Raw genomic sequence first — 117,357 nt, forward strand, 5'->3', positions numbered from 1 at the left:
ATCTGTTGGTCATAGATTCCTTTTTTATTTTAAAGTAGAGGCGTGGATCAGAACCAGTCGGTATCTGTTGTGACAACCATTTGCCTCATGCAGCATGACATCTCCTTAGCATTGAGTTGATCAGGCTGTTGATTGTGGCCTGTCGATTCTTGTCCCACTCCTCTTCAATGGCTGTGCGAAGTTGCTGGATATTGGCGGGAACTAGAACACGCTACCGTACGCATCGATCCAGAGCATCCCAAACATGCTCAATGGGTGACATGTCTCATGAGTATGCAGGCCATGGAAGAACTGGGTCATTTTCAGATTCTGGAAAATGTTATATTGTTGGTCCTGATGTGGTAAGACTGTTGAAATAAAATCACAATCCCTTTTGTAAGTTATATTCTTCAAGACTCAATGGCTATACAGTATATTAATTGAAATGTCCTAAAATGGATGTACCAATCCCAAATTGCCCCTTTTAAATGATATTTAAACCCTGACCCCCGCCCCCCATGTAACACACACACACACACTCAGTTGTATGACCTATAGATAATGAACATTCCTCCGACTGTACAGTTCCATTTGTCCAGTGTCTCTTGAATATTTGAGCCAAGACCTTCAGTAATAGACACTAGAGGGCATTCTCACTTATTAAAATAATGAGGCAGCTACACTCTCCTCTGTATGTATTTGGACAGTGAAGCAGAAATGTTTTTTAATCTGCAAAACACTTAAAATGCAATGAGAGATTATGCTGAAACCAAACACCCACGTCACCTTTACCATCATTCACCTGTCAACAACACTTATGTTTGTATATTTAACTGGGTGTTCCTCTCTACACACTGTACATTTTTGGGAGGCAGCAAATACAATGGTGGATGAGATAGCAAAGGCTCAGGTTGCCCAGCCCGGCAGTGATACAATCTTCGGCAAAATCATTCGCAAGGAGATTCCTGCAAAAATATTATTTGAAGATGTCTGATCTAAAAATACTGAATAAAAGTATAAATGCAACAACTTCAGAGATTTTACTGAGGTACAGTTCATATAAGGAAATCAGTCAATTGAAATACATTCATTAGACCCTAATCCATGGATTTCACATGACTGGGAATACAGATATGCATCTGTTGGTCATAGATTCATTTTGTTTTTAAAGTAGGGGCGTGGATCAGATCCACTCAGTATCTGTTGTGACAACCATTTGCCTCATGCAGCACGACATCTCCCTAGCATTGAGTTGATCAGGCTGTTGATTGTGGCCTGTCGATTGTTGTCCCACTCCTCTTCAATGGCTGTGCGAAGTTGCTGGATATTGGCGGGAACTAGAACACGCTGCTGTACGCATCGATCCAGAGCATCCCAAACAGGCTCAATGGGTGACATGTCTCTTGAGTATGCAGGCCATGGAAGAACTGGGTCATTTTCAGATTCTGGAATATGTTATATTTTTGGTCCTGATGTGGTAAAGACAGTTTAAATAAAATCACAATCCATTTGAAAGTTATATTCTTCAAGACTCAATGGCTATACAGTATATTAATTGAAATGTCCTAAAATGGATGTACCAATCCCTGATTGCCCCTTTTAAATAATATTTAAATCCCCTCGCCCCCACACACACACTCAGTTGTATGACCTATAGATAATGAACATTCCTCAGATTGTACAGTTCCATTTGTCCAGCGTCTCTTGAATGTTTGAGCCAATTAAAAACTGTACCTTCAGTAATAAACACTAGAGGGCATTCTCACTTATTAAAAGGATGAGGCAGCTACACTCTCCTCCATATGTATTTGGACAGTGAAGCAGAAATGTAAAATGTGGCTCTGCATTTTGGATTTTAGATCAAATGTTTCATGAGGCAACAGAACAGTGGTGCTATTTTTGCAAATCTGTTTTACAGTTTGATGAAGAACACTTTTAAATGATTCCTGATAATGCCATGGATTCTTTTTAGTGAATAATGGTTAGTTAGAAGGGACTATAACAAAACATGCTTGCCTCTCATTGCGTGGTTTAGCATTTTATGTGTTCATCTTGTTTATTTGCATTCTGAACATGATCTAAAATACTGAACACTAAAATACAAAATAACAACGTGAATAAACAAAACAAATGAAACAGTCCCGTGTGGAACAAACACTGACACGGAAAATAATCACCCACAACTCAAAAGTGAAACCAGGCTACCTAAGTATTGTTCTCAATCAGGGACAACGATTGACAACTGCCTCTGATTGAGAACCATACCAGGCCAAACACAGAAATCCCAAATTATAGAAAAAGGAACTGCCCACCCCAACTCACGCCCTGACCATACTAAAACAAAGACAAAACAAAGGATCGAAGGTCAGAACGTGACAGCACCCCTCCCCCCCAAAGGTGCGGACTCAGGCCGCAAAACCTGAAGGGAGGGTCTGGGTGGGCGTCTGTCCGCGGTGGCGGCTCTTGCGCGGGATGTGGACCCCACTCTACCATAGTTTTTGTCCGCCTCTTCACCTGCCTCCATGGCCTCTTTAGACCCTCGTCGCCGACCTCGGACTGGGGACCCTAGCCCTGGGTCCCGAATGGATGGGAGATTCTGGAAGCACCGGACGGACGGGAGACTCCGGCAGCTCCGGAGTGAAAGGCGATTCCGGCAGCGCTGGAGTGACGGCGATTCCGGCAGCTCCTGGCTGACGGACGGCTCTGGCAGCTCCTGAATGACGGACGGCTCTGGCAGCTCCTGGCTGACGGGCAGCTCCGGCAGCTCCTGGCTGACGGGCAGCTCCGGCAGCTCCTGGCTGACGGGCGGCTCTGGCGGCTCAGGACAGACGGGCGGCTCTGGTGGCTCAGGACAGATGGGAGACTCTGGCGGCTCAGGACAGACGGGAGACTCTGGCAGCTCAGGGCAGACGGACGGCTCTGGCAGCTCAGGACAGACGGGCGGCTCTGGCAGCTCCTGACTGACGGACAGCTCCGGCAGCTCCTGACTGACAGACGGCTCCGGCAGCTCCTGGCTGACGGGCAGCTCTGGCGGCTCAGGACAGACGGGCGGCTCTGGTGGCTCAGGACAGATGGGAGACTCTGGCAGCTCAGGACAGACGGACGGCTCTGGCAGCTCAGGACAGACGGGCGGCTCTGGCAGCTCAGGACAGACGGGCAGCTCAGGACAGACGGGCGGCTCTGGTGGCTCAGGACAGACGTGCGGCTCTGGTGGCTCAGGACAGATGGGAGACTCTGGCAGCTCAGGACAGACGGGAGACTCTGGCAGCTCAGGACAGATGGGAGACTCTGGCAGCTCAGGACAGACGGGCGGCTCTGGCAGCTCAGGACAGACGGGCGGCTCTGGCAGACGGGAGACTCTGGCAGCTCAGGACAGACGGGAGCACCTGTAGGGAGGAGATGGAGAGACAGCCTGGTGAGGGGGGCTTCCACCGGAGAGCTGGTGCGTGGAGGAGGCCCCGGATAGACCGGACCATGGAGGCACACTGGAGGTCTCTGGCACCGAGCCTGCCCAACCCTACCTGGCTGGATGCTCCCCGTAGCCAGGCCAGTGTGGCGAGGTGGAATAGCCCGCACTGGGCTGTGCTGGCGAACCGGGGACACCATGTGTCGGGCTGGTGCTATGTACCCCGGCCCGCACTGGAGACCAGATGCGCTGAGCCAGCTTTATGGCACCTGGCTCGATACCACTCTAGCCCGTCCGATACGAGGCGCTGCTATGTACCGCACCGGGCTATGCCTGCGCACCGGGGACACTGTGCGCCTCACGGGCTAACACGGTGCCTGCCTGGTCCCCCTCTCTCCATGGTAAGTACGGGGAGTTGGCTCAGGTCTCCTACCTGACTTAGCCACACTCCAAGTGTGCACCCCCCAATACATTTTTGGGGCTGCCTCTTGGGCTTCCAACTGCAGTGCCGTGCTGCCTCCTCATACCACCGCCTTTCGGCTTTCGCTGCCTCCAGCTCTGCCTTGGGGCGGCGATACTCTCCCGCCTGTGCCCAGGGTGCTTTGCCGTCCAAAATCTCCTCCCATGTCCAGGAGTCTGGAGATCGCTGCTGCTGCCCTTTACCACGCTGCTTGGTCCTTTAGTGGTGGGTGATTCTGTAACGATTGTCCTCCTCTTCTTCTGATGAAGAGGAGTAGTATAGCAAGGATTGGAGGACCAACACGCAGCATTGTCAGTGTTCATCTTGTTTATTTCCCTGAACACTAAAATACAAAATAACAACATGAATAAATGAAACAAACGAAACAGTCCCGCGTGGAACAAACACTGACATGGAAAATAATCACCCACAACTCAAATGTGAAACCAGGCTACCTACGTATGGTTCTCAATCAGGGACAATGATTGACAGCTGCTTCTGATTGAGAACCATACCAGGCCAAACACAGAAATCCCAAATTATAGAAAAAGAAACATAGACTGCCCACCCCAACTCACGCCCTGACCATACTAAAACAAAGACAAAACAAAGGAAATAAGGTCAGAACGTCACAGGTTATGTTTGTATATTTAACTGGGTGTTCCTCTCTACACACTATACATTTTTGGGATGCAGCAAATACAATGTATGCTGTCTGACCTAAAAATACTGAATAAAAGTATAAATATAACAACTTCAGAGATTTTACTGAGTTACAGTTCATACAAGGAAATCAGTCAATTGAAAAAAATCCATTAGATCCTAATCTATGGATTTCACATGACTGGGAATACAGATATGCATCTGTTGGTCATAGATTCCTTTAAAAAAAGAAGGGCGTGGATCAGAACCAGTCAGTATCTGTTGTGACCATCATTTGCCTCATGCAGCACGACATCTCCTTTGCTTTGAGTTGTCCCACTCTTCTTCAATTGCTGTACGAATTTGCTAGATATTGGCGGGAACTGGAACATGCTGTCGTACGCGTCGCTTCAGGGCATCCCAAACATGTTCAAATGGTGACATGCCTGGTCAGTATGCAGGCCATGGAAGAACTGGGTCATTTTCAGATTCTGGAAATGTAATATTTTTGGTCCTGATGTGGTAAAGACAGTTGAAATAAAATCACAATCCATTTTGTAAGTTATATTCTTCAAAATTCAATGACTATACAGTATATTAATTGAAATGTCCTAAAATTGATGTGCCAATCCCCGATTGCCCCTTTTAAATAATATTTAAATCCCCTCGCCCCCACACACACACTCAGTTGTATGACCTATAGATAATGAACATTCCTCAGATTGTACAGTTCCATTTGTCCAGCGTCTCTTGAATGTTTGAGCCAATTAAAAACTGTACCTTCAGTAATAAACACTAGAGGGCATTCTCACTTATTAAAAGGATGAGGCAGCTACACTCTCCTCCATATGTATTTGGACAGTGAAGCAGAAATGTAAAATGTGGCTCTGCATTTTGGATTTTAGATCAAATGTTTCATGAGGCAACAGAACAGGGTGTCACCTTTTTGTGGCTATTTTCATGCAAATCTGTTTTACAGTTTAGAAATGAAAGCACCTTATCTATTCCCTGAACACTTCAAAATGAATCCTGATAATGCCATTATTTATTTCCAATGAATAATGGTGAGTGAGAAGGTTAGGGGCTATAACAAAACATGCTAACCTCTCATATTTGGAGTTTAGCACTCTCTGTGTTTGGGGGGTCTTTGTGACTCTGTATCCTCACATAATTATTAACGATTCATTCATGATTATCCATAATGATTATCCATCCACAGTAATATTGAAGTGTTCAGAAATATCTTATATTCTTACTGACATAATAGTGAAAAAAATGACAATCATTATCCACCAGGATGCCTGGTCATTCTTTAAAAGTAACTTCCTCACCATTTTAGATAAGCATGCTCCGTTCAAAAAATGCAGAACTAAGAACAGATACAGTCCTTGGTTCACCCCAGACCTGACTGCCCTCGACCAGCACAAAAACATCCTGTGGCGGACTGCAATAGCATCGAATAGTCCCCGTGATATGCAACTGTTCAGGGAAGTCCAGAACCAATACACGCAGTCAGTCAGGAAAGCTAAGGCCAGCTTCTTCAGGCAGAAGTTTGCATCCTGTAGCTCCAACTCCAAAAAGTTCTGGGACACTGTGAAGTCCATGGAGAACAAGAGCACCTCCTCCCAGCTGCCCACTGCACTGAGGCTAGGTAACACGGTCACCACCGATAAATCCATGATTATCGAAAACTTCAATAAGCATTTCTCAACGGCTGGCCATGCCTTCCGCCTGGCTACTCCAACCTCGGCCAACAGCTCCTCCCCCCGGCAGCTCCTCGCCCAAGCCTCTCCAAGTTCTCCTTTACCCAAATCCAGATAGCAGATGTTCTGAAAGAGCTGCAAAACCTGGACCCGTACAAATCAGCTGGGCTTGACAATCTGGACCCCTATTTCTGAAACTATCCGCCGCCATTGTCGCAACCCCTATTACCAGCCTGTTCAACCTCTCTTTCATATCGTCTGAGATCCCCAAGGATTGAAAGCTGCCGCAGTCATCCCCCCTCTTCAAAGGGGGAGACACCCTGGACCCAAACTGTTACAGACCTATATCCATCCTGCCCTGCCTATCTAAGGTCTTCGAAAGCCAAGTCAACAAACAGGTCACTGACCATCTCGAATCCCACCGTACCTTCTCCGCTGTGCAATCTGGCTTCCGAGCCGGTCACGGGTGCACCTCAGCCACGCTCAAGGTACTAAACGATATCATAACCGCCATCGATAAAAGACAGTACTGTGCAGCCGTCTTCATCGACCTTGCCAAGGCTTTCGACTCTGTCAATCACCATATTCTCATCGGCAGACTCAGTAGCCTCGGTTTTTCGGATGACTGCCTTGCCTGGTTCACCAATTACTTTGCAGACAGAGTTCAGTGTGTCAAATCGGAGGGCATGCTGTCCGGTCCTCTGGCAGTCTCTATGGGGGTACCACAGGGTTCAATTCTCGGGCCGACTCTTTTCTCTGTGTATATCAATGATGTTGCTCTTGCTGCGGGCGATTCCCTGATCCACCTCTACGCAGACGACACCATTCTATATACTTTTGGCCCGTCATTGGACACTGTGCTATCTAACCTCCAAACAAGCTTCAATGCCATACAACACTCCTTCCGTGGCCTCCAACTGCTCTTAAACGCTAGTAAAACCAAATGCATGCTTTTCAACCGATCGCTGCCTGCACCCGCATGCCCGACTAGCATCACCACCCTGGATGGTTCCGACCTTGAATATGTGGACATCTATAAGTACCTAGATGTCTGGCTAGACTGCAAACTCTCCTTCCAGACTCATATCAAACATCTCCAATCAAAAATCAAATCAAGAGTCGGCTTTCTATTCCGCAACAAAGCCTCCTTCACTCACGCCGCCAAGCTTACCCTAGTAAAACTGACTATCCTACCAATCCTCGACTTCGGCGATGTCATCTACAAAATGGCTTCCAACACTCTACTCAGCAAACTGGATGCAGTATATCACAGTGCCATCCGTTTTGTCACTAAAGCACCTTATACCACCCACCACTGCGACTTGTATGCTCTAGTCGGCTGGCCCTCGCTACATATTCGTCGCCAGACCCACTGGCTCCAGGTCATCTACAAGTCCATGCTAGGTAAAGCTCCGCCTTATCTCAGTTCACTGGTCACGATGGCAACACCCATCCGTAGCACGCGCTCCAGCAGGTGTATCTCACTGATCATCCCTAAAGCCAACACCTCATTTGGCCGCCTTTCGTTCCAGTACTCTGCTGCCTGTGACTGGAACGAATTGCAAAAATCGCTGAAGTTGGAGACTTTTATCTCCCTCACCAACTTCAAACATCAGCTATCTGAGCAGCTAACCGATCGCTGCAGCTGTACATAGTCTATTGGTAAATAGCCCACCCATTTTCACCTACCTCATCCCCATACTGTTTTTATTTATTTACTTTTCTGCTCTTTTGCACACCAATATCTCTACCTGTACATGACCATCTGATCATATATCACTCCAGTGTTAATCTGCAAAATTGTAACTATTCGTCTACCTCCTCATGCCTTTTGCACACATTGTACATTGTATATAGACTCCCCCTTTGTTTTCTACTGTGTTATTGACTTGTTAATTTGTTTATTCCATGTGTAACTCTGTGTTGTCTGCTCACACTGCTATGCTTTATCTTGGCCAGGTCGCAGTTGTAAATGAGAACTTGTTCTCAACTAGCCTACCTGGTTAAATAAAGGTGAAATAAAAAAAATAAAAAATTCAATTCCCTTTGGGCTAAGTTTGACCCAAAATGCAACCAAAACAAACTGCAAATGTAAAGTCACAAGCTTGATGTAGTCAATGAGCGCAAGGAATATGGGACCAAATAATTTTGGACTATTTTAATACACTAAGGGAATTTGTCCAAATACAGTACTTGGCATCAAATGAGGGGCGGGGGTGGGGGGGGTGGTATGCATAAAGTGATATTTACCTCATATACGATAAAACAGATTTTTTTTTCATGCAGAATGCCACATTCTATTTGAGGATATTTTCATAGATGTTTACTTTAAATCCAATATGCTGGAGTGTAGAGCCAAATGTTAAACAAATGAAAATATTAAAATATGATTCACTATCGAAATACATATGGAGGGGAGTGTACGTCCAAATGTTTACTTTTTCCCCTATTTTTTTTAATCATACCCTCCCTTCCCTGAATGGAGTAAACTTCTACTGTTACTTAAAGCTATTTTGACTCACATATACTGTACACTCTAATTCCAACCCTCAAATGTCCACGTGCTTAGCCATCTTTCCCAGTACTCTACAATTGTGAAACTGATACATTTTACAATTTATACTATTCAATTTAAGTCATGCATGGTTTTTCATTGAAGGCAGACAAACCAATTCATTCCTTTCTCTTTTAGGTAATTGCCTCTTCCATTTTTGTGGCACAGATGTGATGAGTTATTATACTTTTGTATTGAACATACTGTACATTTCCATACACCTTTGTTAATTGTGATTGTGACAATTTTACCATCATTATTTACAATATCATTCATAATGATACCTTCCATATCCATTTTTTCGAAATAAATGGGCCTTTGCCCTATCAGTATATTGGAGTTAAACTGTAATATTTGTTCTGCCTCTTCTGGAGGATGAAATTAGAATTGTAACCAACTCTGTATGACTTCATTTAAAAAAGGGACACTTTAAATCGGGTTCCATTGTCAAGCCACCTGAAATGGTAACATCGGATAACGCTAGAGAGACGAAGCAGGTACGGGGAGTAAAACGCTTAATATAGAACGGACATGGAACGAGACAGTAACAGCATCAGCAAACAGGGAACACAGACAAAAAACAACAATTAATGCAGCAGCGGGGAGCAGAGCAAGGTAACTGACAAATATAGGGGAGGAAATAAACAGATGATGAGTAAGTCCAGGTGAGTCCAATATCGCTGATGCGTGTGACGAGGGAAGGCAAGTGTGGGTAATAGATGATAGGAGTGAGTGATGCAGGGCAGCCTGGAGCCCTCAAGCGCTGGGGGGGGCAGACGTGACAGACATGGTGGGTTTTAATCTGTATTATGGCGAAAAGGCCCCCTTTTGAACATTGGTTGTGCCTCTCTTAGGCTATGTTTACACAGGCAGCCCAATTCTGATCTTTTTTCACTAATTGGTATTTTGACCAATCAGATCAGCTCTGAAAAAGATCTGGTGGGAAAAGTTCAATGTGATTGGTCAAAATACAAATTATTGCAAGAAATATATATTAGAATTGGGCTGTCTGTGTAGACGTAGCCTGAGTAGCATACTAGGAAAACCAGTTTGGATTTAGATATCATTTCAGCATAATGGGGGTTTTGAGAAGTTTAATGGCTTAATATTTAATTGCGTAGTCTTTAATCCATTAACTTTAAGCCCCTTAATGTTATCATTACCTCCGATTTTTAGAGCTAACATTTCAATAACCATAATAAATAAGAATGGTGACAGAGGACTTCCTTGTTTTACTCCTCTTGACAATTCAAATTTCTTAGAGAAATAACTTAGTTTTACACAAAGGATTGTTGTACAAGACGTTTACCCTGCATATAAGAGTTGCTCAAGTAAAAAAAATACAGGCACTTAACAAATTCTGGACTTACTGTATCAAAAGCTTTCTCAAACATTTCTATAAAGATTACACCTGGTTTCCCTGCATTTTCTTAAATTTTCAAGAATTTTCAAATATTTTTTTAAGAATCCCGTCTGATGATTCTTTTTAAATTCTGAGCAATACATTTTGCCAATATATTTGTGTTGCAACATTGAAGGGTGAGGGGCCTCCAATTCCCTGATTCCTGCTTCAGTAGGAGAGAGATCGGCCCCTCTTTTGTGTGTCTGACAGTTTTCCATTTATATTCAAGTAATTTAAAACATGATAGTAATGGATCTTTCAGTAGTTCAGAAAATGTTTATATCTCTATTGGAATGTCCAGGCTAGGGCTTTCCCCATCTGAAAGGAATCAATTGCCATCGATAATTCATTTTGTGTAATTAGATAATTGTAACAAGAATCTTGTTTTTTGTCACATAGTTATTTTTTAATTGGTAGAAGGATATCACAACTCATCGTGAAGTGAGGTTGGAGGAACTTGACAATTGAACATTTATTTACAATGTTTTACTTCCTCATTCAAATCTCCTTTGGTGAGAAGTAGTTATGTAGGTAATGCTTTTGTTGCATTTATATGTTGAAGGTTGAGGCATTTTTTGTCATTCTCCATCCAGTTTGTTCAGTTTTTTAAAGATAAGTGAAGCCTGATTTTTCCTAATTAAGTCCCTCAAACTTATTTTGTTTTGTGTCTAGATTATTCGGTGCTTCTGTAGTACATTTACCAATACCATTAATGTGTAATGTTAGATGTTCTATTTCTGTTTTAAGTCTTTTCTCCATTGACCAATAAGATTTTTGTTTTTTTGGGATGAATATTTAAAGGCATCCCATACAATAAGTGGGTCCACTGAACCTGTATTGTGCAAGGAAAAGTGAATTCCTATGAATTCCTTTGTTTTTGTTAAAGTACTGTCAGTCAATAAACCCAAGTTAAATTTACAATATGTTCCAAATGTTTCTTTGCAGTTTTCATCATTATGTTTTTCTGTGTAAAATCTACCAAATAAACTGTTACATTTCAGCACATAAGTTAGCTCAATTATTTGAAAAATAAACATTTGAATCTGGAAATGTATTTGGTCATGTTTTTTTGATCTCAACTCAATTTCTCAAGATTTGGCAGTGTTTACAGTTATGCTACAATGACACAAAGTTCCATCTAAGCAATTTCTTTAGACTTATTTTGAGTATGACTTGTATGAAACACCAGCATGCACAAAGCTACGGCTAAAGCTAGGTGCTGCTATCCCATTTGAATGGTTTCTGAGCTTGTGTCAGTGGGAAAATGTCAGTAAAACCAATGGTGCATTCCTTTAGGGTCATCTTAGGGTTACAGTCAAGAATAAACCTAATAACACCACCCAGGCATTCACTCTGATGACATCATGTAAATCTCCTTTGTTTTCAACATGATTCTTTTTGACAGATTATAAACTGATTACCTGCGACTAAACATGGTGGCAACTACACTGTGGAAGATCATTACTGTTCTTCAGGCTTCAGCAAAGGAGCTATTCTGGCAGACTGGCAGCTTTTGATTTCAGTTGTAACTTATAACAAGCAGGAAAACAGCTACCCATCCTTTACCATCAGTGCTGCGTGTTACGTGATATTTGAAATCTTCTCCAAGGGCAGAGTAGTACTCCTGGAACAGTTTTTCATCCAATGTCACCTTTGCCTGTAAAATGTACTCCAATGCTAAATATGCCATATTAAATTGGACGCGTGTAGCCCAGAACTAAATGTGTGTTGGCAGTTCCTATTCTTGCTTTCAGGGGGTACGTTTGAACTCTAATAGGGATCCTGTTGTGTAGTAGAAGAGAGAATCTCAAGCTTTCAACAGAGATGCATCATTAATTTGTGACCCGAAGAAATGGTTGCCTTCTGACTGAGGCCCAACACCACTGGAAGAGGTGTATGCCCTTGGATGAAAGTGCTCTGTTTTGAGTATACAACTGCCCTATTGTTCAAGGAAATGGGCTGAGGCCAGGATTCTTTCAATTGCAGAGTGGCTTTCCAGATAATGCTTTCAGAAGCTCTTACAATGTTCTAAGCATAACTATGATGTTGTATGATCATTTTTTGGTCCAGAAAGGCTGAAATGTACGTAGTGTATTTCTAGAAATGTTCCTTGGGATGGAAGTCTGCTGTCATGGATATGCTTTTCATGTGATTTTCAAATGTCAGGCCATGATTAAAATTGACACAAGCCATTTTTAACAACAATTCAGAGAGTTCTGACATGTTCATAAGCTTCTTATGACCAAGAGCATCATGAGGCTATCATCTGCACAGCATGCAGCGCAAGGGAAATGCATATGTTTATTGATAACATTTCCAATGAGTAACGCAAAGGACATTTTAAAGCAGAATCTTGAATGCCAAACTAAATTTTATTTGCACTCCGATTTGTCATCTAGATGGACAAAGGAATGCTTCTCAGCCAATTTGTTAGCTAAAATGTGATGACTCACTTGCGATAAACTGAGATTCCTTGTGATTTCTGCCTTCCATGTAAACTCCCCTTGTCTACTGACTTCTCCAGGGCAATGGCATCTTTCTCAAGGCATTGCCTCTGGCCCTTCGTTTCAGCGATTAAGCCAGAGACACACTGAGACGCACGAAAACGGATGGAATCGTATATGACGTACATCATTTTCTGTCAAAAGTACAACTCAAGTGAACTATTTTCGGACGATTTGCCGCCATCAAAAGACAGACTCTCTCATTCGTTAACAGATGACTCCCATTGGAAAAACATTGGTTCCATCTGAATTACTCAGACAACAGTGTGTTGCCAATTCTGGTGGCAACATCTGAACTGTCCAGCAATGTTTTTGCTGCTCCATGAGAGAACAGTGTCCTCAATGATGCAAGAGCCCCACATGTACACAGCAGACCCAACGCTGATGTCCCATAAATGATCTGTCCCATCCACCTGCACAGTGGTGTAAAATACTTAAGAAGAAATGCTTTAAAGTACTACTCTAAGTTGTTTTTTGGGGTATCTGTACTTTACTATTTATATTTTGGACAACTTTTAATTTTCTTTAGGAGTGAAGTAAAAGTATGTAATTTTTACTCCATACATTTTCCCTGACACCTAAAAGTTACATTTTGAATGCTTAGCAGGACAGGACAATTGTCAAATTCACACCCCTGGTCATCTCTACTGCCACTGATCTGGCGGACTCACTGAACACAAATGCTTTGTTTGCAAATTGAGCGTTGTTGAGTATCTGGCTATCCGTAAATTTAAATACACATTGTGCCATCTTGGTTTGATTAATATAAGGAATTTGAAATTATTTATACTTTTACTTTTGATACTTAAGGATATTTTAGCAATTACATTTAATTTTGATACTTAAGTATATTTAAAACCAAATACTTATAGACTTTTACTCAAGTAATATTTTACTGGGTGACTTTCACTTTTTCATTTTCTATTAAGGTAGCTTTCTTTTACTCAAGCATGACAATTGGGAACTTTTTTCCACCACTGCACCTGCATAAAGAATATGTTCCATGTTACGTTGCAATCGCTTTCCCATGTTGACCTCATCCCGTCAGTTGAGGATGCCTGGTCATTCTTTAAAAGTAACTTCCTCACCATTTTAGATAAGCATGCTCAGTTCAAAAAATGCAGAACTAAGAACAGATATAGCCCTTGGTTCACTCCAGACCTGACTGCCCTCGACCAGCACAAAAACATCCTGTGGCGGACTGCAATAGCATCGAATAGTCCCCGCAATATGCAACTGTTCAGGGAAGTCAGGAACCAATACACGCAGTCAGTCAGGAAAGCTAAGGCCAGCTTCTTCAGGCAGAAGTTTGCATCCTGTAGCTCCAACTCCAAAAAGTTCTGGGACACTGTGAAGTCCATGGAGAACAAGAGCACCTCCTCCCAGCTGCCCACTGCACTGAGGCTAGGTAACACGGTCACCACCGATAAACCCATGATTATCGAAAACTTCAACAAGCATTTCTCAACGGCTGGCCATGCCTTCCGCCTGGCTACTCCAACCTCGGCCAGCAGCTCCGCCCCCCCTCAGCTACTCGCCCAAGCCTCTCCAGGTTCTCCTTTACCCAAATCCAGATAGCAGATGTTCTAAAAGAGCTGCAAAACCTGGACCCGTACAAATCAGCTGGGCTTGACAATCTGGACCCTCTATTTCTGAAACTATCCGCCGCCATTGTCGCAACCCCTATTACCAGCCTGTTCAACCTCTCTTTCATATCGTCTGAGATCCTCAAGGATTGGAAAGCTGCCGCAGTCATCCCCCTCTTCAAAGGGGGAGACACCCTGGACCCAAACTGTTACAGACCTATATCCATCCTGCCCTGCCTATCTAAGGTCTTCGAAAGCCAAGTCAACAAACAGGTCACTGACCATCTCGAATCCCACCGTACCTTCTCCGCTGTGCAATCTGGTTTCCGAGCCGGTCACAGGTGCACCTCAGCCACGCTCAAGGTACTAAACGATATCATAACCGCCATCGATAAAAGACAGTACTGTGCAGCCGTCTTCATCGACCTTGCCAAGGCTTTCGACGCTGTCAATCACCATATTCTTATCGGCAGACTCAGTAGCCTCGGTTTTTCGGATGACTGCCTTGCCTGGTTCACCAATTACTTTGCAGACAGAGTTCAGTGTGTCAAATCGGAGGGCATGCTGTCCGGTCCTCTGGCAGTCTCTATGGAGGTGCCACAGGGTTCAATCCTCGGGCCGACTCTTTTCTCTGTATATATCAATGATGTTGCTCCCTGATCCACCTCTACGCAGACGACACCATTCTATATACTTCCGGCCCGTCCTTGGACACTGTGCTATCTAACCTCCAAACGAGCTTCAATGCCATACAACACTCCTTCCGTGGCCTCCAGCTGCTCTTAAACGCTAGTAAAACCAAATGCATGCTTTTCAACCGTTCGCTGCCTGCACCTACATGCCTGACCAGCATCACCACCCTGGATGGTTCCGACCTTGAATATGTGGACATCTATAAGTACCTAGGTGTCTGGCTAGACTGTAAACTCTCCTTCCAGACTCATATCAAACATCTACAATCGAAAATCAAATCAAGAGTCGGCTTTCTATTCCGCAACAAAGCCTCCTTCACTCACGCTGCCAAACTTACCCTAGTAAAACTGACTATCCTACCGATCCTCGACTTCGGCGATGTCATCTACAAAATTGCTTCCAACACTCTACTCAGCAAACTGGATGCAGTTTATCACAGTGCCATCCGTTTTGTCACTACAGCACCTTATACCACCCACCACTGTGACTTGTATGCTCTAGTCGGCTGGCCCTCGCTACATATTCGTCGCCAGACCCACTGGCTCCAGGTCATCTACAAGTCCATGCTAGGTAAAGCTCCGCCTTATCTCAGTTCACTGGTCACGATGGCAACACCCATCCGTAGCACACGCTCCAGCAGGTGTATCTCACTGATCATCCCTAAAGCCAACACCTCATTTGGCCGCCTTTCGTTCCAGTTCTCTGCTACCTGTGACTGGAACGAATTGCAAAAATCGCTGAAGTTGGAGACTTTTATCTCCCTCACCAACTTCAAACATCTGCTATCTGAGCAGCTCACCGATCGCTGCAGCTGTACATAGTCTATCGGTAAATAGCCCACCCATTTTTACCTACCTCATCCCCATACTGTTTATTTATTTACTTTTCTGCTCTTTTGCACACCAATATCTCTACCTGTACATGACCATCTGATCATTTATCACTCCAGTGTTAATCTGCAAAATTGTAATTATTCGCCTACCTCCTCATGCCTTTTGCACACAATGTATATAGACTCCCCTTTTTTTCTCTACTGTGTTATTGACTTGTTAATTGTTTACTCCATGTGTAACTCTGTGTTGTCTGTTCACACTGCTATGCTTTATCTTGGCCAGGTCGCAGTTGCAAATGAGAACTTGTTCTCAACTAGCCTACCTGGTTAAAATAAAGGTGAAATAAAAATAAAATAAAATAAAAATGTTGTTTTGCTTCAATGTTCACTTCTGTGAAAATCCCTGGTTTCTGTGTCAGACAACTGTCTCCAGAGCAGTGGTCCCTCTCACAGACTGGTGTGAATAATGAATATGCAGCTATAGGGGGCCTCGACAGGATCGTATTAAATATGTATAGTCACCACAGAAGTGACACAACAACTTACCCACCAAAACATTCTCACACCCTGTACCCTACCCATAGTCAACCCCACCAAATTCTCAAGGAATACACTAGTATGTATAATACATCATATCTCTCCTTGAAATTACCATTTTTATTTTCCATCCTTCTGTCTCCCCAGCTCTTTCTCCACTTTTACTCCTTGTACACCCTTTCTTGTTTCCTCACCTCTCCTCATTTCGCCCTCTCTCTCTCTGGCATCCCCCCACCCTTCCCTCTCGCCCTCCCTCTTTCCCCCAGCCTCATCCTCAAATGGATTCTTCAGTCAGTCGACTGGAACTGGTGCGGCTCCCGGAGAAGCCTTGAGTGAGTGAAAGAGAGGGAGAGGGAAAGATAGAGGGGTGGAGGGGCTGCGCCGAACAGAGGTTGGGTCAGAGCGCTCCATCGCTTCAGACAATCACAAGAGAGGAAGAGTGAGAGAGAGAGAGAGAGAGAGAGAGGAGGTAGATATGTGACAGGATGTGGTTTCCCTGAGCTTGCAGAACATAGCCGAGGCATACTTTGAGCATGACCTAAACGCACGCGCTCAAAGTGTTTGCTGCGCACCGTTAGCTAGTGAGCCTCTGGCGAGGATCGAACAAGCTGGCAGAGCTACTGATCCCATCCAGATTTTAGTCTTCTTGCTGTCTTTTTCCCCTCTTTGACCCGAAAGCCTCTGTTCGAGCTGTATCTGCAGGACCTGAGTGAAGAATCGCAGAGGATCTGAGCGTGGACTGTTGCGCGGTGCTGTTCTCCTGTCAGTAGAATGTGTGTGTTTGTTCGAGGAGCCGTTCCAGTGGCTTTCTCTTGATCTCAACAGTAAACTTTCCAACTCCCGTAGTCAACAGCTTCTGATCAGGTAACTCCCTTTTTTTCTACTTTAACTTGCATGTGTTTACCACTAGTCTACATCCTTATTTCTCAAGGCTTGAGAAAATAAATATGTAGCCTACAGGAAAAGACACTGATAAAGACAGACACATCTCTTTGGACAGAAGTCACAGACAACTTAGTGTTCTGGTTGTTTATAGCATAACAACCGTTCAGAGGCAGATTAATTAGGATGAATGCATCAGTCAAGGGATGCCGCAAGCCACAAGTTTGGCTTGTGTGCAATGTCTTACAAGAAACTCTTGATCACCAACCCACACTCCTCCCATACACACCTATGCATGCACACAAACGTTCAGAGCAGTAATCGTGCTGATCAATGAGCTGGTTGGTTTGAAGTCACATTTTTTATTTTTTTTAGTTCACCTTTATTTAACCAGGTAGGCTAGTTGAGAACAAGTTCTCATTTACAACTGCGACCTGGCCAAGATAAAACAAAGCAGTGCAACACAAACAACACAAAGTTACACATGGGATAAACAAACGTACAGTCAATAACACAATATAAAAATCATTATACAGTGTGTGCAAATGTAGTAAGATTAGGGAGATAAGGCAATAAATAGGCCATAGTGGCAAAATAATTACAATTTAGCATTAACACTGGAGTGATAGATGTGCAGAAGATGAATGTGCAAGAAGAGATACTGGGGTGCAAAGGAGTAAAAAATAATAACAGTATGGGGATGAGGTAGGTGGGTGGGCTATTTACAGATGGGCTGTGTACAGGTGCAATGATTGGTAAGCTGCTCTGACAGCTGATTCTTAAAGTTAGTGAGGGAGATATAAGACTCCAGCTTCAGTGATTCTTGCAATTCGTTCCAGTCATTGGCAGCAGAGAACTAGAAGTGTGGTACCAGAGTGGTGAGAATGCCAAAAATGTCTACCTAGCTCCAATCACTGAACCCTGATGGCATTTCAAGATGTGCTTGACATACAGTATTAAACCTTAGGCTCTACTGCAGAGAGAGAGAGAGAGTGTGAGTGTGTTTGCCAGTGTGAGAGAAAGCAAGAGCGAGGGAGGGACAAAGTAGAGCGAACGAGTTGAAGGATGTGAGAAGGGATAAGAGGTTGGGAGAAAGGAGAAGAGGGCATGAGAGAGGAATGCACACAGACAGGAAGAGTGAGAAGGAATGAGAGAGAGCGTTAGGGAGTGAGTGAGGAAGAGAGAGAGTTTGAGTGAACTGTTAATCAGTTCCAGCTGGTTGGTTGTGAGGGCTGGGCTGTTAACCCTATATTGTTGCTGGGTCACGAGCTAGCACGCACGCACACACACACACACACACACACACACACACACACACACAGGGAAACACTTTTCACCAGGAACCCCCAAACACTGCATCACAGACTAGCCACAACCCAAATATAACTGGCCAGCCCTGAATGGGAAAGTCATTGTGGTATCTGCTCCATGCTGTAGGCCTCATTTGAAACAGAGAATAATAGATGGGACAAAAGGTGAAGCGAGGGAGCAGGAGCAGAAACAGTTTCATGACATAGTTACGGTGTTAAATTGAATACTCGCCTGATATAATCTATAAGGCCTACATAGTAGGAACTCACTATTGTGTGTTTCATAAAGTTGATCATGTTCACAGATTTTCTGAACATTGACTTCTGTCTTCCAGCTGCGTTGATGTTCAAACTTCCATTTTAATCCAGTTCCCACATGTCTGATATTGGACCAGGGTGTAGAGATTTATCTGGTCCTGAGTTGAATTTGAATTGAATTGGCTTGAATAGAATTGGAAAGTCTTGCTTGATTTTAAACCGTTTCCGTTTAACGGAATTCAGCCGACTTTGTCGGCATCTTACCAGAATCTCCCCAGAAGCGCCTGATGCTAATTTAAATAAATGTATATAAAATTACCCGATTTAGTAATTTTAAATATTACTATTATACATTTTATACATACAAATTATACCCACCCATCCACAAAAAAATTGTGTTTCAGTGTGCCTGTGCCTGGCCCACCACAGGAGTCGCTACAGCGCGATGGGACAAGGACATCCTGGCCGGCCAAACCCTCCCCTAACTCAATTGTACGTCGCCTCATGGGTCTCCCGGTTGCAGCAGGCACAGGTCTCGAACCAGCATCTGTAGCAACGCAGTTTGCACTGCGATGCAGTATCTTAGACTGCTGCGCCACTCGGGAGGCTCCATCCACAAAGATTTTAATGCTTATCAATTGCCTTGCACAAAGTATCACAGACACAATGAGAAAATATGGAAAAATAAATAATTAAATGTTAATTATATAAAGCAGCCCGTGTAATCATCTGCCAGAGAGTAGCCCTCAATCGGCCCAAGCCTCAAGTGATATATTTGGGCCAGATAACTCACACCGGAATCGGCCCGAGCTCAAACCCACATCCTAGCCACAAGTAATACTGCCGATGGCGGCCCAGACTCGGGCCACATGACATCGGCCATGTCTGACTCTCAGCCGAGTGCCCCGACTCTCAGCCGGAATTGGCCCAGATTCACTGTGCTAGCTGGGATAGTACTTGAACATAGTTCTGTCTTCCCATAAAACATATTTTAAACAAGAACCAAAACTGAGAATTACTGAAATAATATTTCCATATTGAAAGACTCTATACACACACACACACAATTCCACACATACTCTATTTATCCCTATTTGCCTCCCTACAAGTACCTACCCACCGTATTTTAGGCCTTTTGGGTAAACAGCTTAGCCTGATTACTTGCTGAAAGATGACGGGTAGTTCTTTGCATTTCTCCTGACAGCGATGACAGTCTAAATGGATTATACTCTTGCATAAGCATCACATCTATGTCCTTTGAAATGCTTTGGTACATGATCTGTGGCAAAGATTGTACCTTTTTCTTTCTTTAGTGATGGGCTTTTGAAGAGACCAATTTATTCAAGCCTTTGGCATAGCCTGAAAGTACTTCGAATGGATATTAAGAGAAATCCCTTTGCTGGAAGGAAAACATGGTGGTATGCAGTATTCACTTGTGTTGTAGTCGCTAAGCGAGAAAGAAAACTTCCCTTTGATACTGCATTTCTCGAAGGGAAATTGACTGGGTGGTCAAGAACTGCAGCAGTATTGATCAAGTAATGTTCAAGGACTTGTCGATACTGTATCTGAAAAGCAAAACTTAGCTTCAGTTGGCTGTAATAAAAAAAATGGCCCGCCTCCAGCAAGTTTGCATGAAAACAATGAGTCATTCCTTGAAATCTCTGTGCCTATGTTTTGGAAAATATAATATTATTAACCAGATTTTCCTCTTTCGCAATGTTATTTTCATTCTTGCTGTGTGCCATTCACTTTAGTCATGATCGGACTCATCCATTGCAATGTTTATGCATGATAGATTTAGAAATGCGTTGAGTTCAGGGTATTGTATAAAACCCAGAGTGAAGAGATTATACATACTTTATCAAGATAATGACTGTCAAACAAAGCAAATGCAAAATACAGACCTGAAAGACAGAGACTGGGAGGAAATTAGAGAGAAGACCTTACAGGCAGTGAGAGAAAGAGAAGGGAGAGACGAGAGCTTAGCCCTTGGAGAGAGGAAAATAGAGATATTGGTGTCTATTATTCCCCTGAGAGGGGAAGTAGTTCTAAAGGGGCTGGTTCCCATGGCAATAGCTCCCTACAGTACATGTGTGTCTGGGTGCAGCATATGTAGCCGGCTGTGCCCAGGCCTTGAGACGATAGAGGGATGGCTTGGCTGGAACCAGATCGAACCAACCACCGGGCCAGCCAGGACACTCAGCCTTGAAGCACTGGAGAGGCTCAAGCAGACGCTTGTTTACTACGCTCTGTTTTTACCAGCACTTATCTCCCCTCATCTTTCAGCAAGGCTCTTTCTTTATGTGTGCCATTATGTATTGTCCTTGGAGATTTATATTGAATGTAATAAACTGTGTCTAGCTGTGGGTTTTCAAAAAAGCTATTCCAGTTTTCAGAGAAGGCCCAGTATTTGGGATTGCGCTATATGGTCATTGTTTTCATCTTAACTGCAGGGCTTTCAAGCTATGTAATATTAGAACTGGTCTAATTGTTTTTGTTGCTGTAGTATGGTCACCAACGCAACCTAAATCCCAGCCCATCTCTGTTTTTCCTCTGTCGGGCCCCTTGCTCCTATCCTCCTTGTCCACTGTCCCGCCCAGGTGAGAAGCCAAGGAAGGAAGGAGGGAGGAAGTCCAAACAGGGAATGGCCCTGCTCCGGGCCCCTGAGAGCACTCTCCCCCCTGAGTGGACAACACAGCAGCTGCCAGGAAACTGCGCCTTTTGCACAACTGCTTTATTTGTCACATTTAAGAACCGGGGTAATCGGGGTTACTGTGGTAGACACAGGCAGAAGTCCGGGGTAGAGACGGAGGCAATGTAAGAGATGGCCATGTTTTAAAGAGCGTCTGCCCCTGAAAAGCAACTTCTTAGTTTTGAATACAGCCTGCCTATGTGGCATCGATGGGAGTCAAATGTTTATTCGATTGTCATGTCCGCTGCATTTCTTAATGACCAAGCCGAAAAACAAGGGCAAATCAGGAAGCCGCCCTTTAAGTTTGGAGATGGATAACTCTTCCTCTAATCTAGCGGTCACCAACCTTTTCTGAGTCAACATCACTTTCTAAGTCAAAATGCAAGCCTAGATCTACCACTCAGATTTTTTTTTTAACATGACTTAAATAACGTAAGCCTATGCAACATTACCCAATTAAAAACAGTACTGTAGCAATGAGGTTTGTGCAGTGGGCTATAGGACCCAAACATTGTCACTGCATATTGGCTATGCTTGAATTACCCTGACAATGTTGTTCTCAGACCATTTTGGAATTATATTTCAAATGAGGTATATGATCACACTGGTAGTAGATCATTTGTTGTATTACTTGTGAGCCACAGATAAGTAAGCATAATAATTGGTTTCTATATTTTTGATTTATGTATTACTGGACTGATGGTCAGTTTGAGGGGAGAGAAGGAGCAGCGGTGATGCTGCCTCTCACCCGACTCATCGACCGCCGCTCTCGCTCCCTCCACCGAGAAAAGGGGACACAGTCTTCCAGCTGATGGCGAAACTCAAGTCACACTGCATTATTTTTGCCTCATACACAAATTCATGTTATTCCCATGACCAGAGAAAGTGAAATATTCCTCGTTATTAAAAAACGACACAAGCCGCTAATAATAACAACACAAGCTTGTCGTAACACTTTTCTAACATTGTACTCATTCATTGCAGCTGCAGTGCTGGTTGTAGCATGAGTGGAAGTAGGGAAAACGCGCATTTATGACAAAAGTGTTCAAAAGTGTTCAGAGTTCTACCTTCAGACTTCCCGGCACTAGGCCTGCTGAATCATTGTGCACCCACCCGGCAACGGCACAAAACAAATAAAATAAAAAAATAGGAACACAAGGCTTTATTGTTGGGGTTTTTACTGAAATGTTTGGTGATCAACTTAGAATCCGATCAAACGGTTGGTGACCACTTCTCTAATCCTTTCTAGTCAAAATAGATATTTTCATCACAAGTTGAGCTTTGTTCTCAGGGATTTGTGTCTTTACATGACACTTCCAAGAAGACAAATTATTTTATGATTAGATAGCATTATGGAAAGATAATGAATCATCACTCGTTATATTGTTGCCCATATCTGATCCAACCAAATATTTACAGAATCGTCGTACATTATTAACTCATGTATTAAGTTTACTCCCATGCAGATATAACATAAATTCTGTGCTAAGCAACTGTGGAGACGTTGGAAGGTTATGAAGGATGTTTAACCATTGAATTCTATATTTATTAAGGATCTACTCTTCCTAGGGTCCAGCACCATTAAGACGGTTATATTCCATTCCAAACAGGTTCATGGCTAACAAACATGACTTTCCACACTGAACAAAAATAGAAATGCAACATGTAAAGTGTTGGTCCTGTGTTTCATGAGCTGAAATAAAATATCCCAGAAATGTTTCATATGCACAAAAAGCTTATTTCCCTGTTAAGTGAGTGTTTATCCTTTGCCAAGATAATCCATCCACCTGACAGGTGTGGCATATCAAGAAGCTGATTAAACAGCATGATCATGACACAGGTGCACCTTGTGCTGGGAGTAATACAATGCCACTAAAATGTGCAGTTTTGTCACACAACACAATGTCACAAATGTCTCACGTTTGGAGGGAGTGTGCAATTGGCCCGCTGACTGCAGAAACTTCCACCAGAGCTGTTGCCAGATAATTTCATGTTGATTTTTCTACCATAAGCAATGTCGTTTTATAGAATTTGGCAGTACGTCCAACCGGTGTCACAACCGCAGACCATGTGTAACCACGCCAGCCCAGGACATCCAAATCCGACTTCTTTAAATAAAATAAAATGTTACTTGTCACATGCGCCGAAGGTGTAGACCTTACTGTGCAATGTTTACTTACAAGCCCTTAACCAACAATGTATGGTCTGAGATCAGCCCCAGACAGCTGGTGAAACTGTTGGTTTTCATAACCAAATAATTTCTGCTCAAACTATCAGAAACCATCTCAGGGAAGCTTAACTGCATGCACGTCATCCTCACCAGGGTCTTGACCTGACTGCAGTGGGTAACTCCTAACCATCGATGGCCACTGGCATGCTAGAGATGTGTGCTCTTGATGAATCCCGGGTTTCAACTGTACCTGGCAGATGGCAGACAATGTGTATGGCATGGTGTGGGCGAGTGGTTTACTGATGTCAACGTTGTGATCAGAGTGTCCCATGATGGAGGTGGGGTTATGGTATGGGCAGGCATAAACTGCGGACAACAAACACAATTGCATTTTATTGATTGCAATTTGAATGCACAGAGGTACTGTGACAAGATCCTGAAGCCTATTGTCATGCCATATATCTGCCGCCATCATCCCAGTTCTTCCATGGCCTGCGTACTCACCAGACATGTCACCCATTGAGCATGTTTGGGATGCTCTGGATCGACGTTTACCACAGCGTGTTCCAGTTCCCACCAATACCCGCCAATGAAGAGGAGTGGGACAACACTCCACAGACCCCACTCAACAGCCTGATCAACTCAATGCGAAGGAGATGTGTTGCATGAAGCAAATGGTTGTCACACCAGATACTGAGTGTATCTGTGACTAACAGATGCATATGTATTCCCAGTCATGTGAAATCCACAGCTTAGGGTCATTTTTTAAAATTTAAATTGACTGATTTCTTTTATATGAACTGTAAAATCATTTCAATTGTTGCATGTTGCGTTTATTTTGTTCAGTGTATATCCATCCTATTTAAGTACATCCAGTTACAAGAAACCCTTTGGACTTCTATAACATCTTGCCTTACAAAGTCTTATCGAGTAAAACCTCAAATGCAATTAACTCCAAACAAAAGAAGGAAAGAAACAGTGAACCGGTCGTTACTAATTCAGCAAAGAATCAATGCCTTTCTGTTTTTCTGACAATATCGAGCCGTTATTTGGACTGTTGGTGTAACCCAAACTCCCTCGCTGTGTCAGTCTGAAAGGCAGAGGAGATTAACCAAAGCAGGCCCATAGAGGCAGAGCTCAGACAGAGCATGCTCAGAACATGCACCTCGATTCTGAGGAGACGTTTGAGAGGGAAAACAGTCCCTCTGAAAATCATAAACATCTCACACTTGTTCTGTCAACTCTAAAAAAACCCTGGCCTCGCCTCACTCCCCCCGTTGGTCTCCAGGAGCGAATAAGAGCCCCTACGTTTTTCTAAAATGTTCAGCCTTTTGTTTTTCTCTCTTCTTTTGTTCAGACTTCTTCTGCCTTTCCTGTACACTACATTACGGAGCCTCTCTCCGGAGTTCACTGGAACTTAGACAGAGCACATCTGAGATAATATCAAAAACTATGGATATTTTACTGTAGTATTCGCCTGTTTTCTTTGATGACAGAAAAATGGTGATGTCATTGAGCCGAGTTGCTTTAGAGTTCAGCCCTGGGGGGGCTGTTTTGGAGAAATTGAACACTTTTAGGGAAATGGAAGATCTGTTTTTATGTTTCTTTTGGATTTGAAATGTGTGCTCTTGATTTTGGAACTGAGGCATGAGCCCCAGTTTAAAGACACAGAGAAGAAATTACACAATTTCCGGAGATGACTCGCCAAGTTCTATTTTAAACATTTAAAAACCAATTTTAAAACTTCTTTGAAGCATATTTACAAAAATACAAAACATCAGATCCTGCAAGCAATTCCTTGTATTCACTGGTGTACTACATGCCCTGCAGCCACTGCAAGGCAGGAAATAAGCCATGGCAAAATGTGTAGAATAGCAGGAAATATGCTTAAAGAATGCTTAATTCTCTCAGCCTCATTGCAAAATGTGTAGAATAGCAGGAAATATGCTTAAAGAATGCTTAATTCTCTCAGCCTCATTGCAAAATGTGTAGAATAGCAGGAAATATGCTTAAAGAATGCTTAATTCTCTCAGCCTCATTGCAAAATGTGTAGAATAGCAGGAAATATGCTTAAAGAATGCTTAATTCTCTCAGCCTCATTGCAAAATGTGTAGAATAGCAGGAAATATGCTTAAAGAATGCTAAATTCTAAAATGTGTAGAATAGTATGAGATGGTCAATAAAACTGTGGTATGCCACTGCTTGTATTGACTTGAAAGCCATTGCCTGTATTGCTATAAATTATACATGTTATGCACACGCATGACATTTATTAAAAAGAGACAAAGATTATAGGTGATACACACATTTCATTTCATAATACAAACACGGATATCTATGTAGGTGTTGTGGAAGACAGTGGCTCTCATGACAATACTTTTGAATCTCTGTCATCTCCTTCTTCTCGTCACTCCTATTCAACAGGGTCTAATTACAGTGGCCTATCTCTCCAGACTCTACTTGCCATGCATTACCTAACTTGTCTCTCTAGCGAACAATCTTCAACCAGCCACCCATTTCCTCTTTTTCCCTTGATTGATTCTCACCTTTTCATTCTTCCTGCTCACCTCATTAACAGAGCACCGGTTCACTCCTGTCCCCCCCCCCTATCCTCCTGTCTCCGCCACGGCCTCTTGGATTAGTCCGCTGGCGAAGCCCGGAACGGCGTATAATTAGAGGGGAACATAATACAGTGCGTTCCTCATCAGCTGGGGGGCCGGCGCCCCCTGGAACCCCCATCACACCCTCCCAGGTTTAATCAGCAGAGCACAATGGGATATTACCTGTGCCAGCCTGAGCCAATGGAGATGCAGCACCGCTGTCACAAGCCATTTGGGTGACACCCGGTGCACAGGCTCTTTAGAGGCCCCTTTCCATAGTCTTTCACGGTTGTCTCTGTTAATTTGTCCCCCAGGGAACGAGGGCTCCGGAACCCATGAAAAATCAAGCTCATTTATGCCTTATTTATTTATTTATTTGGAGCCGCTTATCCAGCATGTTTTTATTTATTGGTTTTCCCTCTGAGACTCCCTTGGGGCCCCATACGTGAGGTGTGTGTGTGTGTGTGTGTAGGTGTGTGTGATAGAGAGATTAATCCATCTCTCCCTAAATTGAACATGTCTTATGCTTTGGGGACTGGTGTCCAGTTTCACACACACACAAGCATCAGGTAGCCTAGCAGTTAGAGCATTGGGCTAGTAACCAAAAGGTTGCTAGTTTAAATCCCAGAGCCAACAAGGTGATGGCAGACCCTGGCCGTGACCCCACTCTTCAAGGGTGTCTCAAGGGGATTTAGGATATGCAAAAAAACAAATTTCATTCTCATTCTGCCCCATCTATTCCCTATGTAGGGTCCACACACACTCTGGGGAAATGGGCTGTGGACTGAGGAAGCTGAAGCCATCAGAGGAGAGCAGTCCAGGGAAGATCTACTCCACCCTGAAGAGACCACAGGTGGAGACCAAGGTGGGCGTAGCCTACACATACCAATACGTCGACTTCCTCGTCGGGAAAGACGGTAAGACATGCAACGTTTCAGAGACAATTCAGTGGTTATTTCTAAGCCGTTTGAAAAACGTACTAAATCACTGTTACAGTAAGAATACCAAATTATAATGTTTTGCAACTCACTTTTTACACACCAAAGATATGCTGAACAATCATATTGTCCATCATATTGTTCAAGTTCAGTACCAGAAATTAAACTGACATGCACTCCAACCATAGAACATGCTGCCCGCCGCCTCACACTTAGATGGAAATACATTCCTCCACCATAATAGACTCCATCTCCTTCTCCCACCTACTCACACACCCGCAGCCAACAGAGGCGTTTCTTGTTGCAATTTGAGGTGTTGATGAGATGCAAGCTGGGGTGTTGCTTCCTGAGACCTGCTCTGCTCATGGCTCAGGGGCGGGTATATGGGGTGAGCAGCAGAGACCTATGGAAGCTGGGGATAAATATAGCCATCACTTTATTTCCCTCCATGAGAAGTTACAATTCAAACAGTGTGAGTGGTGGTGTGCTGGTGGGAGATGCAGCCCTCTGGAGCCGGGAGAAGCTGGGAGATGTAGTGTGCTGTGTGTTGGCTGTGACAGTTTATTAGACTCCATTAGCTAGTCAATCTGACGGGGAGAGAATGGACACTAAGATACACCATCTGGGTGTCTGGGGCTGTATGTGTGCATCGCTCTCTCTCTCTCTCTCTCTCTCTCTCTCTCTCCTCTTCCCCCCCACCCCCACTGGGTCTGTCTGACTGTCTCTCGCTAGCTCGCTCTTTCTCAGTTCTCTGCCTCACTCTTTTTTAAAGCTGTGCCTGTTTATGTCTCCTAGGACTATACTGAGTCTGTGTAGTTGTGTCCCTGTAGTGTTTGGGTCTGTCTGAAAATCCTTACATTACCTAAGCAGTTTTTAGGGTAACTGTTGGGGGATAACTTACTGTATGTAATTATATTGTACCAGTCATGTGACTAGGCTACAGGGAGTTTCATAGTTCCTGCAACTCTTGGTGCTGTTTCCTACAAAATACACAACATTTCATATGATCACAGAAGTGCACTATACGTACTCATGGCTGTATATACTAACTAGCCTGTTTATTCCAATTACTTTGGTATAAGGCCTTTGTAATGTAAATGTGGCCTCTGTATATCCGGGTTCATACTTTCTTGTTCTAAAAAGTGCTTTGGTCTCAGCAACAAGCTCTAACCAAACATTTTCAACTAATCAAATCTAGGAGAATTTAGGCAAAAAATTAGGACATTGGAAGATTACAAATGTTTATTTGTTTCCAATCATGTCCATAGCTCAATGTATCTCTAAAACAGGCACTATATAGTACTGCCAGCTACTTTTAGGGTGTTTTCACAAATGTAATTTGGTACCCTGGTTTGGTTTCCTGGAGCAATTCTACAGAATACGTTTTGCTTTCACAAGACCTGAAAATACTGGGAAAGAAAGTTCCACGCAACTCGTGCTGCTGTGTCACGATATCTGGTACTCTGGTCCTGGATCTTGGTCCCGCTACTCACACGGGTCCAGGAGTCATTTCAGCCAGGGTTCGTTTGCGTTTCACACATGCTTTATAGCACGGATCAGGGTACCAAACGCTCCAGGATCCGGATCATAAGGGGATATGTGAAAGCGCCCTTAAATGACCAAATGACAGGGGGCCATGTTGAGCCACATAAAGACCGGACCAAGGTATGAAGAGCAATGTGTCATGAGCTTTTAATAAACTGCCACTGTAAATACCAGGCAGCCTTAGCTAGCAAGCTATAACCCCAAGTTTTATGTAAGTATATTACTCACATTCACGAACATAGCCATGCTGCTACCTTTCATTTACCTCAGAAAATTGCTTTGAAACAAAGAGGCAATAATTATTTGATATTAACACCATGGCCCCATAGGGAAAGGACAAACTGAGTGCTGTGCTAACCGGTGTGGAAAGAAGCCATCTCACCGTACACACATAGAAAGGCTCTTGGAGTGCCTGGCACGTATTTTATTTCCTAAAATGTGATTTCAAATGTTTAAAATGTCAAGAGGATGAAAAATTGAAAACACACTTATGTTAGTTTCCAGTAGACAGCATATAGCTACAGAGATTTTGTCCTTGAAATCAAATCCAGCTGACAGACGCACGCACCATTTGATTTCATCTTGGCTCCAGACACATTATTTATATGCAAAACCCCCAGAGCCTGAAGTCCTCTTGTTAATATAAGCTTTCCTCACCGCTCCGTGTGACTGACATGTAGAAGCAGTGGCGTTCCGCCTGTGCTCTGATCGGAAGCGGGAATATGGAGCACGGAAATGAGAGGTCAGTGGAATTTTAGAACACCGTAGTGTGTTCTGAGTGGAGATTAGCCCCTGGATGCGGGGAGCCAGAATTTTTCCCGGTTCACCACTCCGAGAGGGAGAGTTGAACAGCGGTCGGTTCTCGGGGAATGACATTGAAGTGAATTCACGGTCATCAGGTTTTACTTTAGATTTCCATTATATTCTCATTGCATGGGTGAAGTGTTTGCATGGCACAGATGAAACATGCCCGATTCCATTCAACATGTTGTTTATAATGTAGATATGACCAAAACAGAAAAGACACACTTAGTGTAGATGTTGACCCCAACCACAGATCTAGGATCCCATGACCTTACACCCCCTAATCCTAACATTAGTGGTATGACAAATGAATGAGCCTGTAGGACTACTAATGATTATGGGTATTTTATATTCCAAGACATGCACACTGTTTTATTTAACTAGGCAATTCAGTTAAGAACAGATTTGTATTTACAATGACAGCCTAGGAACAGTGGGTTAAATGCCTTGTTCAGGGGCAAAACCACAGATTTTGACCTTGTCAGCTCGGGGATTTGATCTAGCAACCTTCCTGTTACTAGTCCAAAGCTCTAACCACTAGGCTACCTGCCACCCCATGTAGGATGCACATCTGCCTTAAAGTGTGAATGTACAGTTGAAGTCGGAAATGTACATACGCTTAGGTTGGAGTCATTAAAACTCGCTTTTTCAACCACTCCACAAATTTCTTGTTATTAACAAACTATAGTTTTGCAAGTCGGTTAGGACATCTACTTTGTGTATGACACAAGTCATTTTTTCCAACAATTGTTAACAGACAGATTATTTCACTTATAATTCACTGTATCACAATTCCAGTGGGTCAGAAGTTACATACACTAAGTTGACTGTGCCTTTACACAGCTTGAGAAATTACAGAAAATTATGTCATGGCTTTAGAAGCTTCAGATAGGCTAATTGACATCATTTGAGTCAATTGGAGGTGTACCTCTGGATGTATTTCAAGGCCTACCTTCATACGCAGTGCCTCTTTGCTTGACATCATGGGGAAATCAAAAGAAATCAGCCAATACCTCAGAAAAAAATAGTAGACCTCCATCTCCACATTGGTTCATCCTTGGGAGCAATTTCCAAATGCCTGAAGGTACCACGTTCATCTGTACAAACAATAGTACGCAAGTATAAACACCATGGGACCACGCAGCCGTCATACCGCTCAGGAAAGAGACGTGCTCTGTCTCCTAGAGATGAACGTACTTTGGTGCGAAAAGTGCAAATCAATCCCAGAACAACAACAAAGGACCTTGTGAAGATGCTGGAGGAAACAGGTACAAAAATATATATTCCACAGTAAAACGAGTCCTATATCGACATAACCTGAAAGGCCGCTCAGCAAGGAAGAAGCCACTGCTCCAAAACTGACATAAAAAAGCCAGAATTTGGTTTGCAACTGCACATGAGGACAAAGATCGTACTTTTTGGAGAAATGTCCTCTGGTCTGATGAAACAAAAATAGAACTGCTTGGCCATAATGACCATCTTTATGTTTGGAGGAAAAAGGGGGAGGCTTGCAAGCCGAAGAACGCCATCCCAACCGTGAAGCATGGGGGTAGCAGCATCATGTTGTGGAGGTGCTTCGCTGCAGGAGGAACTGGTGGTGCACTTCACAAAATACATGGCATCATGAGGCAGGAAAATTATGTGGATGTATTAAAGCAACATCTCCAGACATCAGTCAGGAAGTTAAAGCTTGGTCGCACATGGGTCTTCCAAATCAACAATGACCCCAAGCATACTTCCAAAGTTGTAGAAAAATGGCTTAAGAACAACAAAGTCAAGGTATTGGAGTGGCCATCACAAAGCCCTGACCTCAAACCTATAGACAATTTGTTGGCAGAACTGAAAAAGCGTGTGCGAGCATGGAGGCCTACAAACCGGACTCCATTATACCAGCTCTGTCAGGAGGAATGGGCCAAAATTCACCCAACTTGTTGTGGGAAGCTTGTGGAAGGCTACCCAAAACATTTGACCCAAGTTAATCAATTTAAAGGCAATGCTGCCAAATAGTAATTGAGTGTATGTAAACTTCTGACCCACTGGGAATGTGATGAAAGAAATTAAAGATGAAAGAAATCATTCTCTCTACTATTATTCTGACATTTCACATTCTTAAAATAAAGTGGTGATCCTAACTGACCTAAGACAGGGAATTTGTACTAGGATTAAATGTCAGGAATTGTGAAAAACTGAGTTTAAATTTATTTGGCTAAGGTGTATGTAAACTTCCGACTTCAACTGTAGACGTTGTGATAGCGATGGAAACCTCTGATGTTACTGGTTGGATTAGCATACTCTGTCAATCAATAAACAACAGAAGGCTTTGGATAGCAGACAGCTCCTACTAGGTTAAATTTGTAACCAAATACACTGAGTGTACAAAACATTAAGAACACCTTCCTAATATTGCGTTGCACCCCCCCCCTTTTTCCCTCTGAATAGCCTCAATTCGTTGGGGCATGGACTCTACAAGGTGTCGAAAGCCGTCCACAGGGATGCTGGCCGATGTTGATGCAAATGCATCCCACAGTTGTGTCAAGTTGACTGGATGTCCTTTGGGAGGTGGACCATTCTTGATACACACAGGAAACAATTGAGCTTGAAAAACCCAGCAGCACCTACTACCGTACCCCGTTCATAGGCACTTAAATATTTTGTCTTGCCCATTCACTCTCTGAATGGCGCACATACACAATCCATGTCTCTGTTTTCTCAAGGCTTAAAAATCCTTCTTTAACCTGTCACCTCCCATTAATCTACACTGATGGAGGTGGATTTAACAAATTACATCTCTAAGGGATCATATCATTCACCTGGATTCACCTGGTCAGTCTATGTCATGAAAAGAGCCGGTGTTCATCATGTTTTGTACACTCAGTGTATGTCATACACTGTAAGTAGGATGTTTAACTATTCTGTAAATACGTCACATATAAATACGCTTTGAGGTTGCTCGATACAGGAGGCATATGTTTACAGGTGTCCATACAGCAACAGGTGATTGCTACTATGCTACTATGTAGTGCTGAATGTTCCTTACTATTGCTTTGGACCACTCCAGCAGTCAAATACCAGCCTATTGTTTTTAAAAGAAAATGTGTTGAAGCAGCATTAAAATGTCTGACATTGTAAAACTCAGCAGGTTCTTAATCATTAGGCTTCAAACAAGAGCAACTGCTGACAACGTTTTCATCAACAGGAAACGCAGATTTCTGTACAGTTCCTTCCTCTCCCCCTCTCTCTCTGCCTCCTGTATCTGAGCCTGTGTCTGAGGCAATATGTTTGAGATTAGCCTTGATTCTACAGGAGGGAATTCTTCTTATTCTGCAAATACTGTTTCCTGTGTCTAAGGGTCTGTCTTCTGTGGTGAACGGAATCTCATTTGCTACGTGAAATATGTGTACATACAAATATGTCCCTTCTCCTTCTTGGAGGCAAATAGTCTGTTCATGATTTGGTTTTACTGGCAGCCCAGATATAAACCTGTCTTATTTAGTTCTCTTTCTCTCTCTAGAGGTGTGTGGGGATTTCTGAGTGTGGGGTCTGTGTGCATTATGTGTTTGTAAATATACTGTAAGAATGTGTATGTGTGTGTGTGTGTGCGCGCGCACGTGTTGCACGTGTGTGTTTGAATGCCTGTTTTTACCAACCCCATTTTCGATCCTAGCTTCCATCCTCTTCCCGCTACTCTGATACACAATACCCCCTATACGCCCCCTCACAGCTTTATTGGGTCGTATTATCCTGTTGCTCTGATCCAATATGACAGTATTGATTGTGTTGAAATGCAATCTAGGCAAAGATAGCAGAGGAGTAAACAAGCTAAATTTAACCAAACACTTCTGCCCCAGCCTTCACACAACCCAAATGAGGAACAATGATATTTGTCTGCTGTAAAAAGAGGATATATTGTATCCTCTCATGGCTGTTCTTGGACTTTATAAAGAAAGCACTGGGTTGTTGCTCACTGTTCACAGGAAGTGTCCTCATTCTAGAGAATCTTCCTGAAAGCTAGGTTTGAACATTTCTGTTTTCAAAGGAGGTCGTGGTTGAAGGTTCATCTCAATGTGCATGAGGCATTGGTTTTCTGTGAAAGCTTGAAATTGTAATGACAAGATACAGAATGTACTGAGAGTGTATGCATGTGCACACTTAAATGACAGATCTGAACATGTGCAGTTGTTTTTCATTCATCTTCATTCTCATTTAGTTAGTGGAATTCCAGTTGTCATTCAAAAAGTGTCACTGAATAATTGACACGCACAGCTCAAGACTGTCATGCTACTTACTGCTTATCCTACAGCCATGCTCTCCCATCAACCACTAACGTAGAGCTTCAGACATTCTGGAGCTGTTTGAACTCCTCTGAGCTGGCGTGTTATGAAAAGTCTGACTTTTCAAAAGCATATTCTTTAGTTATATCTCATTAGATCGATGTAGATATGGGGGGGGTTCTCTTCTCTTCAGATTTCTGCTGTGAGAACCAACACAAGACTCCACTGAGAAATCATCAACCCTCAAATAAACCTGAAGGACGAGAGTAGCCTACCCACTGATGACTTATCCTCAGCTATCGACAAACTTGGGTAAATGTTTGCTAAACGGTGTTCATTCGACTCCGTTGGGCTATCTGGGTTCTCTGAAAACCACACAGAAGAAAAAGTATCGTATTGACAAAACGTCTTCTCTAAATAGTAATGTCAAGGTTTGAGCCCACCTCACCAACACACACTGGTTGTGTGTGCTTTCTCCATGAGCCTGTCTCTCATACTGTGTAAACGGAGTCAATCGTACGTAGCACTAGTCGTCTCTATCTGTTCTCTTTAATAATATATTCATATGTTTTTCAGTCAGTCATTCTCCTGCATTTGACTTATTTCATAATTCATGGGAACACGGGTCTTGTCCTTCAAGAATTCAGTACATCGCTTGTGAAGTATGTAGGTATCACAGCGTCAATTATATATATAATAATCCTCTATGTCTATAGCAATCTATTCTGGTCATTTAGAAACAAAAGATGGTGTTTCGCAGGCACTGTAAGCAATTAATTATAATAAAGATCATAGACACATTCTGTAATTATTGCAGATCTGTCTCGTATTTCACTCATAAGTCTGAGTTGTTAGCGAGGTCCCAGGCATTGTTTCCATGGGTTCAATCATTATAGTGCCGGGGATGGTTTCCATGACGATATACCACCTGTTGTCTGGTGGAGCTCCCATCTGCTGGGAGACTGAGGTGTGAGTACAGGGCTTTCTGTAATGGGAGGTAATGACTACTGAAGAGGGTGTGGATGATTAGAGTATCTGTTTATTAATTTAGGATAGTGTCTCTTGATGTATCCCACTGGCCCCTTCAGACTCAGTCTGGGGAATCAGTTAGAGTTTGGGATCCTCTTGTTTCCCATATGTCTCCCTAACTTTTGTTACTGCAAATGCTAAGTGCATCTCTATGGAAAATATGAGGAAGAGTAGAGTTATTTATTACTGCTATGTAAGAGAATGAGATGATTCACACCGTGTGTGCAGGTGCAGACACATGTTTTACAGGGCCGGCTGCACATAGAAGTGGATCATCTACTCTATACAGTTGTGAAAACACTTAGTGCCTTCAGAAAGTATTCACACCCCTTGACTTTTTCCACATTTTGTTGTGTTACCAGTCGGAATTTAAAATGGACTAAATTGAGGTACCCCATAATTTCGGAATTATGTTTTCAGACATTTTTACAAATTAATTAAACATTAAAAGATGAAATGTCTTGAGTCAATTAGTATTCAACCCCTTTGTTATGGCAAGTCTAAATAAAATTAGCTTAACAAGTCACATAATAACTTGCATGGACTCACACTCTCTGTAATAATAGTGTTTTTATTTTTTTATTTTTTTATTTATCCGTTATTTTACCAGGTAAGTTGACTGAGAACATGTTCTCATTTGCAGCAACGACCTGGGGAATAGTTACAGGGGAGAGGAGGGGGATGAATGAGCCAATTGTAAACTGGGGAATATTAGGTGACCGTGATGGTTTGAGGGCTAGATTGGGATAGATTGTTTAACATGCTTTTTGAATGACTCTCTCATCTCTGTATCCCACACATACAATTATCTGTAAGGTCCCTCAGTCTAGCAGTGAATTTCAAACACAGATTCAACCACAAAGACCAGTAGGTTTTCCAATGCCTCGCAAAGAAAGGCAACTATTGGTAGATGGGTAAAAAAAGCAGACATTGAACATCCCTTTGAGCAAGTTATTAATTACACTTTGTATAGTGTATCAATACACCCAGTCACCAAGATACAGGCATCCTTCCTAACTCAGTTGCTGGAGAGGAAGGAAACCGCTCAGGGATTTCACCATGAGGCCAATGGTGACTTTAAAACAGTTAGAGTTTAATTGCTGTGATAGGAGAAAACTGAGGATGGATCGACAACATTGTAGTACTCCACAATACTAACCTAAATTACAGAGTGGAAAGAAGGAAGTCTGTACAGAATAAAAATATTCCAAAACATGCATCCTGTTTGCAATAAGACATGAAAGTAAAACTTAATTTTTGGGGGGGGGGGGATTTCTGAATACAAATCGTTATGTTTGGGGAAAATCCAACAAAACACACATTTCTAAAAACATGTTCCACTTTGTCATTATAGGGTGTATGTAAATGGGGGAGAAAAAATACATGTAATCCATTATGAACTCAGGCTGTAGCACGACAAAATGTGGAATAATTCAAGAGGTATGAATACTTTCTGAAGGCTTCTCTCTTGGTTTCTCAAGAGGCCTGTGTTCAGCTGAAAAACATGTAACACCTCATTGATAGTTTTACGCAGCCACATTTTATCAAACATATTCGAGTTCACAGCCTTTGATATGGGCCTTGTACTCAGCCCTGAGGTATACCACTACATTGTCTACTACTGCACCGAGGTGTTCTACTCCATTGGGTTATTATTTAAAATGTTGGACCTTTTATTTAACTAGGCTTTAGCTATTGAGTTGCAGTTGGTTCTCCGTACCAAGGGCACTACATGAGATGTTTAAACTGATGATCCCAGAGGAATGCCGGGGACCTAGGGCTGTTTGCATGTCATTATCAATGTGGATACCGCCTTCCACCCACGTACAATACAGAAACAGACACGCACACAACCTCCGCCACCCACAGGTAACCAGACAGACCTACCATACAGCCTTGTGGTTTGTAATATCTCTCTATATGGAAAGATATGATCCCCATAGTCATAGTGGTGGTGATTTATACATCTAGTACAAACACAGACGGTAGGCATTATAAAAACTATTTCGTTTTTCACTAAGACATATTACCCATGTTTTCCTAAGAAGAAATATTCTCACAGCTGGAGCTGTGGTCATTGGTATCCCTCCCCAAAACATTCTCATACATTATATAAACCAAGAACAGAAGTAAAGAAGATTATGGACTTGAGAGTAAACAGAAATGCATTTGATGCCAGGGACAAGGTGTCCGTAAATAAGGTTTGTAAATCTAGCCTTGTTGAAGGGGTCTAATCCTTATGTTAATCACAAGCTACTTTGTCAAATTCTAATCTCCATATTTTACAATTCTAATTTTGGATCTTCCAATCAATTGGCGTTGAACACTTCTCTTATTCAAGTGTGGCTTCTTTCAATGGAACCTTAATGTCAGAAAATGTTGTGGAAATGGACTCAAACCTAAAGGGAGGAAGGAGAAACTCTTGTACTGTTGTGGAGACAGACTTGGGTTCAAATAGTATTTGTGATCTTGAGTGTTTACTTGATCCTGCCTGGAGTGCCAAGTGGGCAGGGTTTTCACTTTTGGGATTTTTTTCCCCGATTGGTTCAATTGCGGCCAGGCAACCTCTGTCAAACACAGCTAAAGTATTTGAAAGATTCAGAATACTATTTGAACCCAGGTATGCTGTGGTGCACTGCTGAATGTCGTCAATGGACTCATATGGGCATTGATAAACGCCTGCTTATTTAACACTGCTTGTCTCTCAAGAGCTGCCCGTCTCCGAGCAACAGGGCTGTCAACAGATCTACTTTCTCAGAAAACTTGCTTCAGAGACTTCCTGTCAAGAAAATCTGATGGAGGGAGAGACTTAATTCCAGAGAGCCCTTTTTTCCTATTTATAAACCTTTTTACTGGCAGAACAAATTACAGGTAGTTTTCCCTCCATCAAGTCGCCGAGCGCCTTTTCATTTAGCCGTCACAACGTACAGTGTTTAGACATTTAAAGAGAGGGCTTTTAGTTAACTCTGTGCTTTTCCGCTCTTTTATAAGCTTATGTGTGGTTGTGCTGAGATTGAAAGTAGCAGGGGATGCATATGTACATGGTGATCTACAGATGGACGCTTAAATGCACTGTCTAGACTTCAAAAGTACAATTACATGAGCATTTTAGCAGTCCTTGTTGGAGACTCACTGCCTAGTCAAACGACACACTAAACCAAAGCTCTTCATCGATTATGCCTGCTTCGGATGGGTCCAGTCTCTCGATGACCGCCTACTCTTCTCATGATGCAGTCTGTTACGGTGCCACTGTGTAAGCTGTCATAAGACTTGCATAACCTGTAACAGCATCTTGCAAGCTAGCAGTGACTCTTCCTCCCTCTGGAACATGACCCCTGGCAGTAGTTCAGTTTTAAATGATTAGAATGTGGTCATCTTCAACACTGTATCTGAGAAGGGAACAGGAGCAGGTTATCTCCCACTTCGCCAGAGCACAAGGTGTGAATGCCCGTGTGTGTGTGCGCGCGTGTGAGAGAGCAAGCATACATGTGTGTGCGTGTCTGTCTCTTTGTGTGTGTTTGAGAGATTGTGTGCTTACCGGGGTTGGTGTGCCTAAGTCTTAGAAGGCGTGCATTTTTGTTTACTTCTGAGCGAGTGGCGGGCCAATGCACGGCACCAGCAGGCCTCTCACAATGACTCATTAGTTAGGTAATTAAGGCACAAGGCTGTGCCCCCGGGGCTCCACAGTGGAGCACTATGAGCTAGGACTGCTAATGATACTAGGCCCAGAGCAGAGAGAGATGGAAGGAAAGTATGGTCCATAGGTTCTGCTCTCCACAAAGGAGGGTGTTGGGGGGAAGAAATGGGGGAGAGGTGCGGACAGGGGACCTGCCGGCATTTTCATTATGGGTCTATGAAAGCTAATGACATAGGGCAGGGCCTGGACAGGGGATACGGGTCCAGAGGTTGTGCTCAGTGGAAAAAAAGGGTTCAGGAAGAGTAATTTAATTGGACACAGATGAGGGTATGAGAACTTTGGATACTTACAGTATACTGCAAGGGTGGGTTAACACAGACTTTAAATGGTCTTCTGTGGTCATTTGTAAGGCTTTATGAACTGCCGTAAACCCCATAGGTATCCCCACAATTTACGACCATGTACTCCCGTTAGGGGAGAAATAGGAAAGGGTTGGCGGCTATTGTCATTTTGAGCACGGTGGTACATTAGTCATTGTCCTTTGGATGACATATTGTAGTATCCTAATCAAATTACAATATGGAGGCCCCTTCCTGTATGGTTTAAGGATATTCTACTCTACAGTATGCATATCGTTTTGTCATGCAAAACACCACTTCCCATACCCTGAACTCATAGCAGCTAACTTTTTCAATTGAATGAAATTATACTATAAACTTCAAGTTGTTTGTACATCAGTTTGAATATGATATTGTCCATAAGCAAAATGAGTTATTAGTGTGGTAGGAAAATATACAGCGCTTTAATTGTGATGAGGGAAAATGATGCTAAACAGCAGATAGGGAAAAGTGAAACCTTCTTCCTGCTGAGTCCTAATAGCTCATTTATTCCGGGTCTATTTTTCCCCACTCAAGTTTCATGCAAATCGTATTGAACCATGACCCCCAGTGGCGGAGTACCGAGTGTCAGTGGAGCTCAAATCTCTCAGCTTATTCATTTCCTATTTACTCATTTCATTTTTAATACATTGACTGATGGAAGTGCAACAGCCGAGCTCAACGGTGCTTACATGGAACTGATGGTAGAGGGTGAATGAACAATTGAGCCGGTGTCATTATAAGGGCTGTCAGAGTCTACACATGTCTTAATGCTGTATGGCAAGTGGGGTGTATGATGCTATTATATTGTAAACATATTGGCACTGCAACATTGTATCATTAGAGGATGTCAAAATAGTGACATCTACCCATTGTAGTTAGAGTATATTTCACCTGGGCTGACATTAGTTGAATGTCACTTTTGATGACATATGCCTCGCATTATATAATTAAGTGATACTGCCCAAGAAGCCAGTGTTTGGAGGATATATTGGCACGGGTGTTAGGCACGAGACGAAGTCAATGTCATGGCTGGCTGAAGGACAGGCCCAAGGTGCAGCATGGTAAGCTTACATTTTCTCTTTTCTAAAAATGATGCCGACAAAACAAAGAACAAAACCAAACCGTGAAGCTTTGGGCTATGTGCCCTGAACAAAGTCAAAGTTAACTTCCCACAAAACAGGTGAGGGAAAAGGGTACCTAAGTATGGTTCTCAATCAGAGACAACGATAGACAGCTGCCTGTGATTGAGAACCATACCCGGCCAAACACATTGAAATAGAAAATCATAGAACATAGACTGCCCACCCAAATCACACCCTGACCGAACCAAAATAGAGACATAAAACGCTCTCTACGGTCAGGGCGTGACAGTCAAACACTGGCTTCAAGGACATAATCACCTTTATACAACGGGTTACCAACATATTAAAATAATGATTGACATTTTCATAAAAAAAATATTTTTTTATGATTTTATTCATACAATTTCACCCTTCCACAAGAAATAGTCCTGACACAAATCTAGGGTTGCTACCCAAGCTGTTTGTTCTATCGGTTCGGTTGCCAGAAATGCGACCCAGTCGTTCAGTCTTTTTGTTGAGTGTCTACGGACGTGACCCAGGAATTCATTCTAAATGTTCCATTGCCATATTGGCTGGCAACATTCTTATCCCTTGCTTGCTAGCTAGCCAATTACAGCTAACTTACAGTCACGTTAAACAGTGTAGCCAGAATAACAACGAAGTAGCTGCATTAGCATTTGTTTAAGCTGTGACATTTATTTGGATACATTCATAACAAGGAGCTGATGATGCACGATTTCACCTGGCATAGAAAATGTGCTTTCTCGTCAGGACACTGTTGTTCACAGGAGCTAGCCAACTACACAGCTAATACAATCAATTCAAACTGAAGCTGGAAAGACTGCAAAACGTTCAGACTTCCCGATTCCCAAAACATTCATTACTATGGGACAGCTGGAGGTCGAATTTGAATATTGAAACAATGTTGCAAATGTTGGAGAGACAGACAGCAAGGTTTATACAAATCTCTGCTGTTGAAATCTTAATGTTAGTCTCAAAGAAATGTGAGATAATGTCTTGATGCTTTTTATAGTGGAGATCAAGTTTATAAATTGCCTGGCTGGGCTGATGAGACAGCAGATTGCGCAGCCAGATGGATCAGAGTAAATAGGCATTTTAACGTCATAGATTTAGTCGGTGGTAACTTGTGGAATAGACACCGTCTGGAATGCGGTTTTAACCAATCAGCATTCAGGATTAGACCCACCGTTGTATAATATGTCACATTTACAGTGCCATCAAAACGTTACTCATACGCCTTGACTTATTCCACATTGTTGTGTTACAACCTGAATTCAAAATGGATTAAATATTTATCTGCACACAATACCCCATAATGACAAAGTAAAAACATGTTTTTAGAAATGTTTGCAAATGTATTGAAAATGAAATTCAGAAATATCTCATTTACATAAGTATTCACACCCCAGAGTCAATACATGTTAGAATCACCTTTGGCAGTGATTACATCTGACACATTTTAATAAATGTAGGTTTTGAAACGTATGAATGCATCATAACCGGCCATAAAATAAAGCAATATACTGTATGTCACATCAGGTGTAAATATATGGGTCATGACAGTGTTACTACAATGTTGTTGATCCATCCTCAATTTTCTCCTTTCACAGCCATTAAACTCTAATTGTTTTAAAGTCACCATTGGCCTCATTGTGAAATCTCTGAACGATTTCCTTCCTCTCCGGCAACTGAGTTAGGAAGGACGCCTGCATCTTTGTAGAGACTGAGGGTATTGATATATTATCCCAAGTGTAATTAATAACTTCACCATGCTCAAAGGGATATTCAATGTCTGTTTTTTTCTCTTCACAGATCTACCAATAGACGCCCTTGTTTACCAGGCATTGGAAAACCTCTGATCTGTGTGGTTGAATTTGTGTTTGAAATTCACTGCTCGACTGATAATTCCACTTTGACATTTTGGGGTATTGTGTGTAGGCCAGATAATTAAATCTACATTTAATTAAATTACATTTCAGGCTGTAAGACAGACATCAAAATGTAAAAAAGTCAAGGGGTGTGAATACCCAGGTGAAATATACAGCCTCGATTAAATATACAGTGCATTCGGAAAGTATTCAGACCCCTTGACTTTTTCCACATTTTGGTACGTTACAGCCTTATTCTAAAATTAATTAATTAATTTTTCCTCATTTTTTTTTTTTTTTTTTTTTTTTACCCCATAATGACAAGGAAAAAGCAGGTTTTAGGAAATGCAAATTGATAAATAAAAAAACACTGAAATATCACATTTACATAAGTGTTCAGACCCTTTACTCAGTACTTAGTTGAAACACCTTTGGCAATGATTACAGCCTCAAGTCTTCTTGGGTATGATGCAACAAGCTTGGCACACCTGTATTTGGGGAGTTTCTCCCATTCTTCTCTGCAGATCCTCTCAAGCTCTGTCAGGTTGGATGGGGTGTATCGCTGTACAGCTATTTTCAGGTCTCTCCATGTTCGATCGGGTTCAAGTAAAATTGAATAAAATTGTATTTTTCACATTTGTCGAATACAACAGGTGCAGATCTTACCCTGAAATACTTACCAAGCCATGAGGTCAAAGAAATTGTTCGTAAAGCTCTGGCTGGGACACTCGAGGACATTCAGAGACTTGTCCAGAAGCCACTCCTGCGTTGTCTTGGTTGTGTGCTGAGGGTTGTTGTCCTGTTGGAAGGTGAACCTTTGCCCCAGTCTGAGGTCCGGAGAGCTCTGGAGCAGGTTTTCATCAAGGATCTATCTGTACATTGCTCCGTTCATCTTTCCCTCGATGATGACTTGTCTCCCAATCCCTGCCACTGAAAACATCCCCACAGCATGATGCTGCCACCACCATGCTTCACCGTAGGGATGGTGCCAGGTTTCCTCCAGACACGACGCTTGGCATTCAGGCCAAAGAGTTCAATCTTGGTTTCATCAGACCAGAGATCTTGTTTCTCATGGTCTAAGAGTACTTTAGGTGCCTTTTGGCAAACTCCAAGCGGGCTGTCATGTCCCTCTTACTGAGGAGTGGCTTCTGTCTGGCCACTCTACCATAAAGGCCTGGTTGATGGAGTGCTGCAGAGATGGTTGTCCTTCTGGGAGGTTCTCCCATCTCCACAGAATAACTCTGGAGCTCTGTCAGAGTGGCCATTGGGTTTTTGGTCACCTCCCCGACCTAGGCCCTTCTCCCCCGATTGCTCAGTTTGGCCGTGCGGCCAGCTCTAGGAAGAGTCTTGGTGGTTCCAAACTTCTTTCATTTAAGAATGATGGATGCCACTGTGTTCATGGAGACCTTCAATGCTGCAGAAATGTTTTGCTACCCTTCCCCAGATCTGTGCCTCGACACAATCCTGTCTTGGAGCTCTACGGACATTTCCTTCGATCTCATGGCATGGTTTTTGCTCTGGCATTCACTGTCAACCTTGGGACCTTATATAGATAGGTGTGTGCCTTTCCAAATCATGTCCAATCAATTCAATTTACCACAGGTGATCTCCAATCAAGTTGTAGAAACATCTCAAGGATGATCAATGGAAACAGGATGCACCTGAGCTCAATTTCGAGTCTCATAGCAAAGGGTCTGAATAATTATGTAAATCATGTTTTTCTGTTCTTTTTTTCACTTTGTCATTATGGGGTATTTTGTGTAGATTGCTAAGGAATTGTTTTAATTTAATACATTCTAGAATAAGTCAAGGGGTCTGAATACTTTCCGAAAGCACTGTATATCACTAATGTATTATGTAGTAGGACCAAGATGATTGAAAAATATTTGAAACTTGTTTGGATCATCATGTTCTTGAGGATGACTCACAAGAAAATGTATTCATGTGCATATGTGGTCAATGCCAGGCAGTTGCCACGTAAAGAAGATCAACTGAACTAATAACTTTATTTTTACAAAAATAGGATCCAACAGTTAAACTTATTTTCATCTAGTATAGCCTGTGTGTGGACATAACCTGGAGAAACAGATAATATATATTTTTAAATCCCACACTTCGTTGTTAAATGGGAGTATTTTGTTTGATGACTCTGTGCTAACAGAATTTGACAGAAAACTAATTTATTGGCTGTCAGCCAGGAGCCTTTTCTTTCATTATTTGTCAAGGTACGATTCATTTTTTTCCCTTCTGTTTATGTAAGTTAATTTATTTTCTGGGTAAACAAAAAAAAGGGAAAAGAAATTGGCTTCCAATTTGTTGATAACGTTAACCAGACTGCCTCAGTCTGAATATGGGCTTTTCAAACAAGGGCCCTCACGTTTACGATATTAAACGCAAGCATTGACTTGAGATATACACATACTGCACAGAATCTAATCTGAATTTATCTACTTAAAAAAATGGGTTTCTGTATGGATAACAGGGTCTTATTGCCAAATAAACGCTCTCACCGCGTCACACATTTTTGTGAGACCTCGCATTACCCTGCACTAGGCTTCAAAAGAGATGTTTGAATGATAAATATACATATCGGTTGGTATGACGGCTTTTGGATTCGATTTCAGGATCAGCTCTCATAGCGATTAGAGGCAACTTAAGAAGTCCCCTATGGGTGTGTTTCCATTGGCTCTTAATGAAAAACATATTCTATATTTACTCATCTCAATGGAGTGTTCTGAAAGTAAGCAGAGAGAATTCTAGTCACGTTATTATATATACACCATCTCACAGACCCAGCATACATACACAGCACAGAACCAAGCCTCAAGGGAAAGGGAAAAGAGGTTGTGGATCACCAAAACAAGAAAATAAAATCACAGATCACAGAAGGATTAATTACATTTCCAACGGCAGTAGGGCAGAAAAGAAATGATGTTCCACACATTTTGAGAGGGTGGCCTATTTCCTTTCTCTGTCATGCCTTTTAGCTCTGGAAGCTCCTGTATTGTGTCGGAGTAGGACAGAGTGTGATTGAGAAAATGTGGGGATATTTTTAGCCAACCAGTTACTGGCCTGAGGGGAAAGATGATTTTTTTTTTGTAGCTGTTTCACAATGAACCTCTGGTTCCATGCCCAGGAGAGACTTCAGATCCTCACTGAATCAGCTTTCATCTCCTCCACAATGCTGCTGTTTCCTGGTTGGCATTACAAGCTCCACTGCTCTCCTTTCCTTTATTGTTGTACTGGTGATATACTGCAGGGTTTCCCAAACTCGGGCCCGGGGCCCCCCAGGTGCACGTTTTATTTTTTGCCCTAGCACTACAGAGCAGATTCAAATAATCAAAGCTTGATGATGACTTGGTTATTCGGCCCAGGACAGAGTTTGGGAAACCCGATATACTATACTGTTAGTCACACTATTGTGTTACAGTAGTGTGCTATAGATTGGTAGAACAATTGAGTTGTCATATTAATTCACAGACACTCAATTAACACAGTGAAATGTATCAACCAAAGTAAATGGCAAATAGAAACAGGCACATTATGTCTTTTTGATTTGTGGTTTGACTGGGAAAACACTAACTTCATCATTTCGCTTGAGTGAACCCATGTCTGTAGCACCATCACTCTGTTGGATCTATTCAACCACAAATGCTAATGTGAGAGTTACACTAATTAGGTCCTAAGCATTTTCTTGTTGATGACATGAAGTTGTGAATATTTCTCTATGACCAAATGATCCTTCCCTGACCGTGACCTCTCATATACTTTCCGTTCCGACGTTCCCATGGACTTTGCCTTTTTCTTCCCACTTTATGCCGCATTGATTCCAATTACAGCAGTGACATTCCCACAACTTGTTTCACCCCTCCATCCTGCTCTTTGTCTTGACTGTCTCCCAAGCGGGCAAACTGTTTGGACCTGTTTAAATGTCGCCTCACAGCGTGTTCTGGAGCTGTGGATGGCTTGGCCGAGCTGCTTGGATTGTGCTGAGACGACTAGGCTTAAAATACACCCCCCCTCCCTCTCCCCCCACGTCAAAATATCTGGTCACTCAGCGAGTCTACTATCTTGTTAATTCCAAGCGTCTGTCTTCACCACTGCTATTGCTATTGGGAGGTTAAGCCCTGTCGAGAAGGCATCAAAGCTGTCCTCGGAAAGCGGCTCGTATCATAGAGCTAAACAATCAGCTTTGATTGGATTTTTATCCTGTCTTATCAACTCTCAGACCAGGGAGCCAAAGCCAAAGGCATGATGCTAATTGCCAAAACAAACTGAAAATGCTCCGTGGATCAACACTGACATCCGGTCCTGCTTACGTTTGGGTTGTTGTACTGCAGTAAAGTATTATGACATTTGATAGGGATGTTTTCTGTTAGGCAATTTGGTTGACCTCCCTCCGTATCTCTATTTGACCTGGTCATGGATGAGTTCCACTAGATTCCATTTAAATGTAACCTTTTTTGAGACTTTTCTTTTCTTGTACATGATAGTTCCCTGTGTACGTTTAAAAGTCCGAAGGAAGACCAACAGCCGAAACGCTTCGGTTCTACTTTTAACAATGAAGCTTTTATTTATTGAATTCCATTGTCCTCCAAAGGTTGCTGAATCTCCTCTCTGTTTATCACTTTTACCTGAATTTGAGTATCATTCACTGGACTACAACTATAGTCAGTACTATCACTATAACTTCCACTACCATGACAAAACACCTGAACCAACCACACACACGTTCTTCAGAATCTGTACCTTTTCTCGTTCCCTGTCTTTCAGATGGCTCATCTACACTGTGTCTTTCGTCTGTGCGGGAGCTCCCAGCCCAGCTCCAGGACCTGTACCAGCAGGGCTTCTCCCTAGTTGCCGTTCACCCCTTCATTCATCCCTGTGGTTCCGACGCAGTCAGCCCCCAGCACCAGCTCTACAGGGCCGTGCTGATCCGACTCGATAATGGGTACGAGTACATACACATTGCACTCATTCAGAGCACCTTCATTGACACAATTAGCAGAAGCCTTATCCAGGGTCAATACATTTGTGTTTATGTAAGCTTTGTCATTACGTAACATGTACAGCAAATAAAAATGTATATTACTACATGGATGTAGACATTGGTATTACAGAGGTTGTTTTGGGCTAGCTGTCACAGGGCTGTTGTTTTGGTCATTAGCAAGCAAATAATCTCTTTCCAAGCTTTTGATGCTCCGGCCAACATGTGGAATGGGCCAAAGTCATAGCTGCCCCCCCATGTCTGCCCTCCACCCGGGCACCTGTCAGCGAGCCCTGGGTGAGAGTCAGCTTGGATCAGGGCATGGTTTTACTCCAAGTGTATGTGAAGGGCATGGTGGGGTGGTGCTGGTAGTGGTGGTTTCCGGCTGAAGCCCTGTCTGGCTTGCCTCGTGTGCCCTGTGTTCTACCAGCTGGCTGTTATGAAGGACAGCGGTTTCATACGTGTTAGGCCACATGCAGGTCTGTCTCTGGGAATGACTGCCTGTGTGAAGCAGAACCAGACACTCACTAGTCACTTTCCCCACAGAGAGGTTAGAGGGGCAGCAGTTGAACCTCTCACTCTCCCCTCTTAACAGTGTTTTATGGCCTGGTCTGTTCTCTCTCGTGGATCCAGAGCCCTGGGGTCGGACAGTGACGCCACACTCCATAAATCCCTGGACTCTCCTCTCATTGAATTATCATCCAGGAATTAATCTCGAGATTCCTAAAATAAATCATTCCAAACATGGACAAATAATTACTGCACATTCCTCAGTATATTGGGGTTTAGGCTCCGTGCCCTGTTGTTCTTGTTTTGTGCTTCCTGGTTGCCTAGTGTTGTCTTGATAGGATCAAACCATTTGGCTGGTACAGGTGGAGGATTTAGTTAGTTGTAAAGCACAACAATCCATCCACTCGGGTGGCTCTTGCCTTCTTTCTAAAGACAGCCTGTGCCCATTAATGAGCTCCTATGGTCTAGGGAAATACATCACACCTCTCTCCCACTGTCTCTACACAAAAACCACTCACAAACAAGTTCCAGACACTAATCCTATGCTGGGAGCACATAAATATTGATTTTGTATGAAAAGGGATGGATGAATGGGCAGCAGCATGGTTTTTACACACCGACATGGTTGCCTTCCTCTGAAGGAAAAAAGAGAATATGAGGAATAGAAAGCGGTAGAGAGAGAAAACAAGATCACAGCTGGAGTGTGACCGAGCGAGCGGGAGTTAGAAAGAGAGAAAGGGGAAAGGGCTGCTATCCTTTGATGGCTCCGGCCAAACCGTCCTGCTTTATCTCAGAGTCTGTCACCGTGGAGACGGCTGCTCACATCAGCACCAGCCCCGGGGGGGAGGGGTGGGATAAAAGAGAAAGAACAAAACAAAAAAATCAACCAGGTAGCATCTTCCTCTCCTATTCCCTTGTCAGTCCCTTGAATCAGGGAGCCAAAACTGCAGATGACAGCGCAACCATTCATCACTCTCCCAAAGCAAACAGACCCAAAAGTGTCTTCTTCGCTCTGCAGTGCGCTATGCGTCAGCTGGAGACAGACAGAGGGGGAGAGATAGTGTGTGTGTGAGAACCAGAACAAGAACAGCAGCTAGGCTATGCTTAGCAGCAGCTGGATGTGCTGTGTTTAGTATGCACACAATGTCTCTTTGGATACAATCCCAACCAATTTTCTACAGTATTAGCCTCAATTGTAAAGCCTCAGTGAACAAGGGTATAGCTGCACAGTAGTGTGACATTGCAAAAGCTTCTAGAGCCAGGAATTACACAGGGGCAGGTAGCTTATATAGAGCTGGGAGCCAGTATTGTTCATGTTAAACACTGTCACCTGGAACAACTATTTAGTTCAAGATAAACTCTCAAACTTGTATAATTTCAGCCAGTAGTTTTGAAAGTGGCGCTCACGAGCCAAAAGTGGTCCATTTTTTGTGTGTACTATGTCATCAAATTGGGTACTACAGTACGTCATTCATTTTGTATGATATGTTATGTCCTGCAAATGTTGTCGATTTTGCAATTATACATTTTCAATCCAATTTGTACTATACGTTCTGAATTTGTTGTGCTTAAGGTCCTGGAGTGCATCTTTAAGTAGGCCATAACTTTAAAAGCCTGTTGTCTCTTTGACTGTGATTTGTCACTGGTGACCGTGGTAACCTGCTCAAATCTGTGGATCAGAGAGAATGGATAGGACCATTTTAATTTTCAAATGTCAACTGTCAAATTTCCCAATGTTCAATTTGGTTGCGGCGTAGAGGGGTTACAGTTCACCAGGCAGTGTCTGATGGGATATATTCATCATCTATTGGATAATTGTAGAATTCACATGCGCTCGGGGAGAGAGCTGTATGGACCAGAAACCATTAGAGGGGATTCGTCCAAAGAAATTATTCATGACTCTGTGAAAAGCTGACATTAGAAAAATATGTGCTATATTATTAAAGGGCAGGGATGAAAGATTGCTAAACACAGGTTCGATGGTGGAGCCTGACCGAGCCGTTGTCATGGAGATTGTGATTTTTGGAATTGCGATTTTGGCGCCCGACGTGAGGGCTTCTGGGTTTAAAGCTACATTCTGGGTTTCAAAAAACTTCATCACGCCCCGCCATATCAAGAATTAAAATAACCATCCCCAGATTCCAAATCCCAGACTGTGCCTTTAATAGTCCCTGTGGTCCGGGATACAGAACCTTGAACGGTTGAACCTGACTGACAGTGCAGCTGAATAGATAGCAGCAGCAGTCTGCATAAGGAGTGGGAAGTCAGATGTAGATGTACACCCAGGAGGAGGCTGCAGTCAGACCAGTTGCAGGCTGGAGCCAGGCATGCGTTTGACACTTACTCTAGCAGCCTGGCGGTAGACAGCAGATCAATGGGGTTGAATGCAAGTAACCTGTTTCACACCGAGAAAATGGACTGCAGGTGATGGGGGTATTTTTAAATAAGTCCTTACCTCTAGAGAGGCGATGGGAGACTAGTTCTTTTCTCCCACTTTGTACATTATGGATTTGAGCCCTCTGTCACGGCCGTCAAAAGAAGTGAACCAAGGTTCAGCGTGGCGAGCGTACATTTTCCTTTTTATTCAAAATGTCTCCAACAAAACAACAAACGAAAGAAACAACCATGAAGCTTACAGGGCATTAGTGCCACAAACAAAGTTAACTACTCACAACGAAAGGAGGGAAAAAGGGCTACCTAAGTATGGTTCCTGGTGCTTACCACGTGCACCTCTCCTTTTGGCTGCATGCCCACTTTAGCCCGGCAAGTGCGGGAAGTTGGCACAGGCCGCACTGGGTTCTCCTGGTGAACAGCGGTTACCGTGCGTAGAGCTGTCGCAGGATAACCCGGGCCGAAGAGACGCACCGGAGACTAGGAGCACTGAGCCGGCACAATCCCTCCTGGCTGAATGCCAACTCTAGCACGGCAACTGCGGGGAGCTTGCAGAGAGCGCACCGGAGACACATGGCTCAGAGCCGCATAACCTGGTGCCTGACTAGTCACTCTCTCCTTACGGTAAGCACGGCGAGTTGGCTCAGGTCTATAACCTGACTCCGTCAATCTCCCCGTATGCCACCCCCAAACATGTTGGGGGGGCTGCCTCTTGTGCCTGCTTTGCTGACTTGCCTCCTCATATCGCCGCCACTCTGCTTTAGCTGCCCCCAGTTCCTCCCTTGGACGGCGATACTCCCCAGCCTGCCTCCAGGGTCCCTTACCGTCCAGGATCTCCTCCCATGTCCAGGAGTCCCTTTCACCACGCTGCTTGGTCCTTTGGTGGTGGGTAGTTCTGTCACGGCCATCAAAAGAAGTGGACCAATGTGCAGCGTTTTTATTCAAAATGTCGCCAACAAAACAACAAACGAAAGAAACAACCGTGAAGCTTACAGGGCATTAGTGCCACAAAAAAAGATAACTACCCACAACGAAAGGAGGGAAAAAGGGCTACCTAAGTATGGTTCCCAATCAGAGACCATGTTAGACAGCTGTTCCTGATTGAGAACCATACCCAGCCAAAACATAGAAACACAAAATCATAGAAAACAAAACATAGAATGCCCATCCAAAATTACACCCTAACCAAACCAAATAGAGACATAAAAAGGCTCTCTAAGGTCAGGGCGTGACACCCTCCTCAAGTTTACAGATCCAATCTGCTTTTCATGACTTCAAATTACAGAACGTGGAAAACAAATAGCAAGATTTCAGAGGTTTTCCTTTACATTGGCGCTTCACGGTGCTGTGAATTGCACAGTAAGTTTGCAAAAACATTTGCATCCAATGTGCAGATTTTCCTTGACACAGTTTTCTACTGACATTTGATCTGGGATAAGTTGCATAATGATGGGGGACTGGCGTGACGTCTGACTTCTGTGGGGTTGTTGTTGACTGTGAGAGATGACTCAGGTTCCCTCTGTGTTGGGAAGTCCGTGTGACAGAGAGAGAGCTAGGCCTAGGCTGCATGGGATAATGTTTAAAGTCTCCTTACACACACACACACACACACACACACACACACACACACACACACACACACACACACACACACACGTACGTGCTGTACATACACACACATGCTGTGGCGAGGGTGGAAGGGTCCCATCCGTGTTGTCAACAGGATGAGAGGTGAAGCAGAGCGATGGAAGCTGGGGCATTGGCCTCCTTCAGGGCTAGCTGTGGGATTTCCTCCAGAGAAGATAGAAAAATACAGACCCATATACATAGATTCCATCCACCCACAATACTGATAAGTGGAAAAACAAGACAAGATTTGTATTGCATTGAGTTTCCTATCCCACCCTAATGTGCCCCTTTCAATCCTGATTTGTGTCTACGTTAAGTGCTCCTTCTTTTTTTTTGTCACACAGGCCAACAATTACATTAACACGGCTCATATGTGATTTATTAATACATTATTTTCATAAATCCATAAATACTTCATTTCCAAGGATTTCTCTGTGCAACCATTTCAGAGATGTATTACAGAATGTGGTGTATGTCTGTATCGTGTATGACTGAAGTGACTGTGGCTGAAATGTGTTGTTCCTCTCTCTCTTGCTGTGTGGGCTGCTACCGCAGGTTGGAGAAGAGCCAGTCAAACTGTGCTCCCTACCGTCTGCAGCTGGAGCAGTGTCTGTCTACCGACCAGGTGCCCACCCCTGAGCTCATCCAGGGCTATGTCAAGAAGGTGAGCCTCAGATAAGGCCCTGTCACACTACTGAGACGAGCTGAGCCACGCCAAGCTGTACTGAGCTGGCCGGGTTAGTGGTTAGGCATCCACAACTGTGCTGAAAAGGACATCGATGTGAACGAAACTATTAAGCCTGCACAGTTTTGTTCAGGTGGCGTGATAAGTGTGAAAAGGGTATAGTGGACTCAGATCACAGACACAACTGACCAGCCTATAAGTCCTAAAGGCGCTGTGGGGAAACTCTGTTGAGTTTCTTCTTTATCTCGACTCGCTTTCCACAGCCAGTAGACGAGACGGTCCTTAGTTTTAATAAAACATTGGGGAGTAGAAAAGGGTTATCAATTCAGCCGGCCAGTCGCCTGAGGACCTGAGTTTCATTCTAACCTTCAAACTATCGGCTCCTGGAGCACTCTCTCTAATATCTGGAAAAATAGGAAATATGTAGCCTATGTAGAACTGGAAAATGAAAGTCTTTACAGAGGGTTGCTCTCATTCTGCATTGAGGACATGGTAACACTAACCACTCTCAAGCAAGCTGATGGCCATAACCATATCATGTTAGGAGATATCACAGGCATCTATTAAAAGCAAAAAAGACTTGTCATTATAAATAGCAATGTAACAGAAACATATGACGTTTACCTGTTTCTCTGATCTGAGCATGTGCAATACACAGTAGTGTGATTTTCCATTCAATACGGACCATTTCAAAGGCTATCCATTACCTTCACACCCGAGTCGACCCACATTAACACACACACACACACTCAGTAGAAATGATCCCTCTCCGTCATTGACTGGCAACGTTACCCTCAAATGAGATACAATATTTTTATTTTCATCTTGGCAATTCCATTTTGCAATTTGTCTGGGAATAAAAATGTGCAAGTGCTGAGCGAACGTTCAATAGATATTAAACAATGGAGCTAGGAAACGATGTGACTGTTTTACAATTTCATTTCATAGAGGATAACCTGTGATATGGCACCCATGCTGATTTGATTTGGATTCTCCTGGTCCCCCGGTTGCAGATAGCAGAATGTACTGCCTCTGGCTGGATCTTATGACAGAATGTAAATGGAGAATGGCATCATTAACACTGCTTGACAGTTAACATTTCAATTTCATTTTGATGGAAAATCCCAATATTGACATAGAATGCCAGATGACAATGAAATGGGAAAAGCAATGCTTGATTTGGGATGCAGTCCTGCCAGGGCTGGAGCCATTGCAATCCAATCAACTCTAGTTCAATTTGAATGGCTGATGCTGGGAAGAGGGGTGGAGGGAGGGGGAGTGCCTCTATAATTATATGCTAATACCAGGTATGTAAACAGTTCCCCTGGAATCCATTTGGTTGATAAAATAGGGAGTAAATGGGGGAAATTCAGGGGGAAAAAATATCTATGGTTCTATAATGGTATGACTTAGCAATGTGTGCTTATGTTCTAGATTGTGTTTCAAGATTATCACACATTTTTTAGAAAGTCCATTGAGCACTAGCTACAACTTTGATCTTACTCATGATTAGCCAACATGATCTTAAATAACAGTCCATCATAACAGAGCATACCGTATGAAAGGTTGGTATTATTAAATTGTATTTGTAAAAGTCAGGTCGTCCACGGATCTCTCTAAGGCGGTTGTTTGCTATCTGTCTCTCCAGCAGATCCAGGATGCTGCAGACCAGGGGGTCATGTTTGTGGGCTTCATCCAGGAGCCGTGTGGGTTACGAGGTACCCAGACCAGAGAACCAGAGACGCCCTCCCTCTCCCTCCACTCCAGCCCCAGCTCCATGCTAGGCTCCCTGAGCAGCCGAAGCCCCACTAGCCCCCGGACCAATGGAGAACCAGGAGCCCAGGAGCAGGCGATGGACATTGGGGCTGATGAGGGACAAGGCTCCTTATGTAAGGGTGGGGAGGGGGAGGACCAGACTAGGGACACTGTGGGGAGTGAGACCACTGTCGGAGAAAGCAACCATGATGGGAGGTCCTCTCTTCCCATAACACCATCCACAGAGAGCAAGCAAGATGATGATCAGGATGTTATAGTGGAAGACACACTGACACACAACAATAACAAGACAAACGTCATAGAACTGAAGGAGAAGCCAAGCCGTCACCCTCAGCGAGCCAATGGTGAGTATTGTCAGATTTCTATTCGTTACTATGTAATTGGATTTGTATACTGTATGCCAGGCAAGATTCAACTTGAAACCGCATAAATGGTTCTTCAATTTCCTCAGACTGTGGTGCAGCATAAAGTTGGATTAAATTAGCATATTTCAGCATCTTAGAATACCAGATGGACAGCTCTTCTCTTCTCTCACACATTCTCTTTCAACCCCAGTTGGAAAACATGCTCATAAATGTGCATGTGTGTTGAATGCTCCCCTCTGTGTGTGTGTGCATGTGTGCGCCCATACATACTTGGCTCCCTGTAGACAAAGCACCCTGGTCCATCTGGACGTCCCTCAAGTGTGTATTGCAGTGAGATAACCCCCACCCCCCCACACCACTCAGCCTCCTCCCTCCTCCCCAAACCAGTGAGATAATCCCCCCACCTCACTCAGCCTCCTCCCTCCTCCCCAAACCAGTGAGATAATCCCCCTACCTCACTCAGCCTCATCCCTCCTCCCCAAACCAGTGAGATAATCCCCCCCCCTACCTCACTCAGCCTCCTCCCCAAACCTCCACAGTCCACACCACCACCACGGCATAGCCAGCATTGTGTGTGACCATGTGCCAAGTACCCTTGTCCTCTTCGCTAATGCTCTCTGCTGAAATTGACTCAAAGTCTCAGTTCTGGGTGGCTTTGCCCCCATAATCCTCCTGAACAGCAGAATGTGGAACAGGGAACAGGGTCACAAGCCAACAGTCAGAAGTGAAACTGGGACTTGAAACCGACGTGCTCTAAAATAGCATCAAAGATCGTTGAGGTTATTGAAACTAGTGCTGAGAACATTCCTTTGGGATCACAGTTGTGAGAGGAGGAAGTGATGGTATAAAAAGAAGACAGAGATTGGACAAACATCACAATGGTCACTCACATTATTGCCATTACCTCTTAGAAATGAAGCAGTATGAAGCTAACCACTCTCCAACTAAGAATCACGTTGCAGAGAAAGCTGGCCTACATGTTGGTTTGAGCATGTATTTATTATGAAATGTTAGTCCTGATTAAATCAGTGTTGAGGAGGGTGGATTAGCAGAACAGATACTGTCATGTTCAACAGTAATTCTGTACAGTACACATTACCAGTTAGGATTATGGGGCCTGACTTTGTCACTTGGACAGGCATCCATCAGACCAAACTTTAAAAGGGACCCATTTGGAATGTTGCAATTGTGTTCAGGCGCTCGTTTACTCTTTAGTCGTCAATCTTCTCAAATGATTGGACCACACAAGGTATCGTCTCATAGCAGGTCTGTCATTTCTCATGCGACTGTGGCCTGGCAGGTCTCAATAGCCAATACACCCTACTGTTTGTGTTATCGCCATCCAACTCTCAGGGCAAGTCGAGGGAGATCCTAAAATATTTGTTTAACTTTGATGCCGATGATGCTGAAATTGTCGAGTCAGTTGCGCTTTGAAGTGGTCATCATGTGGGAACTGATCTGACAGGTATGGACCCTGGGTTATCTTTATCTCCAGATTACTGTAATTCAGATTTAACCTAGCGAATGGAAATAACCTATGCCGCAAATTGTTCTAAGTGTTGTTATAAAATGTATGTTGTACAATTTACCACGATTATCTCATCTTTAAATGTGTTCCCATTGAGCTGTCTGGTTTAGTCAGATGCATTAGTGCAAGGTTTCTGTCAGCTATGCATAAATTATAAACGGTCTGTGACACATTGCAGACGCAGAGCATTTAGTGGGATGGTGAAGCTTAGCAGTTCCTCAGAACCGCTGGCCTTGAACGAGTAAACATCAACTTTAATATCATGTGAAAGCCTCATTTAAATTCACTCTTTTGGGGGAAAACAACAGAACAATTAAGATTAGTGGAGCGACTTTGTTGTATTGACTTGGCTTGGTTTTCAATAAGTTTGTCGTTTTTCCAACGTATGCAGGGAGAGTTGTGATGCATTATTGTCATTCAGTTGTCATTCTGGAGCTTTGAAGAGTGGAAAAAACGACAGGATTTTGGGAATTTGGTGGCCAGCTGTCACATCAGTCAGACGTGGCAGAAAGGAAATGGATATAAATGATTCATTCTTCCTGGGTGTCTGACTGAATGACTGACAGAAAACCAGAGCAACTGAACCATGGTCCCCTCTGATGCGCTCTGTGTGTGTGAGGCGTGCGTGCATCTTTTGTGAGTCTTCGTGTGTGGGAGTCTAACACATTCTGGCCCTCCGTCTGGTTCACTTGGGAATGGCAGATATTAGCATTAAAAAGAGAAGATTATGCCGCACTTCATTTAAATGGCTGCTGCCAAAACAACAGTCCATCCAAATTTGTAAGCATTGGTCCATATTAAAGGACCATTTCAATTGAGGCACAAGCCTTTGGTACGGGATTGTGGGAAAATGATGATGAGTCAACTCTGTTATGTGTTATTAATCACCTCTGTTATGGGGATATGAGTCAACTCTGTTATGTGTCATAAATCACATCTGTTATGGGGTATGAGTCAACTCTGTTAAGTGTTATAAATCACCTCTGTTACAAAGTATCAACTCTGTCGTGTTATGAATCTCTGTTGCATGACTTGTTTCATGTCAGCACAATCTAAAGAGATTGAGATTGAGTGTTCTGTGTTCTCAGGGGTGGAGCTGCTAGCCCTGTTCAACCACCCAACTGACAGTGAGGGCCAACTGAAGTACTACACTGTGAAGGTACCGCTGAGGGTTCAACTCCGTGACGAGGGGGTCAAAGGGGTGGAGGCCAACTGGCTGGATCACATGACCCAGCACTTCAACAACGGGGCCTCGCTCGTTGATGGATACTTTCACCTGGGCAACGACAACGGTAAACAAACTATCCAACGTCCACTTTGTTTTTACACACATTACATTTCAATGTAACATCTGTTCTGCTATGGTATAGTACTAGCAAAGTAAACTCAAAAAAAGAAACGTCCCTTTTTCAGGACCATGTCTTTCAAAGATAATTAGTGAAAATCCAAATAACTTCACAGATCTTCATTGTAAAGGGTTTAAACACTGTTTCCCATGCTTGTTCAATGAACCATAAACAATTAATGAACATGCACCTGTGGAACGGTCGTTAAGACACTAACCGCTTACAGACGGTAGACAATTAAAGGTTACAGTTATGAAAATTTAGGACACTAAAGAGGCCTTTCTACTGACTCTGAAAAACACCAAAAGAAAGATGCCCGGGGTCCCTGCTCATCTGCATGAATGTGCCTTAGGCATGCTGCAAGGAGGCATGAGGACTGCAGATGTGGCCAGGGAAATAAATTGCAATGTCTGTACTATGAGGCGTTTAAGACAGCGCTACAGGGAGACAGGACAGACAGCTGATTATCCTCGCAGTGGCAGACCACATGTAACAACACCTGCACAGGATCGGTACATCCCGAACATCACACCTGCGGGACAGGTACAGGATGGCAACAACAACTGCCAGAGTTACACCAGGAACGCACAATCCCTTTATCAGTGCTCAGACTGTCCACAATGGGCTGAGAGAGCCTGGGCTGAGGGCTTGTAGGCTTGTAGAAAGGCAGTTCCTCACCAGACATCATCAGCAATAATGTCGCCTATGGGCACAAACCCACCGTTGCTGGACCAGACAGGACTGGCAAAAAGTCCTCTTCACTGAGGAGTCACGGTTTTGTCTCACCAGGGGTGATGGTCGGATTCACGTTTATCGTCAAAGGAATGAGCGCTACACTGTGGCCTGTACTCTGGAGCGGGATCGATTTGGAGGTGGAGGGTCCGTCATGGTCTGGGGCGGTGTGTCACAGCATATCGGACTGAGCTTGTTGTCATTGCAGGCAATCTCAACTCTGTGCGTTACAGGGAAGACATCCTCCTCCCTAATGTGGTACCCTTCCTGCAGGCTCATCCTGACATGACCCTCCAGCATGACAATGCCACCAGCCATACTGCTCGTTCTGTGTGTGATTTCCTGCAAGACAGGAATGTCAGTGTTCTGCCATGGCCAGCGAAGAGCCCGGATCTCAATCCCATTGAGCACGTCTGGGACCTGTTGGCTCGGAGGGTGAGGGCTAGGGCCATTCCCCCCAGAAATGTCTGGGAACTTGCAGGTGCCTTGGTGGAAGAGAGGGGTAACATCTCACAGCAAGAACTGGGAAATCTGGTGCAGTCCTTTGTTCTGGGACACATTATTCAATTTCTGTTAGTCACATGTCTGTGGAACTTGTTCAGTTTATGTCTCAGTTGTTGAATCTTGTTATGTACATACAAATATATACACATGTTAAGTTTGCTGAAAATAAACGCAGTTGACAGTGAGAGGACTTTGTTAAGTTATGCTGAGTTTAGTTATAGAAAGTACTCAGTCATGTTTTCATCCCTCTGTCAAACCTATTATTTTGTTCCACATTAGTAAACAATGTAAACAAATATTAATAATAAGACAAAGGAAATGATGACTTAGCTATTGCCAAAATGTCTCCATATCCTGTCCCCTTTCAAACTGTCCAGTCTGTGCTGCTGTTGTTCTGGTAGTGTGCTGTGCTGCTTCTTTACTGCACATTGCACTCTGCATCTAGACCCTGGGGCATGCCACTTAATTCTGATGGTGACGAAAAACCTAAGCTTGAGTAAATAAGAGTCATAATTCATTAATCTCCTAAAGTGAACGCATCAGCGCCTCTGAAACACAGATAATTAACCTGATGGCAAATGAGTGCCTCCTTGCATATTTTCTCTCTTTAGAATGGGGTAATGAACCGCATTATTATAATTCCTTTTTTCTAGTAAGTTATTCTAATATATTTACCATTTTTATGTGTGGTTAAGATATGCATCTTTTATTACAGAATGAGTGTATTCTAAAAATAAATAATTGGCTAGGCCGTGTTCTGTATTGATCTGGAAAATGTCAGCTCCCTATCAGAAATAGCTTGTCAAGTATACTGTATCGGGAACAGCCTGTCAATGCATGCCTGCCAAACCCTTTTCAAAACAGACAAGTTTGTCTAGGTGAACGTTGTGTTCGTGTGACCCTCTTGGGAACTGTGAACGGTAGGATATCAAAGCCAAGGCAACATCATGTGTTTGTTGCTAATTACATCAAAACGGAGGAGCGTCTGGTTTTAACAAGCCTGAGAACCCATGGCCGTGCAGACGAATCCAAATTTAGCACCTATTTGAGATCCATTTGTGAATACATTAGAGTATGAGAAGAAACTCTTCTCCCTGGCGCTTGAGACCATCTCCTCTCTATAAACATCAAGGGTATTCTGGAACGTGAAGCAGCACAATAAAAGATGTAGCGTGTCAGTGGCGATGACACTCGGTTTGATTGGAGATTATAATGACAGTCACAGCAGAGCATCAGAAGTGCAAAATAAGTGTCTCTGATTGTCATCATGTCCCCTGTGCAATACAACTGTGTACCAGTACTCTGCATGATCTTCTCGTGCCTTGTTTTTCTTCTTCTTTTTTTCAATTTCCCTTTTGATGTTTTCTGAAAGAGGTCTTGTTGTTCCCTGTTGTTAAGCTCTTCCTCTGAACTCTTTGGTAGTGCATCTACTTTCCCGATGTTCTCCCACTTTCCAAAACATCACAGGCCTTCCAAAGTAACCGCCAGTGGAATATCCTATATATGTAACAACCCTAAAACGAGCCAAGTAAATTTGGTTAGCGGTAGGCAGTTACCCCTTTTAGGTTCTCTTTAAAAACAGAATTAACAACGCTAATAACTATACATCTCCCTGTACCTTCTAGTTACAGAGGAATCATCTCTCAGCAATGTAAAGTTTCCCTCCATTGTTCTGAACTTGTTTCGCTGTTGTTTACTCCTACAGTCCTACGCCTCTTCGAATACATATTCATGAATTCTCCCTGCTCGGCTGGCCTTTTGCTAAACCCGGCGCTACCTCCCGATTGTGGCCGGCTGTCGACAACCATACCAGGGGAATACCACACATACAGTCTCTCCTCCTGCTCCTCTGCCCTCGCCCCTGAAGAGATGGGTTTCCATGGTGAAGCTCACTGAGGAGGCGGGGCGGTGGGAGGGGGGGAATAAGTCCTGTTTAATATCCCAGCGTGGATAGGTGGGATGGAGGCGGGAGACTGGTGGGAGTGGGTTCAGAGAGGAAGAGACCTCTCCGGCACAGAGGGTTTGATATTAGTTTGTTATTGAATTTGCAGATCGTTGCACTGGCAGGCGGCTCCTGTGTAACGTTAACGGCCCCGCCACCCTGCGGCGTCATGAGAGGGGCATTAAAGATTTATGCCCAGCCCAGCGTGTCAAAGCGCCCTTGCAGCCCTACACGGCTACGCCACAGCTGGAGTTCTGAAGGGGAGCGGTTTGTTTACTGGTGAATTGACACTAATGGTGTTGATGGGAGGTGCTTTCTTTGTTACACTTAGCTTACGCTATCTCCGCCGCGACAATGAGGATTTGTAGCCGGCACTGTGAAACATTTGAGCTATTCATATGCATGACAGCTAGCATAGCGCTTGGCTTTCTATATTCAGGCAAAGCCGGTGGAGAGAGAGAGAGAGAGTTCCCCAGAATATGAAATGCCAATAAGGTATTACTTCAGAGTGAAAAGAATTTGGAGGAAAGTTGTGCTGGCAATTTTTATGGCCAAAGATTGGTTGTGCAATAGGGCTTGAAGGCTTGTGTGTGTGTGTGCGTGCGTGTGCGCACGTGTGTGTGTGTGCGCGTGTGTGTGTGGGCGTGCGTGCGTGTGCGTGTGTGTGTGTGGGCGTGCGTGCGTGTGCGTGTGTGTGTGTGCGCGTGTTTGTGCATGTGCGTGACTGTGAGCAGTGGTGGAAAAAGTACCTAAAACTAAAGAGACCTTAATTGAAAATGACTCAAGTAAAAGTGAAAGTCACCCAGTAAAATACTACTTGAGAAAAAGTCTAATAGTATTTGGTTTTAAATATACTTAAGTAACAAAACTAAATGTAATTGCTAAAATATACTTACATATCAATAGTAAAAGTGTAAATGATTTCAAGTTCCTTATATAAAGCAAACCAGATTTTCTTGATGTTTTTTTACAAATATGCAGCAGCACCCTCCAACACTCATAATTTACAAACAAAGCATTTGTGTATAGTGAGTCCGCCAGAACACAGGCTGTAGGGATGACCAGGGGTGTTCTCTTGATAAGTGTGTGAATTGGAATCTTGCTAAGAATTCCAAATGTAGCGAGTGCTGTTGAATGTCCGGAAAAATTGATGGAGAATGTAGTGGAGTAAAATAGAATGTAGTGGAGTAAAAGATTTACAGTACAGATACCCCTAAAAAAACACATTAAGTAGAACTTTAAAGTATTTTTACTTAAGTACTTCACACCACTGACTGTGAGTGTAACTTTGGAAGTATATGCCTTTGTGTAAGGCAGGGTACATTATTCATGTCATATTCCTCAAAACCCTAGCTACAACCAGAAGTCTGCCCGGTAACCACAGGTACATGGCTCCCAGCCTCCAAACCTTTGGCTCATAGGAGGAAAGCCCTGGCCAATCAACACACATTAGTAACCCCACTCTTTCTATATCTCTCCTTCTCTCTCTGGATGCCTGCCTGTCCCGTTTTAAAATATAGATAAGCTGTCACAGCCCTCCTGTTCTCCCCGGCAGTGCTAAGCACACATGTTTAAGTCATGTCAGTAACAGACAGGACTTGGGGCAGGGTCATTCGGTTGCTTCTGCGGTCAATAAGGCTTTAGATTCCTCTCCCTGTTTTTTACTCCTCTGTGTCTCTCCTTCAAAGTCTATGTCAACCTAGCATCAGTCTTTCTCACTTAGTGCCTGTCTTCAGTCCACTCCCCTGTCACTGGTTGTCACTGGGCCCTAGTTAGGTTGATGCTCCGTGTCAGTCGGTGTCACGACTCACGCCGCCATTGTCACTATCTATCAGTACGTCTGTCACTCTTTGTCTTTAAATTCACTCTCTATGTGTCGGAGATAGTATGAGCACATCTCACTCAGTATGTTCAACCTCAGGTGCCTGGAGAGGATAGGCTAGTCGATGAGATTACATTGTCCCATTGCAAATGAACATGTGTTTCCCTCCAAGCTTCTGTTTTGCTCACTACATTGTCAGTCAAGACTCAACTCAAAATGTTATGCTGTTATTTGTGTTGGCACTACATGTCCCCCAAACCTCTCAACCCCACGGTGCCTCAGTGTCTGGCAGCATCATGCCAGGAGGCAGTGTGTTCCTCCTAAAGCAAAGGGACTCAATCCCTGTGTGCATCTCACCTGAGTGATCCAAGTGCATCGGCAGGCCAACACAATCTCCAAGAGGGCTTTCCAATTACACGCCAAGCAGGGAGACGTCTGATGAACAATGGATGGGGGGGATGTAAAGGAGGGGTAGGGTGGAGGAAGGACGGAGGGAGGGCGGGAGAGGGGTGGAATGAACAACGACAATGTCTGTATTTGAAAGGAGCCAATAGATGTCTGAGAGATCTTCAATTGAGCTCGTCCAGCAGCCTTAAATGGGTTCTCTGGGGGGAAATAAAGGACCCTGTCATCCCTCCCTTTCCAGCCGGCCCTCGTTCCCCCATTATTAGGGCAGAGTAATGAAATGTGGAGTGTCTCATGGTGGAGCCTGGGCCGCACCAACTCTATTAGTGTGTAAATGGTACAGGAGTAATGAGAAAGCACTCAGGCCAACTGAGAGCCCTGGTCTGAAGGGCAATAGGTTCTAGCACACTGCTCAATGGAATCAAAAGAAATGCGGGATGGAGAAGAAGCTCACCAATGTTCCTATACCAATAATGCCCAAACTGGGAATGTTACCCTTATCCATGGGGTTCAAATGAAATGGAGTCTACAGCATGTTTATGGTACCATGGCCCTAATAGTCTAATAGTCCTTCCATGTAAATATCTACAATATGTAAAGCATATCATTGTTTTCAGATGAATCGTGTTATGCTTCAACAATCTGTCCGTAATACCTGTCTGTTCATCTATAATCTCTCCAAGCTTCTTCCCTGAAGGAAACATTCTTCTCCCCCCCTCTCTTGTTCTGTCATAGCTACATAATCCATAATCCATAGCCCTTGCTTATACAAATGGTCCATGCTGCAGCCCTGCCTGGTAATAAATGGCCCAGTGTGTGTGTGGGTTGCTGGTCGGCTGCGTAATGTCATTAACTTCCCTCTCCTCTTGCACAGCCTAGAGGCCTGGGAGCCAGACAGACAGACACCCTCCATTCTGTAAATACTAACTCCTTCATGGCCTCCCTCTCCATTTTCTACAGATTTGCAGCCTAAATCAGTGGAAAGCGTCTTCATCTTCCAGGAGGGGACGGAGGGCGGCGACCAGAGCGTGACCACCACGTACGACGCCATTGTTGTGGAGCAGTGGACTGTCATTGATGTGAGTGGGCTTTTTACATGGCTCGGAGTGTTTTCCAAATTTGGACCGGTTTGTCCTTACATTTTACTGTGAGAGTCATCATATGGAAATATTCCCTCTAACCATGGTGGCTATGGCACGTGTCATGGTGGCTTGTCTTATCTGCAGCAAACAAGCCCTTATCTGGCCAGCCATTACGTCCCCAGTTTGCGCAAATCTAAGTTGGAAATGGATTTCTGTCTACTTCTGAAGGGTTTGAGGCTTTTTTTCTGTGTGTGTGTGTGTATATCACTGTCAGAGTTTGTAGTTTGAGGCTGTCGAAGTGTGAAAATATACTTATGTCCCCTAAATGTGGCTGGAGCATCGTCCAGCTCAGAAAGGAAGTCGGCTCACAAAGACAGAATTTAACCCTCGACATCAAAATGCTCTTATCCCTTTAAAATGACTGAAGAATTCAGACTACACAATATTCGCCGCCTTAAAACGTCATGTTTGTCAGTGTCCCACACCACACAAAAACCTAGGCGCTTGTGTCTTGTGAAGGTTATACACTGCGCCATTTTGAAAATCGTGGAGTATGTAGGTATCTTTATGTGAATACTGTGGTAAAGATACTGCAATAATGTCTTTATTAAAGATTCAGCAATTATTTTGTCAACCACTGAGAAATAACATGGATTTAATATACTTTTTTAAGCACCTTTGGAAGTTCATTGAAGGACAAAGCAACAATGTGTAACAACTTTAGATGTTTCACATTATAGTTCCAATGGATCCAATCAAAATATGCTGGCCAGGACTTTATCAAAAGCAATTTTGCTCAACTTATCGCTCCTGAAGTTAGCTTGATAACACTACTTTACAAAGGATGATCAGACTTCATTGCTGGCACATTCATTATGATAACTGCTTAAAATGTATATGCAAATTATCCTCACCGCTCATTGTCATTTCGGTGCCAGAATAATTACACTGAAAAATTATGCAGAATATTGATTGGGATATTTTTCTTCAGCGCTCTCGTTCACGTCTTGCTGAAAGACTGACAGGTGGTTGGATTTATGAGCCGCGAAAACAAGAAAACAGGCTGGTTCACTGAGAATTTAATCAATATTGTTGTGTTGAAGCAGGAAGTGCAGCTTTTCTCAGAGATTTTGTTTTCGTATGGCATAGAACATGTCAAACTTTCTGTTTTAAATGATAGCAAACTTTTAAAACAAATCTGACTTTAAACCCAAATGAGGAGTTACAGTTTTTTATGCGCAGTATTCACAATCACGTTGGTAGAATGTGGTATGATTGGTACAGTATAGATATGTAGAGCTGTTTGTGGCCAAACTGTTTTTGGTCTGTAATCTAGAAAGCCAGACCTTCCTCAATTGTCACTAATTACACATTTTTGTGGGAGATGGGGTCATTTCGACAGCAATTTATTTGGTACTTTAAATTCATATTAGTCCATATGTATTCACCATATAAGAATGTATACGTTAGACCATTTAATCAAGAAAAGTAAGGCTAAATAATAACTGTACAGATGCTCAGAATTCTGCATAGGTCTATGGATGGACATTCTACCTTAGCCAATCAGAGACATACTTCCCATTTTCTTCAATAAATGACTATGCTCTGATGAAGGCCGACTGACAAAGCTCGGCTACAATGAAAGACATTTGCATCTGACTGGAAGACCTTTTCCTATTTCTACAATAAATTACTAAATGAACTGAATAGGACATATAGTAGATGTTCATGGAGCCCACAAAATGAATAACTAGACATAATTTCCTACACAATGAAATTCAAATTAGGACTGTGCTCCAGTCTCTCGTATCAAAAGGAAAATCAATATGAAAGTTCAGCCTTGGATATAATGCAATGCCTCCCCTTATCATTGAGCTCTTAAAGCTGCAACAAAAAGTTCCTCTCCTAGAGACCTCTGAGAAATATTCTTTATAGATTTTGCAACCTTGTTATTAGTTCATATTGATGGAAGGGAATGAAATACTTGTTATGTTAGTGTACTACTAACATTCTCAGTTTCTAGATAAATTATTTAACAAATAACATGAATGACAACTGAAAACAACAGGAAGTGGATGTGTGTGAATATTATTTTATGATAGCACTACTGCTAATATTTAATGCCTAACTGTGTCCTTTGGGGATTTGGAATGCATGTGGTGCAATATGGTCAACATTTGGGTTATACTGTACATTACTTGAGATTTTATGAAGTGTTATAGTTAAGTGATAATGCCCAAAAAGCCAATATTTGGAGGATATATTGGCACGGTGTTGTTAAAAAAAAGTAACCTTTTAGGCAAGTCAGGTTAGAACAAATTCTTATTCTACAATGACGGCATTCCCCAGCCAAACCCAGATGACACTGGGCCAATTGTGCGCCGCCCTATGGGACTCCCAATCACAATCACGGCCAGATGTGATTCAGCCTGGATTTGAACCAGGGACTGTAGTAACGCCTCTTGCACTGAGATGCTGTGCCTTAGACCGCTGCTCCACTCAGGAGACCACAATATATCCTCCAAACACAGACTTCGAGGGCATTATCACTTCGAGGGCATTATCACTTCGAGGGCGTTACCAACACATTCAAATAATGATTTACATATTTGTATTAAAAACATTATTGCAATGATTTTTTTAATACTATTTCATCCTTCCACAAGGTATAGTCCCGACACAAATCTAGAGTTGCTACCCAAGCAGGCTGGTCATTAGTTCTATTGGTTCAGTTGCCAGAGATGCGACCCAGTTGTTCAGTCTTTTTGTTTTGTATCTATGGACGTGACCCAGTCATTCGTTCTAAATGTTATATTGCCACACTGGCTGGCAACATTCTTCTCCCTTGCTTGCTAGCCAACTACAGCTAACTTATAGTCATGGCAAACAGTGCAGTCAGAACAACAACAAAGTAGCTGAATTTGCACTTGTTTAAGCTGATTTCTAGATACATTTATAGGTGTATAGGTCCTTGTAAAAGTATTCAACCCCGTGGCGTTTTTCCTATTTTGTTGCATTACAACCTGTAATTTAAATGGATTTTTATATGGATTTCATGTAGTGGAAAAACACAAAATAGTCCAAATTGGTGAAGTGAAATGAAAAAAATAACATGTTTAAAAATATATATATAATAAATAAAAAACGGAAAAGTGGTGCGTGCATATGTATTCACCCCCTTTGCTATGAAGACCCTAAATTAGATCTGGTGCAACCAATTACCTTCAGAAGTCACATAATTAGTTAAATAAAGTCCACCCTTGTGCAATTTAAGTGTCACGTGATCTAATACTCTTCTGGGGCAGACAGAGATGGCTGCCTCGCTTCGTGTTCCTAGGAAAGGAACCCCCTTTTCGTGGTATCCAATTGTTAGTAGTTACTATCTTGTCTCATCGCTACAACTCCCGTACGGGCTCAGGAGAGACTAAGGTCGAAAGCCATGCGTCCTCCGAAACACAACCTAACCAAGCCACACTGCTTCTTAACACAGCGCGCCTCCAACTCGGAAGCCAGCCGCACCAATGTGTCGGAGGAAACACCGTGCACCTGGTGACCTGGTTAGCCTGCACTGCGCCCGGCCCGCCACAGGAGTCGATGAGACAAGGATTTCCCTACCGGCCAAACCCTCCCTAACCTGGACGACGCTAGGCCAATTGTGCGTCGCCCCATGGACCTCCCGGTCGCGGCCGGCTGCGACAGAGCCCTAGACCACTGCGTCACCCGGGAGGCCCGTATTTGTTTTTTTTAACGTGTTATTTCTTACATTGGTAATCTTAGGTTTTATTACATACAGTCGGGAGGCACTACTGAATATAAGAGCAATGTCAACTCATCATCATTACGACCAGGAATACGACTTTCCCGAAGCGGATCCTGTGTTTTGCCCACCACCCAGGACAATGGATTGGATCCCAGCCATTCGAACCAAAACAACGTCGCTGTAAGAGGGGCAGACAAAGCGGTCTTCTGGTCAGGCTCCGGAGACGGGCAAATTGCGCACCGCTCCCGAGCATACTACTCACCAATGTTCAGTCTCTTGACAACAAGGTTGATGAAATCTGAGCAAGGGTAACATTCCAGAGAGACATAAGAGACTGTAACGTTCTTTGCTTCACGGAAACATGGCTCACTCGAGACACGCTATCGGAGTCGGCACAGCCAGCTGGTTTCTTCACGCATCGCGCCGACAGAAACAAGCATCTTTCTGGTGAGAAGAGGGGGGGGGGGGGGTATGCCTTATTATTAACGAGACATGGTGTGATCATAACAACATACAGGAACTCAAGTCCTTCTGTTCACCTGACTTAGAATTCCTCCAATCAAATGTCGACCGCATTATGTACCAAGAGAATTCTCTTCGATTATAATCACAGCCGCATATATTCCCCCCCAGGCAGACACATTGACGGCCCTGAACAAACTTTATTTGACTCTATGTAAACTGGAAACCACATATCTTGAGGCTGCATTCATTGTAGCTGGGGATTTTAACAAGGCTAATCTGAAAACAAGACTCCCTAAATTCTATCAGAATATCGATTGCGCTACCAGGGCTGGTAAAACCCTGGATCATTGTTATTCTAACTTCCGCGACGCATATAAGGCCCTCCCCCGCCCTCCTTTTGGAAAAGCTGACCACGACTCCATTTTGTTTCTCCCAGAGACTAAAACAGGAAGCTCCCGCGCTCAGGTCTGTTCAACGCTGGTCCGACATATCTGATTCCATGCTTTAAGATTGCTTCGATCACGTGGATTGGGAACATGACCGAATACAAACAGTGTAGCTATTCCCTCCGCAAGGCAATCAAACAAGCTAAGCGTCAGTATAGAGACAAAGTAGAGTCGCAATTCAACGGCTCAGACACAAGAGGTATGTGACGGATTACAAAAAGAAAACCAGCCCCGTCGCGGACCAGGATGTCTTGCTCTCAGACAGACTAAGGAGGAAGGTGAGGGATCAGCCCAGAACTACAGGACCTGCACGGCAGGACCTGGTCAATGACCTGAAGAGAGCTGGGACCACAGTCTCAAAGAAAACCATTAGTAACACACTACGCTGTCATGGATCAAAATCCTGCAGCGCACGCAAGGTCCCCCTGCTCAAGCCAGTGCATATCCAGGCCCGTCTGAAGTTTTCCAATGACCATCTAGATGATCCAGAGGAGGAATGGGAGAAGGTCATGTGGTCTGATGAGACAAAAATAGAGCTTTTTGGTCTAAACTCCACTCGCCGTGTCTGGAGGAAGAAGAAGAATGAGTACCACCCCAAGAACACCATCCGTGAAGCATGGAGGTGGAAACATCATTCTTTGGGGATGCTTTTCTGCAAAGGGGACAGGACGACTGCATCGTATTGAGGGGAGGATGGATGGGGCCATGTATCACGAGATCTTGGCCAACAACCTTCTTCCCTCAGTAAGAGCATTGAAGATGGGTCGTGGCTGGGTCTTCCAGCATGACAACGACCCGAAACACACAGCCAGGGCAACTAAGGAGTGGCTCCATATGAAGCATCTCAAGGTCCTGGAGTGGCCTAGCCAGTCTCCAGACCTGAACCCAATAAAAAATCTTTGGATGGAGCTGAATGTCCGTATTGCCCAGCGACAGCCTCGAAACCTGAAGGATCTGGAGAAGGTCTGTATGGAGGAGTGGGCCAAAATCCCTGCTGCAGTGTGTGCAAACCGGGTCAAGAAGTACAGGAAACGTATGATCTCTGTAATTGCAAACAAAGGTTTCTGTACCAAATATTAAGTTCTGCTTTTCTGATGTATCAAATACTTATGTCATGCAACAAAATGCAAATTAATTACTTAAAAATCATACAATGTGATTTTCTGGATTTTAGATTCCGTCTCTCACAGTTGAAGTGTACCTATGATAAAAATGACAGACCTCTACATGCTTTGTAAGTAGGAAAACCTGCAAAATCGGCAGTGTATCAAATACTTGTTCTCCCCACTGTATACACCTCTTCTGAAAGGCCCCAGAGTCTGCAACACCACTAAGCAAGGGGTGCCACCAAGCAAGCGGCACCATGCAGACCAAGGAGGTCTCCAAACAGGTCAGGGACAAAGTTGTGGAGAAGTACAGATCAGGGTTGGGTTATAAAAAAATATCCAAAACCATTAAATACATTATTAAAATGTTTTAAGAATATGACACCATAACAAACTTGCCAAGAGTGGGCTGCCCACCAAAACTCACAGACCAGGCAAAGAGGGCATTAATCAGAGAGGCAACAAAGAGACCAAAGATAACCGTGAAGGAGCTGCAAAGCTCCACAGCGGATATTGGAGTATCTGTCCATAGGACCACTTTAAGCCGCACATTCCACAGAGCTGGGCTTTGCAGAAGAGTGTCCAGAAAAAAAATAAAAATGTGGGAGACTCCCCAAACATATGGAAGTAGGTACTCTGGTCAGATGAGACAAAAATTTAGTTTTTTGGCATTCAAGGAAAATGCTATGTCTGGCACAAACTCAACACCTCTCATCACCCTGAGAACACCAACCTCACAGTGAAGCATGGTGGTGGTAGCACATTGTGGGGATGTTTTTCATTGTCAGGGACTGGGAAACTGGTCAGAATTAAAGGAATGATGGATGGCCCTAAATACAGGGAAATTCTTGAGGGAAACCTGTTTCAGTCTACCAGAGATTTGAGACTGGGACAAGGGTTCACCTTCCAGCAGTACAATAACCCTCAGCATACTGCTAAAGCAACACTTGAGTGGTTTAAGGGGGAAAAATGTATTAGTCAATGCCCAGAGCTCAATCCAATTGAGAATTTGTGGTACGACTTAAAGATTGCTGTACACCAGCGGAATCCAGTTCAACTTGAAGGAGCTGGAGTAGTTTTGCCTTGAAGAATGGGCAAAAATCTCAGTGGCTAGATGTGCCAAGCTTATAGAGACATACCCCAAGAGACTTGATGCTGTAATTGCTGCAAAAGAGGTCTCTACAAAGTTTTGACTTTGCGGGGTGAATAGTTATGCACACTCAAGTTCTGTTTTTTTGTGTCTTATTTCTTGTTTGTTTCACACCCCAAAAATATTTAGCATCTTCAAAGTGGTAGGCATATTGTGTAAATCAAATGATACAACCCCCCAAAAATCAATTTTAATTCCAGGATGTAATGCAACGAAGTAGGAAAAATGCCAAGGGGGGTGAATACTTTTTGCCACATCCATAACAATGAACTAATAAGGCACGATCATGACACTGTTGTTCAGAGGAGCTAGCCAACAAGATAGCTAACAATCACTTCAAACTGAAGCTGGAAAGACTGCAAACTAGCTGCATATTATTTATTTGTACCTGTTTTCTATTGATATTTCTTTGTCCATAAAAATGTGGCCCTTTTCATGATTTCGACTGGCTGAGAAAAGCTGCCTGTCTGTCTTATCCTGACTCCCAACAATTACTATGCGACAGCAGGAGATCGAACTTGAATATTGAAACAATGTTACAAATGTTGGAGAGACAAATGGGAAGGTTTGTACAAATCTCCGCTGTTGAAAACTAAATGTTAGATACTGTCTAGATGCTTTTTATAGTGGATATCAAGTTTATAAATTGCCTGGCTGATGAGACAGTGGATTTCCCAGTCAGATGAAACAGATTAAATAGGCATTTTAACGTCATAGATTTTGCCGGGGGTAACTTGTGGAATAGACACCGGCTGGAATGTGGTTTTAACCTTTCTAGCGGTCGCGGAACCCCTCGACAACATTCCGCTGAAAAGATAGGGCGCGAAATTAAAAAATATGTTTTAGAAATGTGTAACTTTCACACATTAACAAGTCCAATACAGCAAATGAAAGATAAACATCTTGTTAAACTACCCATCGTGTCCAATTTCAAAAATGTTTTACAGCTAAAGCACAACATATGATTGTGTGTCCAAGGAAGGGCCAGAAGTATACAGAATGGTGTCGTCTGCGTAGAGGTGGATCAGGGAATCGCCCGCAGCAAGACCAACATCATTGATATATACAGAGAAAAGAGTCAGCCCGAGAATTGAACCCTGTGGCACCCCCATAGAGACTGCCAGAGGACCAGACAGCATGCCCTCCGATTTGACACACTGAACTCTGTCTGCAAAGTAGTTGGTGAACCAGGCAAGGCAGTCATTAGAAAAACTGAGGCTACTGAGTCTGCCGATAAGAATATGGTGATTGACAGAGTCGAAAGCCTTGGCCAGGTCGATGAAGACAGCTGCACAGTACTGTCTTTTATCGATGGCAGTTATGATATCGTTTAGTACCTTGAGCGTGGCTGAGGTGCACCCGTGACCGGCTCGGAAACCAGATTGCACAGAGGAGAAGGTACGGTGGGATTCGAGATGGTCAGTGATCTGTTTGTTGATCATTCAAGCATTTTTAGAAACTTGTTTTCAATCCAATACTAATAATGATATGCATATATTAGCATCTGGGAGAGAGTAGGAGGCAGTTCATTCTGGGCAAGCTATTCATCCAAAAGTGAAAATGCTGCCCCCTATCCCAAAAAGGTAAACCAATCAGCATTCAGGATTAAACCCATCCGTTGCAAAATGTGTCATAAACACATTCTTGGCAACTTCATATAGCATAGATGCTGTAGAGGTCAATAGAACTCAGACCACAGGGATAGAATGGCGCCGGATTGGTGCACATTCAATAAATCTAACAAAGTGGATATTCGTCAAATCCGTCATGATTGATGTATTGTAGTAACCACATTGTGGTCCTGTTAATGTCCGATTTGGATATACAGTGCCTTGCGAAAGTATTCGGCCCCCTTGAACTTTGCGACCTTTTGCCACATTTCAGGTTTCAAACATAAAGATATAAAACTGTATTTTTTTGTGAAGAATCAACAAACAAGTGGGACACAATCATGAAGTGGAACAACATTTATTGGATATTTCAAACTTTTTTAACAAATCAAAAACTGAAAAATTGGGCGTGCAAAATTATTCAGCCCCTTTAATTTCAGTGCAGCAAACTCTCTCCAGAAGTTCAGTGAGGATCTCTGAATGATCCAATGTTGACCTAAATGACTAATGATGATAAATACAATCCACCTGTGTGTAATCAAGTCTCCGTATAAATGCACCTGCACTGTGATAGTCTCAGAGGTCCGTTAAAAGCGCAGAGAGCATCATGAAGAACAAGGAACACACCAGCCAGGTCCGAGATACTGTTGTGAAGAAGAACTTGCACAATTGGTGGCTGACTAAATACTTTTTTGCCCCACTATATATATATATATATATATATATATATATATATATATATATATATATATATATATATATATATAGAATAGAAGACAGCATTGTTCATTTATGGTGCAAGGCTAACAAACCGCTAGTCGCTAACAGTCATGCTAAAATGCTCATGCATTCCAATGCAAAATGCTAACTGTAGTGCTAGTGGGAAGCGCGAGCTAGCTAACAAGCTCAACACATGGTAATTGTACACAATAAACCACAAAATTTAGCTCCACATAACATGACACAGATCTCAAGGCACTTACGTTTAGATGCACACACAATTAAACATCAGTCATACGGGGATTCAGTCCACAGTAGGAAAACTTCAGCAGGAGGGAAAACTGTGGAAGTGCTCATCAGGATGGAGATAGCACGTTTCTGACATAGACCAACTGATACTGAAGTCCCGGAAATTAAGGCTGCTGATAGGCTGAACAAGATGTGATGATAAGTATTTGGCGTGACCTTGGCCAATAAGATACTAACAAAAGTGGGGGGCCTCTGAATAGGAGGCTAAACTGCCCGATTTAGAGCTAACCATAAAGGATGGCTAGAATCAGCTGACTGAAGCTGGCCATTTTAACAGGTGTCATCGGTCAGAGGGCCTCTCATGTTAACTTGTAGTCTAGACTCTAGTTCTCCCAACATTTGTCTGTCATGGTGCTATGCTTGATTTATATGATGTAATGAGCTAAAATATGCCAGCAATCCTATTGGTGCTGCCCGATTTGACAAGCCAATTAACATGCAGTGGGTGTTGCAAAATGTTGAATAGCCAGAATAGACAAAATTATAATCTCTGTCAGATGAATACCTTGTACCTACAATTCTGCATGTATTGAAAGCAGTAACTCCCCTCAATTAATTCTGAACAATTCATGACATTTCAGGACCAAGAACATGGATTCAAAATAGCTTCTGAAGTTTCATAATTTCATGTTCATTAATGAGAAAATGTTGCCGTTTTTTTCCATTTCCTGAAAAGTTTATGTTTTGGAGATAAGTTTTTCATTCAACAGCACCAATGGGTCTTGGGGAAATTAGTAATAACTTGCATGACTTTTTAAAGATGATCTAAGCATAGATATTGCTTGTTATTTGGCTTTTTACTGAAATATTTATTTTAACACATACAGTGCCTTGCGAAAGTATTCGGCCCCCTTGAACTTTGCGACCTTTTGCCACATTTCAGGCTTCAAACATAAAGATATAAAACTGTATTTTTTTTGTGAAGAATCAACAACAAGTGGGACACAATCATGAAGTGGAACGACATTTATTGGATATTTCAAACTTTTTTAACAAATCAAAAACTGAAAAATTGGGCGTCCAAAATTATTCAGCCCCCTTAAGTTAATACTTTGTAGCGCCACCTTTTGCTGCGATTACAGCTGTAAGTCGCTTGGGGTATGTCTCTATCAGTTTTGCACATCGAGAGACTGAATTTTTTCCCCATTCCTCCTTGCAAAACAGCTCAAGCTCAGTGAGGTTGGATGGAGAGCATTTGTGAACAGCAGTTTTCAGTTCTTTCCACAGATTCTCGATTGGATTCAGGTCTGGACTTTGACTTGGCCATTCTAACACCTGGATATGTTTATTTTTGAACCATTCCATTGTAGATGTTGCTTTATGATTTGGATCATTGTCTTGTTGGAAGACAAATCTCCGTCCCAGTCTCAGGTCTTTTGCAGACTCCATCAGGTTTTCTTCCAGAATGGTCCTGTATTTGGCTCCATCCATCTTCCCATCAATTTTAACCATCTTCCCTGTCCCTGCTGAAGAAAAGCAGGCCCAAACCATGATGCTGCCACCACCATGTTTGACAGTGGGGATAGGGTGTTCAGGGTGATGCGCTGTGTTGCTTTTACGCCAAACATAACATTTTGCATTGTTGCCAAAAAGTTCAATTTTGGTTTCATCTGACCAGAGCACCTTCTTCCACATGTTTGGTGTGTCTCCCAGGTGGCTTGTGGAAAACTTTAAACAACACTTTTTATGGATATCTTTAAGAAATGGCTTTCTTCTTGCCACTCTTCCATAAAGGCCAGATTTGTGCAATACACGACTGATTGTTGTCCTATGGACAGAGTCTCCCACCTCAGCTGTAGATCTCTGCAGTTCATCCAGAGTGATCATGGCCCTCTTGGCTGCATCTCTGATCAGTCTTCTCCTTGCATGAGCTGAAAGTTTAGAGGGACGGCCAGGTCTTGGTAGATTTGCAGTGGTCTGATACTCCTTCCATTTCAATATTATCGCTTGCACAGTGCTCCTTGGGATGTTTAAAGCTTGGGAAATCTTTTTGTATCCAAATCCGGCTTTAAACTTCTTCACAACAGTATCTTGGACCTGCCTGGTGTGTTCCTTGTTCTTCATGATGCTCTCTGCGCTTTTAACGGACGTCTGAGACTATCACAGTGCAGGTCCATTTATACGGAGACTTGATTACACACAGGTGGATTGTATTTATCATCATTAGTCATTTAGGTCAACATTGGATCATTCAGAGATCCTCACTGAACTTCTGGAGAGAGTTTGCTGCACTGAAATTAAAGGGGCTGAATAATTTTGCACGCCCAATTTTTCAGTTTTTGATTTGTTAAAAAAGTTTGAAATATCCAATAAATGTCGTTCCACTTCATGATTGTGTCCCACTTATTGTTGATTCTTCACAAAAAAATACAGTTTTATATCTTTATGTTTGAAGCCTGAAATGTGGCAAAAGGTCGCAAAGTTCAAGGGGGCCGAATACTTTCGCAAGGCACTGTACTGGTCAAAAGTAAACCAAGGCATGTCAATAGTCATGTAGCAGCAGGTGTGGCAGGGAGACCACTGAAGGGATCATTAAAGTGTATCCTTTGCCAATGATTTATTTTTCCTCTGAAGCCGAGGTGAGACGAGCTGACCTATATACAGAGACCAATTTTCACTTTCCCTGCATGAGTCCACTCCTATGGTCAGACTAGTTTGATGAGTGATGTGGAAATTATGCTCATGGCTTGTGGATGAGGAAGTTCCCAGAGAATTCTGCTCACTGAAATATGTGACTAATAATTGGTTGACATCTAGGCTAACTACAATGGTTAAATGTCAAAATGTTGACATATTCTATTGAAACTATGTTGATTATTATTACTCTTATTATTATTATTATTATTATTATACTCTATATGGTGTGATTAGTCTTCATAACAGCTGTTGGTTTTCAAAAATGTTCTCAGTCTCTCAATGATTGACATGCAGAGTAGGGACTTTTAAGCCTCGTTTCAGGATACACTGTCCATAAAAATACAATGAGATTGTGGTGGAAGTAGTGCAGCCCAGTCCAAAGACAAAGTGATAGCTAGAAGGCTAGAGGAGTAGCCTAGATCATTTCCCTGGGCTGATAGACCAGACTACGGCCTGTAAAAACATGAAGGTACAATTAGACTTATTGCAAAAAGGGAGCGAAGTCTGTCAATTCTTCTTAAATAGAAACGGTTGAGAATTACTTCAAAACAATAGAGCTCTGTTTTCTTTCCTCCAACTCTTTGTGAACTCAACACCACCCTGCTAGTTTTACTCTATAACACGGTTCTGTTTGCAAATCTTAGCCCCTACCTCACTGTTCTCCACTCTTCATAATGTAGCCCTTTACCACCCTAGCTTGCACCCTACCCTGTTTTTATATATAGATTATATTTAACACACAAATCAGAACACAGAGTTACTGCTAAGGCCCCGGGTTCCGTTTCTCATGTGCTGATGCAGCAAGGTGACCACGGTGAGATCAGGGGGAGGGAATCTTCCAGAACATGATTCACTCAGTCGAGTCTCAGTTACGCTCAGGAATAAAGAGGGCCATTAAACAAAACGTATTTCCCAATTTACTTTGCTTTTATGGCTTTGAAAATGTGTCCATTTCTGGAAGAGGTTCCAACACAAACCCTAAAACTCACAACACTCACAGCTCTGGATATTCGGAGGGATGCTGGGACAGCAAATGCCAATGTAAATAACAGTTTCAACAGAGCCCTCTCTACCCTACTGCAGTGTTTCTCAAACAATGGGTCCTGGCCAATTCTCACTGGCTGGTGGCTTTAGACTTGATTGTGAGGCCTCCCGGGTGGCGCAGTACTGCAGCGCCAGCTGTGCCACCAGAGACTCTGGGTTCACGCCCAGGCTCAGTCGTAATCGGCCGCGAACCGGGAGGTCCGTAGGGATATCCTTGTCTCATCGCGCACCAGCGACTCCTGTGGCGGGCCGGGCGCAGTGCGCGCTAACCAAGGTTGCCAGGTGCACGGTGTTTCCTCCGACACATTGGTGCGGCTGGCTTCCGGGTTGGATGCGCGCTGTGTTAAGAAGCAGTGCGGCTTGGTTGGGTTGTGTATCGGAGGACGCATGACTTTCAACCTTCGTCTCTCCCGAGCCCGTACGGGAGTTGTAGCGATGAGACAAGATAGTAGCTACTAAACAATTGGATACCACGAAATTGGGGAGAAAAAGGGGTAAAATAAATAAATAAATAAATAATACATTATCTGTTGGTTTGGGACCCTCAGCCTGTCCTGTGGATGCCCGGGTAAAACTACAACATGTGCACGGATATATATATATACACTGCTCAAAAAAATAAACACTTAAACAACACAATGTAACTCCAAGTCAATCACATTTCTGTGAAATCAAACTGTCCACTTTGGAAGCAACACTGATTGACAATAAATTTCACATGCTGTTGTGCAAATGGAATAGACAGCAGGTGGAAATTATAGGCAATTAGCAAGACATCCCCAATAAAGGAGTGGTTCTGCAGGTGGTGACCACAGACCACTTCTCAGTTCCTATGCTTCCTGGCTGATGTTTTGGTCACTTTTGAATGCTGGCGGTGCTTTCAATCTAGTGGTAGCATGAGACGGAGTCTACAACCCACACAAGTGCCTCAGGTAGTGCAGCTCATCCAGGATGGCACATCAATGCGAGCTGTGGCAAGAAGGTTTGCTGTGTCTGTCAGCGTAGTGTCCAGAGCATGGAGGCGCTACCAGGAGACAGGCCAGTACATCAGGAGACGTGGAGGAGGCCGTAGGAGGGCAACAACCCAGCAGCAGGACTGCTACCTCCACCTTTGTGCAAGGAGGAGCAGGAGGAGCACTGCCAGAGCCCTGCAAAATGACCTCCAGCAGGCCACAATTGTGCATGTGTCTCCTCAAACGGTCAGAAACAGACTCCATGAGGGTGGTATGAGGGCCCGACGTCCACAGGTGGGGGTTGTACTTACAGCCCAACATCGTGCAGGACGTTTGGCATTTACCAGAAAACACCAAGATTTGCAAATTTGCCACTGGCGCCCTGTGCTCTTCACAGATGAAAGCAGGTTCACATTGAGCACATGTGACAGACGTGACAGAGTCTGGAGACGCCGTGGAGAACGTACTGCTGCCTGCAACATCCTCTAGCATGACCGGTTTGGCGGTGGGTCAGTCATGGTGTGGGGTGGGGTGGCATTTCTTTGGGGGGCCGCACAGCCCTCCATGTGCTCGCCAGAGATGAGATCCTCAGACCCCCAGTCCTTAGACCCCTTGTGAGACCATATGCTGGTGCGGTTGGCCCTGGGTTCCTCCTAATGCAAGACAATGCTAGACCTCATGTGGCTGGAGTGTGTCAGCAGTTCCTGCAAGAGGAAGGCATTGATGCTATGGACTGGCCCGCCCGTTCCCCAGACCTGAATCCAATTGAGCACATCTGGGACATCATGTCTCGCTCCATCCACCAACGTCACGTTGCACCACAGACTGTCCAGGAGTTGGAGGATGCTTTAGTCCAGGTCTGGGAGGAGATCCCTCAGGAGACCATCCGCCACCTCATCAGGAGCAGGCCCAGGCATTGTAGGGAGGTCATACAGGCACGTGGAGGTCACACACACTACTGAGCCTCATTTTGACTTGTTTTAAGGACATTACATCAAAGTTGGATCAGCCTGTAGTGTGGTTTTCCACTTTAATTTTGAGTGTGACTCCAAATCCAGACCTCCATGGGTTGATAAATTTGATTTCCATTGATAATTTTTGTGTGATTTTGTTGTCAGCACATTCAACTATGTAAAGAAAAAAGTATTTAACAAGAATATTTCATTCATTCAGATCTAGGATGTGTTATTTTAGTGTTCCCTTTATTTTTTTGAGCAGTGTATTCCTTTTCATATCTGACATGTGCTGTGGTTTGTCAGTGAGGGCAGATGCAGAGGAGATGGAACACCACAAACACACTTCCTGTGTGAGCAGAGGCGTTAGCGTATGTGTGCGTGCGACGAGCGTGTGTCTTTAACCCAAATCTCATGTGCACTATACTGTCATACCAGCGAACAATCTGACAGAAATGCATGTATTTTCCTATGCATCATACATAGTTCATCATCTGTTGTCAAGAGCTTGGGTAATCGTGGATCTTTTCATGGGGTTTTAATGGTCTATGTGTTTATGCATGCATACATTTATGCGTGTGTGCCTGTCTGCCTGCGTGTGGGTTTTCATACGTTGGAATTTTGGGTAAAGATTACTTGTCATGCAAATGGGCACAGTTATTGTCATAATTATCATTTCTGTTAAAATGTTTTGAGCATCGTAATGCATCTCTGAAAAATAGCTACGACAAACCTAATGAGTACAACCCAGCTTTGGTAACACCCCCGTCTCAAAAACCTCTTGGAACTTTTGGAAATGAAGCTACTCCCAACGGTGCCATTCTGCTCGTAAAATGACTACTAACTTTACCCACTTCACGTAAAAATGAAAAACTGCTATTGAGTCATTTATATCTACTTGAATATGAAGTTGAATCCCCCCTTCTCTTAAAATGAATATGCATTATGACTATTATGATAATTATTTTTGAAGTTCAGAGTTATTGTCTATAATTGTCAGTAATTGTCAGTAATAGGATTAAACGATAATGGTGCCTACTCGTACTTGTGCTTGTGCGTACGTGTATGCATGCGTGTGTATAGTGTTTGTGTATAACTGGAGTATGTAATATTCATGTGTTTGTATTCTCTCTTTAGGGCCTGCAGGTGAAGACAGACTATGTTCCCCTGCTCCAGTCTCTTGCCATGTACGGCTGGAGACTAACGTGTGTGCTTCCTACACCCATCATCAAGACCAACAGGTAACTACTTTCACCTTCCAATACACACTCTCACTAATGTTGAGTTAGGGCCTGAATGACCACCATATCTCCTGGTTACCTAACTCTGGTATCGATTGGTCAACCTGATTAACCCTCTGGAGATTACACTGCCTTCTCTTTGATTTCAAAGAGCACCCATCTCATTTGGACAAAGCAATGGTCAGCCCATATCACTGGTCAATTAACAGCTCAACTTAAATGGATTGTGAAGTCAGTCAGAAGAACTCAACAAGTTGTTCAACGAAAATACTAACTGGCCCCAATTGGCAGGTTCATTCGTAACAGCGTGTGGTGCGAGACAGTTTAAACCCACAAATGTGTGTAACTGGAAAATCCCTTCAGAGAAATGTAACGGTTCTTCTGCTCAGCCTCTGCTGACTCATTCATCTTATATGAGGACTATGCACGCACACATTCGCTAGCAGTCAACAACTCAGTCATCTATCAGCAGCCACAACATGTCTTCCAAGTCTCCCACCTGAAACCCCACTTTACATAGTCACAATCACTCATCATTATGACAAGTCAGAACACATCCAATCCAATATGTACCCATTGCATTGATCCTTGAAGAATATAACTTGTAAATAAATATCATGTGAGCTTAGTTCAACTGTCGTACCACATCAGAACCCAAAATAAAAGCTTGTTTCACTCCAATGTTTGTAAACAAAGTAAAGGCAAACAAACACTGTATAGCCTGAACACATGGTTAAAACTATCATTTTAATATCATGGATGTTCCTTGCATCCATAGAATTTGAGTGGTAACATTTCTCCAACCCCATGCCCCCGTTTTTGACTGAAACTGTGGTGGGGAGAACACTTTGTTATTGTTTCAACTACTGATTGCCGCTAGTAGTCAGAGTTATGTGTTGTGTCACGCTTATGGAGACTCCAAGTATATGCTTAGAGTTCAACACGGTTGCAGTTATATGTTTCCCTTGCGTGACCTTGTCTCTGGGGGTCGTGTTTGTGACCGTTCCGGAGCATAGCTGATTAATTACCGCTCTATATTCCTCCCTTGTTTTTTCATCACTCTTTATTTGTATCTCTCTCTCTCAAATTGCAACAACACAACAGCGCAACATGGCTAATTAATCAGAGAGCCGGCCTAGATACAACACAGCAACGCTCATTTCTCTCCATCTCTGAAACACTCGTCTCTTTGTGCACAGCAACGATAGCTGATGACCCATTTCAGATTAGCTTGTTCATTACACTTGTATTATCTTGACTCTTCCATTTTCACAACTATATTAAAGCTAATGCACATTGGGATACTATCTGAGGATGAGCAAAGTGCACTTCTTCCAATGGGGTCTACATGGACTCTGATCTGCATAGGCCTACGTACACACTAGTTAGCAGCTAAAGTGAACATCCACCGGGACTCAAGGCTTCTTTAATCAACGTAACATGAATGTGAAGGTGCACGTGGTAAGGTGCAGCATATTTCTGCCACATGAAATATGTTACGTTTGGTGTAAATCTGATGTTTGGACATCGTAACTGTTTTAAATAAGTAAGTGCTTCAATATACCGTTATAAATGCTTAACATTACACTACAGAAAACATGAAGAACAAAGCTGAATTGAACAACCACAGGTAACCACTAAACATGATACACCAAGTTCCCCTACCACTGTACCAAAGAAAGTCTCGTTGCTGGTATATGAAGTTTCTGTTCCAGTACTGCAGACACTGACAGCTATGAGAGGACTGTAGCAACAAGACGCTGAGAGCTATGAGAGGACTGTAGCAACAAGACACTGACAGCTATGAGAGGACTGTAGCAACAAGACACTGACAGCTATGAGAGGACTGTAGCAACAAGACACTGACAGCTATGAGAGGACTGTAGCAACAAGACGCTGACAGCTATGAGAGGACTGTAGCAACAGGCTAGCAACACTAGACACTGACAGCTATGAGAGGACTGTAGCAACAAGACACTGACAGCTATGAGAGGACTGTAGCAACAAGACACTGACAGCTATGAGAGGACTGTAGCAACAAGACACTGACAGCTATGAGAGGACTGTAGCAACAAGACACTGACAGCTATGAGAGGACTGTAGCAACAAGACACTGACAGCTATGAGAGGACTGTAGCAACAAGACACTGACAGCTATGAGAGGACTGTAGCAACAAGGGGCCTGTAATTCATCCGCTCCGTTCTACTTTAATGGGCTTGGGCTTTTTCTTAGGTAGGACTCCGGTTGGCTTTTCCGCTTTCATTCAGCAGGAAGCTGTCGGGCAATATGACAGCCTGGAAAATAGGGTAAGGAGGGAGGGATGGGAAATGGGGGTGGTTTAGATAGTAAGCCTCTACAGGAGATCTGGAAGCCCATTTGATGTTGTGGGGAAGATTTTCAGCCAGCGCTATACCGTTGTCACCCTATCATACATTTCCGTTGTTCTTCATATGCCAAGTTAAGGATCCAGCTTAACTCAAAGCTGCTTCTTCCCCATGTGTATAAGAGTACATATATTTTAACGGATGAGGGAGTCCGAGAGAGGAAGTGACAGAGAGAGCGATCTGGAGAGGGAGATCAGGGGAAATACAAAAGAGAGAAGAGAAAAGGGAAAGGACAGAGAAAGTCTACATGAAGCTCACAGAAGAGGAAGAAGCAGAGAAGTAAAGTGAAGGAGACAGATCGTTAGAAACAGCAGGCTAAAGTAAGAAACAGAGTCGATACGTGCATGTCAGATGGAAAGATGAAGGAGAGAAGCAGAGAGAAGGTTATGCGTGTGAGATGGAACGAAGAGAGATGAACAGGAGAGAGAGCAAGCACGAGAGACCGGAAGCCCTCTGATGACAGAATCTCCTCGGTGGATTAGTCTGTCTGTCATCTGTGCTGTATGGATTATCCATAAATGAACACAGAGTGTGACATGTGCATGGACAGGGATTATTTTGGAGAGGTTTATGAGGACAGCCATGTTTTGGGGAAACCAGTAAACATGGTATCTTTCTCTTGGTGTCTGAACTCTCTCCTAAGCATAGAACATATTCACATTTACATACATCATTTCTCCAAATTCCTTTTTGGTTTCTCGGGTTAACAAGAAAGGACAGAAAGGGAAGAAAGCAGAATTATCGAGGTTGACCACTGCCATGTAACTCACATCTGTGGTAGATGTCAGCTATTAATATAGCATCAGCGCTGACCATACTAGTCACACAAACCATTATAAGGTCTACCCTGGAGTGTGGATTCCTCCCCCATGTGGAACTGGAGCATTATAATACAAACTGCATTTTCCATTCCTCTCTTCCTTGCTCTGAAATGACCCCAAGTATTTCTAAAAGAGCTTGTGGCAATCTGATTTGTGTGACATGGATTTCTTTATCGATGGTACAGATGTTGTTCTCTACAAATAAAGTAACAATCAAGAAAATGGCTATGGTTTCCAAAGTTATTTGTATTTCAGTTCTAATTATATTCTCTCTCCCTCCCTCTCTCCAATTTCACCTCTACCTGTTATCTCTCCATCTCCCTATCTCTCCCTCTGCCCTAGTGATGGAAGTTTGGCCACCAAGCAGGTTGTTTTTCTTCAGAGACCTGTCCTTCCCCGCAAGAGGGGGGACTCCAAGGTGTGTGACCTCTCATTGTGACCCCTCCTAGTGTTTGTCTTGGCACATGTGGGTCGACTCGCATCTTGTTCACTAGCCAGAGCAGCGCTCCAAGGCCAACATCACCCCTCACCATACCACACTTCTTTTTGTTTTCACAGAGATAAATATGCACACTGCCGGTCAAATGTGAATGAACCCCTTTCTTCCTGAGATATGAGCCATTCTGTGGTAACCACGGCAATGCATGTTGAGAAAGAACTTTCCATTTGACCCTAGATTGTACTGATATAACCTCTAGATTTGACCTTTGTCCTTTGTGGAATGAATCTGTGTTGATATTGTCTGTGACCTGAATTTAAACTCTGGTCACCATTGGCAACCAAACTGATGGGCAATAAACCTGGCAGAGTGGGGCAGAGAATGATAATGTGAATGTTTGTGTGCAGGAAACGTGCTCAGTTTGCCTCAGTATACTGTATACTGTAAGTCTCAGCTAAAAGAGGGTCAATGGAGGCAATCTCAAAAAATATTACCAGCCATATTTTCTTGTTTGGTCTGTACCCCTGAAGGCACCAATCAATTCCCTTGAAATTACCATTTCATTCCCCACAATGAGAATATTTTTTATTTGTTCTTTCCAAGTTTGCTATTATGTCAATTTCCAACAGTCTGTCTGTCCATCCTTAACATGGCCAATGGAACAGCAGTTTAGAGAAACGTTCTTACACAAACATCCTGTCTTTCAGAAACTGATATTCAAAAGCAAGTCCAACAAGAACTCTGTTAAAGACACATCAAAAAACAAGAAGAAGAAGAAAAACAAGCAATCGGCAGCAGAGAAAGATCTGGAAGATTCCAAGATTCTTGACGATGGGGAAAAGGTGCTCAAAGAGGAGAGGAACATGAAGGGAAACAGGGGGGGAAAAAAGGAGAAAGTGAAAGAGGTGGAGGTAGAGACTGTGTGTAAAGAGGGTGAGGCTCCCTGTGAGGTGGAGGAAGAGAAAAAAGTTGAGGCAGAAACTGTGGAAGGGGTAGAAAGCGGGGTAGAAACTGGGGAGGAGAGAGTTGGAGCTGCAGGAACAGATGACAATAGCGACAAAGAAGGGAGAGTGCAGGAGGGAGAAGAAGCAGGGGCAGAGACTGAGGAGGAAAGAGATGGAGAGAGGGAGATCGTGGAAGAGAAAGAAAATGGGATGGCAGTTGATGATGAAACCGAAACTACCAAGGGTTCAGAGGTGGAGGTGGAGACCAAAGAGCAAGGGCAGAAAGAGGAGAAAGGGGGAGGAGCTGAAATGGAAGTGAAGCTAAATGGGGTTGAGACTAAGGAAGAGACAAATGGAGGGGAAGAGAATGGAGAAACTGAGAATGTTGACTTGCAACAAGACCCAGCTGACCAGGATGAACATTGAGTGCAGGAGGTGCAAAAGGCAGTAAAGGATGATGGACAGATCAAATTGACCAATCAATGCCCCGAAGAAAGTCAAAGGTCGGATGTGTAAACCTCTTCAGACCACAGCAGACATCACACCTAAGGGTTTTCCTACCCATCAATCATTTACCTACAAAACATCATAACCTGAGATAGGGGCTCCACAAAGTCACCATTACCCCCTGGAACAGCCTAAATTGCTGCAACATCCTCCTACCATGTAATCACTCTATCCTCTGCAGCATCTCTCCACAACGAACACATCTCTACCACAGATGGACACACACCAGTCTCTCTCACAGCCTCAGACTGATCCTATGCCTACACATAGTGAACGTACATAACTGAGAATGATGCGCAGGATACTAATGTACGAGAGTCACTGGATATAATGGACAAATTGATGGAACCAGTGGGGCTTGGGTCTGAAGAAACACAGACTTTAACCAGGCAAACTCGCTTGTCCTTATTTGTACAGTACCATAGTGGTACAGTTACTGTATGTCACATGGGTTTAGATGAGGAGCACTGTGGGAAATGTAGTGGCTGTTGTTGCGACAGGCAATCCAATGCAAGGTGAATGGAACTTGATTTACTTTTAGCACATAATGTAAAGTACTACAGATGATGCTGATAATCGCTTTGATTCTTATAGTAGGTATGATGCATTCGCCTTGCATTCCGAATGTGTCAATATCCAAGCCAAGTCAAGGGTTTGATAATGGAGTAAATCTCCATTGAATGTGTGTGGGTGAGTGGAAGTGAAGTGTGATGAGAACCAAACATGGAAATGTTGAGTCAACTTTGAGAGTTTACACACGTTTGATTTTAATAGCTTTTCCAATCAATGGTCATTAAAAAGTACTTGGCAAGTATGAGGGCAAGGTTATGGGCTGTGCCACGACTGGGTGTTCAAGATAGAAACGGAGCGCAGAAGTAAAGAAAAAAAAAATGATTGAGCAATTTGGAATAGCTGTGTTTGAATTGCCATTTTCCATTGACTTTGCTTTAGTATTTCACCTCAAGCTTTTAAAAGCCCCTCTTGACGGTGTCATTTCTGACCATACCAAAATCATAATGTAGTCTTTCAAGGTATCATGTTGCTTTTCATTTTAAAGTGGTGCTGCATCGATGCTGTGTGGAGAAATCATTAACCGGCTAATGGACGTTGTCAGTGGGGTGTCAGTCAAGTCATACATTTATAATGGGGGTCACTTATGTGGCTATTGACAGTGGAAAACCTCACCTCGAAAAATAACAAATAGCACTTCATTTGGATTGTGATTTTCATAGGGATTGATTTTTCTTGTGCTGCAGTTGCTAAGCAAAGTCTGTAGAAACCTGTATGTTTACAGATGAATATAGGCTTGTCGTCGTTTTGTAGATGTGGTATTTTTCTGAATAACCGACTGTTCTGAAATGTTCATCTCAATGGCAGATGTATTGTATAGAATAGAATTCCAAACTGTGACCAGGATAGCCTTATTGTGATACTGGGCCTAAATCGTGAAGTACAAATGTCAGAAGTTTAAAGGTGGTTTCAGTGTTATAGCCTGAGAGGGTTGCTACAATCAGTGTTTGAAGGTAATATGAGGGTAAGTTCAGTGTTCTCTGTTTTGGATTTGAACGGGAGGTAAGGAATTTGGCTTTAACAGGTGTTGTTGATTTAAAGGGTAAGTTTCTGTTTTTGATTTGAAGTTAGGCTCGGTGTATTCTGTCGTGCTAACGCTAGCTGAAGTGTGCTTTCTAACGCTCATACTGGAGCTAGCTACCTCCTTAGGCATATTGGGGATTTGTAGCTATGGAGTTGTCATTGGCAACTTTTCCCACCATATGGTCCATGCTGTAGGCGTGAGGTCATTACTAATGGCCAAGTGGTCAGAGGTCATGTTTGAACCATATTTGATGGATTTTCCACAGCTGCTACTTGTTCAAGTAGAAAGGAGTTTGCCCACATGTCAAATAGCAGATTTGATATGAAGTCAGTATCTTTTATTTTTATTTTGTGATATTATCTGTGGTATTGTTTTTCTCCAGCGACACTTTGCTTTAGGCGATTGCGAGCTTTAATAAGCACTTGTTGTATTCAACATATTTTATTTAGCTTTGTGGGTCACAGCTAGAGAGAGAATATAAATGACTTGTCAGTTTTAATATTTGTGTGGCTAGGATGAATATGAGTAAGAAATGTAAATCTAAAACACCCCTCTGTGATAACAGTAGAGATTATCTGGACCTGAGACAGATTTCCCCATTGGCTTCTTATCAAGTCACTTTTTCTCTTTAGATTTAAACAAATCGCTGTTTGCCCAGATATAAGATCACGTAGGACTGTCATATTTGCTTATTCATACATTGTTTATTATGTGTTCATCAGTTCTGTTGTTCATACCAATTTGAGTCTCTTTTTTTATATCTGTGATCCTTGTTCCTTTGTATATTATTTTACAAGAAGACAATACTGCCTGTTCAAGTACAATGTACATCAAGTTATGGTAGGAAAGTATGGAAAAATACAGCCAGGAACTATCAGGTGATCTCATCCTTTACATCATTGTATTTTAACACCTACAGCATTCCGGTAGGACACCGTTAACATGGACAACTGTAACCTCCACAGAGTTGGGTCAAATGACACCAGGTCCTGTATCCGTTTGTATTACCTGGGGGGTCGTGAACTCCATGCCCTCATCTCTCGTGATAAGAGATGATTTGTGATTGTACATTTGCTCAGCTTTGACATAAGTAGACTCTGGGGAGAGTGGGTAGGCTACATTTTTCCTGATACTGAAAAACAAGGATATGGAGAGAAGGTGAAGCAGGATCTGGCACTTCATCAGTTAAATGATGCTGAATGTTGTTTACTTACTCTTCCTTGACGATCCCTCATCCTGTGACTAACTAACCTCAGCCTTGTCTAGAACAAGCGCCTCCAACCCACTCATGGAAAAAAGGTAATCTACTATTTCCTGTCTTTATGTAACCATAATTGTCTAAAGCTCAGCAGTCAGTGGCAGTGCAATTGTTCTTGATAATGCTGTGCAAAATGTGTGTTCCAGGGTTCATTTCCTATGTGTTATGATGTGAAATGGACAGATTAGAAATGACAGAAACATGATACAGTAGGAGGGCAATCTCTTTATGTTGTCACTTTAGCTTGCTCGTGGCCTCTGGAATTGTATTGTTAGGTTTCATCTCCGATGTTACTGTTTTCATCACCTGCGCTGCAATTTTGAATGTTGAGTGTCTTTGGTCATCGGCTACCGTCATGCACTGCAGTCTTTGTAAAAACGAAGGTATTCTTTGTATTCGCTTTTCATGGAAATGTCCACATCCCTACTGTTCATGACTGTACAATTTGTATATTATAAAATTATTTATATTTAATGTGCACCTGTGGTGTTTTATATTCCTAGGGGAATTCTGAAAATCAATGCATTTTGCCATGTTTGGGGTCATTCCTAAACTCAAATCATTACCCAGCACTACACATTTCGCTCATCAGTGGTCTTTCGAATTTCAAGTCTCTTGTAAAGCTTTATATGCAACCTTTAATGTCTTAGATTCCGTAAACACTAAAATGCACCATTAGACATTAGAATCACACGGGTGGTTAAACATGACATTGGCGAGTGAGAAAAACAAGCTGAGACATGTTTTGTTCAGGTTCAGCTCTAAGGGCCCGATTCACTCTCAGAAATTCTATTCTTTTTTTGATTTATTAAGCACTTCTCGGTAGTTGGTATCCATACTTACCGTATGCAGGTGTGTTACAAGCTTTGCAGGTGTGTAACAAGCTTTTCAGGTGTGTAACAAGCTTTTCAGGTGTGGCTACCTTGCACGTACTGAATAAATATAATTCAACTGCTGAAAACACTCCCACTTGCTGGCCAACAAATGTTCTCGTGGAGTTTTCATTCGGAAGGGTTTTCAGTACATATTTCTAAAGCCATCCCATTAAATATGGTGTACCTTTAATAAAAAAATTCTCGACAGACAGTGAGTGTACAAAAAAATTGGGAACACCTTCCTAATATGGAGTTGCACCTCCTTTTATTCTCAGAACAGCTTCAATTCATCAGGGCATGGACTCTACAAGGTGTCAAATGTTCCACAGGGATGCTGGCCCATATTGATTCCAATGCTTCCCACAGTTGTGTCAAGTTAGCTGGATGGCCTTTAGGTGGTGGACCATTCTTGATACACACGAGAAACATTTGAGCGTGAAAACCCCAGCAGCGTTGCAGTTCTTGTCACACTCAAACCGGTGCGCCTGGCACCTACTACCATATCACATTGAGGCACTTAAATATATTGGTCTTGCCCATTCACCCTCTACATGGCACACATACACAATCCATGTCTCGATTGTCTAAAGGCTTAGAAATACTTATTTAACCTGTCTCCTCCCCTTCATCTACACTGATTTTAGTGGATTTAACAAATTTCCCCAATAAAAGATCATAGCTTTCACCTGGAATCACCTGGTCAGTCTGTCATGGAAAAAGAAGGTGTTCCTAATGTTTTGTGCACTCAGTGTAATTGAGAGAATTGGTTCAGAATGGGGATTAATGAAAGAGCCATCTTAATACACATATTTATCTCCTTTCCACCACCAGTTAGTAGATTTTAAAATACTCTGATCTTGTGTATTATTTAGGGTTAGGAAACGATTGTCATTTATATTTACAATCGCCTTATCCAAACGTCTTACTCATTTACCTAGCTCTTATCAATTTGTAAATTACAGTGCATGGAGAATGGTGTTATTTCTATCAGGGGAAAAAAATAAAGTAGATGTTGACCTTATTCATTGTTTCATCATGTGTAAAGATGGCGTAATTATGAGGGAATTAAGTCGAGGTTAGAATACGGCATATCTGTAGACACACCTCCACCACACCTTCATTTATTTGATCCCCACCCAAAACGAATAGCGGTTGAATAGCATGCTATTCTCAAGTTCAAGGTCAGAATACCCGTTGAGAGAAAGGTGCATAAAAAGGGAATTACATTCCATTTACACACGCTTAACTCGGGTTGGAATCGGCCCCCGAATGAAGGGCTCTTGTAGGTTGGCCTTGGAGTGCTGAAAGAATGTAAAGAGGTAAATGCAGAAAACTTCAGTCCCTCACAGTCTACAGTACAAGGACTCTCCATTGTTGGATCAGGCTGGACCTGAGTGCTGTGTAGCTATGCGCTTACAGACAATGTCATTTTCTTAGGGGGCACAAGGGGGTAAAAAAAACGAACATAACTATTGTTTAAAATCTGTCGTATCTACTTATTACATTTTCAGTACCATGAAGGGGTCACAGTTGATCAGATGTATAGGCATTATGCTGCTGTATTAAAATACATTACGTGGGCCCCATGTGTTCATAACTCATGGTAATGGTGCTTGTGAAAACAAGCCTATTTACGTAGAGTTTCGCGGTCAGGGGTGATCTATACATCATGAGAGCTAGGAGCCCTGGGGAGGACAGGGTCATTATAACAAGGGCTATGAAACCACAACCACATCATATCCATGTTGTCCACTACAGGAAGCATTATTAGATCTTAAATGACCAAGGGGACGAGGTGGACCACTAGAGTGTGTCAAAAAATCCTCATTTCCACCCTGCAGTTGTAGTATTGAACAACTGTACTTATGGCCTAAAGCGCTGTGGCCCATGGGGTTTACCACTAAGACCTGAACTGATGTTTGGTTTGGGATAAAACTGCTGAATGTGGCATACTGAATGTCTGGAGAATTTTGGTAATCTTGTTTTAAGATCTGATTTTATCAGACTAAATATTTATATTTGTATAATGATACGCCAAGGTTAATTCAAGGAATACCACTCTGTGCCCAGAGGGCCATAAAGGTTAATTGATTTACTGCAAACTGTAAGAGGACATTCAAACGGATCACTTAATCATTTCTATTCATCTACATTGTGTATACTGTTATTTTTACTGGTTTTCATCTAGTTGGTTCTGTCATACCCCTTAAACTGAACTCTGGACCTCGAGGCCAGCCCCATTGCTTTTCCCCCCATTGTTCCCCTCTTACCAGGAACTGATTTATACCTGGGACACCAGGTGGATGCAATTAATTATCCTGCAGAACAGAAAGCCAGCAGTCATACCATCCATCCACTGAACCATGTCAATTCACCTCTAAGATAACACTGCCATCTAGTGGTCATGCCAGTCACCTGCTCATCTGGTTGGATGTACCTACCTCTGATGCTCCTTATGACTCAGCAAACAAATGCGTATTTTGTCTGCATTTAAACACTTCATGGTCTTATAAGGTTCCTTTCAAAGTATCAACATACATATACAGATGACCTATGTCATCACTCTTTACCATCACTCCAATCTAACCCACACTAAATTAAAGTATTGTGTACCAAGAGGCAAATAAGTTTGAACTTAATTTGGAGTTCACCAGAAGTTCACTCATTAGCATGAAAGAGAAACTCCAGAGCAGTGAATTATGGGTCATTATAAGTATGCCTCCATTGCCTCATGTTTGATTATCTGGTGAAAACCATTGCCGGTCCTTCACTGCCGTTTGCAGATTACACATTAACACAATTACCTCTGTGTATGCCAATCACCGCCTTATCGAACCCCGTCAGGCCTTTAAACTGTAAATTAAATAATAACCCTCGTCATTTCTTAATTAGCTCCCTTTCTAGGAGGAGAAATGCATGTGTCAGCACCTCCATTTTGTGCACACTTGTTATGACTTTGCTTTTGAGTTTATTGGTTCATTAGAGACGCTCTATGAAAACATGCTGTTCTCATGCTGATGAGGATTTCAGTGTGTATTGTAGAGTGATCTAGGGGGTGGGGGGTCTTCAGCTGAGATGAGTGGGTTATATTCAGTAGGAGCTAATGTAATTTGTTTCAGCCTCACTGAACGAAGGAGCCATAAAGACACAGTTGAATGATTTATTAGGTTTGAACCAGTGGTAGATTCAGATATTGAGTGTAGATTGGCTTGAATGGACCATGGGTCAGAGCCTGTGTGTTGACAAGTCTGGGCTGTTTGGTCCAGAAGAGGTATCTCCCTCAGATTATTACAGTGAAGATAAGACAAAAGAATACCAGAGGGTTAGAAAATGAGTGATATACCTTGTTCCAGAGCTGCCATGATATCAATATCATACACAAGACCCTCTATGATAAATGATCCGGTATCACAACCATCTTATCTCACCTGCTGGAGTTTGGCGCAACAGTCGGAGCGCACGTCATTGAGAGATGAGTCATCCAGACCATACTGGTATTCGTCCATCTTGGTCTCGATGCCACAGATTCCGCCATCGCCACAATCCTGGGCTCCAGAGGCTGTACTCGCTGTAGTCCAGGCCCGGCGCCTGTGAGGGTGGGGTTGCTGCTGCAGCGGAACCTGATGTTGTTGGCGGCTGTGTCGTCACTGAATATACCCTGGTGAGGCTCCACACGCAGCTGGAATCAAATCAAATTAATTTATATAGCCCTTCGTACATCAGCTGATATCTCAAAGTGCTGTACAGAAACCCAGCCTAAAACCCTAAACAGCAAGCAATGCAGGTGTTGAAGCACGTTGGCTAGGAAAAACTCCCTAGAAAGGCCCAAAACCTAGGAAGAAACCTAGAGAGGAACCAGGTTAGGGGTGGCCAGTCCTCTTCTGGCTGTGCCGGGTGGAGATTATAACAGAACATGGCCAAGATGTTAAAATGTTCATAAATGACCTGCATGGTCAAATAATAGGTCTGGGACAGGTAGCACGTCCGGTGAACAGGTTAGGATTCCATAGCCGCAGGCAGAACAGTTGAAACTGGAGCAGCAGCACGGCCAGGTGGACTGGGGACAGCAAGGAGTCATCATGCCAGGTAGTCCTGAGGCATGATCCTAGGTCTCAGGTCCTCAGAGAGAGAGAAAGGAGGACACACAGGACACCGGATAAGACAGGAGAAGTACTCCAGATATAACAAACTGACCCTAGAACCCCCGACACATAAAATAGTGCAGCATAAATACTAGAGGCTGAGACAGGAGGGGTCAGAATACACTGTGGCCCCATCCGATGATATCCCCGGACAGGGCCAAACAGGAAGGATATAGCCCCACCCACTTTGCCAAAGCACAGCCCCCACGCCACTAAAGGGATATCTTCAACCACCAACTTACCATCCTGAGACAAGGCCGAGTATAGCCCACAAAGATCTCCGCCACTGCAAAACCCAAGGGGGGACGCCAACCCAGACAGGAGGGTCACATCAGTGACTCAACCCACTCAAGTGACGCACCCCTCCTAGGGACGGCATGAAAGAGCACCAGTAAGCCAGTGACTCAGCCCCTGTAATAGGGTTAGAGGCAGAGAATCCCAGTGGAGAGAGGGGAACTGGCCAGGCAGAGACAGCAAGGGCAAGTAGCTCCAGAGCCTTTCTGTTCACCTTCACACTCCTGGACGAGGCTACACTAAATCATAGGACCTACTGAAGAGATGAGTCTTCAGTAAAGACTTAAAGGTTGAGACCGAGTTTGCGTCTCTCACATGGGTAGGCAGACCATTCCATAAAAATGGAACTCTATAGGAGAAAGCCCTGACTCCAGCTGTTTGCTTAGAAATTATAGGGACAATTAGGAGGCCTGGGTCTTGTGTACGTGTAGGTATGTACGGCAGGACCAAATCAGAGAGATAGGTAGGAGCGACTATTTATCAAAATAGATCAGTTAATTTACATTGACTTCAAAATGTTCATTTTCTTACCTCACATAAAGAGCCTTTCTGTTATCGCTGTGTATGTGCAGTCCCAAGGCAACTGAAGTAATCATTTTCATTCAACAGGACTTGCATAATGAGTAGCTTTTTCCTCACATTTGGTATAACAGAGCTGTGATATTCTATGATATTTTTTGCTATAATCGACATTCAAACAATTCTATGGATGTTAATGAGTCAACATTACCAATTAAATAAAGACAGAAAAATGACCTTGTTGTATAACCTCTTGTATCCCCTGTATCTAGCTAGCATTATTGTCTGAAATGCACATCAATTACAGTACCTGCACACATGTTAACATTACATACAGCCAGGTCCATAATTACCAGCACCCTTGATAAAGAGGAGCAAAAAAAAAAAAAATATATATATATATATATATATATATATATATACACACACATACATACATACACACACACACACACACACATACATACACATACACATACATACACACACACACACAAAACCTATTAAAAAAACTCATTATACTAACACAATAGCATAAAGAAATAGATTTTGTTCAACAAGTAATACAAATCTAAAAAAGATAGCGCCAAAAAACTTTTTGGGTACTTTTTGTACTCCTGGTTTCAGTACTCCAAGCACCCTGTCCTTGCAAGGACAACACAGTATTTTTCTAAAATATTCTATGAGATTGGAGAACACATTGGGAGGGACCTTTTTTTATAGGTAGGCCAGTTGAGAACAAGTTCTCATTTACAACTGCGACCTGGCCAAGATAAAGCAAAGCAGTGTGACAAAAAACAGTTAAACATGGGATAAACAAACGTGCAGTCAATAACACAATAGAAAATCTGTATAAAGTGTGAGCAAAGTGAGGTAAGGCAATGAATATGCCAATAGTGGCAAAGTAATAACAATGTAGCTGGAGTGATAGATTTGCAAGTAGAAATTCTGGTGTGCAAAAGAGCAGGAAAAACTCAAAACATATGGGGATGATGTATGTAGTTGGTTGGATGGGCTATTTACAGATGGGCTTTGTACAGCTGCAGCGATCGGTAAGATGCTCTGACAGCCGATGCTTGAAGTTAGTGAGGGAGATAAGTCTCCAACTTCAATGATTTTTGCTATTCGTTCCAGTCATTGGCAGCAGAGAACTGGAATGAAAGGCAGCCAAAAGAGGTGTTGGCTTTGGGGATAACCAGTGAAATATACCTGCTGGAGCGTGTGCTACTGGTGGGTGTTGCTATGGTGACCAGTGAGCAGAGATAAGGCAGAGCATTACCTAGCAAAGACTTAGATTGGCAATGAATATGTAGTGAGGGCCAGCCAACGAGAACATACAGGTCGCAGTGGTGGGTAGTATATGGGGCTTTGGTGACAAAACAGATGGCACTGTGATAGACTGCATCCAATTTGCTGAGTAGAGTGTTGGAGGCTACTGTGTAAATGAGGTCGCCAAAGTCAAGGGTCGGCAGGATAGTCAGTTTTACAAGGGTATGTTTGGCAGCATGAGTGAAGGAGGCTTTGTTGCGAAATAGGAAGATTAAATTCTAGATTTAATATTGAATTGGAGATGCTTAATATGAGTCTGGAAGGAGAGTATATACAGTCTAGCCAGACACCTAGGTATTTATAGTTGTCCACATATTCTAAGTCAGAACTGTTCAGAGTAGTGATGCTAGGCGGGCAGGATGCATTTTGTTTTACTAGCGTTTAAGAGCAGTTGGAGGCCACAGAATGAGAGTTGTATGGCATTGAAGCTTGTCTGGAGGGTTGTTAACACAGTGCCCAAAGAAGGGCCAGAAGTATACAGAATGGTGTTGTCTGCGTAGAGGTGGATCAGAGACTCACCAGCAGCAAGAGCGACATCATTGATGTATACAGAGAAGAGAGTCGGTCCAAGAATTGAACCTTGTGCCACCAACAGGCCCTCCGGATTTGACAGACTGAGCTCTATCAGAGAAGTAGTTGGTGAACCAGGCGAGGCAATCATTTGAGAAACCAAGGCTATCGAGTCTGCCGATGAGGATGTGGTGATTGACAGAGTCAAAAGCCTTGGCCAGGTCAATGAATAGGGCTGCACAGTATTGTTTCTTATCGACGGCAGTTAAGATATCGTTTAGAACCTTGAGCGTGGCTGAGGTGCACCCATGACCAGCTCTGAAACCAGATTGCATAGCGGAGAAGGTATGGTGGGATTCGAAATGGTCGGTAATCTGTTTGTTGACTTGGCTTTCAAAGACCTTAGAAAGGCAGGGTAGGATAGATATAGGTCTGTAGCAGTTTGGGTCAAGAGTGTCCCCCCCTTTGAAGAGGGGGATGACCGCAGCTGCTTTCCAATCTTTGGGAATCTCAGATGACACGAAAGAGAGGTTGAACAGGCTAGTAATAGGGGTTGCAACAATTTCGGCAGATCATTTTAGAAAGAAAGGGTCCATATTGTCTAGCCTGGCTGATTTGTGGGGGTCCAGATTTTGCAGTTCTTTCAGAACATCAGCTGACTGGATTTGGGAGAAGGAGAAATGGGGGAAGACTTGGGCGAGTTGCTGTGGGGGGTGCAGTGCGGTTGACCAGGGTTGGGGTAGCCATGTGGAAAGCATGGCCAGCCGTAGAAAAATGCTTATTGAAATTCTCAATTATATTGGATTTATCGGTGGTGACAGTGTTTCCTGTCCTCAGTGCAGTGGGCAGCTGGGAGGAGGTGTTCATATTCTCCATGGACTTTACAGTGTCCCAGAACTTTGAGTTTGTGTTGCGGGAAGCACATTTCTGCTTGAAAAAGCTAGCCTTGGCTTTTCTAATTGCCTGTGTATATTGGTTTCTAGCTTCCCTGAAAAGTTGCATATCACGGGGGCTGTTCGATGCTAATGCAGAACGCCATAGGATGTTTTTGTGTTGGTTAAGGGCAGTCAGGTCTGGAGAGAACCAAGGGCTATATCTGTTCCTGGTTCTAAATTTCTTGAATGGGGCATGCTTATTTAAGATGGTGAGGAAGGCATTTAAAAAAAATAACCAGGCATCCTCTACTGATGGGATGAGATCAATATCCTTCCAGGATACCCCGGCCAGGTCGATTAGAAAGGCCTGCTCGCTGAAGTGTTTCAGGGAGCGTTTGACAGTGATGAGGGGAGGTCGTTTGACCGCTGACCCATTACGGATGCAGGCAATCAGGCAGTGATCGCTGATATCTTGGTTGAAAACAGCAGAGGTGTATTTAGAGGGCACGTTGGTTAGGATGATATCTTTGAGGGTGCCCGTGTTTACGGCTTTGGGGTGATACCTTGTAGGTTCATTGATAATTTGTGTGAGATTGAGGGCATCAAGTTTAGATTGTAGGATGGCTGGGGTGTTAAGCATGTTCCAGTTTAGGTCGCCTAGCAGCACGAGCTCTGAAGATAGATGGGGGGCAATCAGTTCACATATGGTGTCCAGAGCACAGCTGGGGGCAGAGGGTGGTATATAGCAGGTGGCAACGGTGAGAGACTTGTTTTTAGAGAGGTGTTTCGAAGTAGAAGTTCAAATTGACCTGGATAGTAGGACAGAACTCTGCAGGCTATCTTTGCAGTAGATTGCAACACCGCCCCTTTGGCCATTCTATCTTGTCTGAAAATATTGTAGTTAGGGATGAAGATTTCAGAGTTTTTGGTGGTCTTCCTAAGCCAGGATTCAGACACGGCTAGAACATCCGGGTTGGCAGAGTGTGCTAAAGCAGTGAATAAACAAACTTAGGGAGGAGGCTTCTAATGTTAACATGCATGAAACCAAGGCTATTACGTTTACAGAAGTCATCAAAAGAGAGCGCCTGGGGAATAGGAGTGGAGCTAGGCACTGCAGGGCCTGGATTCACCTCTACATCACCAGAGGAACAGAGGAAGAGTAGGATAAGGGTACGGCTAAAAGCTATGAGAATTGGTCGTCTAGAATGTCCGGAACAGAGAGTAAAAGGAGGTTTCTGGGGGCGATAAAATAGCTTCAAGGTATAATGTACAGACAAAGGTATGGTAGGATGTGAATACAGTGGAGGTAAACCTAGGTATTGAGTGATGAGAGAGATCTTGTCTCTAGAAACATCATTGAAACCAGGTGATGTCATCGCATGTGTGGGTGGTCGAACTGAAAGGCTGGATAAGGTATAATGAGCAGGGCTAGAGGCTCTACAGTGAAATAAGCTAATAAACACTAACCAGAACAGCAATGGACAAGGCATATTGACATTAAGGAGAGGCAATTTTAGTCGAGTGATCATAAGGGTCCAGTGAGTAGTGAGGTTGGTTGGGGTCACGGCGATTCAGACAGCTATCCGGGCCATCGGTAGCAAGCTAGCATAGGATGGAGGTCTGTTTTTAGCCACCTGCGTTTCCGTCGGTAGATTAGTAGGGTTCCGTGTGGTAGAGGGGATCAATCCAATTGTCAAAATAGATATAGATATAGTGACCCAAGAAAAATTGTCCAATAGACCTATTCAGATTGCAGCCGATAAGACAGCTAACGATTAGCGGGCCGCAGATGGGCGTTCAGGTAACGTCGTGACGGAGGGGCCAGTTGGATAACTCCCTCGGGCAGATAATGTCAGTAGTCCAGTCGTGAAGGCCCGGTGGGGCTCCGCATCGGCAGTAAAACGGGTCCGGATAGGTGATTGTAGCCCAGGAGTGGCTGATGGTACTCTTCAGCTGGCTAGCTCCGGAATAATTTATGTTTGCTCCGGGGATCGACGTAAGCCAATAGTCACACGGATAGCAGCTAGCTAGCTGTGAGATCCAGGTGTAAATGTCCAGAGCTTGCAGTTGAAATCCGGGGATATGGAGAGAAAATAGGTCCGGTATGTTCTGGTCTGAGTCGCGTTGTACAAAACTGGCGATAGCTTTTCGAGCTAAAGGATAGCTGATGACCACAAACCGTGTTTAGCTGAATACTAACATTAGCCAGTAAACCGGCTAGCTTCTGACTAGCTTCTGGCTATCTACCTTTGATGATCTTCATCAGAATGCACTCCCAGGAATCCCAGTTCCACAATAAATGTTTGATTTGTTCGATAAAGTTCATCATTTATGTCCAAATACCTTCTTTTGTTAGGGCGTTTGGTAAACAAATTCAAACGCGCGTTCAGGTCCGACCGAACGTCGGACGAAAAGTTCAAAAAGTTATATTACAGGTCGTAGAAACCATTGTCTGTAGAAAAGCAATGGAACGAGTGCTAACTCTCTCGTGACCGCGCGCCACTAGCCTGTGGCACTCTGCCAGGCACCTGGCTCAATCCCCTCATTCTCTCCCCCTTCAAAGTAGAAGCCTGAAACAAACTTCTAAGGACTGTTCACATCTAGTGGAAGCCTTAGGAAGTGCAATATGACCCCATTTACACTGAATATTGAAATGGCAAAGAGTTGAAAAACTACAAACCTCAGATTTCCCACTGTCTGGTTGGATTTTTCTCAGGTTTTCACCTGCCATATGAGTACTGTTATACTCACAGACATCATTCAAAAAGTTTTAGAAACTTCAGAGTGTTTTCCATTCAATACTACTAATAATATGCATATATAAGCATCTGGGACAGAGTAGCAGGCAGTTTACTCTGGGCACCTTAATCATCCAAGCTACTCAATACTGCCCCCTGTCACCAAGAAGTTAAAGACATATTTTAGTACAACAGCATTAGTAAGGTTTAACAGAAATTTCCCTCACAATAGTGAACTGCATCATAGTCACCAGCGTAGTTGTAGGTTGCTGAATATGATAATTGCACTTGGTATTGTTACATGGAGCCCTTGCTGTATTGCTGATAGTTTCCTATGTTCTTAAGGCCCAACCAGACCTCTTGGCTTTTTTGATAAACCAGACTCCTGTCGCTACTCCCACCACTCCTAGAGTCACACTTCCAACACACACTGCTGTCTCTACAGTCTGGTGGGCCGTGTGCACTTCAACCTCTGTGGACACATATAGTGAAGAAACAACTGATGTATTAGTGTCCCTAATACAGTATCAACAACCTCCCACCTTTCTCTGTGTCATACCCTACAGTATAAAGGTCACACCAGCAGTGACTCACCCCAGTTCCTGGTGAACGGTTCCTGCAGGCTGATGTGACCCACACTACAGGAGTAGATGTCCCCCTCCTGAGGTGTGATGCTCAGATAGGAGAAGATCCTGAAGCTGAAGTCTTCATTGGAGTAGTACTGGGTCTGACTGATGGTCCTCTCTCCCACCGGTTGCTCGTTAATGGTCCAAGTCACATCCACGGGTGTTGAGTGGAAATTAATGACCTGGCAGATGAGTGTGTTGGGGACTCACAGTTCCACCTTTCTCTGGGACTATATGTGGGAGGCTCTGTTGTTCACTCCCGAGTGAGGATAGTGTTCACACCAGTCCAAACAACCTGAACTAAGCGGCTAAATGCACCAGAGTTTGTAAAAAATAAAAAATAAACGCACCAAACAGAGTGTTTTATTGATACTGAGAACAGAATGTATATGTTTTTAAATAACATTATTAGAACGCTACAAACATTTTCCTGTGTTTTTTTTTATGGAACATTTTTTTAACATTCTCTGAACAATTTGAGAACATGACTTTAAGTAGAACCATGAGGAAATGTTATGCTGAAGTACTGAAATTCACACAGAAGAATGTTGTTTCTTAACCTTCTCTGAACTATTTGAGAACATTCCCAATATCAAACCACTTCGTCAAGTACCTTAAATGTGCTGAGAATGTTCCAAAGCCAAGTTGTGGTAAGGTTATATAACCATAGGAAACCACACTCTCACCAAGCTCTAAAAAACATACAATGATGTGCTAGCTGGGGTGCGACTTTACAGAAACAGCACTCACCTATTGCCTCCTGCGGGCTCTTAAAAAAATACAATAATAATAATATTTAACCTTTTTTTAACTAGGCAAGTCAGTTAAGAACAAATTCTTATTTACAATGACGGCCTAGATGATGGATTAAGTGCCTTGTTCAGGGGCAGAACAACCGATTCATACCTTATCAGCTCGGGGATTTGATCTTGCAACCTTTCGGTTACCGGCCCAATGCCCTAACCACTAGGCTACCTGCCGCCCCAAATTTTCTCCCACAATGCCACAATGCAGTGGGGGATATTGTACTGGCAGGTTCTGAGGGACACGTACACTTAGTGAGGCAGTCCTGGGTCAGGGGTCCACTACTGGGCGAACTCTGACAGTCACTGCTCTACCCGGTAGGTCATGGGGTCAACGTAAAAGAGCTCATCTCCATCAAACTCCACTTCATACTCTTTGTCGCTAGTGATGTTTTTTTGGCAGAAGGTCAAAAACCGCAGCAAATGGTTGCCTGTGTTCAATAACACACGTTGAGATGGAAAATGACAAACATGACAATCTTGCTCTCTGGTACGAGAGTAGTTGAATGCAATATAATTAATTTGGTTACACCTTTCAGTAAATGTTGTTTTAATAACAATGCGAACTGATATAAAGCAGCTGTCTGCTTCTATGGGTTTACGGAATAGAATACTGGAACCCAGTATACTGCTAAAGTGATTCTTGCAAGCAAAATAATGCCCAGTCTGCTTCCTTCCTCTAATCACATTCCTGTCTCTCATATGAAATGAGTAAAAGTGGACTTACTTTGGCGGTGTGACAGTAGACAAACACCCAGTATTAAAGCCAGGAACACTCTGCCCCCCATCCCAAGTACACTTGTCCAGTGAGGCTTATCAGTAATGTACCAATGTTTTTGTTCCGAATCTAGTGTTGTACTCCAAACAGTCCTGCTGAAGGTGTCAGGTGAGTTCCTCAATATCATCAGCCAATCGAATCTTTTATCTGGATGACACTGATGTGTATTACCATATCTATGGTTACTACATAGAACATGTTAGGCATTCTGAGTATGCATGGCACACCTTACACACAACTAGCATGTATCAAAGAGGTGAAACATGCAGAACTTTGCAGATAGAAACGCAATAAATAGAGCTGAGACATGACTCCCTATTCTACGCAAAACATTTCTATCCGAATGATCAGCATCGCCCTGACATAGACCATGTCTGACTGCTGCCACCTACTGTGGAGTCATGATCATTACAGTGTCTGCCCTTAGTTATACTGTACGTCCAACCCGCCTCACAACCGCAGACCATGGGTAACCACGCCAGCTCAGGACCTCCACATCTGGCTTCTTCACCCGGGGGATCGTCTGAGACCAGCCACCCGGACATCTATGAAACTGTGGGTTTGAACAACCAAAGTATTTCTGCACAAACTGTCAGAAACCTTCGCAGGGAAGCTCATCTGCATACTCGTTGTCCTCACCAGGGTCTTGACCTGACTGTAGTTTGGTGTCGTCACTGACTTTAGTGGGTAAATGCTCACCTTCGATGGTCACTCATGCTGAAGAAGTGTCTTCTTCACGGATTAATCCCAGTTTCAACTATACCAGGCAGACAACATGTATGGCGTTGTGTGGTCGAGCGGTTTGTTGTTGTGAACAGAGTGCCCCATGGTGGCAGTGGGGTTACGGTATGGGCAGGCATAAGCTACGGATAACAAACACAATTGCATTTTATCACTAGTAATTTCAATGCACAGCACAGGAGGTTGGCGACACCTTAATTGGAGAGAACATGCTTGTGGTAATGACTGGAGCAGAATCGTGGGAATGGTATCAAATACATCAAACACACGGTTTCCAGGTGTTTGATGCCATGATATTTTCTCAGTTCCGCTCATTGTTATGAGCCGTTCTCCCCTCAGCAGCCTCCACTGATAGAGACACTGCGACGAGATCCTGAGGCCCTTTGTCCTTTCATTCATCCAACGCCATCACCTCATGTTTCAGCATGATAATGCACAGCCTCATGTCGCAAGGTTCTGCACATAATTCCTAGAAGCTGGAAATGTCCCAGTTCTTCCATTGCCTGCATACTTACCAGATGTCACCCGTTGAGAATGTTTGGGATGCTCTCGATCGACGTGTACGACAGCGTGTTTCAGTTCCCGCAACAGTATCCAGCAACTTGGCACAGCCATTGAAGAGGAATGGGACAACATTCCACAATCAACAGCCTGAAAACGTGCAGCGAGACAAATGGTGGACACACCAGATATGGACTGGTTTTCTGACCCATACTAAAATGCTGACCAGACCGGACACGTCGTGTGCGCGAGCATTGCAAAATACATTTAGAAATCCATGTTATTCAATTTTTGCACCCATACTGCTCCCGCTCGCCAAAGAGCATCTGCTTTGCCAAGGGCTAAAATAGAAGTCCTTTCTATTTCTGACGTAGATCGTGCAGCAAGTCCTACCTCTCCCATCTCCTCATTGGTTTATTGAAGCAGGTACCCAACATGCCATCCTCATTGGTTATACCCACATGGGTGATTGAAAGACCAACTGTTTTGCCAGTTGTCGTGGTAATACTATGAAAGTTTAGATGCCAATCACCATATAAGTTCAAAGATGAAAAAGCCTGGAAGGAGATGACTAGAAACGATTCGCTTGACCGTTTTCTGTGTGGATTAAATCTCGGAGTAGAGGACCTTGTGCATTTCAGGTAAAATAACAACTCAATGTTTATATCCCAGGACAAATTAGCTAGCAAGTGCAAGCTAACTAGCTAAATTGCCATACATGTTTAATGCTTTTCGACCTGTCCCCAAATTAATGTAATTGGTTCAGAGTTTGTTTTGATATTTTAACCTGTGTGTCGTGATCGCGTTTGTTATAGGGGGACAAAATACATTTATGCACGATAGTGCACGCGCGCAACCGGTTTGGGTTCCGTGTAACAGATGCATATCTGTATTTCCAGTGAAATCCCTAGGTTAGGGCCTAACTTATTTCAATTGACTGACTCCCTTTTATGAACTAACTCAGTAAAAATGTGTATATATATATATATATATATATATATATATATATATATATATATATATATATATATATATATATATATAAAAAAGAAAGAAAGAGATATATATCTATATAAATATATATACAGTTGAAGTAGGAAGTTTACATGCACTTAGGTTGGAGTCATTAAAACTCGTTTTTCAACCACTCCACAAATTTCTTGTTAACAAACTATAGGTTTTGGCTATAGTTTTGGCAAGTCGGTTAGGATATCTATTTTGTGTAAGACAAGTAGTTTTTCCAACAATTGTTTACAGACAGATTATTTAAACTATAATTCACTGTATTACAATTCCAGTGGGTCAGAAGTTTTCATACACTTAAGTTGACTGTGCCTTTAAACAGCTTGGAGAATTCCAGAAAATGTCATGGCTTTAGAAGCTTCTGATAGGCTAATTGACATAATTTGAGTCAATTGGAGGTGTACCTGTGGATGTATTTCAAGGTCTACCTTCAAACTCAGTGCCTCTTTGCTTGACATCATGGGAAAATCTAAAGAAATCAGCCAAGACCCCAGAAAAAAAATTGTAGACCTCCACAAGTCTGGTTCATCCTTGGGAGCAATTTCCAAACGCCTGAAGGTACCACGCTCATCTGTACAAACAATAGTACGCAAGTATAAACACCATGGGACCACGCAGCCATCCTTCCAGAGGGGTATGAGATGTTTTCTGTCTCCTAGAGATGAACGTATTTTGGTGTGAAAACTGCAAATCAACCCAGAACAACCGCAAAGGACCTTGTGAAGATGCTGGAGGAAACGGGTACAAAAGTATCTATGTCCACAGTAAAACGAGTCGTATATCGACAAACTGAAAGGCCGCTCCGCAAGGAAGAAGCCACTGCTCAAAAAACGCCATAAAAAAAGCCAGACTATGGTTTGCAACTGCACATGAGGACAAAGATTGTACTTTTTGGAGAAATGTCCTCTGGTTTGATGAAACAAAAATAGAACTGTTTGGCCATAATGACCATCGTTATGTTTGGAGGAAAAAGGGGAAGGCTTGCAAGCCGAAGAACACCATCCTAACCCTGAAGCACAGGGGTGGCAGCATCATATTGTGGGGGTGCTTTGCTGCAGGAGGGACTGGTGCACTTCACAAAATAAATGGCATCAGGAGGGAGGAAAACTATGTGGATATATTGAAGCAAGACATCAGTCAGGAAGTTAAAGCTTGGTCGCAAATGGGTCCTCCAAATGGACAATGACCCCAAGCATATTTCCAAAGTTGTGGAAAAATGGCTTAAGGACAACAAAGTCAAGGTATTGGAGTGGCCATCACAAAGCCCTGACCTCAATCCTATAGAACATTTGTGGACAGAACTGAAAAAGTGTGTGCGAGCAAGGAGGCTTACAAACCTGACTCTGTTACAGCAGCTCTGTCAGGAGGAATGGGCCAAAATTCACCCAACTTAATGTGGAAGGCTACTCGAAACGTTTGACACAAGTTAAACAATTTAAAGGCAATGCTACCAAATACTAATTGAGTGTATGTAAACTTCTGACCCACTGGGAATGTGATGAAAGATTTTTCCATGATGTCAAGCAGAGGCACAGAGTTTGAAGGTAGGCCTTGAAATACATCCACAGGTACACCTCCAATTGACTCAAATTATGTCAATTAGCCTATCAGAAGCTTCTAAAGCCATGACATCATTTTCTGGAATTTTCCAAGCTGTTTAAAGACACAGTCAACTTAGTGTATGTAAAATTCTGACCCACTGGAATTGTGATACAGTGAATTATAAGTTAAATAATCTGTCTGTAAACAATTGTTGGAAAAATTCCTTGTGTCATACACAAAGTAGATGTCCTAACCGACTTGCAAAACTATAGTTTGTTAACAAGAAATTTGTGGAGTGGTTAAAAAATGAGTTTTAATGACTCCAACCTGTGTATGTAAACTTCTGACTTCAACCATACATGACAGCCCATTTGGAGTTTTCCAAAAGGCATCTGAAGACTCTCAGACCATAAGAAACCAGATTCTCTGGTCTGATGAAACCAATTTTGAATTCTTTGGCCTGAATGCCAAGCGTCACGTCTGGAGGAAACATGGCACCATCCCTTCAGTAAAGCTTGCTGGTGGCAGCAGCATAATGCTGTGGGGATGTTTTTCTGTGACAGGGAATGGCAGACTAGTCAGGATTGAGGCAAAGACAAACAGATCAAAGTACAGAGAGTTCCTTGATGAAAACCTGCTCCAAAGCTCTCAGGACCTCAGACTGGGGTCGAAGGTTCACCTTCCAACAGGACAACGACCCTAAGCACAGGCCAAGACAACGCAGGAGTAGCTTCGGAACAAGCATCTCTGGAGAGACCTGAAAATAGTTGTGCAGCAATGTTCCCCATCTACCCTGACAGAGCTTGAGAGGATCTGCGGAGAAGAATTGTAGCGTCATACCCAATAAGACTCAAGACTGGAGTCGCTGCCAAAGGTGCTTCAACAAAGTACTGAGTAAAGGATCTGAATATTTATGTAAATGTGATTTTAAAAATTATTATAAATTGGCAAACACTTCTAACAACCACTTTGTCATTATGGGGTATTGTGTGTAGATTGATGTTTTCCTCATCAATTTTAGAATAAGGCTGTGATGTAAGAAAATGTGGAACAGGTTAAGGGGTCAGAATACTTTCCATAGGCACTGTATAAATAATAGGGGTGTACTGCGTATACATTATCGCAAACAAATATAAAAGGCTTTATAGAAGAGGTCTCATTTTAATATATAAAGTTTTCAAATGAGTGGCATGCTCCTGAGGCAGCAATCCAGTCAACCAGGAGGCAAAACAATGTTCAGGACATGTTCTGGAATAAAAGCATGACTAAGTAGGAGGATAAAAATAGAGTATAAAAGAAAAGACTGGGGGAAAAAAAAGACTCACTGGTAGAAAGAAACATGATCATTTGACCACTGAAATACAGTACTATGTGTATATATATATACACATATTTCCTTCGATATCTAACAGCTTAGCTTCTGTACATCTCATCTGGTGTATCTCTTGGTCCAAACTTCAACTTAGGACGTCTACTCATGTGTGCATGATGATTTAACATCCAACCAACAGTTAGCTTGCAAAGCGCATCATACTGTGACACTTTCTGTATTTTGAAAGTTCTATGTTGAAAACTTGATGGCTGACATGCAAAACATTGTGGAACTGCATCAACAGTGGACTAATGAAACAAATACCAAATGATTGATTGGAATTTTCCTTTAAGCAGAGTTAACGGAATTGCTTAGAACTGAAGAACCAATCAGCTTCTATGACTGCTGTGATTGTAAGACTGCAGTGTCACCATCAAGAAACCTACTCCTGTCCTGAGAAATGACACCCGGGCTGTTTCTTAAATGGTGAGTGTCGTACATGTAGGACAAATCTCACTGTCAAGGAAAACAGTTTCAGTAGTTAGAGCTCTTAAGAGTAACATATGGAATGGAAATAAAACTCTCCTTTTGCCTCTGAACTTTATGTCCAGCTGAACATAGGTCTGTTAGCAGTTAGAACAGATGTCAAATGAAACACAGACAGCAACAACAAAAATTGACTGACTCGTGCCTGCAGCTATAAGACTTGACAGAAAATACATAAGTCTGAAAATCAACCACTAGACAGTGACTGCCTCGTAGTGAAAAAAACAGATAAGTGTGAAGCATTACAATACTCACTCCACATAGCTTCTGGGAGGGCAAGTGGGGTTTCTGCCATACTGCTTATACCCATTCAGTTCTTATCAATCTGAGTGCATATCAAGAAGTGTCCAACATGGGCCTGGGCACATCTCACATCTTTTCACTACTCCGCAGTCTCCCTCTTTGGGGGGAGCACCATAAAATTATTCTTTATAAAAGAAACATAGATCAATTGTACAAGTATTTACACAGGGAGGAGAGGGATAACAATGCATTTGTGTTGGGGGGTCTTGAGCAGAGTAAAAGAGTTGGGCCGATGCGGTTTCTGTCTGAACGTTCTGAGAGCCACTTCCTCCTCCATAGCTGTTGCTAAGTGATAGACGCTTCTCCGCTGTGCTGTTGATTCCTGATAGTTTCAAAACCTATGAAGATGTTCAGCGAAAGCAGATAGGCAATTTGTTGACACCAGTAAAGACTTGGATATACATTATCCTGAATGGTCATTTCATTGCGAACGGTCAGAGGCGCTCTCGTATTGTTACATTACCAACATTGAGAATAAAGGCGCTAACATGGCAGCTGTTCTTGAACCTGGCTGATCTCTATGTTTCTGGTCTTGAGTATCCTTAGTGACCTTCACGCGTCCTCCACCCTGCATACAAATCCCACCATCATCATCAATCGTCTTGGAGTGTTCGTGCTGGGGTGCCATTCGAGGGAGGGTCACTCTTCTTCCTCCCTAGACCGTCCCAGGAGACCTCGTCCTGGGGCTGCTGCATGTCCCTGAGCTCTACGGGGGGTTCCCTCCCTCTCCCACTGTCTCATCAACCCGAGTCTGATTCACTGGTGTCAGAGGAGGAGGATGACGAGGAGGAGGAAGAGTCTGAGCTGGAGCTGCTGCCACTGAGGCGGGAGGGCTGGGCATGGGGCTCCACGCCGCTGAGCTTCTCCGCTGCGAGAGAGACAAAGTGGGAAAAGGATTAGCATTTCTCAATGCTAAATGCTACATGTGCAAAAGCAGCTCTGTGTGTCTGTGGTTCTCACCCTTGGGTTTCTGGGGTTTCTTGCCAGAGTTGAGCTGTCCGCTGACATCCTGCAGCCTCCTCTCCAGCTCCCTCTTCTTCTCCAGGGTCAGTTCTTCTCTGGACTTGCCGGGGCCCCCTTTCTTCACTGTTAGACACAGACAGGAGGACAGGTTACATACTCAGCCCACACATACATATAAACACATTCCATAGTGACTGATTCCTTTTGTATGGTATTAGTCAACCAGAGCGCTAGCATGTAGCATTATCACCACAGCATCAGTTCTTTGTAGCATAACATGGCATTAGCAAGTGTCTGCAGTGACAACATGACGCATTCCCCAACACACCATACTAGCTAACCACAGCTAGCATTAGCTATCGCTATTTGTTCCCTCTTACCATAGGGCTTACGGGGCTTCTTCCTCAAGCACGTCATGACGTAGCGCTCCAGCTCACGCAGTGTCGACGGTTTGAGCGTCTCAAAGTCGATCTCGATTTCCTCGGGGTTGGTGTCGCGCAGCGAGGGCTCACGGGACTGGATGATGTGGACGACGCGGCCCAGCTTTTCGCCAGGCAGCTTGTTGATGTCCAGGCTCAGCTGGCGCTTCTCGTCGTACGACATGGGAGACGTCTCCTCCTCTTCCTCGGAGTCGTAGTGGGGCAGCATGGAGAAAGTAGGCGAAGCGTAGTAGGGCATGGTAGCAGCCTGGGACTTCTTGGTGTTTCTAAGGGGGGGTGTTAGAGACTGGAGTAGTACTAAAGAAGTTGTATGCAAAATTTTCCAGCAGAGAGACCATTTTTTCGTGCCCGAACTTGTGGGGACCCAATTATTTCTCGTGATCCCACCCAAAATATAATGACAACCTACATTTCAGTACATTTACATTTTTACATCAACATATCACCTTCAATTAATTACATTTTCATCTCTTATCAAAATGAACTTGATATACGATCCCATACAATAATCTGTACTCTGCGACCCCACTGCAGTTTCTAGAGACAAACAGGTCAAGTTGGAAATTGGAATGTGATGAGAGTGGAAGTATAAAATGGTATAAGAAACATTAAAAAAGCAAAGGGAGGAAATAGAAAAGGTGGAAAGAGGAAGCAATGTGAAAGTCTACAAAATGAGAGACTGAAACAAGCAAGGTAGGAGAAAGAGGACATGGATCACAGATCGAAAAGTCGAGTAAAAGCAAAGAGAAAGGTCATGTTTGAGGTCAGTGTGTACTTACTTGCTGCCCTTCTTCTTGCCGGGGCCTCTCTTGCCCTGTGAGGAGGCTGGAGCTGAGCTCCTGCTACTGGATTTACTCTTCGGAGTCCTCATCGGCTTGGCCGTCGGCATCTCCCAGTCCTCACCCCCTACCTCCGCACTGGGCCGTCCTCGGCTTCGCTTCTCCGGCTTCTTCTTCTTCTTCTTCTCCTTCTTGTCTTTCTTCTCTCTCTTCTTCTTGTTCTTGACAATTGGACCCTGGGAGAGGGCTGCCAGCTGCTCGTGTACGGCTCGGAGCTGTGACCGGGGGTCAGACCAGAGGTGGAGTGTTCAACTGCACAAATACACTTCACGTATATGGCTAGGTCATGATGGAATACTGTGATATTTTTTTATTTAACAAGGCAAGTCAGTAAGTAACAAATCCTTATTTACAATGATGGCCTACCTTAGTGTAATAGTGAGAAAATACAGCAAATGGCAGGCTTATGTACATGCATGTTTGAACACAGACAGAGTACTTGTATAAACATGTACACCAAATGAGTGAAAGTATGTATACGAGCATGGATTTGTCAGAATATTAGAAAACCCTGTGTCGGACGGAAGTCTAAACTCTTGGATGCAGTCTTTGCTTGTGATGTGTAGATGAAAGCAGGCCTGTTATGTGTGTGGTACAGTGTGTTAGGTGCACGGGGGGGGTTGAGTCTACCTGTGTACACACTTGGTCCTGTAACTCGGCCAGGCGGTGTGCTCGCTCCTCCTCGCTGTCCGAGCTGGGGCTGCTCTCGCTCTCGCTGCTGGGCTCGCTCTCTGACGAGGAGGAGGACGACGACGACGAAGACGAGGAGTCCCCTCCACCATGAGCGTGAGTGCCCATGCTGCCGCCCATGCCACGGGAATTGGGGGGAGCCTGCTGGAGGGGCTCGTCCGGCATCTTGGCGAAGCGGAACTCAAACACGTCCTGGATGGACGGACAAAACGGAGTGAGTGAGAGCTTGTTTTTAACACCATTGTGGATCATGTTCCTTTTTGTTTTGTTACACAACAATAACAGTTATCACAAAGTTGTAGGGACAGAACAGAGGAAATGGAGACCAAAACGATTGACATATTAGTCATTAAGTAGACTAATCCAGAGTGCCTTGCAGTCAGTGCGTTCAGCCACGGGAGGTAAGACGACCACATACCGCAGTCATTGCAAGTAAAAACCCACTGAGCGTGAAGTGGACATAGAGGTCTGGCAACAAAGGTGAACTAAGGGTTCCAGGGTGAGTTGTGGTGACGGAACCAAGCTCACCTGCAGTTTGCGGGCCATGCCCACTACGTCATGGTCGGGGGGGTTGTATTTGTAGCAGTTGGAGAACATGAGTCGGATGTCAGCGGAAAACTGTTGCGAATCCCTGTACTCCCGACTGTCCATCCTCCTCTGAGAGAAAGATAGGAGAGAAAAGAGACTGTTTTAAAACTCCAACAGATAAAGGAGAGGACTCCAGATCGGGATAAGCCTCCTTGGTTTCATACTGTGACAGATATCCACGCAAAATAAATCTGAGAAGATATGAGGTAATCTATGAACTGTGTATTTCAGCCACATTCAGTACTCATTGAGTCACGGCAGTGCGACATCTCTATCTTGCAAGCTGACCTTGATGTTGCTTAGGTCCATGGGACACTTGATTATGTCGTGATAGTCATGCAGGCCCAGGGCCGAGGCGTCCACTGGCTTGTAGAAGGGCCAGGCGTAGGCCGCGTGTTTCTTGGACAGCAGATCCTTCAGTACACTGTTACAATAACGCAGCTGTTGGCTCAACTTGGCCCGCCGCGGCGCCTTGGGCTGCACAGAGTCTGGCAGATCCTTTTTGGGGGGCTTGATGGGGCGTCCACTGCCCCCGCGCCGAGCCAAGGTCTTCCCGCCTCCGGCCATCATTGGCTGGAGCAGAACGGGGCCTCCTGGGCCCATGGGTCCTCTAACCAGGCTGGGAGGGGGGTCCATGTCCCCCAGGGAGGTGAGGGAGAGAGTGGAGGGGTCGTGGCTCAGGCCTTGCCCGTGGCCTCCTTTCCCCAGGCCCACAATCCGACCCCCTCCTACGGCCAGGGGCATGGTCATCATGTTGGAGGGAGTGGTGGTGTCCGCCTTCCGCTTCACTCCCTTCTTCTGCACAGAGAGAGAGGGAGAGGGAGAGAGAGAGAGAGAGAGAGAGAGAGAGAAGTTACAGTATGGTATTCTGTTTGTCAATGGAGGTTCTGTAGCCTATATACAGTGTGAAGGCAGCAAGAAGTGTGTAGCATCAATACAATGTACAGTACTATAGCAAGTTCCTATTCAGGTCTTAGTGAAGTGAGGTGTGGTACCTTAGCGGTGGGCAGTGTGGGGGCAGGCTCAACAGCTGTGTGGGGGCAGACTCTTGGGCAGCATGGTCTGAGGGGGGGTGTCGGAGTCACCCGTGTCAGAGGAGGAGGGGGAGTATGCTGACTGGGACACTGCAGGGACCTGGTGAGCTTTCCACACTGAAAGATGGACAGAGAAAAATCAAGACACAAGAACACATACATAATGGTAATACTACCAAGAATATTATGGCCAAAAATGTACAGTGAACTACACGTTAAACACTGTTGTTCCAACTCATATTTAACCAAACATACACAGTACATTCACTAACTCTTCATTGAACATTGCCCTTACGTTCTTTTCCCCACCACATTCTCCAGAGTGACTAACCGTTGGACTTGCGGCCTCCTTTGCCAGGCTTGCCCCTGGGGGCAGGAGGGGGCAGTTCAATCTCCTCCTGGGGCATCTGGGCCACCTTCTGCAGGAACACCTTCTCCAGGGACTGGGCCATCAGCACTATGTCATCTGTGGGCTGGGAGAGGAGAAGAGGCCACTGGCACTTTATAATCAAAATCCAGTTAACACCGGTACATCTACAGTTGCTGTGAATATGGAAAGACCTTATGATAAACATATTCGGTCCGTTGTCATTGATGCATTAGCCTGACCTACACATGTAAATATTATGGCCATACCTTGTTGTAGATGTAACAGTTGGTGAACATGGTGTTGAAGTCCTGCATGCACTCACTGGCGCTGCGGTAGTAGTTGTTCTCCAGCCGCTTCTTGATGGTGCCCATGTCCATGGGCTGCTTGATGATCTTGTGATAATCCTAGTAGAGCAAGAAAGAACAGAATAAAGAAAAAGAGAGTAACAACTGTTGAATGGTGGTGTGACAAGGATGTCAACTATGGACAAACACTCATAGGTGTAGGCCTACATGGTGGTGGGTTGTAACAAAAGCTTGCAACCCCTATGGCTCTCTAGGACCAATGTTGGTGACCACTAATCTCTACACATAGACAAACAGTGTAACTCACTGGGAGGTTGAGTCTGAAGGCATCCACTGGCTCATGGAAAGGCCAGGCAAAATGGTGTCTCCACAGGGACTTGATCATAGCCTTCTGGAGGAACTGCAGCTGGTTGGTCATGCAACCCTGCCGGCCAGGGTCCCTGACGGGGGGCTGGACCGGGGGAGGGGGCGGCGCATGTGGCAACTGGGGGCTCTCAAAGCCTTCATACAGCAGCGAGGGCTTCCGCATGCGCTTGCCTGGGCCCGAGACATGGTGCTCCATCCCGCCGCCAGACAGCCCCACCACTCCCAGAGAGATGCTGACCAGGAGAGAAGAACAGAGGGTGGGAGAGGTAGTGGGATAGACAGGACAGGCCGTGGGAAGACAGAAAGGGGTGTAATTAGGGGAGAGATACATTTGGGCAGAAAACTCATTCATATGCTAAAACTATCCCTCAGTCCTGGCATTTCAAAAGTAGTAAGCTACAATGTGCTTGATATTTGCGATATTTCATCATTGCCCTACAATTCAAGCAGGAAAGCATTAGGAAGGAACCCTTCGCCAACACAGGCCCTTCGCCATCTTTTCCCTCACCAATGCAATGAGGATTCTATCAATAGGCTGCCACTTTTGGCACAGCCCTGGCAACCCAGATCACTGGATGGGAAAATCACTGGGGCAGCATTGAAGCACTACTGTACCCCACTTATGGCAGTTAAACTTGCATTCAGTGATAGAATAGTGAAAGCATGCAGGTTCTCCCTCTATTCGCTTCCATCTTTTGCACTGGACCAGATTTTGATGATTTTTATCCCAGTCACCCCAGGGCTCACAGCAAGCACATGCCATCCCACTGACACAAAAGTAGGCAATGCTCATGAGCTCATCTCAGGACTTACACACCAACACAACATGGCTTTGTTAAGTTAACCCCTTTGAAGAAAAGGGAAAGAGCTGCAGAGTATCTGTCAACATATTAGTAATATTATTCCTTGATAACCCGGAAAAAGACGGATAGATAGTATGTTGGATAGATAGTATGTTGACCAGTTTATTGCCCTCTATGTGTGTTTGTTATACTTAACCTCCCAAGTATTTTCGTTGAATTAACATTGATTTGTGGGTGTTAACCGGTAATAGGCTATAATCAAAGGCATTAGCTAGTTAGTTTGTGATATGCTTTAATTCTTAACTGTGGCAATCATTTCAGCCGGCAGAGAGGCGAGGCTTCTGCGCTTATTGCGTGGGGTCAGTGTCGTCGCCCCGCCTTTTATGAGTGTTTGTAAACACACCGACGCCAAAACAGACCCTCAGGATCGTCTGTCAAAACCTTCAAACTCCTGTGACTTAAACCCTTGCACAACTATCCAATCAGCTCCTCTTGTTACTAGCTTGTTTATGTGAGACCCCATTTGTGGAAACGCTAACTTAGCTGGCTAGCTTGGAACCATCGCATCGTTTGTCAACAACTGAATCCAGCTAGCTACCAAGCTAGTTAGCCAGGATGCTAACGTTTGCTAGCGAACATCAGAAAGTAAACAAACGGGTTAGAGCAACGGAATAAGCTACAAATAAATTGCACATCTGCGGCCCTATCTCGGTTTATTTCTCAGTCATTAAGATTTATAGCAGGAAAATGGCGGTGGCGCAGTGCCGCTCAGTGAAGCGTTTCATCACCACAGCCAATTTTAAACAATCCCCCAGCACTAAGTTATTGAGTAGGCTGACCCACATTATGGCAATATCCACCCTCGCTGCATAACTAAGGGGTTGTTCGGAACAAAAACATCTCTATATTTACATCTTACTAGCCAAGGGAATATATATTTTAATTGTTTGGTGTCCAAGTTGAGTAAAAACTAGTTAGCTAGATGATGCACCGACAGTGAATACTAGCTAACTAGGTTTAGCCATTCAGTCCCGATTCGTGTTAATTTTCAAGCCTGCAAAATCAGTTCCGACCCGAGCCTGAAGGTACAACGTTCCTAAAGGTACCTGTCAAGGGGCGGGTTAACGGCCGTTTCCATCAGGATGGATCCGGATTCTTTTTATGTTCCAAATTTGTCCACTGTTATGTTTCCACTAAATAAAAACCAAACAGTTCTACAATGAAATGGCGCCGAAAAGCTTTCGGCCTGCCGCTTTATAAACATATCACGTGTCGTTTCCGTGCAATTCCTGTCCTACTTCTCGTAATACTTGCTTCCGATTGGCTACTCCGCATGGGTGCTAGATTATGTTTGGCTATCCACGCTGTCTGTAATTTAACATGCCACACCCTGCAATAAAAACATCCCGTTCCTTTAGTTTGGCGGCTAATCTAGCTAGTTAGATAAAAACAACACAGATGATTTGTTTATATGACCGTTACAATCTTTACGTTTACGAAACCGAATTCTAAATACAAAACAATTATTACCGGTGGTAGGTTTTCCTCATGTCATGACTGCGTACTAATTTCCCAATGTTTAGCCCCAAGTAGCTAACGGTAGCTAGCTAAAATAGCCAGAAAATCAACAGCCTTTTATGGGCCAAGGCCCCTGCCAAACGTTAGAATTGCAATGAATTGGATGAATAAAACGCAACCTCCCCTGGGTGCATCTTAAAAGTCTAGCAGCCTCAGTCCCCACTCCATTGGCTGTATCAGCCACAGTTGTAGGTTTTATTCAGTCACTAGGTTGGAGCATAACTCAGGTTTTTTATTTGAAGTGGAAGTTATGCAATCTGTCACACCAGGGGAGTGTGGGGCAGTTCAGCCATAACATGATGATTCTGAAATTTAAAGAAGTTGTTCTCAACATCTTGGCCCAGAGTCAATACTATAATTGTAACCCTGGATGTGCCAGTTTATCATAAAGTTTAGGCCAGGGTTTTCCCATGAGTTGCACTACTGAACAGATATGCTAGAGTAGCCTACAAGCTTATGCAGTGAAATATATTTTTCCAGGGCTATTAAAGTTGGGGGCGGCAGGTAGCCTAGTGGTGAGAACGTTGGGCCAGTGACCGAAAGGTTGCTGGATTGAATCCCCGAGCTGACAATATCTGTCGTTCTGCCCTGAACAAGGCAATTAACCCACTGTTCCCCGGTAGGCTGCCATTGTAAATAAGAATTTGTTCTTAACTGACTTGCCTAGTTAAATAAAGGTTAAGTTGAAAGTGAATGTTTTTAAACCTGACATTTAGCCAAAAGTCACATGATTAATTAGGAAAGGAAAATCAGGCTTTGTCCTTATGGTAGACTGAAGGTTCCACAATCAATGGGCAAAATGGTCTAAGACAATGCATCTCAGGGCAAGAGGGTTCACTGCAGTACCTGGTTCAAATCCAGGCTGCATTGAATCCATGCTGCTCTCCATCACTGGCTGTGATTGGGAGTTATATAGGGTGGCGCACAATTGGCAGTCTTGGTAAATAATAATTTGTTCTTAACTGACTTGCCTGATAAAATAAAAAATCTATGGCATTTTAGCAATTGCAGTTGACTGCAGCAAGATGATGATAAACTAAGTCCACGTGAGATGATAACAGTACTGTATGTGAATCCTTATTACAGATAACTATCTAGAGGGACAATCCAAGCGGAATAACATTGTTGTGGATGGCGTTCCAGTCTCCACATGAGACCTTGATGGAGAAAGTGAGAAAAATCACCAAAAAGCTGCAGATGGACCATAAGAAGATTGCAAATTCATCTGCCTCATCTAAATATGTGTGCAATGCTTGATAGTGTGTGCGATGTTAACAGATAGGTATTTTTTCTGGGTGCTCTGAAGGGGAAGCTGTCCTCTCAAGGGGAAGCTTCTAACTGTGGCTAATGCCTGTAATATGACTCAGGCTTATTACTCAACCAACTAGAGTGCATACCAATAGTGTTGGATCTGTGACATCCACTTGTATTGATCATATCTTCAATAATGCTGCAGGGCTTTGCTCTAAAGCAATATCAGTTCCCATTGATGTGTATGAAGAAGTGGATCCACTGGAAGTTATTCATGCCAATTGTTGACAAGCATGCACCTGTTAAGAAATTAACTGTGAGAACTGTTGGAGCCCTCTGGATTGATGATGAATTGAAAAATTGTATAGTTCAAAGAAATGATGTAAAAGAGGTGGCAAACAAGTCAGGCTGGTCAGCTGATTCGTTGGCATGCTGTAAATTGGGAAATGTACAAAAATAAGAAACTACCAAACCAAGATAAATGACATAAAACACAGTGAAGAAAAAAAAAAGACTTTGAGTACCTTAAATTACATGGACAGAATACCCAATTAATCTTCATCATTTATTGAAGTTGATGGGTAATTTATAACTAAATCTTTTGATATTGGCAATCATTTCAATGACTGTTTCACTAGTGAAGTGGAAAAACTCAGAAGTGAAATGAAAACATTGGTCAGTGAACCATCATATTTTTGTGTAAAATGTATAATAATGAAAGAGAATGATGGCTGTTTTGAATTTGGTGAAGTTAGTGTGGGAGAGTTGGAAAAACTATTGTTATCATCCATAATGATAAGCCAACCGGTATAGAAAACCTTGATGAGAAAATATTGAGAATC

The 117,357-nt window shown here is 43.4% G+C and overlaps 2 protein-coding genes across 3 annotated transcripts; one reads left to right on the top strand and one right to left on the bottom strand.

Annotated features, from left to right (window-relative positions):
* The first annotated feature begins 16,615 nt into the window (after positions 1-16,615).
* On the top strand, positions 16,616-88,309 carry LOC112223001 (raftlin). 2 transcript variants are annotated; one of them, XM_024385899.2, is made up of 10 exons: positions 16,616-17,162; positions 26,961-27,127; positions 46,559-46,736; positions 51,858-51,966; positions 53,636-54,107; positions 56,745-56,948; positions 63,368-63,486; positions 79,780-79,883; positions 83,432-83,507; positions 84,236-88,309. In XM_024385899.2, the coding sequence occupies exons 2-10, from the start codon at positions 26,983-26,985 to the stop codon at positions 84,896-84,898; spliced, it is 2,070 nt and encodes a 689-aa protein (XP_024241667.1). In that variant the 5' UTR covers positions 16,616-17,162; positions 26,961-26,982; the 3' UTR covers positions 84,899-88,309. The 2 variants fall into 2 exon arrangements, with proteins under 2 accessions (XP_024241667.1, XP_024241668.1); XM_024385900.2 differs by having other exon boundaries at positions 53,639-54,107.
* A 17,953-nt stretch (positions 88,310-106,262) lies between these two features.
* Positions 106,263-114,950, bottom strand: LOC112223000 (bromodomain-containing protein 2). Its single transcript, XM_024385897.2, is given in 13 exon segments — positions 106,263-108,156; positions 108,249-108,374; positions 108,632-108,957; positions 109,471-109,745; positions 110,161-110,412; positions 110,749-110,877; positions 111,097-111,606; positions 111,804-111,828; positions 111,830-111,959; positions 112,174-112,315; positions 112,479-112,616; positions 112,825-113,116; positions 114,793-114,950. Coding segments are annotated over 13 exon segments (2,505 nt in total). The 5' UTR covers positions 114,825-114,950; the 3' UTR covers positions 106,263-108,028.
* Between the last annotated feature and the right edge of the window lie 2,407 nt (positions 114,951-117,357).

This window comes from Oncorhynchus tshawytscha, linkage group LG23 (assembly GCF_018296145.1).
Source record: "Oncorhynchus tshawytscha isolate Ot180627B linkage group LG23, Otsh_v2.0, whole genome shotgun sequence".
NCBI lineage: Eukaryota > Metazoa > Chordata > Actinopteri > Salmoniformes > Salmonidae > Oncorhynchus > Oncorhynchus tshawytscha.

Bases quoted from the DNA above. Each gene is read 5' to 3' on its own strand.
- LOC112223001 (XM_024385899.2), top strand. From the start codon at position 26,983: ATGGGCTGTGGACTGAGGAAGCTGAAGCCATCAGAGGAGAGCAGTCCA. The intron at 54,108-56,744 runs GTGAGTATTGTC...CTGTGTTCTCAG, and splicing joins TCACCCTCAGCGAGCCAATG to GGGTGGAGCTGCTAGCCCTG. The intron at 79,884-83,431 runs GTAACTACTTTC...CCTCTGCCCTAG, and splicing joins CCCATCATCAAGACCAACAG to TGATGGAAGTTTGGCCACCA.